At 39.8% G+C, this 144,179-nt stretch overlaps 1 protein-coding gene across 1 annotated transcript; it reads right to left on the reverse strand.

Annotated features, from left to right (window-relative positions):
* Window positions 1–36,259: 36,259 nt before the first annotated feature.
* On the reverse strand, window positions 36,260–98,630 carry LOC149234031 (uncharacterized). The gene is made up of 3 exons (XM_089368129.1): window positions 98,102–98,630; window positions 97,412–97,941; window positions 36,260–36,556 (listed from the first exon to the last, which is right to left on the reverse strand). The coding sequence occupies exons 1-3, from the start codon at window positions 98,628–98,630 to the stop codon at window positions 36,260–36,262; spliced, it is 1,356 nt and encodes a 451-aa protein (XP_089224255.1).
* Between the last annotated feature and the right edge of the window lie 45,549 nt (window positions 98,631–144,179).

A 144,179-nucleotide genomic window follows, 5' to 3' on the forward strand; every position in this document is an offset into this window, starting at 1 on the left:
AGGTGTTAGATTTTTGCTAATGAAATAAATGGCATAATTACAAGATTCCTCTTTTTGGCCTAATGAGGCACCTACTGCAGTGTTAGATGCATCTGTAAAGATATGAAACGGTAGGCTCCAGTTAGGCCCTCTTAAGACTGGTGCGGTTGATAACTTCTTTTTGAGTGTTTCGAATGCTTGCTGGCAATTCTCATTCCAGTTGAAAAGTACGTCTTTTGTTAGAAGCTTAAACAAAGGTAAAGCTATTTTACTAAAATGTTCAATAAACCTTCTGTAATAGCTTGCATACCCAAGGAAACTTCTTACCTCTCTTTGATTCTTTGGAATTGGCAAATCAACAATGATCTGGATTTTTGCTGGATCAACTTTAATGCCTTGAAAAGAAATATAGTGGCCTAATACTATCCCCTCGTTTAACATCATAAAGCACTTTTCATTGCTCAGGGATAGATTAGCTTCGATACATCTTTTCAAAACTCTTTCAAGGTTCTCTAATGCATGTTCAAATGAATTTCCGTACACTGAAAAATCATCCATGTAAACTTCAACACAATCATGAACTAAATCAGCGAAATAGCTAATACGGCTCTCTGAAATGTAGTTGGAGCATTGCAAAGTCCAAATGGAAAAACATTATAAGCATAAGTGCCCCAAGGACAAGTGAATGTGGTTTTGTCCTGGTCTTCTGAGGCTATCCTGATATGGTTGTAGCCACTGAAACCATCAAGAAAAGAGAATGATGATTTCCCAGCTAATGTGTCTAACACTTGGTCAATAAATGGTAGTGGGAAATAATCTTTGAGCATTGCTTTGTTCAATTGTCTGTAATCAACACAAATTCGCCACTTACCATTTTTCTTGGGCACTATTACCAATGGGGATACCCACTGACTGTCAGAAATACGATATATAAAATTAACTCTCAACATTTTTTGCAATTCTTCTCTGACAATACCCTGGAGCATGGGGTTCATTCTTCTCTGTGGTTGCCTCACTGGTTTGATAGTACTATCAGTATAAATATGGTGATTGCATGTGTCGAGGTGAATCCCATGCATATCGGTGTAGTCCCAAGCAAATGCTTTCTGGTATTTTCTCAATAGTTGAATCAATTTCTCTTGCTGAGATGAGTCTAGGTGATTACCAATGTTTAGAGTTTTCCCTGGACTAATCTGTATGATCTGACTTTGTGTGTTTGTGTTGGATTGAATGAGAAAAATATCATGAAATGTTGTTTGCAAAGATTGAATGGTGCATGTTTCTTGAAAATTTTGGGCTAAAAGCACATCTACAGCATGATATTGGTCGTTTCTCAAATTTTCGGAGATATCAGATTGAGAAAGGAACAATTCTACCAAATCATTATTATTTTGTTCTTGAAAATCATAGATTTGGTTGATGCTAAAAACAGATTGTACTTCTTCTTTATCATTGTATTTATCATCAAGCCATAAATTGTGTGCTACTGCTGGTGATTGTGCAGATGGATAAAGAGTGAGTTGTTTTCTTTCAGTTCCTCGTGAAATGATCATGTTGCCCAATTGACATCCTATGAATGCATCAACAGTCGCTAACCATGGTCTACCAAGGATGATAGGGTGCCCTCCTAAATTGGATTTGGGTTGAAGAACTAAGAAGTCCACTGGATACTCCCAAGAGTCTAGTGAAACAATTATGTCTTCCAAAATCCCTTCCGGAATCACTTTAGACCTATCAGCTAGTTCTAGAACAATCGTTGTGTGTTGCAAATTTATGAGTTGGAGTGTTCTCATGGTTTCAAGAGTCATGACATTTATTGCGGCCCCAAGATCTATTAAAGTGTTTGGAATATGTATGTTGTTAATGATTGTAGTAACTCTGGGGATACCAGGATCAACATACTTTTCCATTGAGATAGTATTTGTCATAAGGCCAGCTAAATGTCCTATAACATGAATGTTTTGTGGATCAATCCTTTTCCTAGTGGGCTTCTTAAGGCACATTTCTTTGATTGCTTTAGTATATATGGGAATGTATTTTATGTATTACAGTAGCGGAATTTTTATATAGACATTCTTGAGCTCATCTAAAACATCAAACTGTGGTATAGACATTGGAAGTTTCATTTGGACCAATCGGTCTGGAAAAGGTGGATGCAATGGTTGCATTTGTTTATCTTTGGTGTCATCGTTTAGTTTTCTTTGATTTGTCATTTTGTTTTCATTTTCTGTGTTTTCTTCTTGTTTATCAGTTGTTGGAGAATCTTTATGGAGTACCTTACCAGACCTCAAGTTGATATTTTGCAAGGGTAGTGTGGGATATGAGGTTCCCTCTTCTACATTGTAGGCTGGCCTCTCTGCTCTGTTATTTGGATTTGGGACAGTTTGAGCAGGTATTTGAGTAGGTCTGGGAGGTTGTGAGTTAGATGGAAATTGCAATTGTGGTGGATTTATTGGTGGAGGAGCAGGCAGTGCTTGTTGAGTAGGTTGAGGTTGAGGTTGGTAAACAACTTGCTGCTGAGGGTACTGCTGATATGATTGAGGATGTGACAAGTATGGCTGATGATATTGTTGATATGGCTGCGAATATGGTTGGTATGATTGAGGATATGTATGATATGATTGAGAGTATTGTTGAGATGGTCTCCATTGTTGCTGTGGGTGATTTTGGTGCTGCCATGGCATGGGTATATTCCAAGAATTCTGAGCATACATTTGATAATTTACAGGAAATTGCAAATCCTGATTTGGAAACATACGTTGAGGTGCTGGTCTTGGCTGCCATGGTCTCTTTGTGCCCATATAATATACATTTTCCATCTCTGCATTAGCTGCCATATTACAGTTCTGCAAAACCTTAACTTTAGAACAATTAAATATATCATGATTTTCAGTACAGAAGGCACAAACTTGGATGTTTTCTAATGGGCAGTCTTTTAAGGCATGTTTCTTCCGGCATTTTGGGCAGAAGATAGCCATTATCTGATCTTCATCTTCTTGTTTCTTCTTAGCTTTTAGAGTGTCAATTTGGTTTCCTAAGGTGCTTAACAGATCTGTTTTAAATTCTTCTAACAGATTCCCTATTTCAGCCCTTGTGACACTTGCTGAAGCAGATTTTGTGGCTTTGGATGACAATGTTCTTTTTCCAATTTTAGCTTTGCTCCTTGAATACTTTTCGCATAATTCAATGATTTCTTCAAAAGGTAAGGTAGAAATGTCACCTTTGCCCATCAAATTAAGATCTTCCATGTATTCCTCTTAGAAGCCTTTCAAGAATATTGTGTGAATCAAATCAAGAGGCATAGTTCGGTGTTTGGATTTTTGTAAGTTGTAGAAAAACCGTTCTAAGTATTCCTCTAAGGTTTCATCCTCTTGTTGGTTCATTCTAAAGATATCATCTTTGGAATCTTTCGATCTACAATAAGGTTGATATTTCTTTAGAAATATTCTTCTCATGCCATCCGAATCAGTTATCGCATGTTCACCAAGCCCCATGAACCATCTTAAGGCTGATGCCTTTAATGTCGCTGGGAAGAGTCTAAGCCTATGGGCATCATCTGTGTAGCCATATGTTCGACATACAATGTCAAACTCGAACAAGAATGAGTCTGGGTCTTCTGAAGCCATGCCATAAAAGTTTGGTAGCACGGATGGAGGTATGTTTTTCATTTTTATCTCATCATCTTCTTGTGGTTCTTGAATAGGAAACTTAAAGGTTGACTCTTCTTCATCTCTTCATCCTTGATTTGGTACTGATCCATCTCCTTCCTCAGCCATTTTAATAGGTTCCTCTGTGTCAGTGTCACTTGTTTCAAAGAGAAGATTAAAGAAAGATTGTTCGGTCACTGTGCTACTTTCTCCTTGTTTAGAGGATCTAGGAAAGTGTTTCTTCTGCGATTTGTGTGCTAATAAAGTTTGCCTCTCGATGAGAGTAAGTCTTTGCCCTGACTTTTGTTTATCCTCTAATGCTTGTATGGTGACTTCCTCAGCTGGTGTTGTATTTCCTAAAGAGTCTGCTCCTGATGATAGGTTAGTTTTTGGATGGGGGGTTTTTATGAATCTACCTTGATTATCTCTAGATCTAGGCATAAGTGAACATGATTTCTAAATCTATGTTTTTGCTCGTTTTTGTTTATAAAAATTTTCAAATCCTTTAACTACGCCTCCCCGGCAACGGCGCCAAAATGTAGTGTCCTATCTAGGGTGCTAGATTAGGCTATATTTATTATCGACCAGGATAAGTAAACTTCGAGGCATGCGTCTACAATCTATAGACATAAAGGATTCCTAACTAAGTGTTCGTGATGGTAGGTTACAGAACTTCTTTACGGAAGGTTGAGGTATGCTCCCTATCACCTGGACACTCAGGTCACTCAATTCATCTACCTATTCTAAAAAACACTGTGTATTACTTAAACCAAGATTTCAATCCCCTTACGAGGATGCTGTGCATAAAACCCCTGTTCAGTGAACACTCAGTATTCAATGTTTATCATTCATGAAAGATTGAGACATACTGAAATCATAAGCACACTTAAAATTCAAATACATGGGAAACAGGGTTCATGAAGATGCTCTAAAAAGACAATGAAAGATCAGATCCCTTACAGGATACAGTTCAACGATCTCAGCAATGAATCCTTCAAGCCACCATCATAAACATCACTCATCTGAATTGCTAATTAAATCAACAAAAGCATAAACCAAACTCTAATCATTGTGCATACAGAAGTTGCTAATAAAATAAAATGACAGTATACCCATTCCACGCAGGGCCCATTCGCGTTTCAAAAGTATACTGGACTGCGCTCAAGCAACTATAGAATCAACGCAATAACAAAATCGTGACTGCAAATGAGTTCTGATATTAAGTTCAAAAGCTCTGTTTTTCAAAACGATACACAGATAACAACTAACCAACAACACATAACTATGTTTACATATGTCTTTTAAAAAACTAACCCCGTTTACATTTTGGAACGAATGTACATTCGTTATGCGGCTGTTGCCGCTTTTGTTATGGAATAGTTTTTTTTTTTTAAGTTGTTTCCATTATGAACCGATTTCAAAAAGGAAAAAAACTAAATCAGTTTAGAACCCTATGTTGTTGCTGCTTTTGTCGCCAACATGTTGTGCTTTGACCATCATTGACCACGCATTCAAGAGTGTTGGTTCTGCTGTAGGATAGGTGTTCGTCCATGCTTGTACATTCTATTTTTCGTCCCTACCCTTTTCTTTAGCTTACCTGTCATGCCATATGTCAAACAATAAACCATTTACAGGATGTTGTAACTTCCTGTAGTCTTTTTATCAAAAATCCCTAATTCTTTAACATAAAACTCATAAATCAATTCTAATGCATTTAACAACTATAATATTGTTAACTAATCAATTTCAAGGGGATCTAAGAGATTTATGAAGGAAAAAGGTAGGCAAACGATGTGTTTCAGGAGGAAAAAGGAGGTCATGGAATGGTACCAACAGCCTCCCTCATTCTAGTTGGGGAGTGATACTCCCTGATCTTTAAGCTATATGACAATGTATTCCACCTTCTCATGCAAGAATGAAGGCATTCATCACCAAATAATCTCTCCATATCTTCAAAATGAGGGATAACTTGTGCTTGCTTGTCAACATAATTAGGGAGAACTTGAGGATTGCTTGCAAGGTGTTGATGAGCATAGATGAGATCTGAGGGTTTTTCTGGTTCGGCCCTTATCATCAGGGGCTCACTTAACTCTTTTTCCATTATTTTTTGAATTTCCACTGCTCTCTTTTCCTCATGGTTCATCCAAGAAGCCATAGGCATGAGCTATAGGTCTCCCAATGCAGCATTTGGATCCCATAAATTCATATCAGGGAGTGCCATATTGTGTAGGTAAAATTCTGCTAATTTGGCTTTATCCTTGGCTGAACTACTATCACATAGATGCATAAACTGACCATAATTATGGAATGGGATTGTGCTCCTTTGGGCCAATGTTTTAATCTGGAATTGAAGTCATTGGTATTTGAGATACAGTGCATAGGTCTAGCTGGTTTTCTGCACTGTAAGGCCTCCATTGCCCAGCTGGCCATGCAAGCCATCTGGGCTTCCTTTTCCTGCAACTGTTTTTTCAAGATTAGCACTTTAGTTGCTGCTTGAGACTCTTTTTCTTCCTGTTGTTTCATCAGCATTTCAACATCAGTCTGTGGATCTTCCTCTTGCTAGTGTTTCTCTGCTGCTTCACTTTCTGCTAAGGGACCTGCTTGTTGTTGTTGCCCTTCCAAGATCGGCAACTTGTCTTTCCCTTTAGATTCTGTTCCTGTAACTGCTTTGTTCAGCAGTTCATTTTCTTCCTGTAGTTGGACTCTTCTAATGCTCTCTGTGTGTCTTACCATGCCAAACTCCCTTCTCAACTCTCTCAACTGGTCTTCCATGTGCCCTATATCTTCAACTCCTTTAGATTTAGCAATCTACATCCAAGTGTGGGTTCTAACCCTTTCTTGTTCTAATTCAAAGAAAAGAAGTACAAAGAATTTTTGTGGGATGATCTTCCCACCTTCTAGGAGATTGTAATAGGATCCTAAATTAGGTTGAGGGCTTGGTTCAAGTATCTCTTTGGCCTTGCCTTCCTCTTGTGACTGTTCTGCTACCTTCTCTTCAGTTTCTTTCAGCTTGGCCAATGTTTCCTGTAGAGAGGTTTGAGCTTCCTGTAGGACTGCTTTGGAGTCCATCAATTTGATTCTTTCCTTCCAGGTGGAGGTTTTGGGACTCCCTCTCCCATCGGTGATAGATATCTTGGGGGGAGATTCCCCCTTCTTCTCAGCAGGTGCATCCTCAATGATAATGGGTTCTTTGGATGGTGGCTAGGGCTTGCCCACCTTAATCCTGGTGCTCCTCCTGGCTTTGAAATACATAAATTTTTGTCTTTTTTATTTTTCCCTTTTGTTTTGCTGGATTTCTCACTGCAGCAAGCACAGCTGCTGCTTCTTTGCCAATATTTCAAGGGATGTTTCTTTCTGTTATTCTTTTCCTTCATCTTCTGCAGTCTTTCCTGTGTCTGCTATTTTTGCTTGTGTCTCTGCTATCTCTGGTAGTGTCTTCTCCTTTTCTTGTTGGGTCCCTGCCTCTCCTGTGGTAGTCTTTTTCTGGGCTTTCTTGGGCTTTTTCTTCTCAACTTCTATTCTTTTCCTCTTCTCTGTTTTTGAGGCTATTTTCTTTTCTGCCTTAGGTACAATAGTGGATTTGTCAAGTTTCTCCTCTTCTTTCTACTTCTCCTCTGTTTCCTGTTCCTCCTCTATTTGAATATTTTGTGTCTCCTCATGAATTTCCTTCTCAATTTCCTCTTTCTCTTCCTCCTCCTCACTACCAGATGGGCTAATGTCCTCAGTCAAAGTTTTGATGTCATCTTCCCTAGACATATTCCTGAAAATTTCCCAAGCTATGGGGATGGTGTATGTGTGTAGGGCATCTTCCACCAATAATTTAATGAGGCCATGGTGGGCCAGCTGGTTTGGGACCCCTGCATTCAACTTGGTGCCACATTTTATCGGGTACTGGAGGAGAAAATATGGGAGACTGAGTTTCCTAACTGCAGGTAGGCCCATCGCATATCTCAATTCATGCAATAACTTGAAGTGATAACCATAAATTATACTGAACCTTCCTTCACAAGTGATATATGTCATTATCTGGTAGCTGACTTCACTCCATGGAGGAGGTAAGCTTGTCCTTCTGACCCCATTTTTATCCTCTACAGGATGCTCCTCAAGCTAAAAAATGTCTTCTTTTTAGGTTTTAACCCCATACAGAAATTACCTACATACGAATTCTAAAACACAGAAAAATAAACAATGCGAGAGCATAACACATAAAACACATATACATAGAGATTTTCCCACTGGGTCCCAAAACCAGGACTACCAGCTTGATTTTTCATTATGTTCCTTTCAATGTTACAATACATATTTATACATGCCAAAGCATCCAATACCATGGACAGAACACCATTTCATCCAATAACATGGACCAAAAACCATCACGTCCAATACCATGGACTGAAAACCATTGTGTCAAAAAAACATGTGCGAAAATCATGCACAAAACCATAGGTGGGTCCGCCCAACCTAACATAGTGTCCAAAACCAAAAACTCCGAACCCCATCAAGTGGGGTTACGGGTGCCCTTCAAACCCCCTGTTAACTACATGGAAAGAATATAACACAACCTAACATTATTAGCAACCTGTCCCAATGTTTTTTCTTCCTTGCTCCAAGGGAGCCTGAGTGGAAGACCTATGATTCTACTGATAAAATTAGGTGTAAGATCTAGGGTCAAACCCTTGAGGCTGACTGTAGCATTGTGTTTTCGAATGGGGTCTTAAGGACATCAAAAATTATTCAGTCACCTCATCATCATATCCATGAATTCTTTCAAAGAAATACATCCAGTTTGCCCTAGTGAAGAGGGCCACCACCTCGGGGTGCTCATGCAATTTGTTGGAGTTCAAAGGGTCCTTTCTCATAAAACCTCCTCGCATGGTGTTTAGTGGTTTCTGAAAGTGCTCTGGTGAGGAAAAAAACAACAATTTCCAATATCAGAAACAGAGGGACAGCTGAGTTTTTTTTTTTTCCTGAAACTATAGGAGGAATTCCCCATGTGCTTCTTCTTCACAACACCAATTTGCAATTTTCCCTTTCTTCAAGTTGTTCTCAACCTGAATTTGCTTCTTAGTTCTTGGAAGAAATCAATACTTTGACAAAACAGGGACTATATAAAATAGTGGTTTTTCACATAGTAGATAGACTTGCAATTTCCTTACGGGTGCCCTTCAAACCCCCTGTTAACTATGTGGAAAGAATGTAACACAACCCAACATTCTTCCACTTGTTGTTTTCTTTCCACAGGGGGCCATCGGAGAGCTTAGTCATTTTTCCAGCCCTGAAATGCCCATTGTTTCTCTACACTAGGAGAACATCTCAAAGCTCACAGATTTTGTCAATGCATCTACAGTATTCTTCAAATTGTCCACCTTTACCAGCAATACCTTTTTGTCTTCTATCATATCCCTCACAAAGTGATACTGAACATCAATTTGCTTTTTCTTTGAATGATATGTAGGGTTCTTTGCCAAGAAAATTGCACTTCGGCTGTCACAGTCTATCCTTATACTTCCTGTACTAACCCCATACTTGAACACAATCTCTGCAACCAAACTACTTCCTTGCTTGCATGAGTGGCTGCCATGTATTCTGCCTCTATAGCTGATAGTGCCACTATAGATTGTTTCTTACTCATCCAACTAACTGGACCTCCAAATAGGTTAAACACATACCCACTTGTAGATCTTCTTTTATCCAGATCTCCAACCCAGTCTGCATCACAAAGCTATGAATATCCAAGACTCTGTCCAACCCTGGTCTTCCTTGGTAGCACAAACCATAATCACTAGTGCCACGCAAATACCTAAAAACCCGCTTCACTGCTATCCAATGCTCCTTTCATGTTTTTGACATAAACCTACTCAATACTCCCACTGCATGTGCAATGTCTGGTCTAGTACAGACCATTGCATACATCAGGCTACTGACTGCACTTTCATATGGAACACGGGACATGTCCTCTTCCTCTTCTTGTGTCTTGGGACATTGTTCAACAAATAACCTCACACCTATAAGAATAGGAACCTTCACCAGTTTACTATCCTACATATAAACCTCTGTGGTATTGTCTCGACATACTTCCTCTGGTTTAACCAGAGCTTCCTCTTTGCCCGATCTCTTTTAATTTCAAGCCCAAAATATAGTTTGCAACACCAAGATATTTCATGTCAAATTTGGAGGACAATTTGGTCTTCAAATCCTAGACAATTTCTTTTTCATTTCCAACCAGCAACATATCATCCACATACAAGACCAAATAACTAACACAGTCACCAATTAATTTAAAATACACACAGTGATTTGCTTTGCTTCTCGTGAAGCCAAGTCCCCGTATAAATGATCAAATTTCTGATACCACATCCTTGTGGATTGTTTTAACCCATACAAAGACTTCTTTAACTTGCATACCAGTTCTTTCTTACCCTTCGCTACAAAGCCTTCAGGTTGCTTCATGTAGATTTCCTCTTCCAGATCCCTGTGAAAAAATGTTGTCTTCACATCCATCTGTTCTACATCAAAATCAAAAGCAGCAGCAATAGATAAAAGTAATCTAATAGAAGTTACCTTAGCAACAGGAGAAAAAATATCACTAAAATCAATTCCTGACACTTGGGAATAACCTTTTGCTACCAACTGAGCTTTGTATTTCTCCACTTTTCCTTCTCCACTTGTCTTTTTTTTGAACAACCATTTGTTGCCAATGGGTTTACTTCCAGCTAGCAACTTCACTAGATCCCATGCCTCATTTTTGTGAAAAGATGTCATTTCATCAACCATGGCCTCTTTCCAGAGTTTTCCATCCTCTGAATCTACTTCTTCCTTCACAGTTCTGGGATCATTGTCAGTAATAGATAAAGCAAAATTTGAACAGAAAACAGATGGACTATACCTTTCAGGCTGCCTTCTTTCTCAAACTGATCTTCTCACAACCGAAGTTTATGGCTCTTCATCTTCTGATTCCTCCTCTGTTGTAGAGTCTAATTCTTCCTCCTTTACCTCAAACTCTATCTTCTCAGGTTCCTTTTGTTGGACTTCATGTTTAATGACATCTTTCACCTTTTTGAACACCACATCTCGGTTGTACACAACCTCTGTGTGACTAGGTTCCAAAGTTTATAACGCTTTAAACCATCCTTATACCCAATAAAGATGCACTTTTCATATTTACTGTCCAACTTGGTTCGTTTCTCCTTTGGAACATGTACATATGCATCACATCCAAATATCCTTAGATGTGAAAGAGAGGGTTTCTTACTAGTCGATACCTCTTTTAGAGTCGTATCCTCCAACGCTGATGAAGGTGACCTGTTGACCAGGTAACATGTAGTATCCACCGCCTCTGCCCAGAATTCCTGTCCTAAACCAGCACCACTGAGCATGCTTCCTGCCCTTTCCATCAATGTCTTGTTCATTCTTTCTGCAGCTCCATTTTGTTGAGATGTATATGGAGTAGTCTTCTACCGTGCTATACCACACTTCTTACAGAATTCGTCAAATTCCTTGCTGCAAGACTCTCCACCATTATTTGTCCGCGGCACCTTTATCTTCTTCTCTATCTGATTTTCCACAAGAGCCTTAAATTCTTTAAACCTGTCAAAGACTTCAAATTTCTTCTTAAGGAAATATATCCATCTATTCCTTGAGAAGTCATCTATAAATGATACGTAGTACACAGACTTACCCAGTGATGGAACCTCCACAGGTCCAAACACATCACTGTGCACAAGCTCTAATATCTGTTTTGCCCTCTTACTACCAGAGGGGAAACTCACCCGATTTTTCTTCCCATATACACAATTTTCACAGAAATCAAAATCCAGAGAGCTATTGCTCATATCTTCTATCATACCTTTACCATGAAGTATTTGAATGCCCTTCTCTCAAATATGTCCAAGCCTTTGATGCCACAACATGGTCTTTTCTCTAGAGACCACTAGATTTTCTGCTCCACTTTTAGGAACCATAGAACTATTGCACCCATCAATAACAGTGCTACCTTGCAGCTTGTACAGAGTTCCAATCTAAACTCCCCGCATCAATACCAGTGCTCCCTGAACCATCTTGTAGGTATCCTTCTCGAACACTGTTTTTACACCTGCATCATCCATCTTGCTTACAAAAATCAGATTTCTGGCCAATGCAAGAATATGTAGAACACCCAAAAGTGTTCTAACCCTTCCACCTTGGAACTTCAACTTAACTTTTCCGCGACCAATGATTCTAGCCTTCCTGTCATCCCCAAAGAAGACATCACCGCCATCATATTTCTCATACTCGCAGAACTACTCTCTATGGGGAGTGAAGTGAAAGGATGCACCTGAGTCAATCAACCATGCCTCATGATCTACATGTGTACTTGAAGAAGCAAAGTACACATCCCCACCTTCATCTGAGGTGGTTTTCACCTTTATAGAAGGAGCATCATCAAATCCCTTTCCTTTATCAAGAGCTTTAGATTTACAGTCCCTTTTGAAGTGCCCTTCCTTTCCACATTTCCAGCACACCACCTTTACAGGTTTTCCTGGAGATTTAGATCTCCCTCTAGATTTAGATCTCCCACTCGATGACTTATTTTTGTTTCTATTCTGGGACCATCCTCGTACAGACAAGGCATCACCATTCTAGCTCTCCATATTTTTCTGTCTCATCTCCTCCATCAGCAAGGATGAGACTGTTTCATCAAAATGCAAGGCAGTTGAATTGCTACCTATTTCAATAACCAGACTATCCCACGAATCTAGTAGAGAACACAACAAACTAATGCACTTATCTTCATCTGAAATTTTAATATCAACAGATGCTAACTGACTTACCACAGTATTAAATGCATTCAGATGCTCTATCACCGAGTCTCCATCTTTCATCCTCAGGTTATACGGATTTTTATGTAGGAACAGTTTATTAACCAAAGACTTAGATTGGTACAAAGTCCCTAACTTGTCCCACAAAGCCTTTGCCCTAGCTTCCCCTGATACATTCAGGAATACTGAATCTAAGACACAAAATTGTATTGTGCTCTTTGCCTTCCGATCCAACTTCTTCCATTCTTCATCGGTCACTCCCATTGGTTTAGTACCTGGATCTACCGCAATCCACTGATCTTTATCCACCAACAGATCCTCCATCTTGAGTTTCCACAGCTCAAAACTCTGACCATTAAATTTCTTGATCTCTATCTTTCCACTGCTTGCCATCTTCTTTCACCACTAGAATCGATCTCGCAGATCTCCCACTGAATAGGGTCTACCACAAGCTCGAGCGAAACCCCTCAGTAACAAAGGCATCCCCTTGAAGCCAAAAATAGCTCTGATACCAAACATAGGTTTTAAACCCGTATAGAAATTACTTGCATGTGAATTCTAAAACACAAAAAAATAAACAATGTGAGAACATAACACATAAAACACATATACACAGAGATTTTCCCATTGGACCCCAAAATCGAGACTACTAGCTTGATTTTTCATTATGCTCCTTTCAATGTTACAATACATATTTATACATGTCGAAGCATCCAATACCATGGACCAAACACCATCGCGTCCAATACCATGGACTGAAAACCATCACATCCAATACCATGGACCAAAAACCATCGCGTTCAAAAAACATGTGCGAAAATCATGCACAAAACCATAGGTGGGTCCGCCCAACCTAACATAGTGTCCAAAACCAAAATTTTCTCGGGCGCTACCCCAGACCCCATAAAGTAGGGTTACGAGTGCCCTTCAAACCCCCTGTTAACTACATGGAAAGAATAGAACACAACCCAACATTCTTAGTAACTTGTCCCAATGTTTTTTCCTCCTTGCTCCAAGGGAGCCCAAGTGGAAGACCTATGATTCTGCTAATAAAATCAGGTGTAAGCTCTAGGGTCAGACCCCTGAGGCTAAATGTAGCATGTGTTTTCGAATGGGGTCTTAAGGACATCAAAAATTCTTCAGTCATCGCATCATCATATCCATGAATTCTTTCAAAGAAAGACATCCAGTTTTCCCTGGTGAAGAGGGCCACCACCTCGGGGTGCTCATGCAATTTGTTGGAGTTCAAAGGCTCCTTTCTCATAAAACCTCCTGGCATGGTGTTTAGTGGTTTCTGAAAGTGCTCAGGTGAGGAAAAAAAACAACAATTTCCAAAATCAAAAATAGAGGGACAAGCGAGTTTTGTTTTTTTCCTGAAACTGTAGGAGGAATTTCCCGTGTGCTTCTTCTTCACAACACCAATTTGCAATTTTCCCTTTCTTCAAGTTGTTCTCAACCTAAATTTGCATCTTGGTTCTTGGAAGAAATCAATACTTTGACAGAATAGGGACTATATAAAATATTGGTTTTTCACAGAGTAGACAGACTTGCAATTTCGTTTCCTTTCCAGGTTTGATTTCTATGATTGCATCCCTCTCTTTTTTTACAATAGAATGTGAGGAAGAAAAAGGAAGATTTTGAATGCAAAGAAGGATATAAAGAGACTGTGTATAACTCAGAAAAGACACAGCAGACTTTTGAATTTCTCTTTCCTTTCTTTTCTTCAACCAATACTCTATTTTTAATCCACCACCTTATCTAGACATATCGTATGCAGAGTAGGTTTTCGAGCCTACCTCATTCCCAGCTTGAATTTGACAAAAATTCTGACTTTTTCTGCTGCAGAGCTGCTCTTTGTCCTTCCTATAGAAATCCTCCTGTAGACGGTGTTCCTGCTCCTGTAGAATGCAGTAGTGCTCCTGTAGAACCCGATAGGCAGGAGGGTTTTGAAAAACTGGCAGAAAATGCCTGGTTCGTTGTTCTGAAGGTGGTAGATGAGTACTACAGTTGAGAACTTCATAAATGAAAATGAAACAAAGGGTGGTGGAGGCTTAGACTGCACTGTACTTAATTGCTGGCGTAATCCGCGGTGAGGAGGTGAGGTGGCCAGATGGGTACGTTATCCCCATATGGACTGTTGGTCCTATTCCAATGTCATTATGGTTCTTCATGCTGCCTGACTGCCATCACCTACCTTACTCCCGTTATAAGCCACCACCACTACCGGTTTTGAATGTTTCCCTCCTGAATTGACATGCCACACGTGGTGACTGTGTATCTGATTGGCAGTTTGAATTGGATGTGGCTCAATTGAATTCCACGAGGGTGTGTAAACTGAATGAGGGTGGCCAGTTAGCTGGCCACCGATTTCGCTTAATCATGACTATTCCCATAGTTCATGTAGTTTTGAAATAATATTCATGCAATCGAGGAATAGATTTAGCCACTTACCTGCTTAGTCGCTGCTGTGCTATGCATGCTTTAGACCTTGGCACTTCATTTCCTCATTGTTGTTGCTATTGGTGCTCGGCCTTTGGCTTATGCTGATGATTTCTCTATCAAGATCCGCTCCTTACATGCTTCATACATCCTGTTGCGTTGACCCTATCTCTGGAGTTTGTTTTTCAAAGGGATCAGCTACTACAGGAATCCTACAGGATTTCCTATAGCTACTTCTCCTTTTGAAATTCAAGTTGATGCTTGAGCAGGCTTAAAAATAGCCAACAAAGGTTCTGAATGAAAGAAATAGCAGCTGGGAGGTATCAGGTAAGAATAAGCGAGAAGAACGTTGCTATTTTATTTGTCATCATTTTTTTGTGTTTACAGAATGAAAGAAGCATAATTTCCGCATTTTGTCTGTGAAAGGAAAGAAATGCAAGTGGAAGTGTGAGTGCACAGGGGTGGAATGGAGAGTTAGGTGGATGGATGGTGGCAAGGAGGTCCACAGGCCTTCTAGACAAACTTCCAGCCCTTGGGTTCTTTTCTAAACTTGATTTTGGCCTTTCTGTAGTTTCTACAGGATCCTCCTGTAGAATACACAGAGTTTCCTGTAGGACGTGGAATTTTCAAAACAAATGAGATCGAGGCCTGGAAAAGGATAACAGTGATGGAGGGATGGACTATGAAGGGTGTATGCAGCTTGGCCATGTCTTTTTTCTCTTGTGTGACCCTCTTGCAATGTGCAATTTATTCAAAAGAAGTTAGGGTTTTTCTTTTTTATCTTTTTTTTTTTGGAGATAGTTGTGGCACCTCTAGGAGCTTTTCACCCTCACTGCCTACCCTGGGTGCCTCTAAGAGGTTTTCACCCAAGGATCTTTTAGCCCTTTTTCTGTTATATATATATATATATATATATATATATATATATATATATATATATATATATTGTTTTCTTAGGGTGTGGGTGGAGTGGAGATAGGGACCTGCTCCACTACCAACACTATTTTTCCCAAATTCTCAATGAACTCTTGCTTGGAAAGGGGATTCCTTAGATCTTCAATCTATGCCCATTGACTAGCATGGGGATGGCTTCTTCATCTATGGTTCGGATAAGGACTAAACCATTGTCATTGCATTTTTCTACTGTATATGGTCCCAGCCATCTTGTCCTCAGTTTTCCCTTGAAATCTTTATATCTTGAATCATACAATAGCGCCCAATCTCCTTGATGGAATTGTTTTTCTTTGAGGTGTCTGTCATGCTTTTTTTTTTTATTTGAAGTTGGAATACCTCTAAGTGGAGTAGGGCCTACATTCTCTATTCATCCAATCCATTTAGTTGAAGCAATATTTCCTTTTGTGCATGGCTGAGATCTAGGTCCAGCTAAGCTACCATCCTTAATTTGTTATATGCAAATTCTATTGACAGTAAAGCCTTCTTCCTGTAGACCAACTCATAGAGTGTAAATCTTGTGGTGGTTTTCCAGGTGGTGTTATAGGCCCAAGTGGCCTCAACCAATCAATCTGCCCAATCTTTTCTGCTGCTACTCACTACCTTAGTCAAAATCCCTTTCAAAGCTCTGTTGGTGACTTCCACCTGTCTATTTGCTTGTGGATGATAAGGGGTGGAAGTTCTGTGCTTAATCTTTTGGTGTGTGAGCAAGTCTTCAACAAAATTGGAGGTAAACTGACTCCCTCGATCTGTGACTAACTCTCTTAGTTAGCCAAACTTGTAGAAGATATTTTCCCTCAAAAATTCAGCTACTTTTTCTTCTGTTTCTGCTTTGAACGCCTTTGTTTCTGCCCATTTTGTCAAATAATCAGTACACACAATGATGTAAGATTTTTGTTTTGAAGGAGGGTTGATAGGACCCACAAAGTGCATGCCCCACTTCTCAAATGGCTCAAAAGTCACTTGAGGTTGCTGGGGAATCTCATCCCTTGGAGTCAGTTTCCCCATCCTTTGACATCGGTCACATTGGCCGATGTATCTCCTGACATCTTGATGAAGAGTGGGCCAATAGTAACCTGCCTGCAAAATTTTGAAGGTAATCCTCTTTGCTGCAAAGTGGCCCCCACAAAGCCCATCATGACAGGTTAGGAGGATGTCAAAGACTTCCTCCTCCCTGACACATCGCCTCAAAATCTGATCTAGGCCAAGTTTAAAATGATTACCCCCAATCCAAGTGAATGTGGCACTTTTCCTCACGATATTGCTCTTCTCTTTTGAGGACAGGTGTGGTGGAAACTGTGCTAAAACCAAGTAATTTGTTATATCAGCAAACCATGGAGAGAGTATTGAAATAGAAAATAAGTGTTCATCTAGCATTTGATCATCCACCATTCCTTCCTCACCAATAGGCAGATCTAGTCTAGATAGAAAATCAACAACAACATTTTCCTTATCTGACCTATCAACAATAGTCAAATCAAATTGTTGCAATAAAAGTAACCATCTAATAATATGAGCATTTATATCTAGTTTATTCATCAAATAACTATTTGCAGCATGATCAGTGTGTACAAATGTTTGATAGCCAGTGATGTAGTGTCTGAACTTGTTTAGGGAATGGACTACAGCTAGGAGCTCCTTTTCGGTTACAATGTAGTTTAATTCTGCCTTGGACAAGTTTTTACTGACAAAATATATGGCATAAGGCAGCATATCTTCAACTTTCCCTAAGGATGCTCCTATCGCTTTTTTCGAGGCATATGTGTGAATGTGGAAAGGTAGGGCCCAGTTTGGACCTCTCAAGATTGGGGCAGTTACCAGCTTACCTTTCAAGGCATCCAGAGCCTCTTGATAGTTATCAGTCCATATAAACTCAACATATTTTCCCAAAAGACCAAACAATGGAGAGGCTAGCTTACTAAAATCCTTAATGAATCTTCTATAATACCCTGCTAAGCCTAGAATACTCCGAACATCTCTTACCTTTCGAGGAGGTGGGACCCTTTGGATGATAGCAATCTTGTTGGGATCCACCTGTAATCCTTGCTGAGAAATTGTATGACCTAGCACGGTCCCTTCAATCATTAGGAATTCGCATTTTTCAGGACTGAGGAACAGGTTCATTTCAATAAACTTGGCTAAAACTTTTCCTGGGTTATTCAAAGCTTTCTAGAAGTTAGAACCATAAGGGGTAAATTCATCCATATAGATCTCCACTGAATCATGAACCAATTCAGCAAATATGCTCGGTACTGCTCTCTGGAAAGTGGCGGGAGCATTGCAAAACCCAAAAGGAAGGACCCGTCATGCAAAGGTACCCCATTGACAAGTGAAAGTGGTCTTATCTTAGTCTTTCGAGCTAATTTGGATCTGGTTGTACCCACTAAACCCATCTAGCAAGGAGAAGAATTTCTTCCCTGCCAGGCCATCTAACACTTGATCTATGAAAGGAAAATGGAAATGGTCGTTATTGGTGGCCTTATTCAGTTCCTGATAATCTAAACAGATTCTCCACTTCCCGTTTTTCTTTGGCACTAGCACCAAAGGAGAAACCCATTCACTATCAGAGATTGGGTAGATGAATCCTGCATCCAGCAGCTTTTGCAGTTCTTCTTTGACAATGTCCTTAAGGGTTGGATTCATCCTCCTTTGAGGCTGCCTGACTGGTTTACAATCTTCTTTAATGTAAATGTGATGAGTACAGACTGAAGGGTGGACTCCCTTCATCTCCTTATAACTCCAAGCAAAAGCATCTAAATGATTCTTCAATAAGCTACACAGTTCTTTCTCCTGAGAGGTGGATAGGGATGAGTTGATCTTCAAGGTTTTTTTTGGGCCAAATTCCACATTCTTAACTTGGAGGGAGGTTGAATTAAACACACAGAGATCAACTAAAGGATTAGCTTCGGTTTCTTCCACCAGCTCTTTTAAGGGAAACACACTAGGGGGTGGATTCTAAATCAAGTTCTCAATAAGATCATCCTCGATTTGTGAACCCCCCATGGTAGCTTCTACTGTACACAATGGTGCGGAATAGACTTCATCCTCATCTTCCTCTCCCAACCAGAGAGGTAAATCATGTTCTAGCAGAGGTTTGGCAGGAGGATAGAGGACTCACTGTTTGGACATATGCCCATTCTTGATTGTTGTGTTCCCAACTCAAGAACTGATGTAGGCATTTGCAGTAGCCAACCAAGGTCTTCCTAGGATGAGAGGGTACCCAGTGAGCTTTGCCTTTGTTTGGAGAACCAGGAAATCAGCAAGGTACTCCCGGGAATCAATAGAGACCATGACATCTTCCACAATCCCCTTAGGGGTCACGGTGGAGCGGTCTGCCAACTGCAGTACTATTGAGGTCTTTCTTAGGGAACCTTGAAGGTTGAGTTTGAGCATAGTGTCCCTGGTCATCACATTAATGGCAGCCCCTAGATCAATCAAGGTATGGGGGATTATGGTGCCATTGATGTGGACATCGACTACAGGACTTCCAGGGTTGAGATATTTTGGACAGTTGTCCTATGACATTGATAGTTGTGGCATCTCTCTTTCCCCTACCTGGGTGTCTGAAGCACTTGTCCTTGATCATATTGTTGTATATAGGCATATCCTTTATGGCTTGGAGAAGTGGTATTTTTACACATAACTATTTTAGTTCTCCCAAAAGTTCAATTTCTTCTGGGGTCAGTTGTGTGGTTCCAGTTAGTCTCTCAGGAATGGGTGGAATGACGTTAGGTTCACTTTCCTGTTTTTCTTCCTCAACCTCCTTAGGAGGAGGAGGTTGGCTATCTGGGAGAACCTTCCCAGATCATAGGTTAATCTCCTGAATCTCCACAGCATAGGTTGGGCATGATGTTTCCCCTATATATACCTACTGGGCCTGTCGATTGTTGGGGTTCGGGTTCGGTTGAGCAGGTATTTGGGGTTGTCTTGGAGGAGCAGGAGGTAATGGTTGTGGTTGAGTAGGTGGTGGAGGAAAAAGAGCGGGAGGAGATTTATATTGGGGCCTCCACCCTTGATGAGGTGCATTCCATTGAGGCTGTGGCTGAGCATAAGAGTGAAACGAGTGAGAAATTGGTGAAGCCTGGTATTGAGGAGGATATGACCAAGGAGGGGGTGTGGACCAGAAAGGATGAGCAGGGGGGGCCCAAGAAGGCATGGAAGTGGCTTGATTGGGGTGGTAATAGCTCTAGGAGGTCCCTTGCATTCCCTGCTAGTTAGGTCTCGGTCCATGTGGCCTCCTTTGGTCCATGAAATAGAGTGGTTCAGTGGCTCCTTCAACCCCCTGATATGCAGCTTTGATTTCAGGCAAGGAAGGGCATTGATTCATAGGATGGTCTTGTTCACAGACTACACACACTTCTATAGAGTGCAGTGGACATTCGTTCCTAGGATGCTTTCTCATGCACCTGGGACAAAAGATGGCCAAAGCTCTCTCGGCTTCCTCTTGTTTCCTTTTGATATGCAAGGTATCCATTTGCATGGCAAGAGTTTGCCTCACCTCGCTCTTGAAATCTTTTAGTCGATTCTCAAGTTCGTTTCTAAGGGATGAGCTGGATGAGGATGTACTAGCTAATGGTTGACTTCCCCTACCTCTCTTCCTAGCTGACCTAGAATAGTTTCTAAACACAGTCTTTATGTCATAATAAGGTAGTTGGTAGATTTCTCCCCTAGCCAGCAAATGGAGGGTATCTATAAGGTATTCAGGGACTCCTTTGAGCATAACCAAATTTAGGGATTCAGGGTCAAGTGTGCACCTGGCCCTTCTATAACTGAGTTGAAACCTCTCTTCATAGTCTTCCAAAGATTCATCACTACCCATGGTAATTTGGAAGATTTCGTCCTTGGTTTCCTTTGACCTGCAATAGTCTTGGTATTTTTTGTTAAAGGCTTGTTGCATCTAAGCCCAAGTTTTGATATTGTTTCCAAGTAACTCCATGAACCAGCACAAGGCTACATCCTTGAGGGTAGAAGGAAAAAATTTCAACTTCTGCTTGTCTTCTGCATAGTCATAGGTTCGACAAAGAACATCAAATTCAAACAAGAAAGTATCAGTATCTTTAGTAGTCAGTCCATGGAAATGAGGTAAGGCTGAAGGACTTATGTTTTTCATTTTTCTGTCCCCATTGGTCTCCCGGATAGGAAAGGCACCTTCTATTCTTTCCCCATTCCCTCTAACATTTATGTTTTCAGCCATGGTCTCAGGAGGAATGGTTTCTTACTCTTCTTCTGTTATAGGATCTTTGTATATCTCTGGAGGTTCACCTATAGGATCTTCTGGCTCACTGCCAAAGAAGAGAGAAGGGTGGCTCAGTGATGTGTTGGGGGTGTTGGGTAGGAATTTTCCTAAATTGTCTCTGTTCCTACAAGGCATGAAAGAAAATCTCTTTTTGGGGGATTTTTGTGTTTTCTTTACTGCTTGTACCTGCAAAAACTAAAATGGATTGAACAGCAAATTGCAACTAACTAAAATAAACCTTGCTGAAATGAAAATTGTAGAATTGAAATGAAAGCAGGAAATGTCTAATCTACGCTTGCTGAAATGAAATTGCAGAATTGAAATGAAAGCAGGAAATGACTAATCTACTTTTGCTGAAATGAAATTGCAGAATTGAAATGAAAGCGGGAAATGTCAAATCTACGCTTGTGGAATTGAAATTCCAGAATTGAAATGGAAGCAGGAAATGTCTAATCTACTTTTGCAGAATTGAAATTGCAGAATGGAAATGAAACAACTACTCTACTTTTGCAGAAGTAAACTACTTAGCAGATGTTGCAGTAGAAAATAGAAGAAAAGAAATAATCACAAAATACTCTGACACTTCCCGGCAACAGTGCCAAAAAGAGTGGTGAGCTCTAGTATTGCAGCATTCCTGGAGCTTCCTTCTTTACTTTTATCAACCCGGTAGTTTGTAACAAACTTGGAAGCGACAATGTTGTATGCACAAGTACTAGTTTTTACTGTAGGTTGTCATTTGATCAACTGGCGCAAGTTCACGAGGAGCTTAAGCCAACTTCTATGAGTTCTCAGAAGAAGCTTTTACTGTGATGGAAGAAAGCTAACTCTATAGAGGCTATTCTACTTGCAGAAAGAGAAGGAAAACTGAAAGGACATGCAAACCCCAGCAAACCCTAATTTTGCAAGAAAAGAGATGGAAACTACTAAAATGGGTGCCATTGACTATAGAAAAGGTAAATTGTATTTACTCAAGCTAATTCTGAGGAGAAATGAGAAGAACTCATCTTTTTGTACTTTTGAGCATTTTTATGTGGAATTATTATGCTTATGGTTTGACTAATTGTGATTGTGCAGAGGTTTGGTGGCAAAGGAAGATGGGGTTGGCTTTTACTGAAGATGAGGAAGGTGTGGAGGGGTCCTAAGAAGTCTTTAGTACCCTTCTAGAGACTTCCATTATGATCAGACTTCGAAAAATCGCTCGCATGAACTTCTATAGGAAGCTGTAGCTGATCTATAGGAGTTTCTACAGGAGGAGGCCAAAAGTGGTTTTTGGAGGTTTGGAAGTGGAAAATTGATGGGAGAAGGGAAATGAAGGCTGGATGAAGGTTTTGAGGGGTCTAGGACTCTGTTAATCAAGATCAGGAATGAAGGAGATGGTTTGTTTTGTTCAAAGGGAAAGAAAGCAACTTTATGGAAAAACGCAGAAATTAGGGCAGGTTGGCGAAATGAGGCAAATGAGTGAGGAAATCTGTGAGAGATGAACTCGTTCAGGCCATGTTATGGGGGAATGATAAGCTGGAATGGTCTACAAGTGAGTTGCACACTTACTTCTCAAAACTGACCTAAGCAAGAATTGAAAAAATAGAGTTTGTATATTTTGACGTAAAATCTGACCTAAAAACGGAGTACTGCTGAACAGAACTTTATGAACAGAAAATTATGCGAGAAAGCCATGGTAAATGAACATGAAATGGTCTAAGCATGTGGATCCAAGAAAATATCAACTTCTCCAACTCAAAACATCACACTAGCAATTGCATGAAAGGCAAAAACTGTGTTTTTGGTGGCAACGATAGTGCCTTGACCTCAAATCATGGTCCCAAGGAGGGAGAAAGGAAATCAAGACCTGCTGGTAGCATTTTTTGGATCTTTCTCTATTAATACAACAAAATACTTAAGCAACTTGAAGCAAGAACAACTAATTTAACCATCAAAAGCAACCTATTTTACCAAAGCAAGATTTAACCTAAACAACAGAAATCAGCTTATGAATGCAAGAAAAAAACATATAAATACACAAAGGAGGTGCTGGGAAGCTTGGGTTGGGCCCTAACCCAAGAGTTTTAGCCCTCTAGAAAAGATTAGTATTGGTTCAAAGCTAGATTCATCTTCATTGATCAAAAAATAATAGTTACATCACAAAACTGTCTGCAAAAAGAGCTCGAAAATGAGTCGAGTACAAGACTGCACAAAAGTGCGAAAATAGACTATCAAATGGCTAACCTACTGAGGCTTGAAGCCTTCTTATTTATACAAGTGGGGACTCCCAATAGTCCTTCTAAACTTAAGGAACTCGGCTTCCTAAACTAAAGATAACAGCAGCTCTATTAGACTTGCTCAGTTGCCCCTTTGGATCATCATTGTTGGCCCTTGTACTCCGAGCTACTAGTGGAGAACTTGAGGAAGGGGTCAATAATGCAGGAGACATCCCTCCTATAACTCATCAGCCCTATTTCCTCGAGTTTGGCTGCCAATCTGCTCATAAATGCCCGGTTCTTATCCAAAAATGTCCAAAAATCTACAATAAACACTCATTAGACTATGTGGCAAAGTGACTATCCCCATTCACTCTTTTGACATAAATATATTCAAAAACATGAACAACACTATTGAGAATGGCAGATTAAATGAGAATAATAGGCATAATGAGACCATATAATTACCCATTTCTGGGGTTCATCAATGATCGGCATCGCACACTTTATTACTTGCAACGTGATACCCTGGTCACTGCGTTTGGCGATATGCAGTCCAAGCCAAGGAAACAGCCTAACCAGTTCACAACGATAGTTCTCTTAGTTGTCAGTATGATCATATGCACCTTTCCTTACCATCCTCAGTTTTTCGATGAGAAATGCTTCCTTGATTTCATTTTCCAGCTTCTTGACCTCCGCGTCCATCAAAGTGCTTTTCTCCCTTAGCCATACCCGGTCTTTCTCAAGTTTGCGAAGTCTAAGGCTTCCTTGTCAAATTTCTTCCTCAAGTATTATGTGCTCTATTTCTTGTGGTTGTGTGACCCCTTCATTCTAGGATTTTTGGACTGTCGTATCTACAGGTGCTGCTATGCGTGGACTAGGCTTCACATACTCCATAGGGATTATAGCTCGTGCTTCATACTTCAGCTTCAAAAGTGTTCGCGTGGTTAGGGTCTTGCACATGGTCCTATAAGCCCATAGAACCACTCGTATGTGCAGGTCCCAGTTAGTGCATCTCACATGATGGACCATGTTCAACACTTTTCACACATTCTTAAAGGCTTCTTCGTGTATAATCTTTGGTGCACTTGGTCTTAGCATACTTCATCGTTCGCACCCTCGTCTTGCCTACTACTACTTGTTGTTCCTGTTTCCGATCGTGAGGATGGTGTGCATTTGTGTAGATTGCGTACCATACACCTGTATCCATTTGGAGAGGTGGGCGTGCAGGCTATTTCGTCCATCATACCTGACTTCCATCTGCAGCTGAGGCTTTCCAAACCATATGAGCATCATCCTTCTGCACTCCCGCCAGTCCTCAAAATTTTGTTGGTGCACACCCCATCGCCTTACGGGTTTTAGGGTGATCTTCATCATCCCTAAATCATCAATGATCCCCTTTAGGTCCGTGATCTTGATCAAAACTAAATATTGGTACTCACAGAGTAACTTAGTGACTTTATCCACCGTGGCATCATCCCAATAGTCACCAAGCGTTGCATACTTTGGTTCCGCCTCCGTCCTAATGTTTACCTACTTCGATTTTGGCGGTGTGGTGATGTCAGGATTCTCAATCAATGGTCCTCGAACCTCGCAACATCAGTTTCTGGAATGTTAATATTCCGTGGATCCTCATCATCTTCCTCAATATTTACATTCTAACAACCCAGCACACATCTTAGCTAGGTCGCCCATTCTGGTTGAAGGACTTCCATTGGTTCTTGGGGTATTTTGAAAATAGATGCTTTTACTACTTGTAGCGCATCATCAACAGTATCCCACCAACGATCTTCAAATGTGAAGGTTAACAGGAATTCTTCATGCAAGATATCCCATTCGCTCATGCCATGGCGAAGCTCCATCTCAGTATACCAATTGATGGGTATGACATCCAGGGTATGACAGAAAAAATGAACCCATTTAGGTTGTGGCTCTTCCCCGTAAACCTTGGTCCATTTCGCAAGGTGTGCGCATGGATCATCCCATCTGTCATATTTTTCTGTTTGTTGCATCTACGGTTTCCCAAATCACAGGTGCATCATCCTTCCACAGTCCTGCTAGTCCTCAAAATTCTGCTGGTGCGTACCCCACCACCTTGCGGGCGTAGTGTGTAGTTCCCATTTTAGCACGTCGAAATGCTATTGTTCCGATACTTCTTTTTCAAACTTTTTTAGGAAATCATTTATCGTAGTCAAACTGTCATACATAGGAAGATCTCTTGCCTCTGTTGCTACATAGTGTAGTTACCTTATCATCATGTTGCAATTGAGCGTGGTTACCTCGTGTAATCGATTCTACCATCTTTCTATCTCCTCGTCCAAATCTGAGGTGTAGGATCTTTCGCACTCCCATGAAATCCTGACATCTACTATCGGATTCACCTAATCCTGCTCTCGTGCAATTATCTTGTAAATAAAATCTAGATCATCGTTGCTCTCGACGTCGTGCACTGGCTCTGTGTAGCACGATCCTTCTACAGGGTCTAAAGGTACCATTATGTGCAGTGACTTTTCTTCAAAAATCATCTTGCGCTTCTTTAGATTTATCACTCCGTTCATATCAGTGGCCAAATCTATTCCCAGTGGCGCGGGATGGGGATTGTTGTCATCAACAATCTCTATCACTTTGAAATCTACAAGCACACTCACACCTTCAATATCTACCGTTATTCCCTACAATTTTCCCATCAATAGGATCTTCTACTGGTTGGCCATTCACAATTGAATAGGATACCATTGCAACGCTGGACTGCCCATGCCCCCCCCCCACCATGTCTGCTTTGGTAGTATGTTTGCATCCGATCCTAGATCCAAAATCACTTGATCCATTTCATATTCCTTGATTTGCCTAGTCAATCTCATCTCCCTTCATGTTCACGTTGTGTGCTTCCCAAGCTTCCGGACTACTCGCAGTTCTCCTGACCCATCGCACCTAGTCATGATTTCCTGTAGTCCCTTCATAGCCTTGCTGTTGTGTAGTAGCTTCATGCATGTCTCTAGAAAGGTAGTAAGAATTGATGGGTCCATCTCCAGTTCTAGTTTGTCTTTACTACCTGAAGTGGAGGCCTCCGTGAAGCTCTTCTTAGCTTCCGTGAATGTCTCCTTCGTGCGCTCCAAATTGAACTCTGGTTCCTTTGTGGGAGCCGTGTGAACCCAAGCACTTTTTTTTGGCTTCTTGCCCTTGTCATCTCTTGTCGTAATACCACTTTGGAGCACGATGTTTACATTCAGGTCCTCTTCCCACTGCTCAAACCTCATTACTTGTAGGTTCTGAGTCGGGGGAGGTTGGAGTATTACTTTATCGCGCAACCTCACTATCAGTGTAGGGTAGTCCTCTATCTCATGATCAAAATGGGTACAATACAAACATGATTCTCTCATCGGATTTGTACAATCGTGGTCATATGTCCTAGCCCTCTACAATTGTAATAAATCAACTGTCTGTGACCCCTTCCTGGTCCCATTCCACCTCAACCTTATCCGCGCCCTTGAAATCCAATGTGCACCATTCCTGCATTTTGATTGAGGGCTCGTGTTTTAGTCTGAACTCTGTAGGTAGGAGTCTGATCCATCATCAATTCATAACTTCTACAAGTGCGTTCATCATGGCCTACTAATCTATAGAAATTAAAAAAGAATTGTTGGGACATCTACGTATACTTTTTTAATGGGTGACATTTATCTGTAGTGTGCTTCCCTCCTATCTGACAAATCATGCACCATAATGCAAGTGTCGTGCTCGGTCCTGCTTGTGCCTAGGGTCTCAATGGAATTGGACCTCCTCCCGCTAAGTAGTTTGCGAAGACTGGACAATGGTCCTTGTCATGCCCTTGGCCTTTGAATTTTATGCACCATACCTCCTTGCGTGCTTCTAGGCAAGTTGCCCTGTCCTGTTTCAAGCTTTGCATTTCGAGACAGATTTTTCAATTGCGTGTGGATCTGTTGCACTCCCAGGCTAGGATCTTGTATTGGGGTCTCATGTAGTCTCATAGAAATCTCCAAGGCTCCGACCTGAGTAGATAGATTTTTTTGTGATGTTGTCCATCTGTCAAGGTCATGTTGGCTTCAAGAATCATACTTTTCGTCTCTGATCTAACTCCCAAGGGGTCTCGCCTGGAAGCATCAGAATTTCCATAAACTCAATAATCGACTGTGTCTCTGATTTTGGCCTGCTAAATTTCCTATTCAGCGCAGCCTAGATATCTGTGATCCCCGCATTTGGATGTTCATTAGAATGCTTAATATACCATGTTAGTGCGCAATCCTACAATGCACTTACCAGTGTTGCCTTATTTATGTTGTCATCAGTGACTCCTTGCGCTTCCCATACGGCCTTTACCATGAACCAGAATTGGTTTGAATCTTCGTTCCCTACTCCTTTGAACACCGGCAGCTTTATTGTGCTCACCATATTAAACTGTGGTGGCGGCAGAGGTGGTTTGGGTGAAGATGGGGATGAAGATGGTGAGACTAGGGGTGGTGTAGGTGGGGGTGGTATGTGCGGAATTCGTTGTCTTATCAGATTGATCGCACTTCTGGGTGAAACTTTCGCGACCTCCTCCTCACTCTCCCGTGGAGGTGAAATCAAGGGACTAGTCTCTAATTATTCACTACTTCCATTTCTATAGATCCTACCACTTTAGTAGCCCCAAACATCAATTTATTCGCATAACCCGCTTTTCACATAGTAGCATTTTAGTCCAAGTGTTCAAAGATTTAATGTACTTACCTCGCAGTCCTTTGAAGAAGCAGCGTTCCACCTCATTGCATCTGACTGATGTGTCTACAGTGAATTCAGTGAGAAACCCTCCTATAATTCAATCGAGCCAATGGTCCACAATGCGCACAATCTTATCTTCTGATGCTTCTAGTCTACGCACCAATTCTGGAGTCCACACAATCGGATTGTCGAGCCTACACCTTCCCTGATTATCTGCTAGCTTCGTGATCCACTCATACAACTCAGAGGAGAAGGATGCAAAGAAAATTTCGTGGATTTCCATATATAAGTAGTGCTCTAACCACTGTTCCTTCGATACTCGCAGACTCCTATTTTCCTGCGCCATGAACTCGTGAATTTTTTTGTCCAACCACCCTTCAATTTCTTTCTTTGTCGGATTCTAATGACACGAGATGAGACATCCCTTATGCAGATCCTGGTCCTAGCAACAGAACCATTTGTTGGCTTGTTGGGGCCTGACCCAGGTTCAGAGGTGATTTAGCCAAACAAATCTCGATACTACTGGCCCTTTTGACAACAGTCCACAGGGTGGGACTGAGGTCTCACCCAAAGTAGTATGGGAGGGTGCTAGAACCAGGTTTCCGCACCTTGGAGATGTCTGATGGGTTCAAGTGGTTCGTGGTTCGGCCCCGCGCACACGTCGCTACGTGCACTTACCCGTCCCTCACAGCCTATGATGTGGCCTTCTCGTAGCCCTACTCGGGGCGTGAACATTGTTATTACCAAGTCCTTACTATTACTCCACCATTAGTTGATTAACTTAGCTTATTTTCATGTGTAAAGTATACTTAGCAATATAAATCATTCATACAAGTGCGCGTAGTAAACAGTATATTTGCAATTGATATCCAACATGTAATAACTCAAGAACAGATACACAGAATTTGGATAAAACTTCTCTTTATTATTCTCTTCTTCGGTTACAGACTCGACTCTGCCCTGCGCACTCAGCTGCAGGGGTCCGCACACTCAACTGCGGACAACTAGGCCTCTGTGCACTCAGCTGCAGAGCCTTCTCCTACCCTACGACCCAAGATACACCTAGACACTTGCTCTGTGCTTCTACTTCCTTATCTCCTACTTCTCTATTCCTCTAACTCTCTTTTACACTTAGAGCCTTGCTCTATTTATACAATCCCATGGTCCGCGGGCCATGGGTAGGGTGACATTACATCCAAAACTAGGGTGGACAACCCTATGACTCTAACACACTTCCGTGCCCGCAATTCGCGGGGCTTTACAACATCATTCGGTCAAAACATGGGCTTTGAGCCACAAAACATGCCTTGGGGGGATTCCATGCCCAACATCTACCATAACCTTTTCTTGGCACAATTCCTCTAAGACTCTCTCTTTCTTAATGCTACTTTCTGTGAGTGCATCTTTTCAAAATCCACAAATAAACCTCCAGGGATCCATGTTTTCCTGTTTTTATTTCCTTAAGGAAAATAGACTATTGATCCAAGAACAATTAATTTTCAATTCCTTCTATCCCTTATTCCTAACATCATAATCCTCCTTAAGTGGGATAAATACCAACTCTCATGGATGAGAAAGTTTTATGTCAAAGCTTTATAGTGTTTAATTCACATTTCCTTCTATCCCTTGTTTCTAGCATCATGATCCTCATTATGTGGGAGAAACACCAACTCTCATCCATGAGAAAGGTTTATGCCCACGCTTTGTAGTGTTTTGGTGGAACTTGTCCATTAGCTACCATCAAGTTCATTGTGGCCACATGTGACACATCTTGCCTTAGGCTATCCATGATTATGGTTGTGTTATGCGGGATTTCTGACTACAGACATAAATATCTCCCCTAGGTTTGGTGGCTAATCTAGAACAATAGAATGAAAAAGGACCCAATATTTTCCTTAAAGTAAGTAGATGAGGGGAAGAAACCTACTTGGAATCCATCATATCTTTCACTCCTTCTTTGGCTTGAATGCTCCAAGCTTAGCTCCAACTTCCAAAATTAAACCTACACAACCAAACAACACAAGCCAAGAAACTACGAGATCTATGTAACATCATCTATCTACTTCATTCAACAGATCAACATGGTATTGAAATATATGAAATAATGACATCACATATAGGAAAACAAAATAACTCTTTGTATTGATATAAATGGAGTGAGTTACAACCATAAATAGGCATCGATCTTGTAGAAGAGCTCCTCCAAGTTGTTGACTTGTCCTTCCTTTGTCACAAAGTGTACCTCCAATCACCCTAAATGCATGAAAGGATAACTCTCACAACAACAACATAAGGGTAGAATCACTCTCCAAAAGCCAACCCCTTGCATATGGAAGGTTGTAAATATATAGAGGAGTGAGGTAAGTTGGGAGTTCTTATCCTCTTACTAATCTTGGTATTGAGATCCATTATTGATGGGAGGATGAGATATAAGGATAAGCGATGGAAACTCCAAGGTATGATAGGATAGGATTCGGAAGTTTTGTCTGAGGAAAATGGTTACAACAGATCTTGGAAGCTTCTAGAAATGGAGGGTTCGGGATTCTCTCTCTTTTCCCCAAATTTCTAGAAATAATGCAGGTGCAAGGATAACAACCTGTAGGTGATCAATGTAGGCCTCAGTGGAGAAAATTTTAGGTGAACGCTTTCCAACAAGATTCCAAGGTGCATTGGTCCTAAAATGGACTCAGATGATGCAGTTTAGGGTAGAAACTGTTGGGAATGAGAAAGTCATGCATAGGGCTTTGCGCAATAATTATGTAAAGGGGGAATAAGATGTGAATGATCCCATTAGGAGGCTGATTGATCAGGTGTGACAAAATATCCTATAACAAATGCCCCCTAAAGCAAAAATTCATAGATGATGACTGATGACTAAATTTCTTTACCTTGTGACAAGTCGTGATCAAGAACAACCAGTGAGCTTCATCTTCTGTTACAATACATTTTCATCATGACATATTTTTGTTGAGAGAGGCATACCTATACTCAACACATAAGCTAACATAACATGTATAATGATCAAAAGACATGTGCATTGATGACTGATGGTGGACCCATGACTGGATTACTGTTAGTATGATCATAGCCATCATACATTGTGATCTCTATGTAATCCTAAAATCACAGCCCGGATGGAAAAAACTAGATCTGGGGTCTTATATCTCATCCACACGATGAACCAACACACGAGTCTAACCATGTGAATCAATGAGCTGAATTCAAACATGGTAAACACCATATGATTACTAGCCAATGGTGTAAGTCGTTAACAGATGCGAGAGAAACCACTAATGATGTTAATGGCTCTCAAGGTACTCAAGTACAATCCATATGGTGTGAATAAATGATTTGATTTCGAACACCACACAGAATCTTTCAGTTGAAGGTCAATGATGTAAACCTATCACCGAGAGCGAGGAAACTTACCATTGATGTGTGCAAGCACCAAGGTACCAATGGGTGTTTCTATGTCAAATTCTTGGATAATGTGCTGATGTTGAAAGGAAGCGACACGTCACAGGATGGCCTTCATGTATCCCCCATCAACGACACAAAATAGGTATGATGATTGAGATAGAATGGTTTTGATATGGAACTTTATTAGGAAAGGAAAACATGGAATGAAGGCTTAAGAGAATTGTAATGGAAATCAACTGAAAGACTTCTCTTGAACATAGTGGCAAGACTAAAATGGAGTTGGCCACATTGACCCAAAACCAAAATGGATATTTTGTGAAGGTATGATGAACCAAAAGACAAGAATATTACCCAACTCAATAGCCACAGAGATGAAGTGGAAGAGTTTTATGTTCAAGAGCGACTTGCTTCCATTAACAAATCGAGTACCCTGTTTTCCCAATTAACCCAACAATATTGGTCAGTACCTCTTTATTTTTTAACAAGCTTGAGGAGGATAATGTATGCTTGATATGTAAGTCCATCCTTTGGATGAATCCCTCTGAGTATACTTTACCAACCCTAAGAAGGATTGGTTTGGCCTCATCATGTTTGACAAGTTCATCACTTTTTGAACTTTTAACGACTCCAATGAAGGTAAAACTTGACATTTTTTTCATGTTTATAGAGTCTGAAAAAGAGGCAAAAAAGAAAATTCCAAATGTCCTTTTTTGTAGGTAGTCCCTTAGGTCTAAAAAGGTAGAAAAAAATACCCAAGAGAACCTCTTAGCCATGTTCTACTAAGGTATTCATTTTTCATAGTTAGTCTATCTCAGTCTAGAAAAGGGTTAAACTTATACTAAGTAGACGTCTTTTCATTTACTTTTATGATTTCAAAAAGACAAGTGCTCAACAATCTTTTCATTTTTTTGGAGTCTGAAAAGAGCTAGAAGAGGACTCCAAGGGGTTCCTATTTCGTAGGTTTAAATAGCCCAAAAAATGATAAAAGTGTACTCTTCATCCAAATCACCTATGTAAAGCACAACAAAATCCATTAATAGTCTTTATCCTACTCAAAACAACACAAAAAGGATTAAACATACCTATTTCATAGTAAAAATGAATCATCACTAGGTCAAAATATTAAATATGAATAAAGTAATGAACAATATGACCATATATACTCAAAATGATTGTTCAATTTTACCATTTCACATTTTCCTCTAATAGTGAGAGTTTTGAGTACTTTTTCCCTCGATCTTGTGCAGCTGATTGTGGCCAATCCAATGGATGATTTCAAATATCGTCGCTTCCAAGTAGGAGCTAAGACCTTTCTCTTTCTTTCAGTGGTTCCATTTTGTGATTTCAAGAAAATTTTCTAATTTTTTGAGGGCCCTGGGTTTCCAAAAAATTTCCCTAGGACCAACACAGGTCGAGAGGGTTGAAATGTGCATTGCACCTAGGCAGTCATGCACTATAGGCAAAGATGACCCACTTTTGTTTTCTCTTCTGGGGTGCGTTGGGCACAAATATAAATCTTGTTTATTAGTTTTCCTTCAAAATTTGACAATTTTTTTGCATGAAAAGGATCCTAATGAATATCTTGTTGATATTTTAGGTGTTCATCAACACAAAATGGATTTCGTATGGAGAGAAAGAGAACATGAGAAATGAGATTTAAATGAAAAAAATGATCATGCTACCATCTAGGCATTAAAGAATTGTGGATTGCTAAAATTCTTCTTGCTTCCTGGTATGAGGCAATAGATGGAGTTGTTGAAATATTGTTCATTCATGGGATGTCCAGGCACAAGAATTCAGGTTTGGCGAACATCTACCGGAGATAAAAGTCTAGGATATCTACTTTCTGATAGGATTTTCCATGAGGGGTGCCCCCATATCTCTCCTATCTGGGAGAATTGTTGGGGAGACATTGAAATATTATATTGCTACCTAGTGTAGACCTCAAGCCCAGCCAACTAAGGATGGAAAGATCAATATAAAAGATGTGACCTAGTTACCTTTGACAAAAATCCTATTCATTATCACAAGATTGGAAGGTAGCTCCACATTGCATGTGGAAAGCAGATCATATATGCAATATGGATTGGAGTGTTTGGAGGCAACACTCTTCAACTGGAGTGAGGGAGTTTTTTCCAATATGAAAGAACAACTCACTAAAGCAAAAGAGGGAAAACTAAAGAAATTTGGATTCGGTGTGATCTTAGTTTCCTTTGCATTAGAGCGGGTTCCATTACTACAACCTCAACATATCATACTCAAGCCTATCAATCTGAGGGTGCCACAGACGATAAGGTGGATAGATCACATGTCCCGAAATGCAGGGTCTTCAGTGATCATCTTCTCACCAGCCTTCTTTAGATGGTTACGTAGACATGTTATCATGATCAATGACTATCCTTATGAAGACATGGATTTCTATGATGACCCTAGGCTCATGCTTCCTGAGGGTGAGGAATGGGGTGCTACAGGTAAGAAATTTCGACCTTTTAAGTTTTGAAAGTTTTACAATTTTTTTGTGTTTTTTTATGTTTTTGAGACAAAACTATTGATGTTTCATGCAAATGTGCAACCAGTTCAACCTATTGGTGCTTCATATCTTCGTCATACAAAGGAACAACAATAGGAGGAGGCAATAGAACTAGCACAGGTCGCTGCGGTGGGACGGGATATACTACGGGATCCAGATGTAGTAGAAGTCCTATGAAGCGACAAAACTTATAGCTTTTTTACTTTAAATGTTAAAATATGCAAAGGTATTTGTAATAATAATTTATTAATATGTAAAATGTACAAGTGATGATGAATATTGCAATGAGGCCCTCCTTTTATACCTACTAATGACTATTTCAGATAATCATTATTATTTACATTTATTTCTATTTATTGTATTTTACATAATTTATATTTGTAACATTGCCCCTTCCTTCAAAATCTTTGTCCTCAAAGCTTGTAGTTGTCAATTTCCTTCACGTCAGTGTTGATCATCTCAGCATGTATAGTTTTTCAGTGATACTCCCTTAGAATTAGGCTTTATCCATTTTTTTATTTTATATATATGTGTGTGTGTGTGTGTGTGATTTTTTAATTTTATTTTTTAAATTATATATATACATACACATACACACACACACACACACACATATACTTAAATAATTTAATTAATTTAATTATATAATTAATTTATGATCGAATGACTATAGCGTTATGTTGAATCGAGCCATCCTTTGACTAGCTTCGAAAAACTCATAACAACGCTTAAGGCCCACTCGAATAGTCGTGACAACATTTACGACAAGATTCGATGGCATTAACAATCTGTTAATGGAGCAATGGCATTTGGCGTCTGGCCGACTATGTTCTGGCAGGCCAACGAGCTTGGTGGAAGGGATGGTAGTGGAAAAAGTTGTGGTGTTAGTTTGATCGACGAAGTAGTAGCGTGATAGGGTCGACATGTGGGAATAGCGTAGCGAAAGGGTGGATTTGATGGTTGATTGCTTGGTTTTTTCTCCAACCATGTCTTCGCAGTGTTTCAATTGTAGAGAAAATGGCTAGGGTTATATTCACTAGATTGAAAATAGTACTCATACTCACAGTACATTGATATTCCTCCTTCTCACACTCGACTTCTTTCATCTTAAAATGGTTCTCACTGTAATCTATATTTTCTATAAGAGAATCCCTAAATTTGGGTCTTTCCCTGTCTGGTAAATATATGTCCCAGGCTTCAACAGTGCTTTCTTGATTGCACTTGTTTAGATTCTCCATGGATTGATCTCCCACCATTGGGTTATTTGGCATGACAGTTGGATTACATGGGATACTCAGCTAAATCATTTCATCCAGTGAAGGCCCTTGGTGTGTTGCACAACTCGAGCCAAGAAGGACTTGATTGACATATGTAGTGTTATGTGGTTTTGAAACATAGATAACTAAGGGAGGCTCACTAACGAGAAGCATTAGCCTCCAGTTGAAAATTCTTTGAAATATAGTAACCCATTTTGGCATAATGGCATATCTCAATCCACTATGTTCAAGGAAAACACCCTTCTGTAACATTATATTAGCTTCCTTCAATGACATCATATCATTTTCCTTTATGAAACCAATATACATCAAATAATCATTCAAAAGTTTCTTAAAATAGGGTTTTAGCTCACGGATCTCAGAGCATTCGGTCCTTCTAGGGTTTAATCCTAAATAAACACCATGCTCCCATGTCCCATAGAAAATGTTGTTTGAATTGACAACAGGAAAGTGGGAAATCCTATAAACCTCCAAGACCTAAAGAATGGAATAGATGTTGGAAGCTATGTTCCAGCCAGATTTGGGTAGAAAAGAGTTTACAGGTATTCTATTCTTTGTAGTTTTATCAAGCAAACTAATTTCAGGAGGGGGCCAATGAGGATGGCTATTTTGTGTTGCATTTGATATGTCATGTGCAGTCCTATCTAAGGATTCATTGAAAGCATGGATACAATTGTTAGGTATCACTTCTGAGGGCTTCATGTTTAAGAGGACAGCCAAATAGTTATTCAAATACTTCTGAATAAGTCCTCTAAGATCTGAGGGATATACACTTGGTTGCACAGGAGCTTGAGAGGCAAGCCACAGCAAACCATCTCTTAAACGCCCATCATTAAAGAAGCCTCCTCTAGCACCACTAGCCTCATTTTCTGTAATAGAAATTATTGACAGGCTGCCAATTTTTGTCTTGTCCAAACAAAGAACCAACTCCCTTTCTATCTTAGCATGCATAGATCCAATTAGTTGTTGATTTTGTGGCATGCTCTCTTCACAATTTTTGGAGTTGATGATGAGAAGGGGAAACTTCGAACCAGATGGAATAGTATTTACTAGACTCTGCAATCTGGCTCACTCAACATCCCACTGAACATCTTCAAGCAACAGAAAAATAATGCCACTATCCCCTAAACATGTGTCCTCTCTTTCCACATCAAGATCAACTTCATCTGGATCATCATCTTGATCTATATCGGCTTCATTGGAATCATGCCCAGACTTCACAAATTCTGTTTGCGTAGATTCTTTAGGCTGAATAAATTTGCTAGTAGGCAGCAAATTGCAACTTTCTTTTGAACCTCTAGCCAATGTATATCTTGTAGCTCCTTTTGGAAATATATATACCTCATGACGTAAAGGTTTTCCATCCTAAAAATCATCAATGTATTCTTTAGAATTTTCCTCATTATTATGATATTTTGCATCTTCTTGTTTTTCAAGATAGTATATATTCACAACATCTTCATCTGGATCATCATCTTGACTTACATAGTCTTCATCGACATCATTTTCATCTTCATTATTATCTATTACATCTTCATTCTCATTATCATCATTCTGGTCAAAATCTTCTTCTTCTGCTTCACCTTGTTTCATTTCTTCACTGTCGCTATCATCTTCCTTATTATCGATTTCCTTTATATGTGCTTTAACTTTTGCATATGATTCTTCCCATTGCTAAATATTTTCTTGAATTTTACTACACTACTCAATGAATTCAGGGTGAAAATTTAATAGCATATTGTGCGGCCAACAACGTTCAAAGACTCGCATGGTTATATTTTGTTCCAGATAACTTTCAAGGACTTGCATGTCTCTGATACCACTGAAGTGACAAAACTTATAGCTTGTTGACTTTAAATGTTAACATACACAAAGGTATTTGTAATAATAATTTATTAATATGTAAAATGTACAAGTGATGATGAATGTTATAATGAGGCCCTACTTTTATACCTAGGCTGGTGTCCTTTCATGATTAGACATGTCTTTTAGACATGCCTTTTCACTTAACTAATGATTATTTCAAATAATCATTATTATTTACATTTATTTCTATTTATTTTATTTTATATAATTTATATTCATAACATCCTATCTAAGGTAGAGCGCCACATGGAAGGTGACACATGGAATTGATGATACCCCAGTTGACTAACTTCCACTGTGACTTGAGCAATACACCATAGGAGTGCCTAGTCATATCAGTCGACTATTATGCAAGATGGCTCATGTAGTGTAATTCTATCATGAACACCTTTGATTTGTCTACTTAGATCTTTGCATGTAGTTTTTATATGGGCGATGTATGCCATATGTGTATCGGGCACAAATTTTGTAATTTCCCCCCAAAAATTTACATGACAAAATGTATACCATAGGGTTGCAATCTGAAACAGCCATAGTTTTCTGAAGCAATATGTAATGGAGAAATCTTTAGATGTCTTGAATAACCACCAAAGCCAACTTTTCTACTGGGAATATCAAAACTCAGTATCATTAAGATTTTCACTCAGATAGTAAATGGGATGTTTAGTCCTTGAATCATCTTCTTGGACTAATATCATTGCTATAGTAGAAATGGTAGCAGCAAGATACAGTAACTAATCATGTTGATAGTCAGGGGGGTATAGAAGAGATGCCTGAACCAGTACATATTTTAAGGCATCAAACTCTTTCTGAGTTGCATCATCCCACTAGAAGGGAATCCCTTTTTTCAGCAAACGAGTGACTCCTTTGGTTATTTCAGCACAATTAGGGATGAATCTTCATAGGAAGTTAGATTTTCCTTGAAGTCGTTGAATCTAAACTAGTGAAGAAGGTGTAGGAAAATCGAAAATTGCATGTACTTTCAATGGATCAATATGAATTCTTTGTTATGATATGAAAAAACCTAGAAGCCGACCATAACTGACACGAAACACACATTTGCGTAGGTTAACTCCAATATTTTAATGTCTACAATGAAGGAAAATAGCTCGAAGATGCAGGGGTGATCATTCCAATTTTTTGAGTGAGTGGGGAGGTAATCCAAATATGGTTGAACGATGTGTTTGATATCATTAAATTCATAATCCATGGCACATTGGAACCTAGCCCCAATAATGTTTAAACTGAATGAGAGTTTCTTATAGTGAAAGTGGCCCAGGGACAAATAAAAGAATTTTTAGGTTGGTCTATTGGGAGAATGTTGATTTGATTATAGCCCGAAACTTCGTCCATGAATGAATAAATTTTGTAGCCAACATAGTCATCAACAATCTGGTCAATAAATGGGGTGGGATAATTTTCCTTCGAACATGCATAATTCACATTCCAATAATCGACACATACTTCAATGGTGCCCTGTTTATTCATGACAGGAACTACATTTGACACCCAATCATTTAAAGGAATAGGGTATATGAAACCAGCTCAAAGATTTTTTTAAACTTCAGCTTTAATACCATAATCCTTCTTGGGTTGGACCAGATGGAGGCGTTGTTAGACTAGTTTGGATACATATTAATTTCATGTACAATGATATTTAGATTGATGCCTAGCATTTCCTCATAGGTCCAGGCAAAGGCATCTCGGAAATCACGAAAAAGGGCTTGATAAATCTTGATCTCGGATGAAGAACAAGATGCTCCAATGTGTAGATTTTTAACAACACCTAGTTTAATGGAAATATTAAGAGGTATTGTCTCTTCGATATTCAAAAGGTTATTTTCTGAATCGACCTCATGAATAGACATGGAATTCGTAAAACGTCGACAGAATTTGGCAAGCATACATCACTGAGACTATCCTCAATGGAATCAGTTAAGGAGGAACGATGGTGATGTTCATCCCATGACGCATCATCTGACATCATGATTTCCATGATGCTTTCGTCAGTAGGGAATATAAGTGAGAATGGATCGAAATACGTACCATAGTCCAATGATCAATCTACCCAATTAAGAAAATCAAAAGAGGAAATCACACAAGCCAAATAAATGGCTTCGTAATCTAGCTTAATGGGGCTTAGCAGCATTTGGTCACCAAAACTTTTGATGTCAGTTTTATCTAGTACAATCCATAGATCGGTCAGGATAGTAGAAGATGATATCATGTTGATATAGGCTACCAAAGGTGCGCTATCGAGAAGGAGAGGAGGAGGCAGTGAAAAGGACCCCATAAGAAAAGAATCCTTCAACAATCCAACTCCGACATGTTGATATGACTGTAAGGTTTCCCCCAAAAGAGGGACAGTTCCAGTAACATGTGAATCGGAGGTGAAAAAGGTAAGTTGGTATTTGGATATAATCCCTCCTTTATGAGGAAAGGTGATCATACGAAAGTAAGTCGAGACGACAACAACCATGGCATAAACCCACATATGTCCAAATAGAAGATTGTAATCGAGAGGTCCTTCAATAATTTCAACTTCTATGGAAATATTTTTCCCCCTAATTCAACCTAAAGGGAGTTCAAAATCCCACAAGATTTGTATGTTCTCCCATCAAAGGATTTCAATGTAGTAGGCCACTGACTCAGTTAAGGAGAACCAATCGCCTTCCAGCAAGACATGGACATAATTCAAGTCAAGGATCCCTCATCCATGATAGAACAATGAATATTCTTATCACGAATGATGACTTGGATTATAAAATGTAACTGTGTTGGAAGCCGAGGGGTATATATTCATGAAAGAAAACAACAACATTGGAATCTGATGGATCCATACATTCGATAGTTTAAAGTAAAGCCCTCTTTTGGCCAAGGAAGTTCTACAACACCTCAAGAGTCGACATAGTTGACGAAAACTAAGCCAAGTCCTCAATAGTGTTATAATTATGAGTGGCTCTTGCACGAGGGTTGAAAGTTGACTTATGAATAACACCCTTTGGAGGTTTAATAATCAATTCAGTAGGAACCGATGGCAGAGTGGAATCTAACGAGGATGGCACTGAACTGGCAGGTTGATCAGTAGCCTGACGATCTGGTAGATCTGCATTACCATAATCCTTGTTCTGAGTACCTACCAAATCATCAGATCTCGACTTTTAAGAGGAAAGCATTAAAACCATGTTAGATAAAGATGGGTCCCGAGCAACCATATGAGTCTCTTGATTAAGAAACAGGTCAGTCAACACTACCGGAGAAGTGGATGACTTAAGAAATTAATTTAACTCAGCACGGTGAGGATAGTCACATGTAAATTTCTCCTCATTTCAAATCAAGCAAGGATATCTAGGCTTTCGTTTCTCATTAGAAGGTTGACTTGTTTGTTTATCCTGTGAAGACGGATCTTTCTTTTTCTTACCTCTTCCTTTCTTCTTGCTTCTAGGTTGTCATTGAGACTTGACTTTATTAGATGAAATGACATTTATCTCGGAAGTAAAAGCCGCAAGAGGGTGGGATTGAGGGTTTTGAGCAAATGCGAGTGGAGAAATACCAGATGATATACTCATCGTATGCATGCTAGTAGAACCAATAATTCCATCAGTAGAATGATATTATTTACCATGCATAAGAGTATGAACAATATGTGAATGTCTTGAAGCATTTGGCATCTTATCGTAGAGAGTGTCAAATTGGGTATAAACCAAATTCAAATATTGCACACGAGAAATTACTTTCTCTTTAGTCACAACTCCACCTTTCGCCACATATTTTATTATAGGTGCCAACAAAAATTTGGTAAACCATTCCATGAGAAACTAATTCGGAACATAAGTTTTGACCAACCGGCGATGACGTCTCCACTCATGAATGTGATATGAAATGTGGGTGGAATCAGATTGATTGAAGTTGGTTAATAGTTATGTTCTAGTTTCTTATATGATGGGAAACTAGAAATGCGAGAGGAAGGTTGTGGCAACGGTATTGAAATCTATTGGTCAAGGTCTTCATTGATGTCAATATGGAAATGTTGGAGATGGAAAATATTCTTGATAACCTTTGTGTTGTATCCTCATTCAAACCCTAGGAGTGTTATCTTGTAAACCTTTGAGATGCCTAATGAACATTATGAAACCCTAGACATTCAACTATGTGATGACAAGTTTGAAGACAATGGGTTCCCTAGGTCATGAGGTATATGTCAATGGTAAATCCCTAAAGTAAACCCTAGGTGGCAAATGTCAATGTTAAATCCCTTGTTGATGCATGCCCTAATATGCCCTAGTTGAAGATGATGAAACCTTAAATGCAAATGCCTTAAGTCATAAATTCCTATTGAGATTGAAAGCCTAAGTATATAAATTAGAATCCCTAATCCTAATGTCATGCCTTAAATGAAGGAGCCTTACCTTGAATACCAAAAGCCCTATACACTAAGAGTTATTGTGAATAAAATTAGAATGGCAGTCTCAAAAATTTAAGTTTATTGATGAGGAAATGACCTTAATTAAGAATGAAACTATCATAGGCTTGTAGAGGGAAATTTCTCCTTTCCAATGAGCTCTCACACTTCTTCTAACTCCCTATAAGCTACAAGGAAATATTTTTTTACAAGATGTAATATAATTTTTTATGTAAGTCGACTTACAGTCTACTCCACATGTCGGATCTCCTTCACCCAACAGACACGTCTCTTCATAAGGAAAATCATGTATAAATATAAATCTAAGATCGTCCATTTTAGCTCCAACAATTTTGGTAAAGAAAACAAAGAACTCGGTGAAGAAATCAAATATAAGAAGAAGAAGTGAGAAAGAGGTCATGGAGGAATTATTGGTTGGGAAAATTCTGTGATTATCTCTTAAGCTCAAATTTGTAAACTCTTCCTCATTAAAACCTAAATAGAACTCAGACCTATGGACAGGTGTGTATAGACATTTGTGGAGGGTGTGTTCAGACATTTGTGGATAGGTGTGTATAGACATTTGTGGTTACAGTTATCTACAAGTTGCTCGAACTTGTGTAAAGGCTCAGTGCTCAGGCCTATGATTGGGCATCAAATTACTGCATGTGGAAGATAGACTACACCTCTAAACAAATAACAACCATCACTTTACCTTGGATTTGTGATAAGTATAGTCACTCATGCTCTTGAACCTGAGGAGGACGGATTCTAGCAAATTTTGTGTTGGGTTAAGCTCAGATCAGTCACATGTGTTAACTTGGAGTTGCATTTATTTATGGAGATAAAACATGTAATAAATTTTTGACTACTTGGAGCCTTTCAGTATCTCAAAATTTTGAATTGTATATTTGTGGTACTCTCCTATAGGAGCTTGCAGTAGTGTTGTTTAGGCCCGTAAGAAGGCTCGAAACCACAATAACAACTATAGAAGCTTAGAACAAGAAAATTTTCCCTTTTAGCTTCAGACCTGTGGAGAAATAAGGGTTTAGAACAAACCTATTGCAGCTCAGTTACAAACCTCATTTTGGAAGTGTTTCTGTCCTAGACTTATCATAGCCTCAGACATATGACAGAAATTTTGACGTGTGGAGTATAAAAGTGTAGACTCAGAAGAAGACCTTATCACTCTTAAAGATCATACATGTTTAGAGGACCTTCTTGAAGCTACAAACACAATTTTGTATATAGTTATTTGAAGCATTACTGAGAATTGTTTTTAGAGAAAATTTATGTATAATTTGGAGTAGTCGTTGACCCTTGTGCATAAATGTTTTGAAGTAGATTTTCTTGACAAGAACTTTGATCTAATTCTTCTTGTTGAGCTAATGTAGAGCAGACATCCTTATCTCCACCTAGAGACTATTGGAGACAGTCTTATTAAATTTATCTTGGAAGCGCAAGATTAGCCATGTAGAGCCATTGAAGGTAGCTCTAAGAAGACCACTTGAAGCATAATTAAAGCATCACTTAGAGCAAGAATTTCAAGCCTAACCTTATGCAGTGAAGACATATTGTTGGAGTGTTGAAGACCTAGATTTGTGGATCTTGGAGCTATTTGAAGACATCTTATTGAGAAGCCTGATTTGATCTTGAAAACACCCTTGGAGACCATGATGTATTGTTGAATTCATTATGAGGTAACCTTGAATGTTTTGTTTGGGTGACATGAAGAGCATTGGTGATACCTTCTAAGAAGATAAGTTTGTCATTGATGAAGTGATTTGTAGAAGGCAGTGTTGAAGATATTGTCAGGGCTCATTGCAGAAGATATTGGGAGCCATAAAGAATCATCAAACTTATCTAGACGAATTGAAGTTGAGGATTGGATCCCTAGAGGTTAGAGCCTCATAGAGACAAAGTTAGTGACTTGGACGACAAGGTTGGAGCCCTAGAGGATAGGAGTCCTCAAGAAGACCAGGTTGAAGCCTGTATTAGAGATAGGGTTGGACCCTAGAGGTTGGTGGCTCAAAGTAACAAGGTTGGAGCCTTGGGAAGTTCAAGTCAGTGCTTGGAAAAATACAGGTTGGAGCCTGGGAGATTGAAGATTGGTGTCTTCATCTAGGGTTAAAGCCTTACACTATATTTTATTAGATTTATTGCAAAGAAGAAGTTAATAAAAGTATTTATTCTTATTGTTCATTTTGTGTTCTAAATATAACTGATCTAACTGGTAAAAATAAAAATTGAAAATAAATATTTATTCACCCACCTCTTAGTATTTCCAACAATAGATATTAGAGCCAGTACCTTCACTCAAATCCTAACAACTTGAATATTGGTCCTTAGAAGAGAAATGTAAAATCCAAGGAATAAATCCTCCAATCCTTCTAAAGGTGTCTCTTCCTCATCTGTGAAAACCGAAGACAATAAAATTGGGAAAGTTTGGCATTGTTCAATGGAAACTTTGATATATGGAAGATGAGAATGGGGAATTTCTTAATGGCTCAAGGCAATGAAGTGTGGGAATTAGTGATTAATGAAAGCATGATGGAAGGAGAATCCAAGGAGTATAATTCAAGAGCGATGAAGGAAATCTTGAATGGGCTACCAGATCCTATAAAGGCCAAAGTAGAAAAATGTTCATCAGCAAAAGATATGTGGGACAAACTTCATGATCTTCACTCAAAAGGAGCATTGACCATGATTGCTAGTCAAGAAGATGATGGAAACCAAGAAGGAAATCTAGAACCCATTAAGGAAGCTGAAAACAAGAGTGAAGATATCAAGGCCAAAGAAGACCTAGAAGAGGAAGAAAGTAAATAAGACTTCAAATAAAATATCATGGCAAAATGTATATCTACCCTAGAAGATATTAACAGTTTGAAAAAGGAAAATGAGGAGCTTAAGAAGAAATTACAATATGGTGACCATAACCTTGACAAGGCAAGGAAGGAAGTTGACCTATTCAAGCTTTAGGTTCAAGAAAGAGATAAGGAACTCACCAAGCTAAAGGAGGATTGTCATCAAAACAAGAAAACACATCATGAAGAATTCATATCCATGAAAAATCAATTGGATAAAGTAAGGAAAAATGAAGTGTTGGCTTGTTGGGGCCTCACCCAGGTACATAGTTAATTAGCCAAGCAAATCCCTATACTGGCCCTTTCGGCAACAGTCCATGAAGCGCGGACTGAGGTCTCACCTGAAGTAGTATGGGGGGGTGCTGGAACTAGGTTTCCGCACCCTGGAGATGTCTAAGGGATTAATTTCCAACTGTTAGTCCCTTCACGCAGGTTGCTTCACGCACTTCCTTGGCCTTCGTGTCTTGATATACTCACCTCATACAACCCTAACTAGGGGCTAAGGGGCTTCTGCACTGCTAAAGCAGGACTCTACACTATTTCCCTAAGTCACACCTGAGATCTTACTTATCTTCTTACACCAGTTAGTTGTCTTCACGTAAATGGATGCCTTATGTTATATTTAGTTATACAACACATTCATAAGAGTTCGCGCAGAAAATAAACAGTAAACTTATAATTCATACCCAATAATACATTAAACAGGAAAAGATACACAAAAATAAGGTATAACTTCTCTTTTATTAATTCTTCCCATGGTTACAGACTCAATCTGCCCTGCACACTCAACTACAGGGGTCCGCACACTCAACTGTAGAATACTAGGACTCTGCGCACACAGTTGTAAAGCCTTATCCTATTCTATGACCCAAAGACACACTTTACACTTTGACTCAATCCCTTAGACTTATCATGCTTATATTCTATTGATTGATTGATTTTACACTTAGAGCCTCGCTCTATTTATACAATCCCATGGTCCACAGACCATGGGTGGATCTTTCAGGCTGACATTACATTACAAAAATAAGGGCGGACAACCTTGTGACTCTATTATGACTTCCCGCACTGCACCCACAAATCACGAAGCCTTTACAATGGACTTGGTCAAAACTTGGGCTTTAAGCCCCAAAACATGCCTTAGCGGGGATTCCACGCCCAACAAGCCCCCAACATAAACATCGTGACTCGCCCTCAAGTCACTCTATTAGTGCAGAGATATTCACGCAAAGTCCCTCCAACTTTGCTCAAACCGCTGCAAGGTCGAAAGTGCATTAAGCAGCTACCTACTGAATCTCATGTACCTGTTGTTCCGAGACCGCGGTGTCGAAACTGCTTCCTTGCATCCGTTGTTGTGTCCCCTGCATTTGTGTGAGCTTTCCTTCAATTGTTGTAGTAATGGTGAAGGCCTCTTCAATCCAAGGTTGAACGTGTGCCTTCAGAACTGCTTCTCCGGGTCGTGCGACATCCACTTACTCTTTCAGCACTTTGGCCTATTGCGTTCACGCGAGCCTCTAAGTGAGGGCCACCATCTACATGGTTCCTTTGATGCTATTGTACTACTACTAGAGATCACGTGCCTCTGTCTTTAAGTGCTGGATGTTAGGGTCCTCCTACAGATTCATGAGGACCTCAAATGACTCCTCCAACATTCTAGTGCAATCCCTTGTTGCACTACCGATCTCTTCCAACCCTGATGTAATAGCACTGGCGTGCTGTTCTCTTACTTCCAGAGGGGTGGACGGTTGTGCCTTCAACTGAAACTCTACTATCTGAAGGTTCAGCTCTAGATGAACCTTAGTCATTTCTTCTCGTGCCTTGTGCACCCTTGCTACTAGTCTGTGGATGTATGCCTCTGTTGAGATGGCCAGCTCAGGGACCATCTGATAGGCTTCTTCTAGTACCTATACCATCTTCCTATTCTGCGACACCACTTCGTCGCACTGCAAGCTCAACTACTCCATGTTGATCTTTTTCTCGCTCAGCACTTGCAGCATGTTGTTCTTCCTAGCTCGTAGTTCTGTAGTAATCCCATCCTGCAGAACGTATAGCGTCTCCCGCGGTAGTGCAACCATGTTGATCCTGATACCTTTCAGTGTGTTAATCGTAGGCCTGTCAGCCTCATTTGTTATCACCAGTTCCCCTTCTGGCAGCACTATTGTATTTGTTGTCCAAACGCGTAGCATCTGCTTCACTGTAGTTGTCCCTACTGTGAGGTTGGTCGAAAGGGTACCAGCCTGAGGAGTGTGCACTTACAACTCCTGCAGCTGAGCTCTAAGGGCCCCCAACATAATCTAATTCTCTTGCACGAAGTTCTGGAGGGCCTCGGAGGTGACGTCATGCACCATCTCACTGATTTCATGCAGATCACCCTCAGTAAGGGTGATTGGGTCAATAGACAACTTTGATGCCTTGACCTTCTTGCGTGGCCCCATCCGCTCGCTTGGCGCTGGCACTTTAGTTGTGTTGATGCGGTTTGTGGGTCCATGCCATCCTCCTCTTCCTCTGTTTCTTGCCCACGTGAAGGCAACTTTTGGCCCTCGCGCACCTTCTTGGCTACCTCCTATGTTGCTTCTACTGTTGTAGCTTTTTCTGTTATGATGTTTTCTGTGCAGCGTCTTGTGCCTCCTGTGCTTTTGCTGCCACTGCTTCTCTCCTTCTATTCTATGCCAATTGTACCATGCGTAGTTTGGCCTCTTCTTTCTTCTTTTGCACCGCAAACTTCTCCATTACCATGATGTCTATGGCACACCACTCTAGCGGCCATGTCCCCAGTACATCAAAAATGACGAAATTCGTGGCTACAAAGGGTAACTCTCTCCATTTCTTGGCCGGGTCCTTGCGTGCTCTGATATATATGTTGTGGAGGTCTGCTTTAAATTCTGCAAAACTTTGCAGGCTATTGTAGACAGTTGGTGATAACTGCAGCTTATGGTTAATCCTCATTCTGATGTTCATTTCCATGAACACTCAAAATATCTTACTGTCATAGATCTAGTTCGCGTCCTTCATCACCCAGAGTGAATTGTACTTCGTGGCCTCTGGTATATCCCTGTCAATTGTGGAGAACTAACTATCCTCCAGAAATTCCCCTTCCACGAGCACTATGAACAGCAGAAGCCATGCATAGTGGAATGTTTTTCCTTGTTCATGGGCCTCACGGAAATTTTCCAAGAACTCTTTACACAAGAACTCAGACCAGTTGAACTGGACCCTCTCCATGCACTACTTAGCAAGTGCCACCACTGATGTGGGTACCTCATCCACACAGCACTTGCATATAAATTTACTTGCCAGTATCTGGGTCACCACTTTAACTACTTTTTTGTTGATGTTGGATATGGCGTAGCCCCTTTTCTTCTTCTCTAGTTTGTATTTATTCTTCATGGCCTCCGTGATGGCCAAGTCACTGCTCTTCCCCTCCGAGATGTCTGCGGGGTCCTCTCCTTTGCATTGGAGCCGGGTAATGCAATGGATTAAGTGGTCCAGATGGGGATTGGCTCCTCCAGCCATAAAAATCCACCATGCACGAGGTAGAGAAGCTACCTGATGATGAATATTGTTATTGGGCGTGGTGGAAATGCGACACCCATAGCAGGTTTGATAACCCTACCTTTTCCACTCTGCATAACCACTTTTGTGGCTCCAATTCGATAACCCCCATTGTAGTGTTCTGCTTGGGCTTCATGAGCTGCGTGGTCTCTAGATGAGGGAACTTCTCGTGGTCAGCGAAATCCCAATCTTCAAATTTCAAGTTAGGCACCCGCCCCAGGTGCGTGCCTTCAAAGATGATGTCCTCTGGGAGGACCGAAGTCTAGAGAGAGCTCTTGCTCTCGTCAAGATCCTTAGGCACTTTTGCCTTCCCCTTCCATGGGGGGATATAGGTGGGAAGCTTTTTTGGAGGGTGCTCAGGCTCAGTTTCTTCCTCCATTCCTTCATCCTTCTCTTCTTCAATTATAAGTTCCTCCATGTCTTCCTCCTCCTCGCTAGTTTCCAAGTAAACGGTTTTCCCTTTCTCCTCCATCATTAACCTGGTGCGCAGCGTGTTTTGAGGGGACACACGTACAGGAATCATCGGTATTTTGTCTTTCTTTAGCCTCGGCATGTGTGGTGATTTAGGGATTTCTGCCACAAACTCGGTGCCTTCAGTGGCATCCCCCACAGTTAGGGCCTACGTGGCCTCTTCAACAGTCATCTCTGCAATTTCCCTAACTTGTTGTGATGTTGCCATCTTGCTAGTCCAGGAATCTTTCAATCACATAATCAAGGACTCAATCAACACTCGGCATAGGGCAAATAGATCTTGGCTCAGAATACATGAGGCATACAACAGCTCAATTCACAAATGGACAAGTGTTGTTTGTTGGGCAGCCCTTTGTAATTTATAGTGCCTTTTGAATTTGAATTCGACCGCTCCCCCCAAATCAAGTTCATTAATGCTCCCTTGGCGGAAAAATTTCCCAAATATTTCCCATAAAGTGTGTCTTAAATGCCTGCCACCTGCTCCATTTAGTCTCAAGTTGAGCATCACATCGTGAATAATGACGGTCACTTTCCAAGCAACCCGCGCAACAGCGCAAGCCCCCTTGCGCAGTCGTGGACCTTGTGACACTTTGCTTCTGTGTGCAGCTCCCGGGTAGAGTAGTTTATAGTCTCGCACCTCCTTTCAACTCCCTGGAGCGCTAAGGCTATACTTCCCACTATTATTTAGGTGGTCGCGCCACCTGTATAAGGTTTCATCCAGTCACCCATTAGTTTTCCTAGAAAATATGCTCCTTTCATTGTTATTGGCTATGTTGCGCACTTTATCATCAACATCGCGCCACCATGGTTGATCCGTTTAGTAATATGTGGTCCAATCCAAGGCATCAGGCTAATCAATTCTCAGCAATAGTCCCCAAATTCGTCCATGTTATCGTGCACACCTTGCTTTGTCATCCTAGGTTCTTTATCAAGAAAATCCTTCTTGATCCTGTCCTCAAGGTTCTTGGCTTTTGTTTCCAGTAGAGCACTTTTCTCCCCTAATTGCACCCTATCGTTCATAATTTCTTGGAGCCTAAGGTCACCCTATTAGGTTTCCTCATCAAGTCCTGTGTGTTCTACTTCGTTCAGTTGCGCTACCCCTTCTTCTGAGGTTCCGTGAACCGTTGTATCTGCCGGTGCTGCCATGCGTGGACTAGTCATTTTATGCTCTATACGGATTACAGTGTTCGCTCCATACTCTAGCCTCTAAGGTGCGTACACCATCAATTTCTTACACATGGTCCTATAAGCTCACTAAACCACTAGTACTGTTATGAAACCAGCTCACAAAAAGATAGAAAAGAGAGATCCACGCCTTAGAATTCAGCCTCTTCGAGGGGGCAACCTCCTTTACATTACATAAATGAACAATTCTTGGATGATACAAATGACAAAACCTCCTTTCTATATATAGGAGTCTAAGGAGTCACAATATAATCCAGCCGACCTAACAATAATAATATAAAGCCACAAAAATAACAATAGAGGGATTCTATGGGGCACAGAAATAACAATATGGGGGTAATAGGGGCACAACAATATAAATAAGGGGTATAACTACAATAGTAATGGGGTAATCACTAGTATTATAGGGACCCAACATGCCCCTCTCCTTCAAAAAAGTGTTGTCCTCAACGCTTGAGTAGTTCTGGATACTTCTGCATAAAATTCTCATCCTCCCATGTGGAATCTTCAGTGGATAAGTTCTTCCACTTGATAAGATACTCTGAAATTGATCGATTTCATAGCTGTCGAGTTCTTGTTTCTGTGACTGCTTCCGGTTCCAATATAATTTTTCCTTCCTCGTCAAGTTCTGGCAATATTGTTTGAATTGGGAGCTTGTCATCTATAACCTTCTTTAAACATGAAACATGGAAAACTGGGTGCAATCGAGAAGCTGTAGGAAGCTCCAATTTGTATGCCATAGTACCAATCTTTTGCAACACCTTGTACGGACCATAATACTTTGGTGATAATTTATTATCCTTCTTAGCTTGCTTTAGGGACATCTGCTTATATGGTTGTAGCCGTAGGAATACCCAATCACCTACATCAAAACTTCTTTCACTGCGATGTTGATCTGCCTGTTGTTTCATTCTATTTTGTGCCAACACGAGGTTATCCTTTAAGAGTTGGAGGACTTGTTGTTGATGTTCGATGTGATGTTCCACTGCCTGAACCTTAGAATTTTCTCTTAAATATGATGTGATGGATGGTGGTTGATACCCATAAAGTGCCATAAATGGGGTCATTTTTGTTGTTGTATGGAAGGAAGTGTTATACCACCATTCAGCCAGAGGCAACCATTTGACCCATTGTGTCTGTTTATCAGATACAAAGCAACGAAGATATCCTTCCAAACATTTGTTTACTATCTCAGTTTGCCCATTAGATTGAGGATGATAAGATGAGCTATGAGCTAACTGAGTACCAAGACAAGAAAATAATTCTGTCCAAAAATTTCCAGTGAAAATGGGATCTCTGTCACTTACAATAATCTTTGGGTTTCCATGTAGCTTTTGAACTGTTTCCATAAATGCAGTAGAAACTGTACTGGCTTTACATGGATGTGATAATGCACAAAAGTGTGCATACTTGGTAAGTCTGTCAACTACCACCATGATGACACTCTTTCCCTCAGACTTGGGTAAACCTGTGATAAAATCCATCGAAACCTCCTCCCAACGTTGGCTTGGAATGGGTAAAGGTTGTAATAGACCCGGTGTCTTAATTGTTTCAACTTTATTTTGCTGGCAAACCAGACATTCCGCCACAAACTTTTGAATATCTGATTTAAGGCCATCCCAAAAAAATTCCTTCTTAACCCTGTGGTAAGTTTTTAAAAATCCTGAGTGCCCTCCTAAGGGAGAAGTGTGCAATTCCATAAGAATCTTTTGTTTTGTTAAGATAATCTTCGGCAAAATCACATAACCAGACTTTTGTCGACGCGTTTCGAACCAACCAGTGTGGTTCATCGTCAGGACAAGTTGAAGATCTAAACAGGCTTAGCTCGATTAAATAGAGTGTGCAGAGACTCCAACAGCTATAAGGTAACGGCTAATTTGACTTAATGAACCTGGTCAAACTACTCAAATATTTAATTAATATTTAAAGAAATAGATAAAATAGGTAAATAAGGAGTTTATTTGTTAATTTAAGGATAATATTAATATTTTAATTATAATGGTCATTATCTAATATATATTCAATGATTTAATATTATTCAATTATTATTTAATTAAATTAATTTAAAATTCGATATATATTTCGAATATTAAGAGGATCTATTAATTATAATGGTCATTATATATATGTTTTTAATTGATTTATTATTATTTAATTATATTACTAACTAATTATTATTAATAATATATTTATTTAATAATAATAATAATAAAATATATATATGTAATTGAATTCATTTGTTAGTTTAATATTATTTCAATTATCATGGTCATTATATAGTATATATTAAATGATTTACTATTATTCAATTGCTATCTAATTATTATGTACTAATTCACTACCATTTTTATATAATTTAGTTACATTGGATAATTATGTAATAATTTCTTAATGGTCCATTGGTAAGTTAGTTATTTATTATTTAAAATATAATGGTATTAAACTTATAATATATGCTTATCGAATAATCAATAACTCCTAAATTAACAAATTGTTAAAACATTATTCTTCCTAGAGTTTTGTTATCCTAGGAAATGCCATAATTAAGGGTAAGGTCCAAGTTAATTCATAATAGTATTATTCCTTTAATGGTCAACTAATCCATATTAGTTCAATAATTTTTTATTCAAAAATATTAGAGGTAACTTAGCCCTTAGGTAAATTATTACTTATAGGGTTGAATGATTATTCTTAAGAATATAACTAAAATCATTGGTCAATCATAACTTATCCTTAAAATCTAAGGTAAGGTTCTATTAATAGTCGATATTTATTCAAATTTTATTTATCTAAAAGATATTAAAGTCAATTCGGTTATAAGGTCAACAAATTTATAAGGATTAAAAAAGGGGGGGGTCGTATTAGACATTAGTTAAAGGGAAACTCAATTAATCAAAGAATCAATTATCAAGGTATAATTACTAAATTTATGAAAATAGTAAATGCCTAATAGTATCATAAAAAGGTTAAGGTTAATACACTTATAAGCCCGAGACTGATTCCACACTAATCAAAACTCCAGAATAATCAGACAAAACTGTTAAAAGAAAATCAAGGAAAGGGGAAGATAGAAACCTAAAACCAAAAGACAGGGGAATGAGGAGGCTAGGACGATAAGGCTGGGACCCAGCAACTGCTGATCTTCCATCCATCATCCCTATTAAGATTTACTGGCCTTTTCTCGATCTCCAGGGCCTCTCTGAATTTTCGATGGTGAAACTGCGCAACTTTGGCAATGACTTGAGCCTCCTCTATACATACATGATGCATAGTCTTCCCAGCATGCTCAGCCAGGGCCGAGGACTTGGTCCTACCATGTCTTAAATCCGCCGAATGCTCGCTGATCCGTTGATTGATAGAGCGACCAGTCTCACCAATATAAGGGGTCCCACAGGAACAAGGAATGACATAGACGCCCTTCATGTCTTTAGGGTCAATCGGGTCTTTCACAGACCTGAGGGAGCCACGGATAGTATTGAGAGGTTTAGATCTTCAACTTGTCCTGACGATGAACCACACTGGTTGGTTCGAAACGCGTCGACAAAAGTCTGGTTATGTGATTTTGCCGAAGATTATCTTAACAATGTTATGGATCACAAAAGTCTAAATTCCTTAATCTTTTGTTTTAGCTGGTAATTCTTACAGAGGTATAAGCGATCTTTGTACCATAATGAATCATTTTGCCAGCTAAATGTATCAGAAGTACTAGAATCTTGTTGTAGCTTTCGAATAAGTGCCCACACTTCTTCGTCGTTCTTCCATTCCTCCCTTGCTTCGTTTATCCAATCTAGTTGGATAATAGAAATGGCACACAACAATGCTTCCACATCCTCATCCTTTCTTGAGAGTGCATCTGCCACCACATTTTGCTTCCCTTTTTTGTAGATGATTTCAAAGTCATAACCCAACATCTTTGTGACCCACTTTTGTTGCTCTTCAGAGGATAATCTTTGTTCTAAAAAGTATTTAAGGCTATCATGATCCGTTTTTACCTTGAAGTGTCTTCCCGTTAGGTAGGGTCGCCATTTCTTAAGTGCATGGAGTATTGCCAACATTTCCTTCTCATAAATAGCTTTGCTTAAAAACTTTCCCTTGATTGGACGACTTTCAAAAGCAATGGGTCTTTCATCTTGCATTAGAACAGCACCAATTCCATTTCCTGAAGCATCACATTCCACAATAAAGGTTTTTGTGAAGTCCGGCGTAGCTAAGACCGGTGCTTGGCACATTGCCTCTTTAAGATGTTCAAAGGCCTTTGTTGCTTCCGAAGTCCATGAAAATGAATCTTTCTTCAATAATGTTGTTAGAGGTGCTGCTATTCTCCCATAATTCTTAACAAACTTGCGATAATACCCTGTCAACCCAATAAATCCTCGCAGATGCTTTATGGATGTGGGGATTTTCCATTCCTTAATGGCTTTAATTTTGCTAGGGTCTACCTTAACTCCTTCATGAGATACAATATGACCCAAATATTCCACCTCCTGGACTCCAAAGAAACATTTGGATCTTTTTGCATATAATTGTTTCTCCTCCAATAGTTGTAGCACCCTGTCAACATGTTCAACATGATCCTTCCAAGACTTGCTGTAGATTAGTATATCATCAAAAAATACTAACACAAATTTTCTAAGGAATGGTTTGAAAATTGAATTCATCAAACCTTGAAATGTTGAAGGTGCATTGGGAAGGCCAAAAGGCATGACCAAAAATTCATAATGACCCTCATGAGTTCTAAATGTCGTTTTCGGAATGTATTCAATCTTCATTCTGATTTGATGATATCCTGAACGAAGATCCAACTTGGTGAAGTAAATTGATCCATGCAATTCATCCAATAATTCATCAATAACAGGAATGGGGAACTTATCTTTAATAGTGAGCTTGTTGAGCTCCCTATAATCCGGACACATGCGCCATGATCCATCCTTCTTGTGCACCAATACTACTGGAGCTGAGAAAGAACTTTGACTTGGTTGAATTATACCAGCCTCTAGCATTTCTGCAACCATACATTCAATTTCACTTTTTTGGGCATAGGGATATCTGTACGGCCTGATGTTTGGAGGAACACTTCCTGGAATCATATGAATAGCATGATCATGATCATGCATAGGTGGGAGACCTTTGGGAGTCTCAAATACCTTGGAATGATTTTCCAGGACATTTTGGAGATCTGGAGAAATAGATGATTCTAATGTGGAAACATCTAGCGAACATAATTGTGCAATTACACCTCTTTGCTCCTTTTTAAGAAGCTTAGTCATGCCATTAGAGCTGATTATCTTTCCTGGTTTCCCTGCAATACCCCTTAATTCAACTTCCTTTCCTTCCGTAGAAAGTTTGATGAAAATTTCTTGAAAATTAAAAGCTATTGTACCCAAGGATTGTAGCCATTGGACTCCTAGTACAACATCAGCACCTCCCATTGGAATGGAAAGCATTGGGCTAGTCAATACATATTCTCCCATGGATAGCTTGATATTATGGCACTTTCCAGAGCAATTTATTGTTCCTCCATTTGCAATCATCACTTGACACTTTGGTGCTGGATATAGGAAGCAATTCAATTCTTTTGCTACCCTACAATGAATAAAATTGTGGGTGCTTCCTGAATCAATCAACACTATTACCTTTTTCTTCTTGATTTGTCCTTCTATCTTGATGGTTTGAGGAGTGGTAATTCCCGCCAATGCATTACAAGATATGGTCAGATTTATTTGTTCTTCATCTAGGCTTTGTTCCTGGAGTATATCTTCTTCTTTTGACCTTTCTTGCTCCTTTTCTTCTTCCTCTTCACAATCTATGTAGAATAATTTCTTCTCAGCACACTTATGACCTTTAGTGTATTTGCTATCACAACTGTAACAAAGCCCTTTTGCTATTTTTTCTTCCAATTGTTGTGGTGTCAACCTTATAGGTTGTGGAAGACTAGGGGCAACAACACTTCCGTCTTTATAGTTGTGAGTGGTATGCTTCCTAGTTGCCATAATTTTGCTTTCCATTTTTCTTGCTAACCTGAATGCCTTCTCTAATGAATCAGGTTCCCAAAGGTGAACATCATGTTGGATATTGTCCTTTAAAGACCCTATAAACACATCAATCCTATGCTCCTCCGGAATATCTTTTACCCTTATGTTCAATTTTTGGAACTCCTAAATGTGCTCCATTACTGAACCCTTTTGTTTGAGACTTATCAATTGGCTAAAAAAGTGTTGCTTTTTGTATCTTCATAATGTGCTATCAATTCTTCCGTAAAAATTGCCCAAGTGATAAATTGTTTACGAGAGCAAAGCCATTGATACCATGCAAATTGATTTGGTTCCAAATATACAGTTGCCATACGTACCTTTTGTGTGTTTTGCACATTATTGAGATCGAAGAACTGCTCCATCTGTAATATCCATGTGGCGGGATCCTTGCCATCAAACTTCCCCATATCAATTTTTGGAATATGGTGGGTCTTCGATCCAACATTAGAGTCTATGGAATCATGATTAACATTACTTTTGTTCACATCATGAGTTTCCTTTACACCCTTTTCACCATTAGTAAGTATTTCTTGTAGAAAATTTGTCAAATCTGTCTTCAAATCTGCCATGTCTGTCTTTAAATCTGTCTTCTAATCTGTCTTCAAATCCGTCTTCAAATCATCCATCTTAGCTTTCATGCCCTTTATCTTAGATTCCATGCCATTTATCTTAGATTCCACACCATTTATCTTAGCTTCTGTTAGCTTTTGTGAGCGTGACATTAGTTGCACTTGTTCTTGTAATTTTGATATATCATGTAGCATTTCTTCCTCTTCTTCATGAGTCATGCTAGAGCTTTCAGGTTCCTTACTAGGTGTTTGCATTTTCTTTCCTCGGGGCATCAGTTACTGATAATAATGCTTTACTATGCCCTTTGAATTCCATTAAACCAAGCTTACACAAAAATTTAAAAAAAAACTACACACATTTTTTCACTTTATAGAAGCCTGATATTGAATCTGATGTATCTCTGTAATTTCAGATCATTCAATTCTGAAGTTGCAACCTGTAGTAGCCTTCTGTGTCCTCTTTCTAATGCCACAAGTCTGACCCAAATTGGATTCTCCAAGGAAGAGTTATGTGAAATCTCCCGCAGTGACTTGCTTTTAGACTAGTTCAATAGAGCGAAATTGTACGATGTGCCACGTGTCACTGTTTCAACCTTTGGATCTGAAACTCACATAAAAGAAACTACAGTCCGTCCTATTTCTGTACCTTCTTACAAAATTTCAATCCGATCCCCAGAGAGAAAGTTATGATGATTTTCCCCAGGTCACCTGTTTTGAATGTAATTCAGGAGTCTGCAAAAAGACCAACTTCCTCAGATCATATCTCCTCAAATATCACGCGAAGAGCTCTGAAATTTGGACCCAAGGTTAAGAGCACTTTCTTCTCAAATGGGTTTTTTTTTCGACTTCTGAAACGTTACAGAAAAAAAGTTATAGCGAAAATTCCACGATGACCTGTTTGGAGCAGCGAAACCCTAGAATCCAAAGCTCTGATACCAAATGTTATGTAACCGGCTCACAAAAAGATAGAAAAGAGAGATCCACGCCTTAGAATTAAGCCTCTTCAAGGGGGCAACCTCCTTTACATTACATAAATGAACAATTCTTGGATGATACAAATGACAAAACCTCCTTTCTATATATAGGAGTCTAAGGAGTCATAATATAATCCAGCCGACCTAACAATAATAATATAAAGCCACAAAAATAACAATAGAGGGATTCTATGGGGCACAGAAATAACAATATGGGGGTAATATGGGCACAACAATATAAATAAGGGGTATAACTACAATAGTAATGGGGTAATCACTAGTATTATAGGGACCCAACAGGTACGCACAGGGCCCAATCAATCCATTGTGCACTGTGTACCTTGTTCAATGCTTCGCATACTTCGTTAAAGGCTTCTGCGTGGATAACCTTCTATGCACTTGGTATTTCCATACTATGTGGTTTCAACCAGATGGGTCGTTCACGCCATTGCCTTGCCCACACATGCTTACTGACTGTGTCTCCTAACGCGAAGACTGTGTGCATCCGTGCAGGTTTTGTACCATATGCCTGTATCCATCCGGACATGTGGGCGCACGGACTGTGTCATCTGGAAATATTGTCTATTAATTGCATCTAAGGCTTCCCAAATCGTATGTGCATCGTTCTCCTTCATTCACACTAGTCCCCGAAGCTTCCTTGGTGCATACCCCACCACCTCGCGAGTGTAGCGTGCAGTACCCATTTCAAGGCTTCGAAATGTTGTTGTTTCGGCACCATTCTTTCAAATCTATTCAAGAAGTCATCTACCTCACTTAACCCATCATAAGTAGGTAGTTTCCTTACCTCCATTGATACGCAACACAGTGATCTCGTCATCATGTTATAGTTCAGCATGGTTACCTCGTGTAACCAGTTCTGCCATCGCTCTATCTCCTCATCAGAGTCCGACGTGCAGGAGATTTCAAGCTCTCATAGATTCGTCCATCCATGGTTGGATTTACCCAGTCTTGTGCTCATGTGTTTATCTTGTCGATGTAGTCCAAGTCGTCATCACTTTCATAGTCGCACACTGTATCTGTGTAGCACGATCCTTCTGCAGGGTCCAAAGGTACAATTGTGCGCAGAGACTTTTTCTCAAAAATCATCTTGCACTTCTTCAAATTTATCACCCCATTCATTTCAATGGCCCAATCTATTCTTAATAGCATGGGATAGGGATTGCTATCATCAACAATCTCTATCACTTTGAAATCTGCTAGCGTGCTTGCTCCTTTGATATTAACTGTGATTCCCTACAATCTTCCCATAGTAGGATCTTTCACTGGTTCGCAATTCACAATTGGATAGGAGACCATTGTAGCGTAGGCCTTCCCATGCACTCCCATGTCTACTTCTGCAAAACATTCACATTCGATCCTAGATCCATAATCACTTGGTCCATCTCATATTCTCTAGTCTGTAGGATCAATCTCATCACCATTCCCGTCCTCATTGTGTGCTTTCTGAGCTTCTAAACTACGCGTGGTTCTCCTGGCATGGTCCCAGTGCATCTATTTATGAGTTCCTACAACCCCTTTACAACCTTGCTATCACACAGTAGCTTCATGCATGTTTCTAGGAATGTTGTGAGCATCGATGGGCCAATTCCTGACTTCGGTCTGTCTTTTTTCCTGAAGTGGAGGCATCAGCAAATCTCTTCCTAGCTTCCATGAAGGTTTCCTTAGCGCACTCCAAATCAAACTCTAGTTCTTTCGTCAGAGCCTTGTGAACCCAAGTACTCTCTTTAGGTTGCTTGCTTTTGTCATCCCCTGTTGTAATTCCACTTCGGAGTACAATATTCACATTAGGGTCTTCCTTGTGCAGCTCAGACCTCATCATTTGCAGGTTCTGGGTGGGGGGAGGTTGGAGCGCTCCTTTATTGCACAGTCATGCTATCAGCGTGGGAAAATCCTCCATCTCATGATCAAACAATGTACAATACAAGCATAATGGACGCGTTGGATTCATACAATTGCGGGCATAATGTCCTGGCCCTCTGCAATTGTAACATATCAACTGTTTGCGACCTCTTCTAGGTCCTCCTCCACCTTGGCCTCGTTCGTGCCCCTGAAATCTGGTTCGCTCCATTCCTACATTCTAGTCAAGGGGCTGCATTTCGACCTGAACTATATAGGTAGGAGTCTAATCCATCATTAGCTCATAAATTCTATGGGTGCGCTCATCATGTCCCACTGATCTATAGAAATTACAAAACAACTGCTCTAAATTCTTCTTGTACTTCTACAATAAATGGCAGTTTTTGTAGCATGCTTTCCTCCTATTTGACAAATCGCACACCACAATTCAGGTACTAGGTTAGGCCCTGCTTGTGCCTCTGGTCTCAATGGAATTGGTCCTCCTCCTGTGATGTAATTCTTGAACACCGGGAAGTGGTCCTTATCATGTCCCTTACCCTTGCACTTTGCACACCATACCTCGTCACGCACTTCTGGTCGAGCTATCCTGTCTTGTTTCAGACTCTGCATCTCAAGGCACAAGTTTTTCAACTACACGTGAATCTGATGAACTCCCAGGTTGGGATCTTGTATCAGGGTCTTGTGCAGTGTCATCACGATCTCCAAGACCTCTGATTGAGGTGTTAGCCTCTGTTGTGACAGCGCATTCCTTAGATGCGGCATTAACGATGCTACAAACCATTCCAGTGTTTTCCATTCGTCAACGTCATGTTAGCTTCATGAATTGTGCACTCCAGTCTCTGATCCAACTCCTAAGGGGTCTCACCTAGTAGCATTATGATTTTCTTGAACCCAATGATTGACTGCGCCTCTGACTTCGGCCTGTTAAATTATTTGTTTAGCGCAGTTTGAATATCCACGATCCCCACATTCGGATTGTCATTGGAATGCTTAATGTACCAGGTCAGTGCGTGATCTTGCAGAGTGCTGACCAATGTTTCTTTCTTTATATTGTCATATGTAACTACTTGCGCTTCCCATACAGCTTTTATCATGAACCAAAACTTGTCTAGATCTTCATTTCTTACTCCCTTGAATACTGGCAACTTTATCGTGCTTGCCATACTGACTTGTGGTGTTGGCGGAGGTGGTATGGGCAAAGATGAGGGTGATGATGGTGAAACTTGAGGTGGTGTGGGTGGGGGTGGTATGTGGGGAATCCTCTGCCTTATCAAATTGATCGCACTTCTTGGTGAGACCTTCGCGAGCTCTTCCTCGTCCCCTCGCAGAGGTGAAATCAAGGGGCTAGTTTCTAGCTCCACACTACCTTCATTTCTGTAGATTCTCCCACTTCACGCAACCCAAAAGATCAATTTATTCGCATAACCCACTTTTCACACAGTAGAATTTTAATCCAAGTGTTCAAAGACTTAACGTACTTACCTCGCAGTCCTTTGAGGAAGCATTGCTCTACCTCGCTATAGCTGACTGAAGTATCTACCGTGAACTCAGTGATGAATCCTCCTATAATTCGATCAAGCCAGTGATCAATAGCAAGCGCGATCCTATCCTTTGACGCTTCCAATATGTGCACCAATTCTAGGGTCTACACAATAGGTCTATTGAGATTACACCTTCCTTGGCTATCTGCTAGCTTTGTGATCCACTCGTATAGCTCAGTAGGGAGATATGCGAAGAAAATTTCATGGATCTTTGTGTATAAGTAGCAGTCTAACCACTCTTCTTTTGATAGTCACAAATTCCTATTTTCCTGCGTTGCAAACTTGTGAATCTTCCTATCCAACCAATCTTCAATTCCTTTCTTTTTTGGATTCCAGTGATACAACATCAGACATCTCTATGCAGATCCCGGTCTTAGCAACGAAACCATTTATTGGCTTGTTGGGGCCTGACCCAAGTTTAGAGTTAATTAGCCAAACAAATCCCTATACTACTGGCCCTTTCAGCAACAGTCCACAGAGCGCGAACTAAGGTCTCAACCGAAGTAGTATGGGGGGGGGGGGGGTGCTAGAACCAGGTTTCTGCACCCTGGAGATGTCTGAGGGGTTAATTCAGTCGAATTGTTAGTCCCTATGTGCAGGTTGCTTCGCGCACTTCCCTGGCCTTCGTACCCTGATATACTCGCCTTCATGCAACCCTAACCAGGGGCTGTGGGGCTTTCACACTGCTGGAGCAGCGCTCTGCACTATTTCCCTAAGTCACATCCAAGATCTGACTTATCTTCTTACACCAGTTAGTTGTCTTCGTGTAAATGGATGCCTTATGTTATATTTAGTTATACAACACATTCATAAGAGTTCACTCAACAAATAAACAGTAAACCTATAATTCATACCCAATAATACATTAAACAGGAAAAGATACATAGAAATAAGGTATAACTTCTCTTTTATTAATTCTTCCCATGGTTACAAATTCAATCTGCCCTGTACACTCAGCTGCAGGGGTCCACGTACTCAGCTGCGAACTACTAGGCCTCTATGCACACAACTGTAGAGCCTTCTCCTACTCTACGACCCAAAGACACACTTTACACTACGACTCAGTCCCTTAGACTCATCATGCTTCTATTCTATTGATTGATTGATTTTACACTTAGAGCCTCGCTCTATTTATACAATCCCATGGTCCACGGACCATGGGTGGATCTTTCAAGCTGACATTACCTTACAAAAACAAGGGTAGACAACCCTATGACTCTATTATGACTTCACTCTCCATGCCCACAAATTGCGGAGCCTTTACAATGGACTTGGTCAAAACTTGGGCTTTAAGCCCCAAAACATGCCTTGGGGGGATTCCACGCCCAACAGGAAGACCCTTTGTCAAGCCACCTTGAACAAAGACACAAGATCTTGCACAAACTTGAAGCAGAAATTGGTCAATACAAGGAAGAGGTCTCCTCCCTTAGATATCAACTAGAAGAAGCAAAGAAAAAAGCACAAGGAGCTAAGAAGGTGGTGGAAGCTTTGGCACTCATAGAAGGACAAGTTGATGCTACAGAAAAGGAAATAAACACCATGATATGCCAACAAGAAGAAACGGATGATGACATCTCCAAATTAAGATCATAAATCTCTTCACTTAAATCCCAATCATGTGAAGCAACCAAGATGAAGCATTTAATGAATATCAATCTATCAAAGAAGGATGAAGAATGCAAGAAAATGAAGGAAGAAATTGTCTTTATTAAAAAGGAAGTTGGATTTTTGAATAAGAAATTGAAAAGTTCTCAAACCTTAGATGAAATCCTAAGTCATCAAATATCTCCTCTCAATAAATCAGGTCTTGGCTATGCAAGTGAACCTTCAAACAAGAATGATGCAAACCCTAACGCTTCAAACAACAAGGATATGGAGAAGCCTAGAAGAAATATTGATGCTCCCAATTCTAGCAAAGGCAAGGAGAAGAGTCAAGATGACATTGGAAGAAACCCTACTACAAGAAGATATGAAGATGGTGTCAAAAATGCAAGAAGCAATGGATATGATCAAAGGATCCCAAGACATAATGAATTTAGAAGTACATCAAGTAAATCTCCATCCTCCAGGTATCAAAGTATATTTTTTGGTTATTTCTATTCTTATAAAAATTTTGGGCACATGGAAAAGGATTGTAGGGAATACCACAAGGACAAATATGATGGACCCCATCATCTCCCTAGAGGAAACTTTGCAATAATAAGTCATCATTCCTCATTCATGAACAAGATAGAGTGCTTCAAATGACATATGGCTCGTGATTGTAACTTGACTTGAGCTCCTAAACAAGATAAAACCATGACTATCAAGAATGAAAGGAAAGCTACACAAGTATGGAGAAGGAATAAAATTGGATCCAAAAGTCTCTTGAAATATCAATCCAATAACACATGTTGTTGATTTGAGGAAGACATCTTTGGCACATATGATATTCCAAGTTTTGATGATGAAACTCTACCAAAAAGGGGATCATGCATATTGTCAGGGGGAGCTTGTGATTATTGACTATTCTTGCAGAAGCTATCCATGAAGAGCCCTATGAAATTAAAGAACATGATCCTTTACTCATTCGATAGACCATTATTGAAGATGTATTCTACTTGATCGCAAGGCAGTAATCCTTCTTGAGAAAAAAGGAGAACAAGAGAATCTTTCACATATAGGGGGAGTTGTTTGAGATAGAATATGGGCCTCTCTTATGTCACATTATCAAAAGAAGAAGAGCGTAATGATAGGGGAAGTTCCATGAAAATAAAAAAAAAATGAAGGAGCATGACAAAGAAGCAGCTTGGTAGGGGGAGTACTTGGGCACCCCATTTGACAATGATGTCAAAGGGGGTGAGAATTTTGAGAGGGAAATAATATTGCCATCAATGACAAAGGGGGAGATTGTTGGTCAAGTTTTTCATTGATGTCAATATGGAATTGTTGGAGATGGTAAATATTCTTGATAACCCTTGTTAATCTAGGTGGCTCCAGGGACACACATGGGACAAATAGATTTATGGAAGCTCAAAAATCAAAGTGATCAGAATGATTTCAAACCAGGACTAGAGCGTAGATCTCGTCGTCTTGATTGTGGTGGAGTGAATGGTTCATCAAAACGAGTCCATATGTGAAATTTAGGAGCAGTCAAAGTTTAGGTTGACTTAGGTGACTGGGCAAGCTTAAGGAGGCTGCAATTTGGACAAAATCTGGCCACCGAATTCCGGCCAACCTAGACCATATTCTGGGCAAATTTGTGGCTGATTTAATTTGTCTCCTTCGGCCAAATTTCGAATTTTCTAAAATGACCATGGACTTAAGGCAAGCCACCAACCCCACCACCCCCCATATCCAATAATAAAAAAATATATTAATTATGGGCCGATGGGCCATGACCCCCGTCGACCCTAACCAAATATTAATGATGAGTGGGCGGCCATGACCCTGCCACCCCCAAAGCCCACACCCCAACACAACATGCCTTCACATTAAAAGAAGCTGGTGGGAGTTGAACCCACGGCCGGTGGGAGGGCCGGCCCCATCCACACGGCGGCCCCACGGGGTAACCACAATAACACGCCATGCTAATGTACCAAACATGTAATGTAACAGCGCCCATGTCACAGCCTCCAAAACAATTATACGCCAACAGCATTACGAAGGTTATGGGGGTGGGTTGCCCAATGTGGACCCAACCCCCTAATAGTAATGTTTGCATTTTTTTCAAAAAAACAATAAAAATCTTAAACATGGAGGAAGCAGGTTTTGACCACCCAGCCTCCTCCACCAAATTCGGGGATTTTAACTGTTACATCAAACGATCTTTTGTTGACAAATCTGCCCAGAAATTTAATATAAACCCATCATTTCATCTGTGTGCCTAGGCATGGAGGAGAAGGAGCATGCACATAAATCAAGGCATAATTTTTAATTAATTTATTGCAGGTGGAACCATGATTGAGCAAAATTCTCAGGATGGTGAAATTTTTGCAGTGTCCAAATTAGAAAAATTTTATGTCGATCTTACACATCTCAGTGACACGAACCCAATAGCGCAGCTAGTTTCCTAATTTGAGCAGCCGATTTGTAGAGGACCCGAAGGAGGGAATCTTTGAGGAATCTAGGGGGAATCTAAAAGATTCCTTGAGCCCCAGATTTTCATTTTCTCAAAATTCAGAAATTTAATAGTCAATTTTGCACTATTTGATGCCACAAATCTGATGGTGTGTTCATATTTTCCGTTTTCTCATTTCATTTTTTGACCACTTTTCTAAGTGGAGTGCAGGTGTCAGCATTCGATGTGTGAGTGGTCATTCCATGAGACTCTACACTGTGATATTGATGGTACATCCAGCTTCAGTAGTTTGACATTCTTTTCTTCAGATGGCCCCTGGATGTGAGGTATATGTAGTGTGTTCATGTACTTCTTCTTTTTTATGCATTTTGCTGCATAGATCCATGTTTGATGTTTGATGTGGGATCTTGTTTCTCACTTGTTTTCATGATTCTTGCTTGATGTGATGCAAAATCATTTGTGGGATGTACTTGTTGTCATGATTCGTCATGTTTTTCTGAGATCCCTTTGTCATTATGTTGATGGGATACTCATGTGTCACCATGTATGTCTGTATTGAGATCCCTTTTATGCCATGTTGGCAGGATGCTCATTATCATCATGCATGAGTTTGTGTCATACTGATAGGAGTCCCTTTTGACTGAGAGTTCCTGTAGCAGAACATCTCTTGGGGCCACTCTTGCATGAGGTCATTTTCCTTATATGATAGTGATATCACCTCTTATGTACATCATCACTATTGACAACACTTAATGTAGTGCCTACACCATCTTAACACTGGGGCCCGGAGACGTAGTCCCTCCTGGATGAACTTCGTTATCAACGTCTTGTTATTTCATGTGCTGATGATTGTCATGTTCCTCTTCTATACAGCATGCAAATGTATTCATTTATGTTCTTTTAAAAAATGCAATTTAACACATCACAAAAGTAAAAGGTCTTGGAAGGGTCCTTCATCACACCCAGACCTGGATCACTTGTGTTGTATCCTCATGAAAACCCTAGGAGTCTTATCTTGCAAATCGTTGAGATGCCTAATGAACATTATGAAACCCTAGACATTCAACTATGTGATGAAAATTTTGAATACAGTGGATGCCCTAGGTCATAAGGTATATGTCAATGGTAAATCCCTAAAGTAAACCATAGGTGCCAAATGTCAATGTTAAAGCCCTTGCTTATGCATGCCCTAATATGCCCTAGTTGAAGATTATGGAACCTTAAATGCATAAATGCCTTAAGTCCTAAATTCCTATTGATATTAAAGGCCTAAGTCTATAAAGTAGAAGCCCTAATCCTAATGTAATGCCTTAAATGAAGGAGCCTTGCCTTGAATATCAAAAGCCATAGATATTAAGAGTTGTTTTGAATAAAATTAGAATGGAAACCTCAAGAAATTAAGTTTCTTGATAAGGAAATGACCTTAATTAAGAATGGAATTTTCATAGGCTTGTAGAGGGAAATTTCGCCTTTCCAACAAACTCTCACACTTCTTCTAACTCCCTATAAGATGGAAGAAAATATTTTTTTACAAGATGAAATATATTTTTTGATGTAAGTCGACTTACAGTCTACTCCACATGTCAACTCTCCTTCACCCAAAAGACATGTATCTTCATAGGGACAAACAATTATAAATATAAAGCTAAGCTCGTCCATTTTAGCTCCAACAATTTTGGTTAAGAAAACATAGAACTTGATGAAGAACTCAGAGATAAGAAGAATAAGCGAGAAGGAGGTCGAGGAGGAATTATTAGTTAGGAAAATTCTGTGATTATCTCTTAAGCTCGGATTTGTAAAATCTTTCAGCTCAACCTCCTTAAAACCTGAACAAAACTCAGACCTGTGGACATGTGTGTACATAAATCTATGGGAGGGTTTGTACAGACATTTGTGGTTACAGTTATCTACAAGTTGCTTGTACTTATGTCAAGGCTCAGTGCTCGGACCTGTGATTGGGTATCAAATTACTACCTGTGGAAGATAGACTACACCTTGGAACAAAGAACAGTCATCACTTTACCTCAGATCTGTGATAAGTACAGTCACTCATGCTCTTGAACCTGATGAAGATGTAGAAGATTGGATCCTAGAAAATTTTGTGTTGGGTTAAGCTCAGATCAGTCACCTGTGTTAACTTGGAGTTTTATTTGTGGGGATAAAATTTTTAATAGCTTTTTGACTCCTTGGAGCCTTTTCAGTATCTCGGAATAGTGAATTGCATATCTGTGGTAGTCTCCTATAGGAGCTTGGATCAGTGCTTTTTAGGCCTATAAGAAGGTTCAGAACCACAGTAACAACTGTAGAATCTTGCAACAAGAATATTTTCTTATTTAGCTTCAAACCTGTGGAGAAATAAGGCCTTGGAATAGACCTATTGCAGCTCGGTTGCATACATCATTTTGGAAGTGTTGCTGGCTCAGACTTATCATAGGCTCAGAATTTGGATGTGTGAAGTATAAAAGTGTAGACTCAGAAGTAGATCTTATCACTCTTAAATATCAGACTCGTTTAGAGGACCTTCTTGAAGCTACAAACATAGTTTTGTGTATATTTCTTTGAAGCATTACTGAGCATTTTTCTTAGAGCGGACTTATGCAAACTTTGGAGAAGTTGTTGACTGTTGGATAGCGAAGGCCCCGCGTAAGGGTTTTGGGGCTAAAAGCCCACAATTTTGGGTAAAAGTATGGTAAAGACTCTGCGAAGTGTGCGAAGCACAAGTTGTAATGAGTCAAGTCAAAGGGTTGTCCGCCCGAAAATAATGTAAGAAAATAGAAAGTGAGTCAGTCTGCCCATGGCCCTCAGACCATGGAAATGTATAAAAAGAGCAAGGCTCTATGGTTAGAAGTCATTTTTTGGTTTGAATCTTGAATGTTATGGGTTTATGAAGGCAATATTCTCTACACCTGTAAGTTTGAGTCAAGGGTGTTGGTAGATAGATAGAGGCTCTGCAGCTATGTGCACAGAGGCATGGTAGAGTCCGCAACTATGTACGCAAATCCCTGCAACTGAGTGTGCAGGGTGGATCTAGTTGTATTGATAGAAGATAAATAAAGATAATAATTTCAGAATCATTGTTTGTTTTATCACGAATCCATATGTTGCTTATGTTCTTAATCTTTGCACTGTCTTTAAGAATTACGATTGCGTGCACTGGGTTTATTATTAAATGTTTGCTTAAACACTGTAAGATCAAATCTGTAATAATTTCGTTAATAAGAAAGTGCATCTATACGGATCTACGTGGAAGCTCGATGGTAGTACAGAGTGGCGCAAGGACGTAGATTGGTTCGCGACCCCTCCAGACCACATCAAGTCATACCAAGGGTGCAGAAACCTGGTTCCAACACCCTCCCCTACTACCTCAGGTGAGACTTCAGTCCGCGCTCCGCAGTCTATTGCCAAAAGGGCCGGTAGTGTGGGATTTGTTTGGCTAATAACTCTTCTGAACCTGGGTCAGGCCCCAACAAGCCAACAAATGGTTCTGTTGTTGGGACAGGGATATGCCTGAGGGATGTCTGATGTCGGAACACTGGAACCCTATGAAGAAAGAGCTTGAAGATTGGTTAGATCAGAATCTTCACGAGTTCGTGGTACACGAAAATAGAAATCCACGGATATCTGAGGAAAGGTGGCAGGATCACTACATATACACAGAGATCCACAAGATCTTCTTCGCTTCCTTCTCGACAAAACTGTATGAGTGGATCGCGAGGCTAGTTGATAATTAGGGAAGGTGCAGACTAGATTGACCCATCGCGTGGACCCCAGAGTTGGTGCATAGGCTGGAAGCATCTAAAGATAAAATCACACAGGAAGTAGATCATTGGTTCGATTGAATAATAGGATAATTTATCAGTAAGTTCATGATAGACACAACTGTGAGTTACGGTGAAGCAGAAAGGCGCTTTCTCCAAGGACCGCGGGGTAAGTACATAAAATCGTTGAATACTTGCATTAAAATGTTGATATGTGAAAATAGGGTTATGTGCATCCATTAATGTCTGGGGTAACGTGGAGCAGAAGAGGCTACCAAGGGACCAAAGGATTAGAGAATAGTCCTCTGATTTCTATTTTGCGAGAAAGCGAGGAGGAGCTCACAAGATTCTCTCCAAGAAGCGTAGTCCGACTGATAAAGCAGTACTTTCCATAGGTACCACCACCATCCATGCCATCCCCCACTTCACCTACATCAAACCCATCTTTGCCTACCCCACCTCCACCACCACCGATAGTTGGAATGGCGAGTGCAATCAAGTTTCCGGTACTTAGAGGCGTAGGAAATGAGGAACCAAATCAATTTTGGTTCGTGGTAAGGGCTGAATGGGAAGCCCAAGGCATAATAGATGATAACATCAAAAAGGCTAATTTGATTAGTGTGCTACAGGACCACGCGTTGATGTGGTATATAAAGTACTCGAGCGATCACCCAAATGTGGGAATAGCGGCGATCCAGGATGCATTGAACAAAGAATTTAGCTGGCCAAAATCAGAAACGCAGTCAATTATCAGGTTCAAGGAAATCGCGATGCTGCCTGGTGAAACCCCATGGGATCTGGATTAGAGATTGAAGAGTACAATCCACGAGGCTAACATGACACTGACGGATGCACAGCACTGCGCATGGTTTGTGGCATCTTTGACACCACATCTGAGGATGGTGCTTTCACAGCAAAAGATCACAACCCAAGCTGAAGCATTAAAGACAGCAATGAGGTTGCATGAAACTCAAATATAGAATCTGGGGTTACGAGTTCAGTAAATCCACATGGAACTTCAAAACCTATGCTTAGAAATGCAAAGTTTGAAGCAAGAAAAGGTGCCCCGACTGGAGGAACGTATAGAAGTAGGGTGTATCAAATGAAAAAGTCACGGTCACGACAAGGACCACTGCCCCATATTCATGAACTATCTGGCGGGAGAGGGGCCGATGCCATTAAGGCTAGAGGTACAAGCAAGGCCAAGTGTGGCACCCACACTCTGGTGCGTGATTTTTCAAGTAGGATGAAAGCACGCAACAGACAACTCTCACCTGTTGCAGAAGTATACCCAGACTCCGCAGCAGCTATATTGCAACTTTTGTAGATCACTGGGTCACGACAAGTGAACGTGTTGAAGCTACGAGCTAATGATGGAGATGACCCCAACCTATCGAATGTAGACTGAGGCATAGGGTTTCGACCCAGCTGTAGGGCCATGCAGTGGATTCCAAGGATGTGGGTGAGGAAGAGGAGGAATGGGGCTTGGATGAGGGCGCAGAAAACTGATCTCTTATAATTTCGGAGGGTCGGGGCACTACGCTCCTAAGTGTACTAACCCGATGAGAATACCTTGTCCATACTGTGAGCAGTTTGACCATGAAATGGTAGATTGTCCGACGATGATTACCCAAATGTGCGAAAGGGGGTATTACAGCCGACTCCAACCCAAAATATCCAAATGATGAGGTCTGAACCGCGTGAAGAGGACCCCAGCGTAAACATGGTATTGAGGAGTGGCGCAACTACAGGGGGAGATGTGAGGGAACAACTCGAAGAAAATGGGAAGGGTCACGATGGTCTTACAAAGGAACCTGAATTTGAGATGGAACAGGTGAAGGGGACATCTAAGGAAGCTCAAAAGAGCTTCACAGAGGTCTCTACTCCAGGTAGTAGATATCCAACTGAGCCAGGAATGGATCCCTCTATGCTTACTACCTTTCTAGAGACATGTATAAAGTTGCTACGTGACAATAAGGCAGTTAAAGGACTACAAGAGCTTATCACTAGGTGCACAGGATCAGGGGAGTCACACATAGTCTGGAAATTGGGAAAACATGCTCCACGCACTGGGCAGGAGATGCGAATGATGGCACAAATCAGTGAGTATGAGATGGATCAGGTCATCTTGGATTTAGGGTCGGATGCGAATGTGTTTCCTAAGAAAACGTGGGAATGCATGGGCAGGCCTGCACTACAGTGGTCTCCTATTCAACTATGAATGGCCAACTAGAAAAAGATCTTACTGATGCAAAGATTGCAAGGGGTGACAGTGGACATTGAAGACATAAGTATGCAAACAGACTTTGAAGTAATAGAAATTGTTGATGACAGTAACCCATACCCTGTGTTTCTAGGAATAGATTGGGCCACAGACATGAATGGGGTCATCAATTTAGAAAGATGAAACATGACATTCGATAAAAAGTCACTTCGTGTTATAGTTCCACTGGATCCAGCCGAAGGAGCGCGCTACACCAAACCGGTGCGCGACGAGGATAGTGACGAGGAACTAGACTGCATCTACCAGATAACTACACAAGACTAGGATCGAGTGAATCCCATAGCGGATGGGAGACTCTCATGGGAGAGTGATAGTTCCTGCACATCAGATTTAGATGAGGAGATTAAACGATGGCAGAACTGATTGCATGAAGTCACAACACTCAACTATAACATGATGATTAGATCACTGCAACGCATGACAACCGAGGTACGACAACAACCAATGGACGACGGCGCAACAAATGAGGAGGACTTCGTCAACCTCTGCGGGACTTCAATCATAGAGCAGACGTAGCATGGTACAATGGAAGAAACATTGCACATGACAACCACCCCAGTGTGGCGTGCACATAAGAAGATAAGGTGGAACAAGCGCAAAGGTAGAAGACGGTTGCAAGTACGAGTTGGAGGGCTTCCACAATGAACACAGTCAGGGCTGTCGGGATGAAGTAGTCTGGCCACCTAGCTACATCAAAGGGCACAACTATATGTTGTAAAACCGTCGACCCTGTTGAATCTACGCATAACAGGGGTTTGTTGTGCTGATAAGACCATAACCAAAGCACAGTGTGCGAAGAGAACTCTATCCACGGTCGGACACGATGAAACCATGGAAGTGAAGAGAATTTCCTCGACCACTGCCCCTACCATTCGACCTAAATGAGAAGACCTGGATGAAGGGATCTAGTAGTTGCAGGAAGCCATTCGGCACAGCAACGTGAGACTTCACGAACTAGAGGAAGTAGGGGCAAGGCTAAGGAGGAAAATCACAAGGCTGGACGAAGAAATTCACAAAATAAACTTAGAAGTCACACAAATGAGCTGCACAAATGTGAAAATGAGGGGACCAGACATGGTCGGCCCTCCTACGATACTAAAATGAGCTGTGACCCTACTATCATGGTTGTGACCGCACCCTACTGCATAAGGGAGCCCATGTCACGATGTGCTACCAAATTCAAGGGTACACGAAGGGTGCCCGCAGCCCGAGCTAGCAGGGAAGAGGAAGGCTCGCACGAGGGGTGCAACCACCTAACTATATGTACTATATGTAAGAGGCCCAGTCCCAGTGCTCGACGCAGTTGAAAGAGGGTGCGGGACTATAAAAAAATCTACAGAAAGGTTGCACGATTCAGTCGTGGTGTGCAGGGCCAGTCACAAGCATAGAACGCGTCTGTGTAACAAGGACTACACTGCCGCATGGAAGGATGGAGGATGACCATTGCAGCTATTGTTCATGACAAGATGTCCCATTTAAGACACCGAGGAGCGGGCGGCAAGCCATTAAGACACAGGGCCGAATTGATTTGCTGCCAAAATTGCATTAATACGCCATGAACGAGGAGCAAGGCCGGATTTAAAGTCGAAAGGGTATATAAATCACAGGTGGCTTATTACCACACATCCGTTAGCCCCTTGTAAAGTAACTTGTTCAGGCTTCAAATAGAGCCGCATAGGATGAATGAGGCAGTCGTGAAAGGAAGCCCATGGTTTAAAGACCTACCAAAGGTAATATAGGAGTCCCTATTCAGGTCGATATCCAAAGCCAAGGACGTTACAACCGAAATCCCTAAATGACCCAAGACATCACGGACCAAGAAGAACCCACAGGGAGTAGGACCGGTCCAGATGTCTCCGCGAAATCCACGATTCGGCAAATTTTGTATGGAGGAAAAATGAAAAACCATTACTATTGAGAGCGATGAAGAGGAAGAAGATCCTCTAACATATGTAGAAGAACTAGAACCTGAAGAAGAAATGGAAGAAGATATCCAACCAGTAAAGCGACCCAAGTATGTTCCTCCAAGGAAAGGGAAGGCCAAGGTACCTAAAAATTTGGATGCCATTGACAGCATACTCATCACCCCGTCTCTCCCTAAAGGGGTTCTTTTCAAAGGAACGGTGACTGGTCACATCTCTACTGTGAAATTTGAAGACTGGGACCTTGCGGATACTAAGAAGTTTCCCCATTGGAAACAAGTGAATTAATGGAGCAAAGCACAGAGGGGGTTGTTACGACCCTACAACCGCAAGAATGGTTGTGAAAGGTAGAAGAGGTTGGGATACTCTGCCTCCTATCAATTCCACATTTTCATCGGCCCCCCATTATAGGTAACTACTCTGCTTCCCTGTGAAGGCAGGGACCTCATGGAAATCGTTGATATGAGTGGCGATTTGATGATGACGGAAGCCCTAAAAAAGAAATACAAATTGGACAAAAATCAGAGAGGGTATGCTATTGATAGTATTCCAGACAAAGGGGTCCTCATTGCTACCTAGTTTCTTGCAGGAAAAGTGATGCAGAAATGTCAAGGCAATGAGGTACCAGCAATAATCGTCGTGCTAGATGTGTAATGCGCAGAAGGGAACGGTTTAATTGGGTACAGTTCCTCTATGACGAATTCCTGACCAACTACAGGGAGGCCCAAGAGGAGGGTAAGACCTTCCACTATGCGTGGTTGTTGTTATCCATCCTTTTGGTTACAAGTGAATTACCCGAAGATAGTCAGTTTCCTTTCATGGACCAGGATTGGCCAGAGGCCGCAAAATACGCATTGCTCTGGGTAACAAAGGATGCCACAAGAATCTAGGAAGTCAAGATTTTCTAGATACTGATGGAAGCAAACATCCGATAGTGGATCAACCAACAACCCCGTCTATCTACCGAGATCTATGACAGTGTGAAGAACGTAACTGATATTAAGGAAAATATGCACCATGTATACATCCAGGTGTGCAAGGATTAAGAATAGATGTGGACCACACTTCCCTTCATTGCCATTGACGAGGATATTTTTGTAGTATTGGATACCTGGCAACCGAAGTGGTGTGGCCCTGATGCGGTAGGGCGTGATGAGACCACCATCCAAAAATAGAAGGCTGAGGCTAAGCGCTTAGCACAACAAAAGCAGAATGAAAAAGCACGTTGCGGAAGTATGGGCGGCCTGGGAGGTAGCACAGGCTTCTACAGGGAAGGCAACAATAGGAGGGCCTGCTACAACAGAGGATGAAAGAGGCCCGAATGTGACCACAGAGTCAGCCATGAATACAGGGATGGATACCACTGGTTTGCCCTTAAAACGACCATGACTGACGGAATGGTCAAAGCCACAGAAGAAGACCAAGGCATCTAAGTTGGAAGGGGAACTTGTCACATTAATCGAAGGTGACCTGGGCGACATCGGGATATAGTTTGCGAACTCACCCAAGAGGTGCTCGATGAGGCCATGTCAAAGCAGTAGACTGTGTTGGGGGTGCTCTGCATGCAGGTGTAGGAATTTAGAGCACGGGCCTCATAGCCGAGAACTGTCGCTACCCATGGAGCTATGGGTATGTCAACAACTGAGCAGCTACAACAGGCCAAAATGGTTAATACTATCATACTACTGGCAGGAGCAGTGATAGCAGAAAATGTGGCGGACAGAGCTGTGGTAGGTTAGCTTATAGTTCTTGGCTTAAATTTGGTTTCCCTCCCATGTGAGAGCTTATATCAGCTCCAGGACAGCACAACGATGGAGCTCCTCGCTATGAAAGGATGTGCGGTATAGGTACTTAGTGAGTAGCAAATTAACATGGAATAGTTGAGCCTCCAACGTGATGAAGCAGTAGCACAAAATCGGTAGTTGGAACAAATTGTGGAGGAAGCATGTTGTCATGCCCCTGAGCTGGAGATTGCGGCAGATTTAGTTGTTGACATACGAATCCACAAGTTGGCCAGTGGGTTCTGCGAAGCAAAGGAAGAAGCCACGAGGATCTAGTTGGCCCTCAACTTGTAGCTCGCCAAAATGAAACTGAAATCACAGCCCTCTACACCACCAGAGGTCACAGAGTAGCGGAGAGGCATCATTCAATCTGGGCGGGAAACAATAGCATGGGCCATGCAGGAGTGCGCCAGCTTGTTGGATCAGTCACTTATAATGCTCACTTCACTACAGGAAGACCCAACCTTACAGCGGCTGGAAACAGAGGCAAGGGAGCTACAACAAGCCTATGATAATGTCAGAGGGACCATGCAGAAGGTTGCTATTACGCATCTCTTAGCCAAGATGAGGGAGGCCCAGGCTCTTAAGATACAAGCTGACGCCACTTGACAGAAGGAAGTTGTGATTAAAGAACGTATCCAATCTTGGCTTGATGAGGCATTCGATGTATCCACCACCATTGAGAAAAATATGGCACACATGCAAGCAGTATATGAACCCAAACAAGCAACTAAAACTGATATTTATGCCTCGGTGGCTCGCATAGAACAGGTACAGCAGATGGCGGAATATTTTGTTGCAAGTGCAAGCAAAGCACAGAAGTTGTTGAATGACATCTGTGTGAAGATTGTTGCACCAACCGAGTGACTCGGGATGATTCATGATGATTGTGTTGGGGGCCTATTGGGTAGCAAAGGCTCTGCGTAAGGGTTTTGGGGCTCAAAGCCCACAATTTTGGGTAAAGGTATGGTAAAGACTCCGTGAAGTGCGCAGAGCGTGAATTGTAATGAGTCAAGTCAAAGGGATGTCCACCTGAAAATAATGTAAGAAAATAGAAAGTGAGTCGGTCTGCCAATGGCTCGCGGACCATAGAAATGTATAAATAGAGCAGGGCTCTATGGTTAGAAGTTAGTTTTTGGTTTGAATCTTGAATTTAATGGGTTTATGAAGGCAATATTCTCTATGTCTGTAAGTCCGAGTGAAGGGTGTTGGTAGATAGATAGAGGCTTTGCATCTGTGTGCACAGAGGCCTAGTAGAGTTTGTAGCTTTGTGCATGGATCCCTGCAGCTAAGTGCGCAGGGTGGATCTAGTTGTATTGACAGAAGATAAATAAAGATAAGAATTTCTGAATCATTGTGTGTTTTAACGCGAATCTATCGGTTGCTTATGTTCTAAATCTTTGCACTGTATTTAAGAATTATGATTGCGCACACCGGGTTTTATTGTTAAATGTTTGCTTAAAGACTGTAAGATCATATCTGTAATAATTTCATTAATAAGAAAGTGCATCTGTATGGATCTATGCAGAAGCCTGATCGTGGTATAGAGTGGCACAAGGCTACATAATGGTTCACAATCCCTCCAGACCACATCAAGACATCCCAAGGGTGCGGAAACCTGGTTCTAGCACCCTCCCCTACTACCTCGGGTGAGACTTCAATCCACTCTCCACGAACTATTGCCAAAAAGGCCAGTAGTGTGAGATTTGTTTGGTTAATAACTCTTCCGAACCTGGGTCAGACCCCAACAAGCCAACATTGACCCTTGTGCATAAATGTTTTGAAGCATATTTTCTTGAGAAAAACTTTGATCTAATTCTACTTGTTGAGCTAATATATAGCAGACATGCTTGTCTCCACCTGGAGCCTATTTTAGACAACCTTATTGAATCTATCTTAGAATCACAGGATTAGCCATGCAAAGCCATTGAAGGAAGCTCTAAGAATATCACTTGAAACATAATTAAAGCATCTCTTATGGAAATACTTTCAAGCCTAACCTTATGCAATGAAGACATATTGTTGGATTGTTGAAGACATATAGTTGTGGGTCTTAAATCCATTTGAAGACATCTTATTGAGAATCTTAAGTTGATCTTGAAGACACCCTTGGAGACCATGATGTATTGTTGAAGTCATCATGAGGTAACCTTGAAAATTTTGTTTGGGTGACAAGAAGAGCAGTGGCGATACCTTCTAAGAAGATAAGGTTGTCATTGATGAAGTGATTTGGAGACGAAGTTGTTGAAGATATTGTCAAGGCTTGTTGCAGAAGATATTGGGAGCCATAAAGAATCATCAAACTTATCTTGACGAATTGAAGCTGAGGGTTGGAGCCCTAAAGGTTGGAGCCTCATAGAGACAAGGTTAGTTCCTTGGAAGACCGGGTTGGAGCCATAGAGGATAGGAGTCCTCATGAAGACTAGGTTGGATCTTGTACCAGAGATAAGGTTGGAGCCCTAGAGGTTGGTGCCTCAAATTGACAAGGTTGGAGCCTTGTGAATTCCAAGTCAATGTTTGGAAAAATAGAGGTTGGAGCATAGGAGATTGAAGATTGGTGTCTTCATCTAGTGTTGGAGCCCTACAATATATTATATTAGATTTATTATAAATAAGAAGTTAATAAAAGTATTTATTCTCATGCTTCATTTTTTGTTCTAATTATAAGTGATCTCACTGGTAAAAATAACAATTGAAAATAAATATTGATTCACCCCCCTCTCAGTATTTCCAAAAAAATATGGAATGAAGCTTTGGGTAACTTAGTATACCATTTAGTAGCGGTACCCATAAGCGTTCTTTGGAAAAGATGAAGTCAAATAGAATCATCGTTAAGGGAGTTTGATGAACACCATAGATGATATGTCATGACATGTGTCGACTGGTCTTCTCTTGGATTCGAATTTAGGGATATTGAAATGAAATTTAGGAGGAATAATCGGCTACTAAGGCAAATAAGTGATGGGGTCATTGGTGAGCCGAATCAAATCTGGCAACTCGGGAGTGGATACAAAAGGAAATTACTGATTAAATTCAGGTAGAGGATGACCTGGATATGAAGGAATCGCCTGGGAAACAAGCACTTGAATTACTAAATAAGGAAGGTTCTGGTAATAAGGAACCTGGTTACCAGAATAAGGAGGATTCTGATAACTAGAATACAAATAACCTTGTTGACCAGCTCCAGGATAACCATGAATTTGTTAGCCAAGGCACCTAAGGAATATTCTGATAAGGTCTATATTGTTGCCCAATGGGGATTTAAATATTCCCATGATAAAGAGGGTTCAATTGATACTGAGTCATGTGGTAAATATTCTATCCTACTGGAATTTGAAGAATACCTTATGCAAATGATTGATATTGTAAAGGAACTTGTAAATTTTGAGTAAGTGGGACCTAAGAGGTACCAGATACTGAAGGAACGGGTTGAGATGTGATCGCAGCCTATACATGTTGAGTTACATGAATTTGAGCTTGTTGAGTTATAGATTGAAGAATAGGAAATTTAGATGAAGGTACAAGTTGGTAAACAAGCAATGAACCCAACTTCAAACTTGGTTGAACGAGAAAAGTAGACTTCCAAACACTAGTAGTCATCCCAAGATAAGGAAGCCTATAATAAGGCTGGTTACCAATTTGAGGTATACGAACAAAAAATGGTCCCCTGCCAAAGGAGTAGAGGATGATGGAGGCATTTCGCCCCCTTACAGAGGGTAACCAACATAAGGATAGTTAGGTTGTTGAAGAGGACCTTTCCCACTAACATAAGGGTCAGCCTCATTCTCAACTATCAATGTAGGAGGAGGAGAAGGAGTAGGTTGAGCAGCACTCCTAAGAGTAGCGCCATATGGAATTCCAAAAGTGTATGACATGGGGGATGTCCATAAACTGGAAGATGCACCAAATAAGGTACCAGATAAGAACTGATAACCTGGTGGGACAGGCAGACCACCATATAGATGTGCCTCTGATGATGTGGAAAGCATAGATGTGGAAGAAACATTTGAAGTCTCAACCATAGTGGTAGATGGAGGTTGGGAATCCATATCGGTTCCAGTCATGGTCAACAATCCCAATGTGGATTGCCACATGAAATTTGTGGGTAAGTCAAAAGAACCAAGGAGGTTGTTCAAGAGGTAGAGGAGGAAGAAAAGGATGGGATGGATAAAGGAAAATTCCATCCAAATGAGTATAAGGATGAGGCTCTTCTTGTGGGATCTCCTCAATACTCACAAGTCCAGGTGGAAGTGGTTCACTGTAGGGGATGAGATATATAGTAGGTGGATATGTCTGAGACAACGGAAGAGAGGATGAAGAGTTTCGGAGTAAATCACATGTAGAAAACCTTTGTCGACGTGTTTCGAACCAACTAGTGTGGTTCATCGTCAGGACAAGTTGAGGAGTCAGATCATGGCTGCAAGATAAATAGGGAGACCAAATCTTCCAAGCGGCTAGGTGCACCCATTAACGGCTATATAAAAATGACTAGATTATATAATAATATTATAAAGTTAAAGGTTAATAGTAATATAATATTATAGTCAAAGTAACTAATTTTCTTCTTAATAAATAATTCAATAATTTATATATTATAATATATTATATATTTGAATCTTATTCTATTTCATTTTATTTATAATTTTTATTTGGTTATTAAATTAATTAATTTAATTTAATTCTTTTTAATTTATTTAATCATTTAAATCCAATAGGGATAAGATCTAGTCAATCTCGGTCAAGTAAAGGGGTTTCTATACCATTTTATTTATAAATTTTATTTGGTAATTAAATTGATTTATTTAATTCTTTTTAATTTATTTAATCATTTAAATCCAATAGGGAAAAGATATAGTAAATCTAGGTCAAGTGAAAAAATCGAACGGAATTAGAAGGTCAAGAATAGGACAATTAATAAAATAAATTAACCAAAGGAGAAACCTAGGAGGATAGAAAAGTCAAGGCTCAACGGAGAAGGATACGGGATAATATGGGGAAATACGGGGAAACATAGAAATCTAGAAAAGATCAAACAAGGTAGGAGGGGGAGGGGGGAGGGGAAGGCATGACTAGGAAGAAAGGGCAGGGATCCAACAATTGATCTTCCAGTTGTCATCTCTATTGAGATTGTTTGGCCTTCTTTCAATTTCAATAGCTTCCTTGAATTTACGGTGATGGAACTGTCCAACCTTGGCAATAACCTTGGCCTCCTCAATACAAACATGATGCTTGGTATTTTCTGCATGCTCTGCTAACGCTAAAGACTTGGTTCTCCTGTGCCTTAGGTCAGCTATATGTTCATTGATCCTTTGATGGATGGAGTGCCATGTTTCCCCGATATAGGGGGTCCCACAAGAACAAGGAATCATGTAAACACCCTTCATGTCCTCAAGGTCAACAGGATCCTTCAGCGATCAGAGGGATTTACGAATGGTGTTGAGGGGCCTAAAGGTTGAGGGAATATTATACTTCTTAAGAATCTAAGCAATCTTGTCCGTGGTTCCCTAGACATAGGAAAGATGGACACCTAGGAGATGCTCTATTGTGTCAGTTTCATCGACATGAGTGAACGTAATCTCAAGTTCGGTACTCAAGGGGAAAGATGATTCTGGTTGATCAGATTCACGAGGTGGACCAGAAGTAGTTCCCGAGTTTCCCTATTTGGTAATTTGCATTATTTTATGCTCATGACGATGGCCAAGAGTAGCCTCTAGTGGAAGAGGAGGCTTATTTTTCATTATACGTGAACAATAGAGTGGGGGATCTTGTTATTCCATGGTGGATACTAAATTTTATTAACACAAAAAGTAATAAATCAAAAAGAGGATAATCTAGGCATAAAGGATTACCAAGCAATCGTGAACTTCAATATACACCTTAGCAAACCAAGGACTTAACGTATGGCAGCCAATCTTCCTGAATGTTGTGTTTAGTATATCACAGTTTACAATGTGACAGATTCAATTACCTATGGATGGATAGCAACCTATTGGGGACTCCCAAAATATACGCGATGGTACGTGGGAGTGAAATCCGTAATAGTGTTGTCTAATGTGTAACCATTCGATGAGAGTGTTCCCATATAATTTACATGCATGGAGTGCCAACAATATACCCCAAGGTACGCGGATTATGATCCTATACACTCACATACATGGAACGAGATTTCACACCCAGGATACAATGCTGGAAAACAATGACAGCTCCTACATTTAACAACATTGGAACACATCTCTAGCCCGAGCCTCTATGCATTTGAATTAATGTTACAAATGCTCCTTAGGTTGATTAGTAAATTTTAAGTTGGTCTTGAATTACTTTTAAATTTTATGGCTCACCACAAATTCACCTGAATTCCCTAAAATGAAAATCTAGCATGAGGAAATGGAATCTTTCTCTTCAATGAAAATCTACCTAAGGAATGGAAGAGACAAACAATATGCAACATAGAAAATGTAGCAAACAAGATGCTCGACGCAATTTGATTTTCATGCAATTGTTCCTAAATCAATATAGATGAAAAACCCTACATGCCAATGCAATATTTTTCTTTTCACTACACTTAATTTTCGAAAGTGAGGAAAACTAAGATGTAAATTCTAATCACTTCTTAAAATGCACTTTTCAGAATGAGGACTAGAACAACAATTCATCTAAGTGACTAATGATCAAACGAAACAAGTTTGCAAGTGACCTAATGAAAATAAAAAAGAAAAATTGAAACCAATTCTTACCAAAGAAAATAAAACACAAATCCAAACCATATGGAGGCTTCATAGAGACCACGAAACACTCAAGGCTCAGGGAAGGTTAGCCAAAAGTAGGCTAATCAAATCAACATTGACCAAACAAGGAAAAATTTGTGCAAAAACAAGGATCAACGCAGGAACAAAAGAGGCGCCAATGCTCTGCAACATAGGCACAAAGATGGCTTAGGTGGGGTTTAACGTAGGCATAGAGAAGGCCTAGGTGGGGTGCAATGCTCTCTCAATAGACCAGAGGGTGTGTTGGTCCTGGGAAGGAGAATTCCAACACAAAATTTGCAAACAAGACTCGATGCAATCACTTCCTAGGTATTTTTTTGGCTGGTTAAAGCAACAAATGTATATGATAGAGGTAAATCAAATATAGTGGACAAAGAAACCAACAAGGGGATACACCATTCCTTAGTATATTCACCAATTTTTTATGTGATATTTATGACTGCAGACAAAAATATCTCCCCTATGTTTGGTTGCTAACCTAGAACAACAGAATGACAAAGGACCCAATGTTTTTCTTAAAGTAGATGAGGGGAAGAAACCTATTTGGAATCCTTCATATGTTTCGCTCCTTCTTTGGCTTAATTGCTCCAATCCTATCTCAAGTTGCCAAAAATTAGAACCTACACAGCCAGAAAACACAAGCCAAGAAACTACGAGATCTATGTAGCATCATCTATCTACTTCATCGAACAGATCAACATGGTATTGAAATATATGAAATAACAACATCACATATAGGAAAACAAAAGAAATCTTTGTATTGATATAAATGGAGTGAGTTACAACCATAAATAGGTGTTGATCTTGTAGAAGAGATCCTCCAAGTTGTTGACTTGTCCTTCTTTTGTCACATATTGTACCTCCAATAACCCTAAATACATGAAAGGATAACTCTCACAACAATAGCATAAGGGTAGAATCACCCTCCAAAATCCAACCCCTTGCATATGGAAGGTTACAAATATATAGAGGAGTGAGGTAAGTTGGGAGTTCTTATCCTTTTACTAATCTTAGGATTGAGATCCACTCTTGATGGGAGGATGAGATCTATAGATAAGGGATGGAAACTCCAAGGAAGGGTAGGATAGGATTCGAAATTTTTACCTGAGGTAAATGGTTACAATAGATCCTAGAAGATTTTGGAAATGGAGGCTTCAAGATTCTCTCTTTTTCCTGAATTTCTAGAACCAACACAGGTGCAAGGAGAGCAACCTGTAGGTAATCAACGTAGGCCACAGTGGAGAAACTTGTAGGTGAACATTGTCCAACAAGATGCTAGGGTGTGTTGGTCTTAAGACTGGCTCAGATGATGCATTTCAGAGAAGAAACTATGGGGAATGAGAGAGTCATGCATAGAGCTTTGTGCAATGATGATGTAAAGGGGGAATAGGATGTGAATGATCCCATTAGGAGGATGATTGATCAGGTGTGAAAAAATAGCCTATAACAGGTTGGTTTCATGGTTGACTAGGAGTTCAAGACAAAATACCTTGCCAACCCTTCATGTCCACATGGTCTTATATTCTTCTTCACTTACCACTTCTCGTTTCATGATTAGAGAATGGGTTTTATACAAGGTTGTAGAGCTTCATACCCATACAACTCCATATTTTCCTTATTCATTGATCTATCCACATGTTCCAATAATGTGGGAAGAGCCTACCACTCCTCCATGTTTCTTAACACTCCCATGTCCAATAACAATACTCCATGTACTTTGTTTTGATTGGGTATTGAAATTGTTGTGAAGGTGTTGTGCTGTACAACAACCCCCCATTTCATAAAATTTTACTTTCAAAACTATAAAATGAAATGGGTCCCTTTTAGATTAAATTGGTATCAATTTGTCATTCCTCAAAAGGTCCGAAAAGAAATAAAACATTATAAAACATTTTGAGACAATATATAATCGGTCTTATAATAAAAAATGAATAATTCTTTATTATTGCGATAAAGCGATCGCAAGATCGCATATCGCAATAAAAAAGGATGCATAACAAAAGGCCCATTGGTTTTCCCCGATGCGACAAGCGTGAATAACTATCGGATATCAGGAAGGTAAGGATGCATAACAAAAGGCCCCTCTCTTTTCTCCGATGCGATATCGCTATCGGCGATCGGGGAATGTAACATGCATGCATCTAAAAGCCCTCTTCTAAAACTCCCGATGCGAATTGGCGATATCACTATCGGCGATCGAGGATTCCGAAAGGACACCAATATAACAACTTAAGCATTCCTGTGATCCCCGATTGCGATAAAGCTAAGCATAACTTTTGAAAAGGATTGATAAGGCTGGGATATATTATGTTTAATTATTATTAAAAGCCTTTCTCTTCCCGATAGTGATTCACTTACGCCCAACCGCCAAAACATCAAAGCCATGCTTAAATGAATTATTCGGCCGATAAACGATATGATGAGCATTTAAATGATTGACAGGTTTAAACGGCCATTTAATGGAGCAGTAATTCCAAAATCTCTTCAGAGATTGTATCCGCGGCCACCTTATGCTAATCCTCCATTATTCATTGATTAATATACCTCATTCATATTTGGTTTGCGCCACCTATTCTCCGCATTACGTTCATTTTATCTCCTGTGTAGAGCTCCTCCAAAGTAGCAAATTCAGGCCAAATGGGGAAGAAGTCTAAGAAATCTGGAACAACTTCAGCTTCCACAGTAATAGGACAACACGCTGCCAATCTGGGACCAAGTAAAAAAGGATTAATCTCGGACACCACATGTCTTGGTCTTGGTAATACTACTTGGCAGAGCATCTATAATCTGGTTGAGGCCGAAGAGCCACAGGAAACATCAGTGCAAGCTACAGCAAACTCGACCCGGAAGTCTGAGGCGACCCTAAAGGATTTGGCTGATTCTTACCTACACCGGATAGCGGCTCGAGAGCAAATTCTTCCAGACACAAATGTGGTAAGATGGGCAGTTGAGGAAATCCCAATTACAAACAGAATGTTTTGCACTATCGACGGGAGAGTATTCGGTTCATTTCAACCCGATGATTTGAGACAAATGTACCATTTGCCCAAACCAGAGAAGAAGTATAACAAAGCGTTTCTGGAGAAGTTCAGAGATGAAAATGAGATTGAATCAGTGCCTATACGGGAATGGAGACAAAACCCAGCGAAACACAAGCATGAGTCCTCAGGTAAGTACTCTGTCGATTCCTTGTGTTCTCCTTATTGTTATGCTGGAGTGACGATGTGTAGGATTTGGGGGATGCATGATTCTTCAAACTTCACCATAGAGATGGTACCTTTAATGTAAGCAGCATGCAATAGCGAAATAATGGATTGGGAGAATATATTATCTGATAAGTTAGCAACAGCTATTCTTGAGTTTAGAAACAAAATCCGCGTTACTAAAAGGTTCATTCCTCCATTTTACTTTAGTGCCTACATCTTAGATACTCTCTGTTTTAACTCTGAATTTCCTGTGTTGGGGTGGAGATGGACTCCACAAGACCCCATGCCCATTCATATCTATCACAAGAAGTTGTGGAAAACCCACTATAAACACCACCTATATCAAGTTTGCAATGGATTTATGTTACCCATTTACTATGTGATTTTTGACAAACCTACTCCTAAGATTTCCTCACAAGCACAGATTGACTTGACAGCCGTAGGAACCTGGATCGGAGAAGAAAAATTTACATATATAAGAGTTTTTGGCAGTCATGCCAAACCTCACGTCCTCCCCTTGTATATACCCGACAAACTATTGGCCCGAGAAATAGCATATCAACTTACATCTGAAGGAGTTACAAAGACTCTGAGGAATAAAAAGAAGCAAGTCTGCCCTCCTTTCCTCTAAGGTGTGGCGTTTACACTCTGCATGACTACAAGCATGCAGAGAAAGAAGCAGAAAAGATAAATACACTGAATCTCGCCACTCTTCCTAATAGACGATTTGATCCAAACAAAGTCGTCTATAATGCACTAGAACAGGCAAAACTCACTAAATTTGAACATCAAGAAGATGAGTTTGAGGACCTATTCTCCTGGGATGAGTCATTATTTCAGATTCAAGCGATAGCTAAAATAAGATATCAGGACGACGGGTTAGTCGAATTTAACAGACTTAGAGAGAAGAGGTTGCAAACTCTGCCTCTAGATTTGTTAGCCACTGCCCCGATGACACAGTCAAGCGAGCCTGAACAGCGACTTACCAATGAACCTCCTGCTACATCAGAAATTGTTGGAGAAGTCCAAACAAGAGAGCAGGAGGAACTCCAGAGGAAAGAACAGGAGGAAGCGTAGAGGAAAGAACAAGAGAGGATTTGTGAAGAGGAACAGAAAATGCGGCAGGAGCAGAGCAGCAAGGATGTGAATGTCGATACCCAGATTGACCCAAGGTTTCTCCAGGAATGGCATCAATTCGATTCAATCATAAGAAATCAAGAAAGCTCAAGAGAAGCCAATACATCCAAAGCAGCTGATACATAAGATACGGCATCAAAAGAGGTTCCAAGTGAAGGAACCAGCGGTCTACCCCCTACTACAGATATAGAAATAATTCCCAAATATCCTTCGGATCAAATCATTTTTCAATTGGAGGATATACCTCCATTGATGTCTTTTACAGCCCAAAACACAGGGCCGTAGTAAAGCGACAGAGGAAAAGGAGAAGGATTGATCAACCTTCCCTGTTCCCTAAACAAACAGTGACGGCCAACGTGGTTTGGAAAGAGGAGTTTGATCCTTCTGATGACCTAACAAAATTGTCCCAATATGCTGGAGCCTATTCGGCGACCGCCATGGAAAAAGCATCGGAAGTGAGTAATTTTCTAAAAGAAAAAGACGAGGAAATTGCTTCATTACAAGCACAGCTATCGGAGGCACAGCAGAAAGCAGAACAATTAGAACAACAATTGTCCACACAACAACAGATAAATAATCAATTGAATAAGTAGTTGCATGAAGAGAAACAGAGGATCGATTCAAGTGTGATTCAAAAGCAGAAAGAACTATCAGAGGCATTAGCAAAATTAAAAGCAATGAATGAACAAATGGTAAAGAAAAAAGATGAGAAAATTGCTCAATTATCAGGTCAAATAGAGAAGTTCAAGAATCTTCCGCAGCCTACCGATTTCAGAGCAGAAGCACTACAGATAAATAAGGCACTAATAACACAAATAAGATTATTGTGACATAAAATTGCTCAATTTGAACCCCTGTGTGACATAACAGCATCAATAATCGATAAATCAGTCGATGCTAGACAAGACTTCGAGTAGGCCGATGAGACCGTGACAAATTTTCTTAATTGGCAAGACAGGAATGAGGGAGAGGCAGCAAATTTTCCTAAAATCTTAGAATCCCATAAAGAAATCCTATTTATGGAGTGGCAGTCCCAGTTGATGAAGGCAGAGAGAGCAGTTTCTAGATGCAAATTATCCACTAGTAATTTGATTGAATTTATTAATGATACTCTCTATTTATCTAATATGATCTCTCAGTGTACACAAGGTAAATTACTATCGGCCAAAACATTAGAGCAATCATGTTATCAAGAGCTGGAAAAGAATGGGAGATTGATCACAGGTATTAACAGTTTAACTTGGGACACCTATTGGTTGTTCCTAGTAAAACCATACAGCCAGAGAGCCGCCCTCAAGTGCCTAACAGATCTAATCGAGTGTATCATTCCTAAAATACACGATGCGACCTATGCTACTCAACTCAATTCTCGTCTCAGCCGCCCTCAAGAATGTAGGAATTTATAGGGTAAGTTCCTCAGACAGAACACCAAAGGACACCGCTCACAACCAGATCGCAGATCAATACACCAGTATTTTTGACATGGTTAAAACCCTCAAAGAGGGAAACAGTCCACAGCCTGAGCCAATGCGGCCACTTCAGGCAATTTATTAATAAAAGAATGAAAATTTACATATGTTTCTCTCATGCACGGATTACCCTACAAATGACCCTCCATGTGCTTTAAATAGAAATCATGGACCAATCGGGTGTCAAGCCACGGATCAAGTGTCGGTAATACCGAGGAGAGAATGAACCGTTGGATCACTACATATCATGACCGTCGGATTGTAAGTTACAAAATGTACAACGGTAAAGAAACACACTTTACCTAACTCTATACTAGACCAAGTTGTACTTAACTATTTCCTATGTGTAGCAATATCCTAACAAAGAAGTGGAACTGATGCTAGCGATATGCCAACTCAGATCTAAAGGCAAATAGTCAGAGTGATGAATCATGCTTCCGATTGCCAGATTGCTATGGGGGAGATATTCTAGATCAAGTTGTACCAATTTAGTAGCATTTTAATTTTGTAGTTAGTTAGTTAGATTAAGTATTTATAGACCCTTTCAATGCATCGGAAAGGGTCGTAAGTTTTTGTATATGACTTAAACCTGAAGTTGCACTACTGTACTTCAGGTATATTTTTTATAAAGACTGGGCCAATTATTCCAATTTTGATAACGAAGCTTTTATGTGGATGTGCACTACTGCCTTTATTTAAAAGTATTTCTGAGTCGGAAGAAGGAATTCGAATTGTGATTGATGTTGGGAATGATTTGAAGCTCATATGGTACTACTATCTATGTTTGAATTCATTCTTTTTATGTGAATTGTTATTTGATCACTCTTGCTATTATTGAATATATGCATGTGTTTTAACAGCATTCTTTATACTTTCCACTATTGGATGTTTACAACATGCTTTTCTTCTAATCATACATATGTATTAGTAATATAAAAAGATAAGTGTAACAATGTTTTATTAATTATTTTGTTCAACTATTTGAACAAAGCAATTATTATATGAATGAATGTCTATGTTTATTGAATAGATTCATCTATATGCCTATTGATGAACAAATATCATCAAACGTTACACTTAAGAATAGAAGCTTCCCGGGATAGAATAGTCATTTGTATTTTCGCTTTTAGATTAAGTCATCCATTCATTATCATTTATTAGAAAACCAATCACTCATCCATTCCCTTTTTTATTCATTACTAGGAAACTGGTCCCATTATATCCAGTCGGAGCCACCATCCCAAACAGAAAAGGAGCTGTATTAAGGTCCGGACCGGGTGGTTATCCCCCGATGTTGATGCAACGATTTTCGAGGCATCGACATTTTTGGTGCTAGAAGGAGGGCCATGAATTGTGAATGGCGAGCAAACCCAAATCTACAGACCATTCTGAGAGTAAGTATCCCTCCACATCACCTCGTACTTCCCAATTGCATGTTGGTTCTCTAGTATCCAAGCGAGAAGAAGAGGAATCAACTACCACTGCTCAAACCCACAATACTCCAAAACGATTAAGTCCTGAGTCCCCTAAAGTTCAATTACTCATCCATAAACTTCAAGGCTTCTCGATATCACCACAAAAATCTAAGGTATCTCAAGGCAGTGAGACTTCACAATTCAATCTACCTCATCCCCTAACCAGACTTCAGAGCGGAAAGCTCGGTATCAAACCTACTGAGTTACCCTTACCTAAAAGGAAAAGGGGAAAGAAGAACATTGAAGGATTTGAGAGTGAAGCATTTTCATCCACATCTTCCATCTCATCTTCCCTAGTGCGAAGTCAGCCATCCACTCCCTCATTACATATTGTTGTTCATCAGGGATTAGGAACTTTAACATCCCAACCTGCTCAATCCTCAATATCAATTCCTTCCCAAACATTTGGAATTTCATCAGCAATCTCATCCACTACTGGTGTTTCAATGGCAGATCCATGGAATAATCTTGGTGCGGTCAATATGCCTGCACCATTACATGCATTGCCTGATAGTCTTGAAAAGTGGCTACCCAAGTTTAATCCAGATGCTGGAACACAAGCCGAAGAACATATTAATAACTTCATGTTATCAGTTAATCTGAAAGGAGTAACAGAGGAAGATGTTGTCGTTAGGCGTTTCCCTTATACTTTGCAAGGATCAATGGGATCTTGGTATTTTTCCCTGCCCTCTAGATCCATTACCAGTTGGAACATTTGCCAAGAACAGTTTCTTACTAAGTATGGCGATGATAGATCTTTAGCCACATTAATTAATGATCTCTCCAATCTTAGGATAGAGCATGAGGAACTGATTAAAGAATTCAACTCGCGATTCAATAAACTCTTGAATAAGATTCCAACGGCCTCCAAACCAAGTCAGCAAATCAAAAGCGAATGGTATATAACTACCCTACCTGCCAATATGGCTATCTTTGTAGATAGGGCCGAAAAACCAACTTTAGCCGAAAACATGAAAGAAGCACTTGCTGTGGAGAAACGTATTAATGCTCTAGAAAATAAAGCTGCTCTTGAAGATAGAAAATCCAAAAAAGTTTCTTTTAAAGATGATTCAAAGAAGAAAACCCCTAAAGATCCATATGACATGGAAGGTTTACAAAAGGTCCTCAAGACTCTGTCAAATCAAATGGTTGAAATCAAAAAACAGGTAGCTAAAACCTCAACAAAAAGGCCATTTAGGAATTTCAAGAAAATTGAATCAAAACCACCAAATGTTATATCTAATGCAGATTCAGATCCTGAAGAAGAAGAAGAAGATGGAACAATTTCACCAACTGATGAAGAAGAGGAAGTTGTTGAATGCCATGGAATGTGGGACTTCATATTACCTAACTCCGATACAGAAAATGAGCAAGAAGCTTTTCCTGTGACTACTAGGAGTAAAGGTGCCCCTGAACCTGTCCAGGCAAGTTCACAGAAAAGAAGTCCAGGTGCTACTACTACAAAGGAAAAGGCACCCACAAAGAAGCCGGCTGCAACAGTACCTCAAAACCAACCTTCATCCTCAAATATACCTTCAATATCTAAAACGTTGGTAGTATCGGATTCAATGGATTACAATATTGTTAATGATATGAAGAAGACTAAGGCAAACATCACCATGTTTGAACTTAGAAAATTAAAACATTAGCAGAAATTGCTTCTTAAGGAATTGAATGCAGTTCCTTCTTCGCCTCTTCCTAGTGATAAAGCTACAAATGATTCAGGTCAACCACCTTCTGGTAGGGTTGAAGCTACTGACGCAGTCTTAATAGGGGACAGATCAAATTCCCATACTCCTCCTTTCCTCTTAACCTATGAGATCTATAATCAAAATCTACACAATTGTTTGATTGACTCAGGGGCATCCTCTAATATAATGCCAGCTTTAGTTTGTTCCAAACTGAACATTGAGCCCCAAAAGTCCGCAATTCACATTGTGCAGTTAGATAGAACCAAAGTCCAGGTTTTAGGGGAAATCAACTCTGTGACTATCAGGTTATCGGCTGATCCACGAGTGGTTCAAAGAATTGATATCTTAATCGCTGATATACCTGAGTTTTATGGTTTAATTTTGAGTAGGGATTGGTCTGAAAATCTCCATGGGTATATTTCTACTGATTGGTCCCATATGTGGCTACCCTACAAGGGAAAGCCAAATCAAATAAAAATCAATCGGGAGAAACATATGACCCATACTGTTATAGAATTTGAACAGGAGAATCAACCAATAGCATTTAATAACAATATCTTGGGGAATTATTCATCTGAATCATTCTTTGGCAACTTCACCGCCCAACCATCTCCTTTCTCAGTAAACAATTTCACATCTCAGATCGAAAAATTTTCACAAACAGATAGGTCAAGATGTTTTAATGTTACTGAGGAAACTGTAAATAAAATTGTTGATAATTCTTTATTTTTGTCACTATATTTTGATGGATCTAAGTCTAGTGAAGGCTCGGGAGCAGGATGTATTTTGGTTAGCCCTCAGGGAGAAAAAACAATGTTGTCTTGTAGGTTGGAATTTGAATGCACGAATAATACAGCTGAGTATGAGGCCTTAGTTCAAGGACTATATAAAGCTATTGGCCTTAATGTTCAATATTTGAAAGTGTTTGGTGATTCAGAGATTATCATAAAACAGGTTAGAAACACAATTCATTGTCTTTCTAGCCATCTCAAACACTATCAGTCGTTGGTACAAGAACTCACCTCTCAATTTTTAGCATTCAATATTTCTTCCATCCCTTGGTCTCAGAATTTAGCAGCCGACTTGCTAGCCAATGTTGCTTCCAAACTCTTACCCTCTGAAGATTATAGCCCAGATAGATTTTTCGTAGAGTTACTTTTTAGACCATCGATTCTTGACAATGTCACCAATTGCTGAGTGTTCAATCATGATGAAGACATCTTACATTTTTTGACTTCCGACAAATCCTACGATGATTAGATCATTGAGGAAAGCGAGCATGATCTTCAGATGAAAGAAAAGCACGAGGGAAACTCAATACCAAAACCTGTGTTTAAACTTGAGGATCTCTACAATATTAAAGATAGGTTTAAACAGGTGACCAATGCAAAGCTCCAAAGTTCCACCTTAAGATTTGAATTGATAAACCTTGGTACTAAGCAGAACCCTCAAAACATTAATTTGGGATTAGGACTTTCTGTGGAAGAAAGGATAGCATTTATTAGATTATTAAGGAAAAATAAACAAGTCTTTGCTTGGAAATATGACGATTTAAAAACATACGATGCATCAATCATCCAGCATACCATTCCAATGCTTTCTGAACAAAAACCAATTAAACAAAAGTTGAGGAAAATACATCTGAACTTAGAGAGTCAAATAAAATCAGAACTCAATAAACTCTTGAAAGCTAAGATTATTTTTCCCGTTCGGCATTCAAACTGGGTTTCCAATATGGTGCCTGTTAGGAAGAAAAATGGCGACATCAGGATTTGTATAGATTTTAGAAATCTGAATAAGGCAAGCCAAAAAGATAATTTCCCATTACCTACTATGGAGCAGATACTCCATTCAGTAGCAGGTTCTGAGTTAATGTCCTTTTTAAATGGTTTTTCAGGATATAACCAAATTTTGGTCCATCCTGATGACAGACTCAAAACTACTTTCAAAACAAAATGGGGAACTTACGCTTATCAGAAAATGCCTTTTGGACTTATTAACGCAGGAGCTACATTCCAAAGAGCGATGGATATAGCCTTCAAAGGATTGATCAACAAAATAGTAGTTATCTATTTAGATGATATTACTGTATTTTCCAAGAAGAGATCCAATCATTTGCATGATTTAAATCAAATCTTTGAACGCTGCAGAAGGTATGGTATCTCACTCAATCCCAAAAAATCCTTCTTTTCTCTTAATCAAGGAAAGCTCTTGGGCTTTATCATTTCCAAAGATGGTATTTATATTGATCCGGATAGGATTAAAGAAATCTCTGAAATTCCATTTCCTCATAATAAAAAAATCCATGCAGTCATTTTTAGGTCAAATTAACTTTGTCAAGAGATTTTTCCTGATTTTTCCCACATCATTTTACCATTACAAACTATGATTAAGAAAAATTCAGTGTTTAGATGGGGATCTGCAGAAAAGGAAGCATTTGATTCAATCAAACAATCAATAATCAATGCCCCCGCTTTAAACACTCCAAATTTTTCTAATCATTTCACATTGTATACTATCGCGTCTGATTCATCTTATGCAGCAGTACTCACTCAAATTAATGATCACAACTTGGAAGCACCTATTCCATTTTATAGTTCAAATGCTGAAATAAATTATTCCGAAGTTGAAAAACAAGCCTTTGTTGTGTATAAAGCTGTCAAACATTACAGACCCTTCCTTTTAAAAGCCCATACAAAAGTTATAGTTCCATTTCCTGCAGTAAGCCAATTACTAATCCAAAGGGAATTAGGTGAAAAAAGGGCAAATTGGGTTACAGCACTTCAAGAATATAACTTGGAAATCAAGCCAGCAAAGATTGTTAGAGGCCAAGGTTTTTGCAGGTTATTAGCAGGATCATCCAACATTCAAGAACCAGGTGATACAGAACATATTGAAGAAATCAACCAAATAAGTATTACTGATTCTGAATCGCAATATGCAGACTTGATCTTTTATTTTAAAAATGGATATGCACCTCCTAACCTGTCCTATAAAAACAAATGGGCCATTAGATTAAAAGAAAAAAACTTCATAATCATTGATGATGTACTTTTTAGGAAAAATTATGATTCGATTTTATTAAGATGCCTAGAAAAACCTGAAGCACAAAAGGTTTTGCAGGAACTACATGATGGACCAGCAGGAGGACATTTTTGAGCTGACATAATAGCCCACAAAATCATTCATGCTGGATACTATTGGCCCACCTTGTTCAGAGATGCTCATGAATATGTAAGGAAATGCCGAAGTTGTCAAACCTCCAGTGGACGACAAAGAAAGCCAGCTTTCCCTTTGCAACCAGTCAACATTGAACAACCATTTGAGCAATGGGGATTGGTCATCATTGGAGAAATCACTCCACATTCGTCTAAACAGCATAAGTATATCCCTACTGCCACTGATTACTTTACTAAGTGGGTTGAAGCGATTCCTTTGAAGACAACAAATTCTAAGGCAATTATGGAATTCATAGATCAATTCATCATTACCAGGTTTGGTGTCCCAAATTCTCTTGTTTTCGATAATACATCTTATTTCTCTGGAAATGCTATGTTTGAGTGCGCTACTAAAAGAGGGTTTAAATTGAAATATTCTGCAAATTACTATCCCTAGGGTAATGGTTTAGCAGAGTCTACCAATAAAAATCTAGTTAAAATTATTAAGCGAACTATTGAACAGAATCATAAAAACTGGCACAAGTATTTAATATTCGCACTATGGGCTAATAGAATAACGCAGAAGGCTTCCATAGGTACTTCTCCATTCAACCTTGTATATGGGAAAGAAGCAGTGCTACCAACGAATCTAGTGCTTCCATCTTTAGCCTTAGTGCAGTTTATTGAAGAAAGCCCCTCTTCTTCTATTCAACCTAGACATGATCAAATCTTAAAATTAGAAGAAGAAAGATAAAAGGCCAAAATTACTCATGCAAAACATCAACAAATTATCAAGTCATCTTTTGATACAACTTCATCTAGTTCAAAACAGTTGCAGGTTGGTGATCTAGTTCTGAAATGGGACAAAGCCCATGAGGATAAAGGAAAACACACCAAGTTTCAGAAGATGTGGCTTGGACCATTTCAGATCTGCGAAAAGATAGGCCATTCGACATTCATATTACAAGATTTATCAGGAAAGAGAGATTATCTTCCTGTTAATGGCCTCATCTTAAAGAAATTCTTCAATTGAGAAGGTAACCCCTTCTCCCTTTTTTCAAGTTCAGTAGAATTTGTAGTTTGTAGGACCATTAGGAAATAAAGTTGTAAGATATCTTCCATTGGCCTTTGCTATATTGAAAATTTTCTCAAAAGAAGTAGTTTTGATATTTACTTTTAAAATAGAAGCCTTTAACAAAAGGGACAATTTCTAGGAAATTAGGTATATTCACATTCTGAAACCCCATTTCATTTTTGTGAAATCTTCTCAAGATTTAGAGCTACTGTAAATCATTTTATAGTTTTCAAATTGGCCACAAAAGGGTTATCAATATCAAAACAGAAACTAATTCAATCTTAGCACCTTCAACTCTTACCCTGTCATCCATTCTCTCTTAAGGAGAAAATTGTCCATCCCATTCATCCAAGTTTATGATTACTCAGAGTGTAATTCTAAAATATTTGATATAAAAGATAAGGGGTCTTATTACAAGCCTGCTTACCATGATCATTGGGAAATAGTTTAACCGACATTACCAACATTGCATACCAAAACAGGGTAATGGCTTATAATCATAAGACAAGGGGTCTCATCACGAGCCATCTTGTTCGGTTAGATTACTACCAGTGAATGGCATTGTCAAACAGCTGGCCACCAAACCAGGACAATGGCTTTTTATCTTACAAAATAATAGAAAAGGAGAAAAGAATCAAAATATGAAAGCATATTTTGAATTCATTCTTTTAATCATACTCTGAAATGGATGGGATACTAGACAGTCAAATGGTTAAAAGGTATCCCTGTCGAAACTATGAACGTTTGCTGGCAGCAGAGGCTCTACCTATGACAAAGGAGTCAATTAAAAAGGCTAAGTTGGAAAGGTTTTTTGTTTTATCATTATACACCAATAGAGGCCAATTTAAAACTTAGAATGTATCTAATTTTAACAAGAGAAGAAATTAGCAAAAATAGCTCTTATTATATTCAGAATGTATGTATACCTAGTTATATTAGAATTTTCCTCTTTGATAATATTTCTATACAAAGAAAGTCTAAGTATTTCAATATTTCTCAAATATAATTGTTTCTTCCAGCGAATCGCCAATTGTTGTGTTGTACAACAACCCCCCATTTCATAAAATTTTATTTTCAAAACTATAAAATGAAATGGGTCCCTTTTAGATTAAATTGGTATCAATTTGTCATTCCTCAAAAGGTCCGAAAAGAAATAAAACATTATAAAACCTTTTGAGAGAATATATAATCAGTCTTATAATAAAAAATGAATAATTCTTTATTATTGCGATAAAGCGATCGCAAGATCGCATATCGCAATAACAAAGGATGCATAACAAAAGGCCCATTGGTTTTCCCCGATGCGACAAGCGTGAATAACTATCGGATATCGAGAAGGTAAGGATGCATAACAAAAGGCCCCTCTCTTTTCTCCGATGCGATATCGCTATCGGCGATCAGGAAATGTAACATGCATGCATCTAAAAGCCCTCTTCTAAAACTCCCGATGTGAATTGGCGATATCGCTATCTAAGTATGGGGGATTTACGCAGTGCATTATATTAGATATCGCTATCGGCGATCGGGGATTCCGAAAGGACACCAATATAACAACTTAAGCATTCCTCTGATCCCCGATTGTGATAAAGCTAAGCGTAACTTTCGAAAAGGATTGATAAGGCTGGGATATATTATGTTTAATTATTATTAAAAGCCTTTCTCTTCCCGATAGTGATTCACTTACGCCCAACCGCCAAAACATCAAAGCCGCGCTTAAATGAATTATTCTGCCGATAAACGATATGATGAGCATTTAAATGATTGACAGGTTTAAACGGCCATTTAATGGAGCAGTAATGCCAAAATATCTTCAGAGATTGTATCCGCGGCCACCTTATGTTAATCCTCCATTATTCATTGATTAATATACCTCATTCATATTTTGTTTGCGCCACCTATTCTCCACATTACGTTCATTTTATCTCCTCTGCAGAGCTCCTCCGAAGCAGCAAATTCAGGCCAAATGGGGAAGAAGTCTAAGAAATCTGGAACAGCTTCAGGTTCCACAGTAACAGGACAACACGCTGTTGATTCGGGACCAAGTAAAAAAGGATTAATCTCGAACACCACATGTCTTGGTCTTGGTTATACTACTTGGCAGAGCATCTATAATCTGGTTGAGGCTAAAGAGTCGCAGGAAACATCAGAACAAGCTACAGTAGACTCGACCCAGAAGTCCGAGGCGACCTTAAAGGATTTGGCCTATTCTTACCTACACTGGATAGCAGCTCAAGAGAAAATTCTTCCAGACACAAATGTGGTAAGATGGGCAGTTGAGTAAATTCCAATTACAAATAGAACGTTTTTCACTATCGACGGGAGAGTATTCGGTTCATTTCAACCCGATGATTTGAGACAAATGTACCATTTTCCCAAACTAGAGAAGAAGTATAACAAAGCGTTTCTGGAGAAGTTCATAGATGAAAATGAGATTGAATCAGCGCCTATACGAGAATGGAGACAAAACCCAGCGAAACACAAGCATGAGTCCTCGGGTATCTACTCTGTCGATTCCTTGTGTTCTCCTTATTGTTATGTCGGAGTGATGATGTGTAGGATTTGGGGGCTGCATGATTCTTCAAACGTCACCATAGAGATGGTACCCAATGTTTTACAACTCGGACTTGGATTCGGACTCGGCCAAGGATCGACTCGGACTCGGACTCGGACTCGGTAATGACTCGGCCGGCTCGATTTAAATGACTCGGTCGTTGTAAAAAATACATTAAATATTTATTTTTTTTATAAAAAAACATAATTTTAAATATTTTAAACATAATTTTATAGATTTTCATTCAAGTTTCCAAACACACAACATTATAATATACATGGAAGACAACATATGATCAAAGTAGGCTCATGAACCAATCCATTATATCAAAATGGTACAGTGGTACCCAATGGCAATAGTAAATACATAGTCAACTGTAGTCTGTCATACATGATCAAAGACTCAAGAGTCAAAACAAAATACAAATAACCAAGGAGGCTAGTAGCTACTGCCAGAGGAGCCAAGATCATCTCGACCAATCTCTGGATCATCATCATCAGAGTCAGACAAGGGGCCCCATGGCTCCTCCTCATCATCATCGTCTCCAATTGCAACTGTAGAAGTGCTGCCAGTATCACTAGGCTGTGCAGCAGATGCAAGCTGAGATAGAGTACAAATGCGGCTGCGCTTCTGTCGTGGCTGAGCAGAGGAAGGCGAAGCACCTACAACTGGAGTCCTACTAGCTGGCTGTGAGACTGAGGCTGGTGGATTGGGATCTGCATTCAACTGAACATGCTGCAGTGGATCTCCAACATCAAGTTCATCAAGATCCTCATCAGGATCAAACTCTGGTAGACGACTCTCCACTACCCAATCTGATGTTGGATCAATGTCTTCCAACACAATGGGATCTGAATCAGGTCTTTTGTTCAGCAATTGGTTCCGTCTGAGCCGAAGGTTGTATTGGACAAAAACTAGATCATTCAACCGTTTTTGCTCCAAACGGTTTCTCTTCTTTGTGTGAATCCTCTCAAAGACAGACCAATTGCGCTCACACCCAGATGCACTGCAAGTTTGACTCAAAATACGAATTGCAAACCTTTGCAATTCAGGGCACTGGCCACCAAAGGCCTCCCACCATTGTGCTGCAAAAAACATAGGAGTGTAATGAATTATGAGTTAGATGAAGGCTGAAGCTCAACAAAATTACAAATTATATCTAACTTTCAAATTATAAATGATTTAACAAACTTTAATAAAAAAAGTAAAACCATTAAGAAATTGAAAATTGAAATTTTTGTTTACCTGGCTCATCTGCTTCTCTTGCAATCTTTGCTAGGTTCTTCCCAAAGGTACCTGTTGCATTGCTGAAGGATGTGACCTGCTGATGTATCAGCAGCTGATCAGACTCCGATGGGACCATGCGCTCAATGCAATCAACCAATCCATCTCTGACCTCCCCCCTCAAAGCTCCTGACTCCTTAGCTTTATAATGATACCGTGGGTTCAAAAAATACCCAGCTGCATGTATAGGGCGATGGAGTTGATTGTTCCATCTTTCATCAATGATTGCCCAAATGGGCCCATACTTTGCCACTCTATCCTTGTATGCTGTCTTTATTTGCTCCTTTGCTTGATCCATAGCCTCATAAATGAAGCCCATAGCCAACCTTTCCCCATCCACCAACCGCAACACCTTAACTAGTGGCTCAGCAAGCTTCACAATCTCTGTTGCCTTTCTCCAAAAAGTTTCATCATGGACTTTCCTTTTCAATTCTCTACCTTCTGGTTTGTTAGACCAACTGCTTTGATTCCAATCATCACTGGAAAACATCTTTTGCAAGTTTCTATGTTGGGAAAGCATAGATTGCAATGTCAAAAAATGTGTAGCAAATCTAGTGATGGCAGGCCTAATAATATCCTTGCCTCCAGTGTGTTTCCTCATGAGACTCAAAACCAGTGTATGATTGTAGATAAATTTTGTTATGCTTTTGGCATTATCTACAGTGTTTCTGACCCAATCTAATTTTCCAATATCCTCAAGCATGAGGTCTATGCAATGTGCAGCGCATGGGGTCCAAAACATGGTCTTGTGTTTTTCCTCTAACAGTCTACCAGCAAGAACATAGTTAGAGGCATTGTCTGTGATGATTTGAACAACATTAGCCACCCCCACATCCTGAATAACCTCATCCAATAGCTGAAACAACAAGTGGCCATCTTTTACCTTATCAGATGCATCAACTGATTTTAAAAACATGGTTCCCTATGGGCAGAAGACAAGAAAGTTTATGATGGTACGGTTTCTTTGATCAGTCCATCCATCTGACATGATGGTACACCCTATTCTTGCCCATGATTCCTTGAAATCATGCAAATACTCATTAATTGATTTAATTTCTTTCTGCAAACGAAACCCCCTTAGCTCTTGCATAGTAGGGCCTTTGAAGCCTTTTCCAGCAGCATGTATGGCCTCAAACATAGGCTCATAATATGGTGAACGAGCAACATTAAAGGGGATATCAGCATCATACCACCATCTAGCTATGTAGTCACAAGCAGTCTCCCTCAATTCTTTCTTCCAATGGTCATCTAAAGTGGGCTGAGCAAGACCTTTACTAACTTCAGGACCATGTGCATCTGATGGAGAGGAGCCTGAGTGAGTGAAAAAACTTTTGATAGTCCCATCACCCTTCATTCTACCCTTTCCCTTATCTTGAACAGAAGCAAAAGAGGGAGGAACATAACGGAAAGGGTTTGATGCATCAGTTTGAGGGATAGAGGAAGAACCCTCAAACTCATAGTGGGGGTTGGCAGCCATCATTCTTTGTATCTCCCTCTTCCTCCCAATTTCAGCCTGTATCTCTTTTTGCCTAGTCTTTTCTGCATTAAATTTTTCAAAGCTTTCCAACAAATTCTTTCTAATCTCCCCAATTTCCTCAGATTTACATGCAGTAATATTGCCTTTAATCCCTGCCAAGTGTTGTTTCAGCCTATTAATCCCCCCAGGACCTGACTTAATTTTCCTATGGCAAAACTTGCAACACATCTCATCATCAACCATTTCAACATATGCCCAAGCAGGATCCTTTGCTCTAGGTGCCATTTTTTGACTAGGAAAACAATCTGAAAATGAAAAAAAAAAAAAAAATTGATTCAATGTTCATTTATTTGACTAAAAACACTCTCTAAGCTATCTTGATATGCACCTAAAATTTACTAAGTAAAAACAGATTTATAGAGGTGGAAAAAAATACCTCCAGGCACAAACTGCCTCCTCAAGCTTGCTCCAAAAATCAGCTCCTCAATGCTGCTCCAAATGGCTGCCCAAGAAGCTCCTCACTCCAGCTACAATGCTCCTCCAAGACTCCTCACTGCTGCTCCAAAACAAGCTCAAGAACTGCTCACTAACTCTCAAAGAAGACTCTCACTCAAATGCATAAGACTGCTGTGAGTGAAATGAGAGCATTTGGCTGTCTTAAATAGAGTTTGGGAGGGGAAATGGACCCCAAAAGCATTAAACAAATCACAATAACCCTTTCAGCTCCACAAACCCTAACTAACTTTATTAAAAAACAGCAAAAAAGTCATTTTTTTTGGGTAAATACGCTGCCACAGCCGGTTTTTATTGGTACGGCCGAGTCATGACGGGACCCGGCCGGGTTGACCGGGTCAGCTATGACTCGGCCGAGTCATTGGCTGACTCGGCCGAGTCATAGCTGACTCGGCCAGCCGGACCGGGTCAGCCACCGGGTCAAGGTTTTTTGCAACGAAACGGAACGAAACGGCCGTTTCCGTACCGGTACGGCCGTTTCGTAAAACACTGATGGTACCTTTAATGGAAGCAGCATGCAATAGCGAAATAATGAATTGGGGGAATATATTATCTGATAAGTTAGTAACAACTATTCTTGAGTTCAGAAACAAAACCCGCGTTATGGAAAGGTTCATTCCTCCATTTTACTTTAGTGCCTATATCTTAGATACTCTTTGTTTTAACTCTGAATTTCCTGTGCTGGGGTGGAGATGGACTCCACAAGACCCCATGCCCATTCATATCTATCACCAGAAGTTGTGGAAAACCCACTATAAACACCACCTATATCAAGTTTGCAATGGATTTATGTTACCCATTTACTATGCGATTTTTGACAAACCTGCTCCTAAGATTTCCTCACAAGCACAGATTGACTTGACAGTTGTAGGAACCTGGTTTGGAGAAGAAAAATTTACATATATAAGAGTTTTTGGTAGTCATGCCAAACCTCACGTCCTCCCCTTGTATATACCCGACAAACTATTGGCCCAAGAAATAGCATATCAGCTTACATCTGAAGGAGTTACAAAGACTCTGAAGAATAAAAAGAAGCAAGACTGGCCTCCTTCTCCTCTAAGGTGTGGCGTTTACACTCTGCATGACTACAAGCATGCAGAGAAAGAAGCAGAAAATATAAATACACTGAATCTCGCCACTCTTCTTAACAGACGATTTGATCCAAAAAAAATCGTCTATAATGCACTAGAACAGGCAAAACTCACTAAATTTGAACATCAAGAAGATGAGTTTGAGGACCTATTCTCATGGGCTGAGTCATTATTTCATATTCAAGCGATAGCTAAAATAAGATATCAGGATGACGAGTTAGTCGAATTTAACAGACTTAGAGAGAAGAGGTTGCAAACTCTGCCTCTAGATTTGTTAGCCACTGCCCCAATGTCACAGTCAAGCGAGCCTAAACAACGACTTACTAATGAACCTCCTGCTACATCAAAAATTGTTGGAGAAGTCCAAACAAGAGAGCAGGAGGAACTCTAGAGGAAAGAACAGGAGGAAGCGCAGAGGAAAGAACAAGAGAGGATTTGTGAAGAGGAACAGAAAAGGCGGCAGGAGCAGAGCAGCAAGGATGTGAATGTCGATACCCAGATTGACCCAAGGTTTCTCTAGGAATGGCAACAATTCGATTCAATCATAAGCAATCTAGAAAGGTCAAGAGAATCCAATACATCCAAAGCAGCTGATACACAAGATACGACATCAAAAGAGGTTCCAAGTGAAGGAACCAGCGGTCTACCCCCTACTACAGATATAGAAATAATTCCCAAAGATCCTTCGGATCAAATCATTTTGCAAGTGGAGGATATACCTCCATTGGATGTCTTTTATAGCCCAAAACACAGGGCCGTAGTAAAGCGACAGAGGAAAAGGAGAAGGATTGATCAACCTTCCCTGTTCCCTGAACAAACAGTGACTGCCAACGTGGTTTGGAAGGAGGAGTTTGATCCTTCTGATGACCTAACAAAATTGTCCCAATATGTTGGAGCCTATTCGGCGGCCACCATGGACAAGGCATCAGAAGTGAGTAATTTGCTAAAAGAAAAAGACCAGGCAATCGCTTCATTACAAGCATAGCTATCGGAGGCACAGCAGAAAGCAGAACAATTAGAACAGCAATTGTCCACGCAGCAACAAATAAATAATCAATTGAATAAGCAGTTGCATTAAGAGAAACAGAGGATCGATTCAAGTGCGATTCAAAAGCAGAAAGAACTATCGGAGGCATTAGCAAACTTAAAAGCAATGAATGAACAGATGGTAAAGACAAAAGATGATAAAATTGCTCAATTATCAGGTCAAATAGAGAAGTTCAAGAATCTTCCGCAGCCTGCCGATTTCAAAGAAGAAGCACTACAAATTAATAAGGCACTGATAACACAAATAAGATTATTGTGTCACAAAATTGCTCAAGTTGAACCCCTGTGTGACATAACAGCATCAATAATCGATAAATCAGTCGATGCTAGACAAGACTTCGAGCAGGCCGATGAGACCGTGACAAATTTTCTTAATTGGCAGGACACGAATGAGGGAGAGGTAGCAAATTTGCCTAAAATCTTAGAATCCCATAAAGAAATCCTATTTATGGAGTGGCAGTCCCAGTTGATGAAGGCAGAGAGAGTAGTTTCTAGATGCAAATTATCCACTAGTAATTTGATTGAATTTATTAATGATACTCTCTATTTATCTAATATGATCTCTCAGTGTACACCAGGTAAATTACTATCGGCCAAAACATTAGAGAAATCATGTTATCAAGAGCTGGAAAAGAATGGGAGATTGATCACAGGTATTAACAGTTTAACTTGGGACACCTATTGGTTGTTCCTAGTAAAACCATACAGCCAGAGAGCCACCCTCAAGTGCCTAACAGATGCAATCGAGTGTATCATTCCCGAAATACACGATGCCACCTATGCTACTCAACTCAATTCTCGTCTTAGCCGCCCCCAAGAAGTGGAACCGATGCTAGCGATATGCCAACTCAGGTCTAAAGGCAAACAGTCAGAGTGATGAATCATGCTGCCGACTGCCAAATTGCTATGGGGGAGATATTTTAGATCAAGTTGTACCAATTCAGTAGCATTTTAATTTTGTAGTTAGTTAGTTAGATTAAGTATTTATAGACCCTTTCAATGCATCGGAAAGGGTCGTAAGTTTTTGTATATGACTTAAACCTGAAGTTGCACTACTGTACTTCAGGTATATTTTTTATAAAGACTGGGCCAATTATTCCAATTTTGATAACGAAGCTTTTATGTGGATGTGCACTACTGCATTTATTTAAAAGTATTTCTGAGTCGGAAGAAGGAATAGAATTGCGATTGATGTTGGGAATGATTTGCAGCTCATATGGTACTACTATCTATGTCTGAATTCATTCTTTTTATGTGAATTTTTATTTGATCACTCTTGCTATTATTGAATGTATGCATGTGTTCTAACAACATTCTTTATACTTTCCACTATTGGATGTTTACAGCATTCTTTTCTTCTAATCATACATGTATCAGTAATATAAAAAGATAAGTGTAACAATGTTTTATTAATTATTTTGTTCAACTATTTGAACAAAGCAATTATTATATGAATGAATGTCTATGTTTATTGAATAGAGTCATCTATATGCCTATTGATGAACAAAGATCATCAAACGTTAAACTTAAGAATAGAAGCTTCCCGGGATAGAATAGTCATTTGTATTTTCGCTTTTAGATTAAGTCATCCATTCATTATCATTTATTAGAAAACCAATCACTCATCCATCCCCTTTTTTATTCATTACTGGGAAACTGGTCCCATTATATCCAGTCGGAGCCACCATCCCAAACGGAAAAGGAGTTGTATTAAGGTCTGGATTGGGTGGTTATCCCTCGATGTCGATGCAATGATTTTCGAGGCATCAACAGAAGGCCCTAACTCATACTATTCTAGATGATTTACCTTCTAAATATAACCTCTATCAACCAAACACCAATACTCTTCAAATAAAATAAACCTTTGATATTTATTATTTAAACCATCTCATCCATTAAATCTAAAATTACTTTACACTTTCATTGCATTATTTTTCTTATTTTATCGTATCATTGTAAGTCCATTGAAAGTTAATCCCATTTTATATTGAAAAAAATATAAATATCATAAATAATAATCTCATATATAAATATAGAATTTTGTAATCCATGAAAAACAAGTTGTAATGTTAACCTTGCAAAAAATAAGGTGTTACTATTAGCACTAATATTTGTTTCAGAGGTAGAGATTTGAACTTCCTAGGGTTTACTGAAAGCACGATTCACTGCTAAAATCCAATGGAACCCACGCGAGGGGGGAGGAAATAGTCCCTCCTTCAGCACTATAGTTTCTAGAAGGAATTATAAGCAAAACAACTGTAGACTATGCAATTAGGTGCAACCAAAGGCTTAGTAAACAAAACCCATCCACGACTAAAAAAAGAGTGAGTAGAGGAAATGAAGCAACTCAGAAAATCAATAGAGAAAAACACCAAGAAACTCAAATTCTTGTCTCCCCTAAACAAAAGAAGCCATGAGTTATGAAATCATCTCAAAGAGAATAGGTGTGAAAAAATAATACATGAAAGATCATGCATTGATCTACAAATTCATGGGCATAAGCCAACAAAAAACATTCTCCTAACCTGGATCAAAAAAAAAAACTGTAGATTAAGGGGGACATGGAATTGAAACTGGTTGCATAGGAATTTATCATTGCTATCTTCAACAAAGTTGAATATAGGGGAAAAATATTTCAGGTAGGACCTTATTTCCTCCTTTCTGCAGGGATGTACATGAAACCATGAGTTGAATTATTCAACTCTAATAAAGAAAATTTCACCTAATCCCTTATTTTGTTGTGCCTATACTCATTGTTGCAGGAATTTTAGGAGCTAGACATTCTGGAAGGCATAGGAAATTCCATCAACTCATTCGTGATGCTCTCAAACACTACCATATTTGGTTGCTACACATAGTATGCTAGAATATGTGTAGATCTAACCAAGGCTCTACTAGCTAAAATAAAAAATAGCTATCATAATGATATATGGGAATAACCCATAGCATATGAGAAAATTCATTTCCATTGATGGAAATGTCATGAATAGGGACATTTATTCTAAGAGTTCCCTCAGAATCAAACACTTCAAGAAACTCATGAAGAGCAGAAAGGAAATGAGGAAGGATTGACAAAAGTGACTAATAAGAGAAAACTACCAAGAAGAGGAATTAGAAACCATCCTTCCTCCAAATAGCCAAATAATAACAAATTCTTGGTAATTCAAATAGAGGAATAAATGCATAAATATCAAGAACAAAAACAAGGATATGTGGTAAACCAAGGGTTTAGATGAGAGAATTCCAAGAGAAAAAAATGAGAGAATCAACAAACATAGAGAATTCAAAATGAACTGAGGAAGATGTGGTGATGATCGAAGAAGAGTGGGAAGAATCATAAAATAATACCTAGAAGACCTTCCTAGAATAACAGGTGTAGCTGATAGCAAGGTTTTACTTCAAGCAACAAAGAAAAGAAAGAAAACAACCCTCAGTAACATCTCAAATCCTAGTCATTCTTCTTCATTAGGAATTAAAAGAAATATAAAAAAGGACCACGCAAAAGGAATTTTAAGGAAGGGAATAAGACAGGAAAAAAACAAACAGCAATTAATCAGGGAAATGGGGGACTACCTAGTAACTTATGTCAAGGTTAGGAAAATCACAGAGACACACCCACCCTCCTAACCATAACACCAATGAAAATCACAGCATGGAACATAAGGGGTCTCAAAGGAAAATCCATGTGGAGACTCCTAAAAATAAATCAAAAATAAAGATCCTGACATTGTCATGCTACAAGAAAGGAAATTTCCATCTAGTACATTTCAAAACATATCTAGAATAATCTAGAAAATTCCCAAACCATAGCGAATGATGTTATAGGAGCCTCAAGAGGTATTTCTATATTATGGAATCCAGAGAGGTTAATGCTAGAAAATTTCCTATCCGTCCAACATACTATCACAACCCAATTCCAACCCTTAGGGTCGTCCATGAAAGGTTATATCAATAATATTTAATGCCCCACCTCTCCCAAAGTGAAAAAAATATTTCCTAAACAACTTGAGAAATCTTGAAAGGATCATTAATGAATTCCATAAATACCTTCATAGATTCCTACTGCACCCACTCTCAAACCACTAAATAATTTACCTCAACCTTCTTACACCAAAGTTCCCTAGATTATTAAAAACAATAAATAAAAATAAAAAATAAAAATATGATGGTCAAAACCTATTCCATGTGCCACCAATCCATGCAATGTTTGAAAATAAATTTGTAGCAAGCATTCCTTAGGAATAAAAATTCTAATTGTGAAAATTCTTTGAATGCAGTTAGATGGATATAGTTTTAAAACCATCTTGTTGGCTAACAAGTTTTGCAAAAAATAAAAAGAAAAGAAAAGAAAATAATTAACAAAATCAAGCAAGAAATCTCCTTTCAAGTTTTAATCGCTTATGGAATAAAGATTTCCAAGAACTTACTATTGTCACTCCACCAAATTCTTATTATCATTGGCTTGCTTATAACCATCTTGAGAAGTGCTACAAATTCCTTCAACAAACATGGTATAGACTTTATGAGCTATAGGTTTGCCATAAGAAATATACAAGTCTATTGTGAAAAGTCTATAAGAGAGATGTGGAATACCTGGCGCTAGAAAAACTCCATATTAGAGCTACAAAACACTCGAAGCCACAAAAACTCTACAAGAAAGTTGCGAAACTCCCAATGTTGTGGAGCTAGAATAAAAAATATTGATTTTGGAGTTAAGGATCTGGATTATGCATGACAAAATAGAAAGATGATACTTCTCCCACTACAAATATTTATGTTGTTGTAAATCCTTCCAGCACTAAATCACATATACCTCTACTACCATGTTATAGATCTTTCTCCAACCCCAAATCTTTATTCTGCTACAAATATTTATGATGTTTCATATTCCTTGATATTATATTGCTACAATTTTTTCATTACCAAATGTCAAATCCCTCCACTACCATGTTGTAGATATTTCTTCTACTACAAATATTTTTTCTACCATACTATGGATCTTTCTATTATTGTAGATCGTAAGGTTGCTACAGAACGTTGAGGCATTTTCCACAGAAGTTCATGCGATGGGAGTTTGTGGATATTATATGCTTGGTATAGTTTTCATAAACTTCTTAGATAGGTGCAAGTGCACTTATTCTTTCTATTTTTTTTCAAATTTATTGAATAATATATTTGTATTTAGAAAGATACCTGAGCCTACTCTTTTTTTCCCTGACTTTCTTACCATTAATTATTTTTCCAAGGAAAAAAATTTATTCAGTTTGGGGAAGATGTGAATAGTTTCTATGGGTCTACCTATCATGACCACACCATCTCCGCCCTTCTTTAATCTAGAACCTTCACCACACCACTTTTTCCACAATTCACATGCCTTCTAGTACACCCCTTGAATATCCAATAAAGAGGAATAGATTAATTAATGTTGCACAAGTTGCTAAGGAAATTTAATATACTAATTATGTTCCACAAGAACCAACATTTATAAAAAAAAAAGGCCATGCCAATGCCACACAAGAATGAGTACCAAGAAATGAAAAAAAAAATATTACAGGTTTGCTACAGGTCATATGATTTATTTCTTTCTCAATATCAAATAATTAGGTTTCATGATTTTTTACATAGAGAATGATTATCTCATAATATAAATGCTCACAAAAAACCACACATGCCCTAATCACATTTTAAGAGAAATATGTTTATTGTCAAATTTACAGAAGTGTTATAGATCACTAGTAACATTTGCTAGAGATCTAGTTTTTGTTGATATCAAATGAGCCATGACATGGATATCTAAGATATTTTATGGAGATCAAATTTGCATTAGGGTAGATCTGCTCATAAAAAATATCAACTAGCCAGATCATCTTTTTTTCCGAAGAAAAATCGTAATTTTATTCAACGTGAAAATCAAGGAACAAAATTACATTTTGCAGATGCATGTAGGCATTCCTTTAGATCAGTCTTTCGACTAATCCCCCAAAAAGAAAAAAAATAAAAATAATAAAAATTAAATGAATCTGTCTAAGCAGTGCCAGTCAATAGCCGGCACCTAAAAACCAAAACCAACCAAAAAGAATAAACTAGGACTACAAAAAAAAACTTAGTCACCCTTTTCTACCCTTCTTCTTTTCTACTTTTTGCCATCCTCCTTGATCAGGAGTGGACGTTACAATGATTAGTTGGTTGTATATTGTTTTCCTCGGATGTTCTTTATCTAAATTTAAGCTCTATGAGGAATAAGGATGTTTGGATCCTCCAATTTCCTTCTCCTTCTGCATTTCTTGATCAATATTTCCTTCTGCATCTGGATATTGTGACCTTGCTACCACCATTCCTTCTTGATTGATTATGATCTACATTGGATCATTGGGGTGATTTCAACCTAATCAAATATTTGCAAGAGAAAAAGGGGAGAACTATAATTCTATAAGAAGAATCCCAACATTTAATGAACTTTATACAATTCTCAGAGTTGGTTGATCTAGAAACCAGCAATGGCTTATTCACCTGGAATAATAGAAGAGGGGGAGTTGCCCGAGTAGCCTCAAGGTTGGACAATATTTTGATCTCTGAAATCCTTCTTCTTGTTGAGTTGAGGCTTCTGTGATCCATATCAAGTTTATGAGAAAATTCTTCGGCATAAATCACATAATCTTACATTTGTCAATGCGTTTCGAACCAACCAGTGTGGTTCAAAATCCGTTGACAAATGTGAGATTATGTGATTTACGCCGAAGAATTTTCTCATAAATCCTTCTTCTTATTGGACTAAATCTTCATGCCAATATTTTCCATGTCATGGATCAGATGACTAGCTAACTTAGTTGTTTATAGACTGGGGAGGGATTCTTAAAATCAAACCCTTTCATTTTGAAACATTTTGGATCAAATACCCTACCTTCAAGAGAAACATAGAAAAATGGTGGAAAGAAGTTCATAGAGGGAAATTCTATGTACAAATTTCAACAAAAGTTGAAAGTTGTCAAGCAAAATATTAAAAATTGAAATATATAGGAATTTGGCAAAATTCAAAAAAATAAAAAATTGTTGGAGCATGAGATGGAATTAATCCAACAGGAAATCATGGAAAAATAAAGAACGGAGGATCTTATGGTAAATAAAATAAGCATTCAAATGAAGTTAGACAAGTAGCTACAACAAGACGCGTTCTTGTGGAGACAAAATTCTAGAGTCCAATGGTTAAAAGGAGAAAATAACACTAAGTTTTTCATAGAGCCATGATATGGCACAGCCACAAAAATAGAATAATTAGCCTCGAAAAAAATCAAATTCAAAAACTAGAGGGGCATATAAATATAACCCAAAAACTCAACAGTTATTTTCAAAATCTACTACTAGAATCCATCAAAGACAAGAATCAAGCCATATGGAAAATTATTGCTCACACTCCAAACATAGTCACCCAAGTATAAAATGAAATGTTGATGGGGGAAATCACCCTAGAAGAAGTGGAAGAAATAGTTATGAACATGCCAAAAAATAAAGTCCCATGCCCAGATGGATTCACAATATAATTCTTTCAAGAATGTTGGGATATCATAGGAAAATATGTTGCTAAAATAGTCTAAGACTCCAAACTATTAAACACAGTACCCATAGCCCTAGATGTTACTTTCTTGACACTCATTTGTAAGCACTCCCAAGCATAATCACTAGCGGAATTTAGACATGTCTCCCTTTGCAATGTTATATATATAATAATTTCCAAAGTTATAGCTAATAGACTTAAGACACCTTTTCCCCTCATTATTTCTCAAGAGAAATATAGATATGTAGAAGGAATAGAAATATTTAACAGCATTATTATTGCTCATGAGCAAATCCACTCTCTTTTTTCCAAAAAAAATCTTGGCATGATCATTAAATTGGAAATGTCGAAATCATTTGACAAGCTTAGCTAGCATTACATTTATAATATGTTGAAATCCTATGGATTTGCAAACTTCTGGGTCTCGTGGGTAATGAATCTTATTTCCAAACCTTTTTCTCCATCTTGGTTAATTAGATCACACTCCCCCACCTTCTTTCCCTCAAAGAGTATTACACAGGGGCACCCTCTATCTTTATATTTATTCTTACTAATGGATGAAGGCCTTAGTAGGTATATCAAACATATAGACTCTTATGGCTCTCTCAAAGGACTGTCCAATGGCCCCAATTGCTCACCTTATTTTCATCAGTAATTTGAAGATGATACCTTCTCATGGGTTAGCCTTCTATCAAAGAAGCCTCTGCTTATAAATCCATTTTTTCATACTTTTTGTTGCATCAGGAGTTGACATAAATATAGTCAAATCACATATCCCTTTTTTAATACCCCCTTACTTGTCCAAACCCACATTTCCATATCTCTTAGCTTTTAGTGAAGCTCTCTTCCATCCAAATACTTAAGTGTCTCATTGGTTAAAAAAGTACTCCAAATCAAAGTTTGGGATGACCTTCTATCAAACCTAGAAAATAAACTATATTGTTGGACATTTAAGCTCTCAATCTTAACAACAAACTCGTTCTTCTCAAATCTACTCTTCAATTCATTCCCCTATATCGCATTTCTACCCTTGCTACTCCTAAAGCTATCCTGCAAAAATTTGTTTCATCCAAAGATCCTTCCTATGGGGAGGGCCCAAAAATGAGAAGAAATGGGCTCTTCTTACCTGGGAAAAAGTATGAAAAACAAAAATAGTAGAGGATGCTTGGTCTCAAATATCTAGAAATAGTGAACAAAGCTATGGGATTAATGACTTGGTGGAGATGGATTAAAAGCCCAGATGCTTTATGGAGAAAAATTTGGAAGAACAAATATGCCTCTGATATTGGAAACAACCAAATTACTAAATTGTGGGGACAATAAAGGGATCCTATCTCTGGAACTAAGCATGGAAAAATAAACATCTCATACAAAACCATAGTTTCTTGGAGATTTGTAGTGGTAATCTCACACTATTTGAGGAGGAATCATGGCAACAATGGCCTAAACTAGAACAAAAAGAAAATATAATTGATATCAAGGTTGAATTACAGCCACATAACAAGGTCCTTATTAAGGATTATTGGAACAAAAAAATAGAAATAAATCTCAATTGAGACAATGGAACAAAAGAAGACAAGACGCCTTCAACATCAACTTGGAACCTTACAAAGCCCTAGATAAGTAATTGGAGCACAAATTAAAAGCCCAAGAGGGAATGATATTCTCATATGGGGTCAAAACCACAAAGGATATTTTAATCTCAAAGAATCTTACAACATATTAGCAGGTACAAAAGGACATAATGAGGAGAACAAATGGATAAAACTATAGAAAGCACAAATTTGTCCCAAAGTAACAATATTCATATGATTGCTATTAAACAATGAAACATTATCTTGGGATAGACTCCCAAAAAGAGGCTTGCATGGTCTTGCCCAATGTCACCTTTATTGTTCAAAGATAGAGACATTGGAACACTTGCTAAATGGTTGTCTATTTTCTTTTGAAATTTGGGACATGATAACAATCATTTTCAAGCAGAATGACAGGAATAGAACCAACATAAAATCCACATTGGAGAATAATTGGAGATCCACACCCTTCAAGAATGCAATAATAAACACATCTTGGCCGCTTTTCCCAAGTTTCATAGTCTGGGAAATCTAGAAGGATCACAATAAAAAAAAATTCAAAGGCACTAAATAGGATTTGAACCAATCTTGGAAAAAAATAATTGAGAAAGTTAAAGAAACACTCATCTTCTCGGGGATCACTCAAGGCTAGGAATGTGAAGTCGTTGAAGCATACATCCTTAAACTCTTGGGGTTTGACCAAACAATGGTTACAAAACATCCTTTTACCAATTCTTGCAACCAAGCAAACCCTAATCATTGGTAGCCTCCATCAACTAGATTCATCAAATTAAATTTTGAGGGTGCCTCGAAGGGCAACCTAGGGCCTACCAACTACGGAGGGGTGAATGGGAAATACAACATGTATATATAGGATCCGTTAGCCATGACACCAATAATGTTGCATAGCTTTATGCTATTGAATAAGGGATAAATCTTTTGAATAGATTAAGCATAGATAAGCTCATTATTGAAGGGGATTCAAAAATAAGCATCAACATGCTTAAGAGAATCCAAAATGGCTCTAGTCTAGCCAAAGGTATAGATAGCTAGAGACTGCTAGCAAGCCTAGAGAAAATAAAAAATAAAAAAAATGCACTCATCCTCTAGCACACACTAAGAAATGGTGATAAGCTAGCAGATAAGCTTGCAAGCACTGGACTACAATATATATTGGACATCCTTGAATCAAACTGGGAGCATCTTACTCTAGAACAACTAAAAACAATGTGCAATGAAATTGCACAATAATACATCTCTCCTCATGGAGAGTATTAATCCATATAAAGAAAATACATTCATGACTGAGCTTTGATTTAAAGAAGGGAAACCACCTAGCAACCTGCATGGCCACCCCACTACCAGGAAACTTATCTCAAACAAGGTAAGTTCTCATCAACGTTGCATTTGAGCATGTGAGAGCTCGGGAAAGTACATTGGCACCAAGTATTATTCAATCGCTAGTTCAGGGAGTAAATTGTGGTTTTGTAAGGGAAATTATGTGGTTATAATGTTATGAAGTGGGCGTAAGCTAGTGGTGCATCCAACCACGAGAAATTGGTAGCCACAACTGCTCTTAAAACATGGCAACCATCACCTAGTTAGAATAATCTCAAGCTAACATACCAAGCATCCACGAAGAATGCAATCTCAAACTTTCATGCTCACAGTCTATCTAACTGATTTGAAGCTTTTAGTAGTTATTCAAGATACTCCTCTGTGTGGTTCTTCATTGCTTAGACTCAACCTTTTATTTCTTTTTCCCAGAAACTCATTTCAATTGGCATCATTTTATGCTTTCTTTGTTCACTCTAGCTTGGTAGTTTGGATTATGGGTTTCAATCCCCCTCCTTGGTCCTTTTTTTGGAGGCTTTTACTAAATTATTTCTTTGTTAATTAGCTTTGTCTCCCTCCTAGTCTTCCAAAATTTTATGTCAATTTACAGCTCCTCCCAATCTTCCAAAATTTCATTTCAATCTACAAATCCTACCTAACACTCTTCCTTTGTAGGCCTAGGTGTTGTCCATTGACCCACTTGTTTTATCTTCGTCTTGCTTTCCCTATTTCAGATCTTGTTTCAATCATGGTGCATCATCGTCTAGTTAGTCCTTCTAGAAATGGTGATCTAGGTGGATGTTGGTGGCCACCGACCTATTCCACTTGGACCTCCACCACTGTCTCTTTTTTTTGTTCAGTTTCCTTAATTGTAGCACAATTTACTATTTTTGGAAATTTTTCAGGTCCTGAACTTCTGGAGTCACTTTGAGGCCCTAGACGGAGTTTTTTGGGAAAATAAGGGCCAATAATGATCATGAATAAGTGTTGACTGATTAGAAGTCATAATCCTCGGATAGATATTTCTAACAAGGTATTGTGCGCGTCAAACAGAGATCATATGACAAAGTTACGACCCCGGGAAGTTGATGTACCAATTTACCCAAACGGGGCCCATAGTTTTGGCGCTTCATCTCCTAGGGTTAGGTTTTTTGGATGTTTATGGTTTTCCATTGTTTCTCAATAATAAATAGGCCTCCGAGCCTCATTGTAACACAGTTCACAAGCATGTAGCCACCACATCTCTTCTCAGACATAACCTACCATCTTCTGAGCTAGTCTTATTTACATTATGTTTGTAAGCATATTTCAGTATTTGATATTAATGAAATGAAGTGTTATTTTTGTTGCATCTATGTATTTATGGTTATATCTTTAATTTTTTGGATTCTTGTTTAAATCTAGATCAGTGGTATTAGAGCAGTCTTCTCTTTCTATGTTTTTCTTTGCATGTCCCCAACGAGGTTGGGATATAAGGAGTTAGGGCTCAATCTAGTTGAACCTTTGCAAGATCAGCTTTGCAAACCCTGACGGTCACCCATGGGGGAAGAAAAGAAGTATGAGGGAGTAGGATATCATATCAAAATATTTCTTGAGGAGGCCCTTGAGAAACAAAGGAACACGATGATGGATAAATTTGCTCAGATCCTTCAACAGTTGCCCACCGGCGGCACATCCACATCCAACAGCCATTCTGGAGGCACCGCTTCATTTAAGGTACAAGTAAACTTTGACATTCCCATATTTGAGGGCGAAATAGATGCAGACGTCATAGATAAATGGTTAAATCTTCTAGAAGGATATTTTTCTGTTCATGATTTTTCCAATCGGGAAAGTATTACTTTTTCTCTTCTCAAAGTTGTCCCCCACATCAATGACTAGTGGGAAACCTACTGTGAGCAGAAGGATGAAAGTACGCCCTCATTGTTTTCAATTGCACCCACTTGGAATTAATTCTAGGGCACCATTAAGGAGCAATACTACCCTGTCGGTAGCTATGAGGATAAATACATAAAGTGGACCACGCTGCATGTGGTGCAGGTAAATTCTCAGTGCAGACATAAACAATTCCTCTAGCTTGAGAGAGCGGGTCTAGCCACAAACAAACAATCTATGGAAAATTTCCTTAAGCTAGAATCAATTAAGAGGGTCTCCCTCTTAGAACACTATTCCGCTTGGTGATGATCCTATTTCTTCACTTCAGCTATCTTTTGTTTCCTTCCTTCGAATACCTGAAACAAGAAAACAACAACAACAAACGTGATAGCATACAATATTATATTCATCCTACTTAATAGGTCAAGAAACATTAAGCCATAAAGATGTAAAATGACACTTCATGTAGGAAATCAATCGATATTTGCATTTATATAAACTAGAAAGAGATTACAATCGGTGCCTTGATGTTGTTGATCTCCTCCGATGTATCTGGGTTCCCACACTTCTGCTAGCACTTCATGGATAGCCTCAACAATGAAAGTTTTAAGCCCTCTTTCCCTCTACTCTCAAACCAAACCAAAATCACACGATTATCCCTCTATTACACAGTAATTTTTCACTGCCATCACCCCAGTCCTTCTACTATGTCATGTGTCCAAGTAAAACATGCTCATACTGAACAAATGCTCTCTTATGCTGCCAATTGACCCACTTTTCCTAAGTTATCTGCCTAGTCCTGAGACTGGACTTAATATACGTAATGAACAGTGGTAGTAAACAGTCCAGCCACGCTTCCAGCACGGAAGTACATCTGTTTCCTGCAACGGTCCGATTTCATGCCCCGTCACGAGGCTATTTTCTATCTCTAGCGATGGTCCGACTAGCTACATTACTTAGTAGCGATGTCAATGTTGAAGCTCTATTATACACTCACGATGATCCAGATTGGGTGAATTTTTTCCAACAGTCGGCCTTCTAGATGACTCTAGACCTGGTTGTTGTCATAGTTTGTGTTGCCCTTCCTTCTCTGGTATGGCAGTTCCATCAGTTGTGCTACCTTCCTTAGGGATAAGCTCTCTCTTCCACCTTTCATGGAGACTCCTTCTCCTATAAAATCACTCACCATTGCTATGATCTGCTAGTTCCTTAGTTGGTAAATTCTTGGATTGAGTAGTGTTGTTAGTGCTTTTGAGTTTGACAGATAGCTGGTGTGGATGTGACAAGTGTGGGAGTGTTGATAGCTTGTGGAAGGTTGTGAAGTGCCCTTGACTTTATGTAAAACTTATGAGTGAGAGAGAGACTTTGTATGTTGGGAGATCCATTTTCAAAGAGTGAATGCTTGAAGAACATGTTGACTGGATTCCTCTGAGAAGGCTTACGACGTCAAGACTTTGGTTGTAAGCTTGCTCTTATTTCATTATTAATACAATCAATGATGTTTTCCTATGTCTTGTATGTAATTTACTTGATAGCTCATGACTTCTTGACTTTGTGAGTAAATAGATCATTGTTGTTTTCCGGTTACGTGATTTGTTGTATTTCCTTTGCATTGTTTCAGATTGATCACTCATTGAGGAGAAGGAAGCAAAGGTTGGAGCAGCGCAATGGAACTCCATCCACCACTGGTTGAGGTAGACCTTTGACTATGACTGTTTAAGGAAAGCTATTGTTGATCTATCCTTGTTTGTGACTAGACCCACTCTAAGGCTAGAGGGGTTGCCTTTGTCTGCAGAGGGAACACTTTCCTACATCACAAATTGGTGACTCTGCTGGGGAGTTTATCCTGTGTTCTTCTATTTTCTCTTGTTTTGATTTTGATTTGGTCTCTCTTGGTTTTTGGGGATTAATTGTCAGTCTTTTGGATCACCTAGATTGATCTGGGAAATCCCTCTATTGTCTGTTAGATTGACTAGTTTTTGTTTGGGAATTTTTTAGCTTGTTTGCCATTGTTTTTTACATCATCGTCGAACATAGTTTAACAATCGCGTTGACATCATGCTCACTCTTTTTTAAAGTCCTGTGCGTCGCTTAATAACGTCACACAGTCGCAACGACCCATCGGTTCATCGCGAGAAAGACGTGTACTTCCGCAATGACGTCGCTCTGTTGCTACAGCTAGCTGCTTATCAGCACTAGTTGCTTGTGTTGTCCTCGCAACGATACCTGTAGAATTGATTTTCTCAATTTTGCCTCCTAAGTTTGCTAGTCCTGTTGATCCCTTGCCTTTTTCGCTTGCTCAGTCATTTGTTTTTCACTGTTTATGGTTAAGGCACTCTTTCTTTGGCTTTGTTGAATGAATCTTGCATTTTTGCCTGTTTGACCTAGTTCATTATTTCAAGTTTCTTGGATCAATTGGCTTGGTTGCTAGTTTGCTCAAGATTCGTTTGCAACTTTCTTGCTAGTTTGATTGAGCCTTCCTCATTCTTTGTTTCTGGTTGATTTTTAGTGACAATTATTGAACCAATCTTTGGTATTGATTCGTTTTCTTTTCACTACCAAACATAGATTACAATTGTTTGGATCAACTAGTTCTTTCACACTTGCTTGTTTGTTTCTTTGAATTTAAAACATCAAAAATCAAAAGACTGCATTCATTTAGTGTGCAAAAGTGAAAGTGAATTTGCATTTCAAGGTTGCATTTAGTGTGCGAAAGTGAAAGCAAATGATTAAATCTCTCATTAGTAGTATCCATGCATTGTAGGAACTGATGTCTGTATGCATTGTGTGATTGCATTTGCTCATCTTGGTTTTCTTGGTTCTGGAATGATCTCTCTACGCTCCCGTAGGTAGGTGTTCATTGAAGTGAAAGATGTTTTATTCATTCTATTGCATCCTAGGTTTTGTTGTATACATACGGTAAGGCCTGAAAACTGAAACATAATTCAAGATCAACTTTAAAATGAAATGAATAAATCTAACAACACATTGGAACATAATGCTCATTATTTTTAGGTCTAGGCTAGAGACATGCTCTGGCGTCGTTAAACCTAGTCACTATTGTTCTCACTCAAGGTTGGGTGATTCCTCCTTCTGTGACTCAATAGCGGTTTAGTACGGAATTGTGCTCCCATGTACCATTGAGTATATGTTGGGAGACCCCACTAGGTTATCATCTTATACCCTTAGGAAGCCGTGTCTACTGCCTTGCAAACCGTAATGCACTGAACACAACATTCGAGAAGATTAATTGTCGTACAGAAAGTCCTTGGTTTTCATATGACTGCCAAGGTGTATATGCAGTTTTACGGGTTGTTTGGTAAACCTTTGGCCTAGTTCTCTAGAGTAGTCATTTTCGTTCCTTTTCGGACTCCCTAAAAGAAAAGGTCCATCTACGCACTCATCCTTTCAGGCTCATTAAACCTCGAAAGAGATAGAGTCACCTTTTCGTCCTTTTCTCAACTCTTGAAACATGAAAAGGTCAAGTTTTGTTCCTGCGTCATAAAATTTACTACCCATGAAATATTCCTGGTAACAGTTCGAGTTCTTGGTTGTGATAAGAGTGTTTTTCAAGCTCGTTCTTGATGGCAACATTCCCCGAGTCTACCGGCCAAGGTCTTCCCCTAGATGGAAATCCTGGTCCGTTTCCTCCATTTGGAAATGTCAGTGCTCTGTATATGGCAACATTGTCTCTGCCTGGGTTAATCGTCAGTTTTCCCATGTGGTTGTTTTCAACCACGATGGTCCCAAGCGTCATGACTCCTGTTCCACCATCTTCTTCGTCTAAACCACAACACGATGATTCCAAGGTTGAGCCTACGCCTTCTTCCCCTGTTTCTTCCTCCTCCTCTCCTCCTTCGCCTGGTGAAAGTTTCACATCTAGTAACCAAGAGACTAAGAAGAAGATGAAGAAGAAGAAGAAGTCCGATAAACGCGAGGCCACCTGTGCAGCTACTGCTCCAAGTACATCTTAGGTTGGAACACCTTCTGCTCCTCCATGGAAGCTTAAGTTTCCTTATAAATTGTGCAAGGGTGACCATCTTCTTCGTGATTGTCCTGGCATTCCTAGGATCTTAGAATTATGGTCTCATGATCCGGCTCATCCCTCATCATCCTCTAAAGCTCATGGCAATGCTACCCTATTAATTGGCAATGGTAAGAAGAAAGGGAAGATTCGATTCCCCTATAGGCTATGTGGAGGCAACCATCCCCTTCACCTTTGTCCGCTCATGGATAAAGCTTTCGTCGTTTTGGAAAGTCTTACAGCTTCTTCACCCCAACTTCCGGTTGGTTATCAGAGGCTCTCTTCAGACCCTCTCCCCATTTATAAATAGATTGACTTAGATTCTTCTCTTGTCTGTCCTCCTCTTTCCGAACCTGGCTGTGCTAAACCTGCTCCAGACCAACCATTGGTCAGAGAGAGTGTCGACTTGGGTTCACCACTTATTGATCACACTGTTTCGAAAGAGCATCATGATTCCACTACTCATGTTCTTCTCATCTCATTAGATTCTCGAGAGCCCCAGAATGACCCTCCTATCCCAGCTGATTCAGAGAGTCCTTCTTCGGTTCCTGTAGAGCATGGGGGCCATCATATGATACCCCCACCAAGTAGTTCGGTCATTTCCTTCGACTGGAGTCACTTGACTGCTTTCCGCCTTCCATCCTATGTGCCTTTCCAGATTACAGTACATGCCCATGATAAGGCAGTACCTGGCACTGTCTTGGATGAGGGTGCGTCTGTCAGTCTTATGCCTTCCACTACTTGGCAAGCTTTGGGCTCCCCATAGCTTGTGCCAGTCACACAAAATCTATTGGCATTTGACGGAGGAACCTGTCAACCTTTAGGGATCCTTCCGAAGTTCCTGTTACTTTGGGAGGCAAAACCGTCTATATAGATATAATGGTTGTCCAAGGTGCTTTAGATTTCAATCTTCTCCTTGGTCATGACTATGCTTATGCCATGGGAGCTCTTGTTTCTTCACTTTTCCGTGTGGTCTATTTTCCACATGATGGAAGAATGGTGACCATCGATCAATTATCGTTCTTTAGTCCCCTGGTGCCTCCTGTGCAGCCATCATCCCCTATCGGTTCTTGCTCGCAAGCAGTACCTTCCTTGCCGCAGGTCAATTATGTGGCTACCCATTTCGTCTCCACCTCTGTTGATGATTATGTAGATGGTCTTGTACATCATGTACCGGGGGCATTGGAACCCAATCTGTCATTGGTGCATCATGACATGTATTCCTCCTACAGTGCATTTCTTCCATCCCAGGAAGACCTCTTGGGAGCCATGTTCTCGTATGGCCCATGAACAGGAGTCCCGAGGATAGTTCTGACCTTGTATCGACCTCGTTAAAAAAAGAAACAAGGTGTACGAGGATAGTTTGTCCCTGTGTCAGCATCGTTACCAAAATGAAACAAGGGTTATGAGGATAGTTCTTTTACTGTGTCAACCTCATTAAAAAATGAAACACCTCCCTTTCCAAATCGAGTCTTTGTTTAAGATGTCGTAAAATCCAAGTCGAGTCTTTCCAAGATCTCGAAAGTGAACCTTCATTCCATCCACCTTGTTGATGCAATCAAGCTTGGGGGGCATGTACCTCGATTTGCATCATTATGCTGGGGGCATGCGAACTTATAACAAGCATAGTTTTTTGTTTCAAGCTTGTGTAAACGTGAAACCAAATCCAAGCAGAGTTATCCATGGTTCAAGCTTGTGTAAAAATGAACCCATACCCGATTTACATCCCGTGATTTCCATTTTTATCCGCTAAATTCTGCTAGATGAGCCTTGGTTGTTTCATTCCATTGCCACCATCTCTTTGGCCGATCATATGATTTCACTTGGTTGTTTTTCCTTTCCTGAGGAACCGCAATGATGAGTGGTTTTATTAGCCAACCCCTTGACCATTACATGTTTTGAGTAGTTCCTCCTTTTTCAGAACCAATTGCTACCCTTTATACCACTCATTCCTCTAGGACGAGTCAACTTTAAGCTCTTTTCTGACTCGTAAAATATGAAAAGATTGCCGAGTATTTTTTCCCTTTTTGACTTATTAAAAAGAATAAAAATGGAGGTCTGCTTTCAGCTCTTTTCTGACCGTTTAAAGATGAAAAGATTTATGGGTTTCCCTTTTGACTCGTTAAACGAAATAAGAGGCAGTCTGCTTTAAGCCCTTTTCCAACTGTGTAAACACAAAAAGATTGTCGGACTTTTGTCATTTCAAGTTTGATATCGGTTATGAAAGGATGTGGTTTCGATCGCTTTTCTACTCTTTCGGATCGATGTCACTAGTTACGAAAAGTACTCCTTGATCGTAATGGTCAAGCAGTTCTTTCGAGTATCGTTTTATACTTTTTCAGGCTCAAGAGACACTAATCTACGAAATAGGACCCCCTTGGAGTTTTCTTTTCCATGTCTTTTTCAAACTCTCTAAACATGAAAAAAGACTCCGAGTTTTACCTATGTCGGACTCGTTAAACCCTAACGACATTGGACTCGTCACCATGACAAGACTCGAGCTTCTCCTCCCTAGGGCTTGTTAAATTATTACTAGGTTGGATTTGACCGAAGGTTGAACTTATATTACAAGCATATGCTATCCCTTCAAGCTTGTTTTCAAAAATAATTGGGGTACTCGCCAGCAATGGTGGGGGAAAATTCGGAAATCATCATTGATTGTCTATGGCAGCTAGTCATTCTTGAACATCGACACTCTTGCTTCTTGTTGGGTTGGGATATCCATACATCATCATTTGGCCTTCCATGGGTTTGGGTTGTCATTTAGCCTCATTCCATCTGATACATGTTGTCTCCATCAAGCCTCTGATCCCTTGGTACCTGAATGCTGCCACCCTCTGAAGTCGTGTCGCCAACATGTTCAAGAGTATAATCCTTCTGCAGTTTACACCCTCGCTTTTCCTCCTGATGCTCTGTTTCACCATCTACCACTTGTCCCTTGTCTTTTGTCGTTGATGGGGGAAACATTATGGCCCTCCTGCGATGGATCGTCTCCTGTCGACATTAGCTCATTATCCAGGAGATTGATCTAGAAATCCCTTTTGGTACCTTGGAGCTTGCATGCCTTAATGGCAAGTTCTTCGCTCCTGACAGTCGACTTACATCATTGGTCGTCAATTGGGTGATTCCACGAGTGTTCGATTTCAGCTCATTCTTCACACTTCGTGGATTGTACTGGACAGTACCTTGAGAACCATTGGCATTATTGGTGGTTTCACTCGCGCTTTTTAACAGTTTACATCATCGACCGGTACTCAAGCAATTTTTTATCATGCTCAACTTCAACACCTCTATTCACATGCTAGAATTTGTACTATGATTAGTTGGGTTCAAGACCCCAAACTCAAATTACACATGTTCAGGCTGCGTGGATTGGTTCGTGATTGCATGACTCATTAATGGATGGCTGTGACCATACCTAAGTCTTCATGGATGGCTGCAACCATACCCTTATCATTATCATGGTCTTATTAGCTATATGGCTGCATCCATACCACAGACCTAGTTCGTATGTCTTTTGGATGGTTGCGCCCATGCCTAGTCTACATGTATTTCACTATCAGAGATATCAGTTGTACTTGCGCCTACAGGTTCCTCCAGATGGTGTTCTAGCTTAGTCAGTTTCGTAAAGCATTTCACCCCTCCCACTCTCTCGGGCTTCATACTTTAGGGGGCATCTGTTACACAGTAATTTGTCACTGCCTTCACCCCAGTCCTTCTACTATGTCATGTGTCCAAGTAAAACATGCTCATACTGAACAAATGCTCTCTTATGCTGCCAATTGACCCACTTTTCCTAATTTATCTGCCTTGTCGCGAGACTGGACTTAATATATGCAATGAACAGCGGTAGTAAATAGTCCAGCCATGCTTCTAGCGCGGAAGTACATCTGTTTCCCGTGATGGTCCAATTTCATGCCCCGTCGCGAGGCTATTTGCTATCTCTAGTGACGGTCTGACTGGCTACATTACTTACTAGCGATGTCAGCGCTAAAGCTCTGTTATACGCTCACGATGATCCAGATTGAGCGAATTTGTTCCAACATTCAGCCTTCTAGATGACTCCAGACCTGGTTGTTGGCATAGTTTGTGTCACCCTTCTTTCTCTGGTATGACAGTTCCATCAATTGTGCTACTTTCCTTGGGGATAAGCTCTCTCTTCCACCTTTCATGGAGACTCCTTCTCCTATAAAATCACTCACCATTACTATGATCTGCTAGTTCCTTAGTTGGTAAATTCTTCGATTGAGCAGTGATGTTAGTGCCTTTGAGTTTGATAGATAGCTGGTGTGGGTGTGACAAGTGTGGGAGTGTTGATAGCTTATGGAAGGTTGTGAAGTGCCCTTGACTTTATGTAAAACTTATGAGTGAGAGAGAGACTTTGTATGTTGGGAGATCCATCTTCAAAGAGTGAATGCTTGAAGAACATGCTGGCTGGATTTCTCTGAGAAGGCTTGCGACGTCAAGACTTTTGTTGTCAGCTTGCTTTCATTTCATTAATAAAATCAATGATGTTTTCCTATGTCTTGTATGTAATTTACTTGATAGCTCACGACTTCTTGACTTTGTGAGTAAATAGATCATTGTTTTTTTCCGGTTACGTGATTTGTTGTATTTCCTTTGCATTGTTTCAAGTTGATCACTCATTGAGGAGAAGGAAGCGAAGGCTGGAGCAGCACAAAGGAACTCCATCGACCACCGATTGAGGTAGGCCTCCAACTATGACTGTTTAAGGAAAGCTATTGTTGATCTTTCCTTGTTTGTGACTAGACCCACTCTAGGGCTAGAGGGGTTGCCTCTGTCCACAGAGGGAACACTTTCCTACATCACACCCTCAAACATACACTAGAGAGCTACAAGCAATAGATCACTTGTTGATTATTCAAACCTACTCCAAAACTCTAACTAGATTTTGCTTGGGAAAAAGATAGGTATTTATAGCTTGGATGGATGGGAGATGGTTCCTCTCATCATGGTAGAAGGTCATATCTCTTGAGTTTATTCCATTTAATAGGGGAAAGGAGCCCAAACTGACTTCCTCAGCTCCATCTAGCCCAATTATCTACCAAAATTCTATTACGAAGCTTCTAGACATGGAATCTTCGGCTCCTTATTTTAAAAACCTTCTAAAAGAGGATCGGCGTGACTCGAAAAAGGCTCAGTCGCTTCGTAAAATGCAAGGGCTAGTTTTAATTTCTACAAATCAGTGCGAGGAGAAAACTAGTCAGTAGCGTCGGTCTTGTAAACTAGGATAAAAGGAAGATTCTTGGGAAATGATGCAAAGGGGAATCATTCTGCTCGTGAAGAGGGACATATTGCGAGTTTCTTCATGATGGGAAAGCTTGTTGGGTTCACTGTAGAGGTACTCTAGGATCGTGGATGGGGAGTACAGGTAGTGTGACAAAATGTTGTGTAACAAATGCCCCCTAAAGCATGAAGGCCGAAATAGAGTGAGGGGTGAAATGCTTTATAAGTGGAAGCGGGAAACCGGAGTCCATCATCGGAAAACCTGCAAGCAAGCATAGTTACATATACATCATTGAAAACTCTGAATAATGATACATGAATCATGGTATGGATGCATCCATCCAGAGAATGATCATGTAAATGGATCCAAGGCATGGGTGCAGCCATCCAATAGAAAGGATCATAACGAAACTAAGGTATGGTCACAGCCATCCAATAATGAGAAGGATCACATATAACAACTCATGCTATGGTCGCAACCATCCATATGAAAGACACATGTATATCAACATGATCATGTTGCATTGCCTTACAACCTGGACTTGTGTAATCTTAGTTCAGGATCTTGTGCTCCAAACGACCCGATCAAAGTACAAATCCTAACATGTGAATGAAAATGTTGAAGTCAAACATGCTAGGAAATCTCTTGATTACCGGCCAATAATGTGAACCGTTAACAAGTGCGAGAGAAACCACCAATATTGACAATGGATCTTAAGGTACCGGCAGCATAGTTCACGGAATGTGAATAAAGGGACTGACATCAAACACCTGTGAAATCACTTGATTGAAAGCCAATGATGTGAGATTGTTGTCGAATGCGAAGAACTTGCCATTAGGGAAAGCAAGATCTAAGGTATTGAAAGGGAGTCTCTCAATCAACTTCCTAGATAATGAGCTGAAGTCGACAGGAAGTGACCATGTCGAAGGAGGGCCATGATGTATCCCACATCTTCGACACGAGACAAAGGGATGAAAATGATCTCAAATGATATAGAGAATCGGGAATAAGTGTAACTGTAGAAGGACTAACCCTTGAACATATCGGTTACACAACTCCGGAGTTTGGCAGCTTTTGGATCCATAGGATTGGTGGTCATGATGACGTGGTAGAGATCAAACAAAAGAAAAAAATGAGCGTCCCAACCCAGGAAGATCAAATGAAAAGGAGGATATCCCAACCCGAAACAAAGCAAAAAGTGTCATTTTCAAGAGCGAGCTACAGACACAACTGATAGAATTTCCAATTTTCCTCCACCATTTCTGGCAGGTACCCCAATTATTTTTTATCACAAGCTTGAAGGGGATAGCAAGCGCTTGCAATGTAAGTTCATCCTTTGGATGAATATGACCTACTAAGTTTAATCGTCATGGTGATGAATCCAATGTCGTTTAATGGTTTAATGAGTTCGACAAAGGTGTAACTCGGTATCTTTTTCATATTTAGAGAGTTTGGAAAAGACACAAAAAATAAAACTTGACATAGTCCATTTTCATACATTTGTGCCTCTCAAGCCCGAAAAGGTAGAAAACGATACTTGAGAGAACCTCTTGAGCATTTCAGTCAAGGAGTACCTTTTTCGTAAATAGCTCATCCTAGCCCAAAAAAGGGGTAAATGTATAATGGGTGAGTGACATTTCATAGCCTTTAACGAGTTCAAAATGACAAGAGCTCAGCAATCTTTTCGTGTTTAAAGAGCTGGAAAAGAACTTGAAAGCGGACCCCCCATTTTTATTCTCTTTTACGAGTCAAAAAGGGAAAAATACTCAGCAATATTTTCATTTTAGTTTTATGAGTCAAGAAATGAGCTGAAACGTGACTCCAGTACCATCATCAACAATCTATCGCCTGTCGTTGCACAAAAATGTAATTGTATTATCCAGTTCTGAGGAAAAATAAGTTAAAAATACTTTAAAACCCTATTATTTCATGAAAAAATCAATAAAAGGAGGAAAAAGTAATTATTTTTTACCATTTACCATTTTACCTTTGTGTGAAGAGCTTTTTACCCACTTGTGCCCTAATTTTTCTGGAGCAGATTGCAGGAGATCCAGGAGACCATTCGCCAAGCCATCAGTTGCAGGTAAGAGCCAAGACCTTAAGCTCCATTTTTTATGCTTATTTCACCTATTTTTATCCATTTTTTGGATTTCATGAGGAGGTTGCTAAAACTGTCAACCGCGTCATCGGTGCTATTGTTTTTAAAATAGTTGCACCGGCGCCGTGAACAAAAATTTTCCTTGTTTTTTCTCAATTTTCCCGTTTGAATTCAAATTTCTCTGGCCAAAGATGATTATTGACTTGATTACATGGTTTTCGCAAGGAAAAAATCATGAAAAATAGTGGATTGGAAGGAACATGAGCATGAGGATATTAACACTCAAGCAATGGCTAACCCAAATTGCTTGGATGCTTTGAGGAACTATGGGCTACTCAAATTCTTCCTTACACCAAGTCTACGAGCTCAATCCAAATTGCTACGATACCTGATCAGTCTCTGGGACGTGAATCGAGAAATTTTCATCATTGGTGACCAAGAGCTGGAGTTGGAAACTTCAGACATTTATTTCATCACAGGACTATCCTGGAGAGGGGATTCATTCAATCTAAATGGGTCAAGGTCGATTGGGTTAAGTGTGACCATGCTACTTGACGAACATTTCCCAAAAGTACTCAAATCAAAAAGTGGCAAGATCAAGATTATGATTGTTTGAGATCTTGTGTTGAGAGTGTTACTGTTGACCATCAACAGTGTGGTTGGGACCCAAGTGCAGCATGAGACCAACAAGTCAAATTTCAATATGTTATCGACTGCACGGTGCCCACTGTTTTCAATTGGGTGGAAGCTATGAAATTAAACATGAAGCGTCAGCTATCAAAAGCTAAGGTGGGAAACCTAAGGCAATTTTGCTACGGGTTTGTGCTAGTGACTTTATTACTAGAGTGGGTTCCATTGTTCCACTATCAGTTGGCCGAGGTGGAACCACCGAGTCCATGAGACCCATGGATGGTCCATTGGAGGGCGTTGATGCCCAGGATTATCAGGGGCCAATAGATGTCCTATAAGCCTGCCTTTTTCTCATGGCTACGATGACAACTGATCGTAGTGGAGGATTGGCCTTACAACAGTACTGACTTCTACAGAGATCCGGATATGTCGCTCCTAGAGGGGGAGGATTATGATGATGGAGGTAAAAAAACAATTTTTTATTTTTGATGTTTTTAATTGTTTTTAAGAAATATGTGTTAATGACATTTTGATTTTATGAATGTAGATGTTGGACCAGAACGCCCTGCCCGAATGTCCCCGATCACCAAGTGCATTGCTCAGAAGTTCGAGGTAACCCCTTATTAGGAGGGAAGAGAAAATAAGGAGGAGATCAAGCGGAATCTCAAGGGATTGACCCATGGGATCCCATAGTATGCCCAGATGGGTGATGTCCCAAGCCAGTACCAGAGGCATACGGTGGGGGTATCAGATCAGATCCACTAACTACTAACTCGCATAGTCCAAGAAGTTACATGTTATCATGAGCATCATGTTATTTAGTGCATAGGTCTAGAATTCCACATTTTTTAGGCCTGCGAGCCACAAATGTATAAGGTCTGCGAGCCATAGATGTATAAGGTTTGCGAGCCACCGATGTATTTTGAACAATAATATTTTTCTTTATTTGACACTTAGCATTAATTAACTAAAATAAAAAAATAAAAATAAAAACAAAAGAAAGAATTATAAATTAATTAATTAAATTAAATTATGAATTAATTATATTAATTAAAAGATATTTTAGATTCTTAGGTTAAATAAAATAAAAAATAAAAATAAGAAAATTAATTAAAACAATAAAACTAACCTATAATCAAGGGAATTAATAGGATTAATAATCCACATATTAAAATCAATTAAAATAATAATCAATATTAAAATAATTAAACTAAAATTATTATAATATATTAAAATAATAAATAATAAAGAATTCATATATATATATATATATAGGTCGGCTTCTATAAAAAAGAATTATCAAGATTTAGGTTTATTTATACTCTGGTGGCAAGATTCTTCTCTCAAGGAACTATCAATAATATTCTAAAAATTAGTCTTGATGATGGACCCCCTTTGGGGTTTGAAACGTCGTCAAAATGAACATGATACTGTGGAAAATCCGAATCATGCTACTCCAAAAAACAACCACAGAAGTTTAAATTCTAACATGACAAACATTACTGACACACACACACATATGTTGTACTTCCTTGCTTACTATGGTACAAATGCTTTTGGTTTTTGAGTTTTTACACATTTCGCAAATGTCTATGCAACACATAATTGGCTAATGCATCTGTTAATGTATTCATGTGTCTAGGAATATGATGATATGTAATGTAATCAAAATTTCTTTCTATTAGACGAATACGTAGATACATTCTCAATATCTCAGGGTTTTTGACGGAATATTTCCTATTGAGTTGAAGGACGACAAGCTGTGAATCAAGGTTGACAACCAATTCTCGGATGCCAAGAGTGATAACTTCCGATAACAATTCGATAATTGTGTTATACTCAGCGGTATTATTAGTTGTTCGACCTAGATATATACCTTGAAGATCAATCAACTCACTATGGGGGTCATAAATGGCCCATGCCATGGATGATATATTTTTGGTACTATGGCAAGCATCATCAGCGAAATCGATGTGAGGAGACACTGACATTTGCAAAGCAGGAAAAAACATAATAAGTAGGAAAGTTGCTTACAAAACACACATCAAACCACATTGTATAAAAATGAATAACACACTATTGTAAAAAAGCAACCATGCAAGATGACCTAAGCATAGTACTTTTTTAGACAAAGACCATTCTGGGGCTTGTCTGAGGGATTTCCCTCATAGTCAATGAGCTCATAGGCCCCTTTTTGTAACACACGTTTAACAATGTAGGGCCCATGACACATGGGTTTGAACTTGCCTACCCCTAGCTTTTCATTAGCTTGATCATATAGAAGAGCCAAATTGCCCTCAGAAAAAACTCGAGAGGAGATAGACTGATCAAAATGGGACTTGACCCGCTTTTTCTGTGCTTTGATGACCAAAGCAACAACATGACGAGTCTCATCAAGTCGTTCTAGGTACAACAGACGCTCTTCCTGAGGTGAGGTCTCGGGGAGAAGTTCGATAGCCAACTTGAGGGATGGAATTTTGCACTCAATCAGTAAAGTTGCTTCTAGACCATAGACTAGCTAGAATGGTGTGAATCCAGTTACATCCTTGGTCGAGGTTCAATAAGCCCACAGAGCTGAAAAGAGCATGAGATGCAAATTTGACTTGTGCATCCCAATGGTGCGCTGAAGCATTGTAACCAAGACTTTGTTCACAGCTTCAACTTGGCCATTGGCCTGAGGGTAGTACGGGGTTGAGCCATTGTGGCGCAAGCCCAACGTAGAAGTCAGCTCAGCCATCATGTAATCTTGAAAATGGGAGCCATGGTCGGTGACAATGGCCTGAGGCACTCCAAACCTGGAAATAATGTGATTGAATAGAAATTGAGTTGTCGTTTTACCGTCTACAGAGTATGTAGGCATCACTTCGGCCCATTTGGTGAAATAGTCCACAGCAACGATAATATACCCATGCCCCCTAGCCGAACGAGGGTTACAGGTCATATAGTTCGATGCCCCATTTGGAAAAAGGATCAACAATTATAACGAGGTGTAGGTGAGCGGGTGGGGCACACATCTTATGCCGATAAATTTGGCACTCATGGCACTTGTGGACAACAAGGATGAAATCTTCCTCACAGATGAGGCATGGATACTTAGGTTTCTGTTGGGAATCATCACCAGCAGATGACTTAGGAGGACCATGTTTTGGGGAATCGGCTTTACCCTTGCCTTTGCCTTTCTTCTTACCTTTAGAGGATTTATCCGTTGCAGTAGACTGGACAGTGTGGACCTCTGAGGTTTTACCAAGGCAGGATGAATTGCGAAGTGGAGTCACTCGGAGCAGTGTTGGAGACCAAATTCTATTTAGAAGAATATTTTGTAGGGGTCTGAGTCACTGAACCAATTACTCCATCAAGAGGAGGGGTATCCAGAGACTTAGATGTCATCAGATCAGATGATGTTTAAGCACATCGGGTAACACATCATATAACATGTTGGACTATGAATAGACAAGGTCTAGATACTGGGCACATGCGATGGCTTGTTCCTTAGTGACACATCCACCCATAGAAACGTCCTCAGCAATTTTGTTGAAAAATGATTTGGTGAACCACTTAGTCAACAACTGATCGACAATCTCAAACTTAATCAGACGGCACTTACGTCTCGATTCATGAATGTGATCGGAGATGTGGGTCGCAGTGTCTTTCTTGAGTGATGTTAGTAGATGGGTGCCAGTTTCATAGTGAACCAGAAGCTGGAAATGTGTGAGAAAGGCCATGGCGAGAGTATTAAAGTCATGATAGATATTTCGAGGTAGCTCAATATACCATTTAGTTGCAGCCCCTGTAAGAGTTCTTTGGAAAAGATGAAGACGAATGGAATCATCGACATAGGAATTCGAGGAGCACCAAAGGTGATATGTCATCACGTGGGCTTGAGGATCCTCTTTTGCTTTTCCTTCAAACTTTGGACAATTGCACAGAATCTTGGACAGAACTGGAGGCTAGTATGGTGAATGAAGAACTAGGTCATTCATGAATCTAGACACATTTGGCAATTCCTGTGTAGCCAAGAATGGAAATTGGGTATTCAAAGGAATTTGAGGTCAATAAGGAGGCCCAACTGGTGGGGCCCATCCATGCTGGTAAGGATTTTGTCCCCATAGTGGAGGATTTTGTCCATAAGGCATTTGATTTTTCCCCCACTATGGGTTACCTTTCCCGTAGGGATGATTCTGACCTTGAAAGCCTTGGAACTGTCCGGCCAGAGGCTGTTGATAAGCAACCATACTGGTTAAAAGGTTGCTGAGCCTACTAGCCTTGGACATATGGATTTTTCACTTGATGTCCCTAAGAATAATGGTTTTGGACTTGTTGCCCCTAGACAAAAGGGTTTTGGACCTGCTACCCTTGGACGTAAGGATTTTTCACTTGCTACCCTTGGACATAAGAATTTTGGACTTGCTGTCCTTAGACAAAAGGAGGCAGAACCTATTTCCCTTAGACATAAGGATTCTGCACCTACTGTTGCAGGACTTGACCCTGGTTGTGCCCTTAAGGGTTGACCCTGTTGATATGAGTATAAGGGTTGTTGTTGCCCAGGTTGACCTGGTCGCTACAAGGTTAGCAACTATAAAGGTTGTCCCTGCAGCTACAGTGGTTGACCTTGCAAAGGCATAGGCTAGGAGGATTACGGCGCATACTGCATTTGCGGATGCATGATTTTCTACAACTGTTGCGAGGGTTTCCCCTGCATTTGTTGTAGTTCTCCATGTTGCGACATCATCTGGCCTTGTTGCTGCATGGATAGCCCTTATTGCAATGAAGGTTTTCCTTGCTACTGCGAGAGTTGTCCTTGCTACTGCAAAGTTACTTGAACAATTTCCGGAATGACAGCTTGAAATTTCCTGAACTATATCTTGCCATACCCACCAGGCGCAGCGGACAGACTAGGTTGGACATAAGGTCCAGGCTGAGGGATGTATGGCATCTTAGCCATCGCTTGTGAACCATATGGAACATAAGGAGGTTGGTACTAACATTGGGCCATTTTGGGATGTTGGTACTGGACATGACTTGACCTAGACGGGCCAACATTAAGTTGTTTCCACTGGACATGACTTGACCCAGATGGACCAACATTGGGTTGTTTGTGCTGGACATTACTTGATCCAACAAGACCATCAGGATTTGAAATCGCAATTGAAGAGTGTTGGTTCATCCCAACCATGTGAGGTTGTGAGCCACTCACATTGGTTCTGCCAGACATCATAGAAACATTCGGACTCTGCCCCCCAGGCGATGGGATAGCCTGCCCACTTACAGGAGGGATCAAAGCACTGTCAGTGACATTACTCAAGATCATCGATTGAACCGGACAGGTTACTTGAACTGATGAAACAAGAGGATTTGGAATGATAGGTTGCACCGGGGCTGAAGTAATTGCAGAAATCACAGTCTATTGGGAGGTTGGGTTCTGAATAAACGAACCTGTGGTAGGCATAGCTCTAAATGCCCAAATATGGTTATGATATAGTGATGAGGCAGTAGACATGCCCGAAACCAACTAAGCTAAAGTCACGTAATTACACAGTAACTCAGGGTGAACACTGGTTGGAATACTTCCCATGTAAGGGAAACCTTTAGGAGGAAAAGGGTATTCCTGGTCCTCGACTGTGCATGGAGTGGAAACCTCCAAGTGACCGGAAGAGGAGACTGCGATTTTTCCTTCTGATTCCATGGGTGAAAATAGACGATGATGGAATACCAAAGATGTTCAAGGGGATAGTTCCAAAGGAATACCCGGTTGATCGTACAGACTATACGGATGCTGCGGTGATATCACAACATGATCGAATAAAGGATTTGGAGGATAAACAACCAGTCCAACCTGACCTTCAGAAGTTGACGGACTCTCAGGAGTCTAGATAGGGTTATTCGGAGATTCTGGGCCAATGTCAGAAAGTGACCCAGTATCTAAAGGGGGAGGACGAGATGAAAAAGGTTGAATACTCAGAACAATTCCAAGCTCAACACCTTGGTCCTCAAGCGACTGTAGCAATTCAGAAAAAGGATCCTTAGACAATCTTTCAAACAGAGGAGTGGATGAGGAACGAAGCAAACCAGTTGGTTCAGCCACGATGATTTTGTCACAAATAACCAAATGAGAGATTGATTTCAAGAGCTTTAAAATGTATTTAAAGGTATACCCACGATGTAGTCTAAAAAGACTAATAGGAATGTTATAAGAGTGTGGGCAACAATTTTATAAGACGGAAAAACAAACTAGTGCTCTTTCATGTTTTAAGAGTCGAGAAATTATCCAGGTCCGGGTGTGAAGAAGGACCCTTCCAAGACCTTTTACTTTCACGATGTGTTAAAATTTCATTTAAAAGAACATTAACAAATACCTTTGCATGCTGTAAAGAAGATGAACATAATAATCATCAGCACATTAAAACATAAGCCGTTGATAACGGAGTTCGTCCAGGGGGGACTACGTCTCCAAGCCCCAGTGTCAAGATGGTGTAGGCTGCTGCATTATGTGTTGTCAATAAAGATGATGTACACAGAGATGATGTGTCAATCATACAAGGAAGAATTCCCTCACACAGGAGTGGCTCTATGAAATGTTCCATAGCTAGAACTCTCAATCAAAAGACTCCTATCAGTATGACACAAAAACAAGCATGGTGTGCATCCTGCCAACATGGCACAAAAGGGATGTCAAAGCAAAACACACGCATGATGAAAACAAGAGTATCCCAGCAACATATAACAAGGTATCCCAAAGCATAACATAAAGAGTTATGATAGCACGTACATCATATAAAAAGATTCCACATAACATGAAGCAAGGAATCATGACAACATGTAATAAACAAGATCCTGCATCAACATCAATCAAGGATTTGTACAACATAATGTAGAAAGAAGAAGTACATGAACATATCATATAACTCATAACCAAGGGCCATCTAAAGAAGTGGATGTCTGACTACTGAATCAGCTCAGACCATTGCTCTCAAGGCATCGATCTCATGAAGGTGGTTTCTCGCACATTGATGTGGACATCTGCACTGGCACTTGGAAAAGTGACTAAAAGAAGAAATAAGAGAATAAGAAATCTGAAGACACCATCAGATTTGTGGTATTAAGTAGTGCTGAATCAACTGTCCAAAATCTGAATTCTGAGAAGTTGAGAATTCTGGGCTCAAGGAATCTTCTAGATTCCCCCAAGATTCCTCAAAGATTTTGTTCCATGGATGGACTGTAAATCTGCAACTTAGATGAAAAATTTGGTCTCTCCATTGTGATCCCTATGGAAAACCATGAAAAACAAGTATAAACTTGACTATATTCTGAAATGTCAAAATTTTACCTCCTTGGGAAAATTTCATGGCTCATGGTTCCACTCCCTGTTTTTGCTGAAATCATGGTTCCACGTGCATTCTGGAACTCACTGGAAAATGTACACCTATGATGAATAAACAAACATCACCATTGTGTTCATGGCAATGAGAGGTGTAAAAACCATATAAAACTTGTCAAATTCTAACAAAGTGAGAATTTTTCCCTCTTGCAAAATTCATGGTTCCTACATTAAAATATTAATTAATCTTCCTTGAAATTCGTGCTTGCATTCTGCCTTGAAATCCATGCCTGCAATCTCTCTCCTCCTCGAACTGCATGTAGAGGTGAAAGTCTGATTTTAAATCAAATTCCATTGGTGAATTTCCCAATGGGAGTAGTTGGCACATTGGTAATATTAGGCAAATGGTTGAGGAGAGGTTAGGGGATCAAATCCCGCCTCTTCCATATATGAACCTTTTAACAACCATAAAATATTTGAAATAGGGGCAGGAATCCCCTTAAACCCTACATTAATCCACATCGGCGTATATAACAGTGTGCATAAATCGCAGTCGGCAGTTGCAACCATGACTAAAATGGGCGTTGGCAGCATTTGTCGACCCAATCTATGGGAGTTCTACACTATATCGGCGGTCAAGATGGCGGGGGTATCGATGCCCTTATGGGGACTTCACCGATATCCATATCGGTGATCATCTCTTATCGGCAGTCGATACGGCGGGGGTATCGGCGCCCTTATTGGGACTTCGCCGATATCCATATCGGCGATCATCTCTTATCGGCAGTCGGCACGGTGGATGTATTGGCGCCCTAATCGGGGTTGCGCCAATATATATATATATATATGTGTGTGTGTGTGTGTGTGTGTGTGTGTGTGTGTGTGTGTGTGTGTGTGTGTGTGTGTGTGTGTATGTATCTGTATGTATGTATGTATGTATGTATGTTTGGTTGGGCCGTTAATATATATATGGCATAATATATATGCAGGATATATGGAGGAGGGTTCGGTGGAGGTTATTGTTGTCGATCCCGATCCCATATATATATATATATATTCATGTGATTATTGCGATAAGTGGTTTAAAAGGGTTCGGCGAGGTTTGTTGCCGCCGATCCCGAAACCATGTCTTAATGCGATTTTTAGGGTTTTAAAGGGGTTATTGCTTTTATATAGTTATATTAATAACTATATATTAAAATGAATAGCCATTTCCCATGATTTTGTCTCTTATGCAGTATAGGAGACAAATAAGAAAACACCAAGTGTCAATGGTTGATGGGTTGCCATGTGGGTCCCATTTGCTTACTAGGATGCCATGTGGCATACTGTGGGCTCCGCTTTTTCCTTTCATTTCAAACTTTGAAGAGCTCTATCTTTCGCATACAAGCTCAGTTTGATGAGTCGTTCACACCACCACGCTAAGGATGACGAGATCTTTGATCTAGTCCTAGTTCAAGCATAATCCAAACACTTTTATTTTTGAGCCATCTTTGTCCCGTGTGTCTCTCTGGAGCCACCTGGATCAATCCTCCCCACTAAGGAGCTTTTGGTCCTCCAAAAGCATTAAAAATAATTTGCATCTCTATCTATACCCTGTCCGCATCACAAGCGTCCTGAAAAGGTCTCGCTTCCATCTCCTTCACCTTTGTTCTTCGGAGCCTTAAGCGACGAACCGACACCTGCTACTTTTACCACCCGTAGTACATGGTTTTTCAAATTACATGCTTTGACTGACATGACCAACTAAAGACCCAAATGTCCCATACTTTCCACGAGTTTAAACACATACTCGGTGATCAAGTTTACTACAACATGGACGCGATACCCCAGTTATGACAACAAGGCCAACTCATCATGGTTGCTTCAAAAAGTGATGGAAAACACATCATCACTGCAACACATGATTTACATTCATAAGGCCAAACATGATTGTTTTTACAAGTGACAAAAACATAACATCACTTTTAGATTTTTAACATGAAACTCAAAATACGACTCAAAATATGACCAGACATCATTGTTGCTGACCAAGTGATGGAAAACACATCATCACTTTTACACTTTAAAATGAAACAAATGATTTACAAATAATGACCATGAAACGACAACATGTCAAAAGAACCATTTTTCACTAATCAATGTGAATGGATCACCTCCTTGAGGTGGTTTTGTTTGTCAAACAACAGCTCTTCCTGCTTCACACCGACGTTTTTTCTTTAAGGCGTTGATCTGGATGGAGGCAAGTGGCTCTCTAATGGCCATTTCTGTCGCAATGACTGCAGTAGGCTTTCTTCCTCCATATCTACTTTACTTGTTTCTTCTCATGTTGTTGAGAGGGTCTTTCACGCCTCATCCTTGTGAGTGCTGCCATTCTTTTCCAACACTTGGAAAAGGTATGGTTAGGTAAACCACAAAAAGTGCATGTTTTCCGATGCTAGGTAAACCACAAAAAGTGCATGTTTTCCGATGCCTTAATCTTCGTTCATCATTAACAATATGATCATAATCAAAATGAACATTCGAAGATCGAAAGTGATTATACCTTCCTTTGATGTCATGTCAGTATGGCGATGAGGGCTTGCCTCAGCTCTCTCCCTGCGATGGAAACTTCCATGGGATGATGGAGATGTTTTCCCATCATTCTCTTTCCTTGACGATGTCTCAGACGAATCTGACACCTTTGAGCACTCTCCTTTAGTGTATCTCGAGCTTGCAAATCAATGCTCATGCACAACCTCCAAAGGTTGAGTTATGCCTTGGTTATTAGCACCAAGTTCTTTCTCCTCTTGCCTTATCTTTGTAAGGAGCCTCATATTTGTCCCTATAATTGGGATCTCCAAATCTCCAATAGACATCATACTATCAAAAGATGAAATTGAAAGGAAATCAACATATTTTACCTTCTCTTTTGATTTGGAAAGAACTGATGAGGGCTACTCATCATTCGTTGTTGGTGGATCGCATTCCCCAACTTCTTTCCTGACATACCCAAGTCCTACCTAACGGGGTAATTCCTCTACTTTAATGGGATTGACAATTCCTTGGCCATTAATGCCCAAGCCTTTTCCTTCATATCCCATTCTCTTCAGCAGTTTGGAGCCAATTCCTATGCTATGATTTTCAAACACAGCGAAATCATCATCAGGAAACATACATGAAGATGGAGAACTACTTTTTACCTCACATGAGTCTCGCTGCAGCTTTTCCAAGGCCTTGTCCTTTGCTTGCAGCTGTAGTAGCAAACTTTGTTTCTCCTCTTTCTCTTCATGTAAGCACATCTTCAATTCATCATTCTCTATTTGAAGATTATATTTATCTTGCTTCAGTTCTTTCATGGCCTCTTCTGTGGCTTTCAATTGAAGCTGTAATCGCTCCTTTTCCTCTGTCTCTTTCTGTAAAGTTTTATACATAATTTCCACTTTCTTGGAAATGTTAAACATGGTCTCGTACATTGCTCTTCCATCCTCTGTCATTGCTCACGCTGAAATTCACATCAATGTAAAGACCTACTCTAATACCACTTGATTCAGGTCCAGGTGTGAAGAAGGACCCTTCCAAGACCTTTTACTTTCATGATGTGTTAAAATTGCATTTAAAAGTACATTAACAAATACCTCTGCATGATGTAAAGAACATGAACATAACAATAATCAGCACATGAAAACATAAGCCGTTGATAACGGAGTTCATCCAGGAAGGACTACGTCTCTGGTCCCTTGTGTCAAGATGGTGTAGGCCGCTACATTATGTGTTGTCAATAAAGATGATGTATATAGAGATGATGTCTCGATCATACAAGGAAGAATTCCCTCACACAAGAGTGGCTCTAAGAGATGTTCCACAGCTAGAACTCTCAATCAAAAGACTCCTATCAGTATGACACAAAAACAAGCATGGTGTGCATCCCACCAACATGGCACAAAAGGGATGTCAAAGAGAAACACATGCATGACGACAACAAGAGTATCCCAACAACATATAATAAGGAATCTCAAAGCATAACATAAAGAGTTATGACAACACGTACATCATATAAAAAGATTATGCATAACATGAAGCAAGGAATCATAACAACATGTAATAAACAAGATCCTATATCAACATCAATCAAGGATCTATACAACATAATGCAGAAAGAAGAAGTACATGAACATATCATATACCTCACAACCAAGGGCCATCTGAAGAAGTGGATGTCTCACTGCTGAAGTTGCTCAGACCATTGCTCTCAAGGCATCGATCTCATGAAGATGGCTGCTCGCACATGAATGTGGACATCTGCACTGGCACTTGGAAAAGTGACTAGAAGAAGAAATGAGAGAATAAGAAATCTAAAGACACCATCAGATTTGTGGCATCGAGTAGTGTTGAATCGACTGTCCAAAATCCAAATTCTGAGAAGTTGAGAATTCTAGGCTCAAGGAATCTTCTAGATTCCCCCAAGATTCCTCAAAGATTTTGTTCCATGGATGGACTATAAATCAGCAACTCCGATGACAAATCTAGTCTCGCCATTGTGATCCCTATGGAAAACCATGAAAAACAAGTATAAACTTGACTATATTCTGAAATGTCAAAATTTTACCTCCTTGGGAAAATTTCATGGCTTATGATTCTGCTCCCTGTTTTTGTTGAAATCATGGTTCCATGTGCATTCTGGAACTCACTGGAAAATGCAGAACTCTGATAAAGAAACGAACAACAAAATTGTGTTCATGGCAATGAGAGGTGTAAAAACCATATAAAACTTGTCAAATTCTGACAAAGTGAGAATTTTTCCCTCCTGCAAAATTCATGGTTCCTGCATTAAAATATTAATTAATCTTCCTTGAAATTCGTGCCTGAATTCTTCCTCGAAATCATGCCTGCAATCTCTCTCCTCCTCGAACTGCATGCAGAGGTGAAAGTATGATTTTTTAAATAAAATTCCATCGGCAGATTTCCCAATGGGAGTAGTTGGCACATCGGTAATATTAGGTGGATGGTTGAGGAGAGGTCGGGGAATCAAATCCCGCCTCTTCCATATATGAACCTTTTAACAACCATTAAATATTTTAAATAGGGGCAACAGTTGTTAGGGTCCAACCCTAACCCCCTATGTAATAGGATCGAGTCATAGTTATAGTTAAGTAAAGAGTCAATAAAGCCCATATTAATAATTGTAAGTGGTTAACCCGCATTTAATGAACGGACCACAGTTAATTGCAAATGAGCCATGGTATTAATAAGAACCATGGTATTGCCCCATGGTATTGCATGTATGAATCCTATATAAAGGATAGAGACTCCCCTCGAGGAGCATCGTGTCTTATTTTGTCATTGAACTCAACTCTATTGGAGGTTGCCCCCTCGAAGAGGCAAGTGAACATTGCTTTCTGAATAATAAAATACTTGTTGTTATTTCTCATTGTTCTATGTTCTGGGTATATTTCTTTGGATGTGGCACATGCAACTGCCAGAAGGAAATACACTTTTCCTGTGGGTTAGTTCAGCTATTGCATGATGGACTTCAGTCAGAACTCAAATGATTGAGTTTGGTGGAGTTGATTGAGGAGTTGATGGAGTTGTGTTCAGTTTGACTTAGTTGAACTAGTTGTATTGAGTCTAACTGCCAAATACACTAGTGATGAGTGATGTGAATTAATTATTAATTAATTCACTAATTATTAACTCATAAATCAACTAAAGAATACATCAATTAACTCAGTGCATGGACAATTCAGTGGAGACAAATGTTAGAGGTGGGTGAAAGGGTGAGACTACTATCAGTTGTGACTATAGCTGTGCATGAGATTTGCACAATCATTGATTGAGATTGCCAATGAGGATTGCATAGTACAAGCCAAGGGAATTTGAACTTGGATCCATTCCTATTCTCAACTTGGATTACGCAGTAGAGGCAGGCAAACAGTGGAGGAGATTTGAACCTGTGACTTGATTCAGATCTGAGCTAGTTTGTGTGTAGCAGGTGGAGATAGTACTGAGTACTTGTGAGGAGTATTGTACTATATATTGTTACATGTTCTCTATCAATATAATATACATATAGTTGGGGGTTTTTAGTTGTATGCTTTCCCCAGTACATACTGTGTTGATATGTGTGATTGATGTTTCAATGTGCGCATGCGATTGTGTTTTAATTCCACAAAATTGATGATCAACATAGAGGAGGTTATGTATTATGCATGCATTCCGCAAATAGTGTATAATCAGGATAATCTCTGTGAATAAGTGTTATATTATTCAAAATTTCTACATGGTATCATAGCGAATTTGATCATCAGATCTATTATTCAGAAAGTGATTACATTTTATTTCTTCAGGCAGAGTCTGTAATCGGGCCAGGTAGCCTCTGGATTCATCCTTCTTTTGGAAGGTGAGATATCCAGTAAATGCCCATACAGTCAATCTCTGTACGAGAAATACTTTGTTCTCATGAATTTTAGATCAAAATCGGTTGAGTTTTGAGCTGGTGGAATTCAAATTTGCAGCAGTGTTTTCTTGGTGTCGAAGTTGAAATGTCTTTCAATGGATTGCGATTGGAGTATGCTCTTGAAGGCAGCTCAAATTATATTGCATGGAAAGACAGGATGGAGGCGGTGTTAGATGACAATGGGTTGAAGGATTTCATAGATGATGAGGTCCCAAAGCCTACTGATACTGCTCACGTTTAGGCTTGGCAAAAGAAGACAGCAAAGTGTCGAAGGATTCTGTTGGAGGGGGTGAAGGATCACATTGTATCCAGCCTGCATGGAAAGGCTTCTCCATACTTGATGTGGAAAGCATTGATAGATTTATTCCAAAGCAAGAGCGACCAGAGGAAGTTGGCACTCAAGGATAAACTCAGAAACATTAAGTGTGAGAATGGAGACAGTATGCCCAAGTATCTCACGAAGTTCACCCAATGTCGGGATGAGCTGGGAAGTGTGGGGGTGACTGTCAATGATGAGGTCTTGGTGAGCTTGGCTCTCCTTGGTCTTTCGAAGAGTTGGCATTCCTATCAAGACTCTGTCAATGGTCGGGAGAAATTTCCAGGATGGGAGAGACTTTGGTCGGATCTTGTGCAAGAGGAGATCATGCGGAATACCAAGGACGGATCTTCATCAAAGGCATATGATGAAGAAAATTGCGCTTTGGCTGCCAAAGCAAAGAAGGGGAAGGAGAAGGGTTCTTTTTCCGAATCTAGTTCTTCCAATGATGGGAAGAAGGTTGACAAATTGAAAGTGATATGCTTTCGTTGTCATGAGGTGGGCCATTATGCTGCAAATTGTCCACGGAGGAAATCCAAGAAGGGATCTGTGGAAGGATCTGAAGGTGAGGCACTTGCTTCACAGTTTGAGTTGGATTTCACACTCTTTGCATGCATGGTTTCATCCATGGTGGGAAGTGGTTGGTTTCTTGACAGTGGAGCTTCTTTCCACATGACCAGTGACAAGAGTTTGTTCAGTACTTTGGAGGAGAAAGATCTCCAGATACTCATAGCGATGGGTAATGATGAGAAGTATAGTGTCTCAGGTGTAGGCACGGTTATTTTTCAGAGGGATCATGGAGCTTGCCTTACCTTGATCGATGTCAAGTATGTACCAGGACTGGAGAGAAACTTGGTGTCGATCGTGATGCTGGAAGACAGAGGCTATGATGAGGTCTTCAGTAAGGGAAAGGTTTTCCTTAGACACATCATCACTAGACAGGTGAAGCAGATTGGTTCACGGGTCAAGAACCTGTATGCTCTTGAGGTTCAAGATGCATGCAAAGCCTTGAGTAGTAGGAACTGACTGATTGGGTAGAGACAAATGCGGATGGAGCGGCAGAGAGAGCGACAGTGTAGGGAATCCCAGGACAGCGCATAGCTAGCAGGCTGCAGCAATGCGAGAGGCACAAGTGTTTTGCACAGTGCTAGGTGGCACAGAGAAGTGTGCAATGGTGCAAGATGCATGGAGATGTTGCAGTAGCGTAGATGTCAGAGAGGGAGCACTTTTCAGCAGTAGGTAGAGCTTCAGCATCAGAGTATGTTCCTAGCCCAACAGAGTGGTCAGTTGGGAGTGCTTTTGTTCCAAGTGTTGTTGGAGCAAGTGGACCGGGCAAATGTGTTGCATGCAGAACATTCCAGAGTTGCAGGATAGGGGTTGCAGATAATCCATATCTTGTTGAGAGGGAGTGTTGAAAATGCAACAAGATGATGGAGCTTAGTGAAAAGAAGTCGCCTTCACTAAGTGGGCCCACAGGCTATTTTTGGCGCAAAGTCTATTTTTAGACATGTGGATCATGGTCTATGAGTTGCAGGATGTTGTTTATGGATGATTGGTCATGTTGGTGAAAATAGATGGACCTCTATTTTTAGACATATGGGCGGAGTCTATTTTTAGACTGCCAGTCTAAAAATAGAACAGTCGAATATTATTAGCTCTTAATAATATTTGGACTATAAATATTATCTTATCCTCTTGCAGCACTTCAGTTCGAGCTACGGATGTGGCACATGCAACTGCCAGAAGGAAATACGCTTTTCCTATGGGTTATTTGAGCTATTGCATGATGGAATTCAATTAGAACTCAAGTGATTGAGTTTGGTGGAGTTGATTGAGGAGTTGATGGAGTTGTGTTCAATTTGACTTAGTTGAACTAGTTGTATTGATTCTAACTTCCAAATACACTAGTGATGAGTGATGTGAATTAATTATTAATTAATTCACTAATTATTAACTCATAAATCAACTAAAGAATACATCAGTTAACTCAGTGCATGGACAGTTCAGTGGAGACAAGTGTTAGAGGTGGGTGAAAGGGTGAGACTACTATCAGTTGTGACTATAGTTGTGCATGAGATTTGCACAATCATTGATTGAGATTGCCAATGAGGACTGCATAGTACAAGCCAAGGGAATTCGAACTTGGATCCATTCCTATTCTCAACTTGGATTTCGCAGTATAGGCAGGAAAACAGTGGAGGAGATTTGAACCTGTGACTTGATTCAGATCTGAGCTAGTTTGTGTGTAGCAGGTGGAGATAGTACTGAGTACTTGTGAGGAGTATTGTACTATGTATTGTTACATGTTCTCTATCAATATAATATACAGATAGTTGGGGGTTTTCAGCTGTATGCTTTCCCCAGTACATACGGTGTTGATATGTGTGATTGATGTTTCAATGTGCGCATGCGATTGTGTTTTAATTCCGCAAAATTGATGATCAACGTAGAGGAGGTTATGTATTATGCATGCATTCCGCAAATAGTTTATAATCAGGATAATCTCTGTGAATAAGTGTTATATTATTCAAAATTTCTACACTGAGACCCCCCAGGGTGCTTATTGGTGACTTAGCATTACTTTGGTCCTAGGGGCCTAGCCACCAAATGTGCATCCATATAGATATCCGTTCGCCCAAAAGAATGAAATTGAAAAAGTAACCAAGGAACTCTTGGAAGCAGGTGTCATTCATCCCAGCATTAGTCCTTATTCATCGTCGGTGGTCATGGTGCTCAAAAACGATGGGGAATGGCGTATGTGTCCAGACTTTAGGGCCCTCAATAAGTTGATGATCAAAGATAAATTCCCCATCCCGGTTGTCGATGATTTGCTAGATGAACTAAATGGGGCTCAATTCTTTACTAAGCTCGACCTTCGCTCGGGCTACCACCAAATTCGCGTGAAAGAAGTAGACATTCCAAAGACTTCTTTCCGAACTCATGAAGGCCATTATGAGTTCAGGGTCATGCCATTTGGTCTTTGTAATGCCCCAACCACTTTTCAGAGCCTTATGAACCACCTACTCAAACCATATCTCAAAAAAATTGTCCTTGTTTTCTTTGATGACATCCTCATCTACAGTTGCACTTGGGCTACACATCTTCAGCATGTAGATCTGCTCTTGCAACTGCTCCGTAAGCATAAATTATTTGTCAAGATGTCCAAGTGCACTTTTGGCATGGAAGAAATTGAGTATTTGGGCCACATTATGGGGCATGAAGGTGTCAGGGTGGACCCCAAAAAGATCCAGGTAATGTAGGATTGGCCTCAACCAAAGACCTTGAAGAGCTTGAGAGGATTTTTGGGTCTCACAGGCTACTATCACAAATTTTTCCACAATTACGGTCGCATTGCTAGGCCCCTCACTCAATTCCTCAAGAAAAATTTATTCCTCTGGAATGATGAAGCACAACAGGCCTTTACAACTCTCAAACATGCCATGTGTTCCACTCCAGTCTTAGCACTACCCAACTTCACCAAATCTTTTGTGATTGAATGTGATGCTTC

Source organism: Pinus tabuliformis, chromosome 8, assembly GCF_031772625.1.
Source record: "Pinus tabuliformis cultivar Carrire ecotype Pingquan chromosome 8, CPIR1, whole genome shotgun sequence".
NCBI classification, from domain to species: domain Eukaryota; kingdom Viridiplantae; phylum Streptophyta; class Pinopsida; order Pinales; family Pinaceae; genus Pinus; species Pinus tabuliformis.

Coding starts and splice junctions, on each gene's coding strand:
- LOC149234031 (XM_089368129.1), bottom strand. CDS start 98,630: ATGTTTTCCAGTGATGATTGGAATCAAAGCAGTTGGTCTAACAAACCA. Junction 97,942..98,101: donor AAGAGAAGCAGATGAGCCAG/GTAAACAAAAAT, acceptor TGTTTTTTGCAG/CACAATGGTGGGAGGCCTTT. Junction 36,557..97,411: donor ATACTGGCAGCACTTCTACA/GTTGCAATTGGA, acceptor GATGATTTTTAG/GATGGAAAACCTTTACGTCA.